Source organism: Microtus oregoni, unplaced genomic scaffold (genome assembly GCF_018167655.1).
Source record: "Microtus oregoni isolate MIOR12 unplaced genomic scaffold, Mior012 000095F_ref0000231, whole genome shotgun sequence".
NCBI classification, from domain to species: domain Eukaryota; kingdom Metazoa; phylum Chordata; class Mammalia; order Rodentia; family Cricetidae; genus Microtus; species Microtus oregoni.
The window spans coordinates 4,352,112-4,496,290 of record NW_024544708.1 but is presented as its reverse complement, the minus strand read 5'-3'; the positions used below and the strand labels follow the sequence as shown (position 1 = coordinate 4,496,290).

The window sequence follows — 144,179 nt, the reverse complement described above, 5'->3', positions numbered from 1 at the left end:
CTGTACAAAACCAGCAACTTTTGGAGTAATTGGATTAAGTACTTAATACAACCCAGCACCATCATGGTCTTACTCATACCCAGGTGCTGCTATGACAACTTCCTCTCAGAGAGGTTGATGCCTAACTTGAAAATGATGCATCTCTCTAAAGACAGCATATTAAGACACGGTTGAGTCTCGGTTTCAGAAAACAGCCTCTCGTTTTAAATCACACTACAGCACATTTGTATGTCAACAGTTAAGCTGAACCCAAACATATATTTGAAATCCATGTAATACCATTGCACCCAGAAAACAGGGACTTGTGAGGTTAGGCGGGTGTAGTTCAAGAAAAATATAATCGCATGGCTTAGTTCCTGGGGGGCTTATGGTTGCAGAACGCAGGCATATTTACGGTGTGATGTGAAGTGGCTCAAAGTGAACTGCAGCTTGCACATACCTCTTAGGAAAATCATTACAACAAAGGAGTGTTTAACTTCAGTTTTTTTCCCCCCAGAATTTGGAATACCTGCATATAGATGATGAGATTTCATGGGGATGGGACCCACGTCAAAGTACACCATCCACTTAAGTCTCACAAACACCTTAAATATATAGACAGAGATAGGCTGAGAGAAATTTTACACAATATTTTTTTAAACAATTTTATTAACAAAATAAAGTCTTCATGGTGAGGGATTTTCCATGTGTGGTACCATATCATTGGTCAGAGGTACCCATTTCAGAGTAATTCATATTTTAGATTTTTAGGCTAAAAATATATGTCCACCCAGAAATAAATTTAGGTGGGAAGGCAGTAGATTTGTTCTAATAGAGTCTCTGGAAGAAAGAGAGTAGTCTGAAGGTTTTAAACAACATAAATACCAGGGAATTTTAAAAACAGCAAAAACAATAGTCATTTTTATAGTTTTAAATAAATGGACACATTTTCCCCCCAAAAAACGGGTCACAAAATGGCCCAAACTGAGACATAACCCTGACATCGGTATTCAACTATAAAATAAGGAGTTTGGGAAAACAGGTAAGAATACATAGCTGTAACTATAAAGCATGACTGGCTGGACACTCAACACATCACGGCGCACAAGGCAATGAAATAGCACTTGCAGGATTCATTTTCAAGTATGAAAAACAGAATATAAAGGTTATACTCTGCCAATATGCCGTGAAGATTAAAAAACAAAGTGCCAACTTTTATTATTTTGCAGAAACACTTAAATGATATTCCCCGTGGGCATTTATTACTGAAGCATCTAGAATTATCCAAAAGAGAAACGTAAAACCTGGAGGTAGAAATGGCATTGGATTCATTTCATAGTAGTGAAGCGAGATTGAGAAAATGCACTTATTTAAACATGGATCATACCAAGAAATTATATTTTCTAATGATCTATAACTAATAGCAATGTTTAAAGTTAGTTTAACTAAAAATACTTGTTTAGAAATGAAAGGAATGAACAGCTTCTAATTTCTATTAATAAAGAATTGAGTAGAAAAGTTATTGTTCCTTTCTCTTTTAGTTATTTTGAAGACTGATTGTTTTTCAAATGAATAGCAATTTATAAATAATTCACAACAAAGCGAGTCGATTCACATCATTTGGCGATAAAATCCATAAACTAAGGTGTATCAGGGCTCTTGAGGTGGTGAGCTCTCCTCTCCTTATTAGATGTAATTTTCAGTAATTTGATAGCTTTTATCTGGGTCTTCCAAAGATCTTTTACTGAAATATTAATAAATGTATGCACACGAGGAACCAGAAGACAATCAGACCTCATCTGAAATCCACACCGTGGTGTTTGGATTAAGTGGATGAAAGTAACCCAAACTTCCAATTTTATTGATTCATTTCACCCACTTAAAGCTCAACAGGAATAGGAAAGTCTGATGCTAGCATTCAGTCACGAGTTAACCGAACATTAACACACATTCCCCATTTGCTCATATCCTGACGCACTGGAGTGCGGATGACCCCGAAGTCAGTTGTTTCCTTTGCAATAGCGTTTCTAAACTGAGAATGACCAAGCTGACAGAGAAGTTGTGTTATGAGAAATCCATGTATGTGTGTTTAAGGGGTATCAAGGATTTATTAAGATATGTGAAAGAGGGAATATACAAGATACGGTAAATCCAGCAGCAACGTCCTTGGAAATCAGGGGATGGAGCAATCACACACTGTTTAATGCTGCCTCACCCCATCTCCACCACCCAGAAGAGTGCAGTCACCATCCCTCATTATAAGAGGTCATGTAGGGAGACAAGCAGTGCACCTCTATCAAGCCAAATAGCCCAAGATCGTGGGTGGAGCAAACACCCACTACAGCTGTGTTCTCCTTCCTGGTGGCATTCTAAGCACTGCTTGACCCTGAGAGTTTCAATGACCAATTGGATTTCAACATCACCATAAAAGAGCGGTGTTGCCACTCCACTACAAAGCCTTAACTTGATGCTGGCTGGCACACATTGATGCCCAGACTCAGTCTAGTGTCCCATACAACATGTGGGATCCCAAGATCTACCTGCAGAAAGCCCAGAATGAGTAAGAAGTCAAAGAATGAATTGTTCTCAAGTACATTGTGATTTGAGAGTTAAATGTTACCACTGTAAAGGAAATCCTTATTTGTAGTTACTATTTAAGATGATAGTGAAGTCCATTGCTTATAGATATAGATGACTTTTTCTCTTTAGCTAAAACTCACAGTTTATAAATGTTCTTGTAAGAGGACTTAGAAAATACAGCTGGTTCTAACTTAAAATAATTTTTCACTTTGACACATAAATGAAAATGGCAAGCCTGCAGGTTCTTTTATCAAAAGATCGGAAAGCAAACTGAAAACACCGAATTATATTTAATCATGGAAAGTACCAAATAGCTACCAAAAGGCGCCATAAGCATAAATGATGCTTGGCATATGGAATGGCAATATTTCAAATACAGTATGAGGGCCAAGGCAATAACCAGCTGTTCATGTCACTGTGTTCTCCTACGCAACTTACTAAAATTGTTGTGCAGTATACCCAGCAATTATGGTTGGCACATATTCAAGTTCCATAGCTGGTATCTTCAATCTGAAGAGCTTTCAATCTGATTACATTTCCCATGGTGTAAAATCAGAGCTCCTTGAGTGGAATCTATGTAGAAATAGCCAACCCACCTGCCCTCCTTCTCTTGATTTACCCTGTACACTCTGACGCCGGTACAAATGACATTTGAATTATAGTGGATGCTCCTTGAAAGAGATGCATCGTTACTGTCACAATACCATCCCCTGCCCCGTACTCATCTCAGGACTGTCATCTTTGTTGCTTCATTTTAACACATACTCATTGATTTAAGAAATATTACTTCTAGCTAAAGTATCACTGTGCCAACTGGAAAATATCTAAGTCAGAAGAAAATAAAAGAAGGTCATTCATCTTGAAAAGGCAATCTGACAAGAAAGTTGGGGCACCTGAAGCATGGTTTTAAAACACTGGGTCAGAAATTCGTTTTATTGGCTGCATCCCTCCACTGAATCCTTGGCAGATGTGAAACATGCATTATCAGGCTCCTTAAGTGTTTATTAATACACACACAGCAAAGTGTCTTGCACCTAATACTATTAATCAGAGAACAAGGAACTTTAATCAAAAATTTTCCAGAGCAAAGTAAAATAAGGCTTCCTTGACAATTTTATCTAGATTATGTGTATGATAGATTATCTGGAGCAAGTGAACTAAATTCTGACATGAGACAGTGACAAATCAGGACAAACACTTGATTATATATAGTTCACATATAGAACCTTTACGGCTCTGTGGCTCTGCTACTCAACCCAGAAACTTTCAGTAGATTAGACGAATACCCCAAATCTCTGCTACACAATACAGAGTCTTGCAAACGCAAATAGACACACACATTAACACACACAATCGTAAGCTTGAAGACACACACTCCAATGAACACATGAATGCATATGTACATGAACATACACATGGACACACATACACAAAAATACACAGAATTCAGGAACAGATATTTGTGGGTGGGGCTCCCTCAAGACCTAGATGAAAAAGAGGAAAAGGAGGGACCAATGGTTCATTCATCTTTCATAAATCGGAAGGAATATTTGCTACTTTTTTAATCAGTGAAGGAGGATGATTATGTTCAAAATAGCAAAGAGCTTAAATATTGCCCCAAGTTTACTAATTTTGACTCTAAGTTACTGCTTCCAGGTGTGAAGTATTTACAAAAGCTCAAACACTTTCAGTTGTTGGCCATAATTTTCTAGGAAATAAGAAGTTTGAATTTCATGGGTCCAGGTAACGACCACTTCCTTTTGGAGGATAGAGTTCTGTGGAAGAGGTCACTCTTTGGAGTTTAAATGCCCTTAATCTTTAATCACTCGTAGAAAAGTATTCTACATCATTTTTATATGGTGGCATGTAAATTATTACTTTCTTATGAATATATAATCTACTCATTGAGTTAATAAAATGCTTTCAAAAGATGTCAGGAAAAAAGAACTGGTGAAGGAATAGAAAACAGGCAATCTCTCTACTGCAGATGGTGGTGCACACTGCCACTGCATTTTAGTAAGGCTACTTTGTTGTATTAAATAAAATCCATGAAGCATTTGATCCCCAAATTCTGTAATTCTAATTCTATTAGAGTCCTTCATGTATAAACATAATCATGTATCCATGCTTAACATTACATTATTAAAGAAAAATCTCTTTAACTCTTATTGAGCATGTACTTATGAGAGTGGCTACATTAAATACACATTACAGTATGATATGAACTATATTTACATACAGCTTGGTAGGCATTGGGTTCAATTTCTAGATTCTGTAAAAATTTACAATCATCAAATATTAGGGTTCTTTGTATAAAATAGGAGGTAAGTGCATGTATAACTAACACAGTTCCTTCTGTCTAGGTTAAATGACACAAGATGATTTCTGATATCTACCACAATATAAATACAATATAAGTAGCTTGTATGATCCAATATTTATGGAGCAAGGATGAGAAAAATTAACTCTGTATACATTCAGTACTGACCAACTTTTTTCTTAAAACTATCTGAACTGTGCTGAACCCACAGGTACACTTTTCTTATTGTGGGACTAGCTGATGCATGTGCATGCACGAGTGTATGTGCATGTGCGTGTGTGTGCGTGCATGTGTGTGTATGCATGTGCGTGTGCGTGCGTGCGTGAGTGTGTGTGTGTTAGCAGAGTCTATAAGAACATGATGAACTACAATCATCTATAGGGAAGACTATATGGAGCATGGTATGATAAGATCAAGCAGGAAATGAAGAACAGAGTCTTTTGTGTTACATACATTATGTTTACATCTGGCTTGGCTGTTTGAATGCTTTATGATGACCTTGAATAAGAGACAATCACTGTTCAACTAACAGCTTTAAAGCTAGGTAGGCTGAAGAAGCAACATAGTAAACTTTTAAACTTTCAATGATGAAATCATGAACAATAACTAAAATCAAACAGCTAACAAGAGCATACTTGAACTGGAATGGGCTTGATAGTTCCACATCACTGATAAACTGTTTGATACTTTGAAAGGAAATGAGATCCTTTTCTAGGACTATTAGGAAAGAGAAAGTGGGAGGGGAAAAGAGGAACAGGATAGAATTGAAAGGAGGCTCAAGAATGTAAGAGTGACATATGCAATTGTCACGGTGAAGCCTTGTGAAATTACTGAATGGTAATATAATATAGAGTTAGCCTTTTATAAATAAACAACCTGAATTATAATGAAAAATAAAATCCAGCACCTGGCAGGCTTATAGCCTGAGTAGGAGGGAAGAAAGCACCCTATTTCGTGTAGAAGTGCCTAAGAAGCTTAAGGCATGGCATGTATATAGTACGGACTCTACAAAATATTCTGCCCTCCTGTAGTTCAATTTACTAATCTGAAACCATTTGAAGATGGCATCAGAGATCTTGCCCTGTAAGCCCTTGGCTGTCTCAAATCTCCATAAACCTCAATCTAGTAACACAGTCATAGTTGCTGTTTATATTTATTAATTAACTTCATGTCCATATCAGACAACACCCTCGATATTGAGAACTCATTGACAGCTACAAACCCAACCCACAAGCCCGGCGGTGGCAGCGCACGCCTTTAATCCCAGCACTCGGGAGGCAGAGGCAGGCGAATCTCTGTGAGTTCGAGGCCAGCCTGGTCTACAAAAGCTAGTTCCAGGACAGGAACCAAAAGCTACAGAGAAACCCTGTCTCGAAAAATCAAAAAAAAAAAAAAAAAAAAAAAAGAACCCACAGAAAGAATAACCTCTCCCTTTCTACGTTCATAAGATGAGGTCTCCCATCCTGTTATCTTATCTGAGTGCCCCAACTCAAGACTCAACCTCTTATTGATAGGTGTAGCAGGTCAAATTGCCTAAGACTTTAACCAAATACCCACAGGCCCTAAGACTGAATCAATTGCCACTGTTCCGTAGAGCTGGAAAATCATACAAAAGAAAAAAAAATTGGTCCAGGTACTATATGTACTGTGTATATGTGTATATGATAAATATATTAGTGGGTGGTAAGAGGATGATAGGTCTTAGGTAGGTAGATGATGGACGACAGAGAGGAGATAAATTTTTAAGGATGGGTATCTAATTCAGAAGCAGAGTGCTGTCACAGCGTGTGCAAGGCTCTTGGTCTGAGCCCTACCGCTACAAAACCAAACACATGAAGAAATAAAGACAACTCCCTGTGAATTACACAATCACTCAGGAAGCCTACAGGCTTTGGCCATCAGGGCACTACATGCCTATAAGTCTACTAACGGGGAGGCTGAGTGGGGAAGAGCAGGATTTGAACCAACTCTGAGTTCTATATACGGAGACCACATCCAAATAATGAAATAAAGAACCATCTGAGGCTTAGCGGAACATTTAAAGTCCAAAATAGAATCGTATGATGCTCGGTACTCTGAAACTACGGGAACATAATTTAAAAATGACAGTCCATAGACAATATTTCAAATACCTGATAAATCTAAAACTTTCAAAAATAATCTCCCATACAGAAACGTCAAGTCACTGGATTAGCTGTGATAATTGTGTCTTTCTGTTGTTTCATACGTACAATCTCTCACGGTCTTTGGCACTTTGTAATAATCCACTTATTCTTCCATGTTCTAATAGGAGGTAGAACTTAAGGTAGTAAAAGTTTTTTGTTTCCTAATCCATTAGCATTTAGCTTTCCATACTCACTACTAATGTGCAAGTTCAATAAAGCACAACCAACATCACATCTTTTGTAAAGTCTGAGGAGTTTCTTCCTACTCAATGTGTCTGGACACCTTTCTTTCTATGTCCTTCTAAACCCCTTCTAGTTTTAGTCTCTTCTCAGCAGTGGAGAAGAGATCCCAAGCTCAGCCATACGCTTGCCAGCACACCTCATTGAACTTCAATTTCCTAGTGGATACGCTGAATGTTAAGTGTAGGGGTTACCTCTTATGCTTACAATACTTTCAAATATAAAGTTATCTATAAAGGCTAGCAATTATCCTATTATATTTTTATTTTCTATTTCTATTTGACTTTTTCCTTAAAGGAAAACTGATGAAAGTGACTATGAACAAAATATTCAGCATGTTGCTAGTAAAGCCATAGCATGGTGTTACTTTCAAAGTATTACTTAGTGATAAATGGTTTTTTTTGTGATAAATGTTTTTAAAAGTTCTTGAATGAAGGATTAATAGGACCACAGGAACCAATTCGGATGAGACAGCTGTAGGCAAGCATCACCACGTAACAATGAGAAATGTGTTGTTAGGCTGTTTAGCAATGTGAACATCAGAGGGTACTTACACAAGCTGAGTGGGCTATAGCGTCACTGGGTGATGTAATTTCTTGCAACCACAGTTGTACACATGGTATGCAGTCCACTGAGATACCACTTCCTACACTATCTACAACACAATTTAAGAGAAGTTCTCTCTTTTGTAGATTTCCAGGCTTTAGTTCATGGATTTAAATAAAATAGTTAGTTGATAGTCATCAAGAATATGAATGCCAATTCATATTTGGAAAATATAAAATTATTTTTCAATAAAAATCACTATTATTTTGCACATGCTCCCTTATGAGTCTACAACTCTGATTTCATACAGCACCTGAGACATAATGGAAATTGATTAAAGATTCCCTGAATGCATCTCTCTTCAAGCAATTTAAACCAAACAAAACTAACTCCACCCTCAGGGATTATTTCAAAACTAAAGCAACTAACTATTTACCTTGAAAACCAAGGAACATGCATAGGGGACATCAGTGCTATAGAAACTCTGATTAGAATTCATGGAGGATTCCTACCCATTTCTTTCCACCATGTTACCTTGTCTAATAAGAGTTCAAGTGGCAAATCTGCTGCTAACCACGTCTAACAAAGAAATCTAAAGTTAATTAGCTCATTTCTTATTCTTACACAGGCTGAACGTCCTACGAATTACTGAATCATCTTCGAGACAGAACAAAAGCACAAACAAAAAATTAAACTATTACCCAGGGAATAATGTTCCTCTATTCATCTAATGGAAAAGGTCATTATTGCCACAATTATAACTTTTAAAATTCAACTGACTTCAAGCCTGCTTACTAATGAGTCAAATATTATTCACTTGATCTCAAAATATTCAATGTATTTATGGTTTTCATTACTGTTCATTTTCATTTTCTTTTAAATTAAATTTTGGTAATAGAATCCTAATGACACAGCGATGTCAGGTACCTTGTTTAATGTCAAGAGAATTTACTAGAGTTGGAGACCTGGGTTCTGAATCTATTAGTCCTTAAACAAACTGTGTAGGCATAGTATAAACTTCAACACTTCTATTCATAAAATACAATGATATTCCAAAGAAATATTTACTTATGAAGGCTGAGTGGAACTGTTTTTGGACTATGGTATGTAGAATAAATAAAGCTCAAATATCATAAATCATTTTACTTTCTTTTCTATCCATCCACATAACATGACATTTTTATGACGTGATTTTTATGTCCTTCTTGCCATCCAAATGGAGCAAACCTCTACACTGTGACTTTGGCAGAGAGAAGCTGTTAATTCATTTCCTCTCAAACCTGCTTTATGGGCACACTAAACCCATGAGTTTGAGGAAAGAGATAAGCACAAGCACTTCATTTGCTTCCATAGAGTAAATAAAGCAACTCTGGACCCCCCCCCCCTGAGCTCAGTGAAAAGGAAATGGACACAAAACATGGTTCATTCCTATAAAACAATACTTAAAAGTCAAAACATATCCACACACCACAGTATGCCACCAAATGGCAACTGTACTTGCAGTCACAGGCAACATGCAGCTTTGGTCAACAGTTTAGGAAGTCCTACAAGGTACAGCTCTAATGGCAGAGTGAAGTTTGTCCTACAGTGTCAATTTACACTAATAACAGAGTCAAATGTGTCCTACAGTGTCAGTTCACACTAATAACAAAGTCAAATGTGTCCTACAGTGTCAGTTCACACTAATAACAAAGTCAAATGTGTCCTATAGTGTCAGTTTACACTAATAGCAGAGTCAAATGTGTCCTACAGTGTCAGTTCACACTAATAACAAAGTCAAATGTGTCCTACAGTGTCAGTTCACACTAATGACAGTCAAATGTGTTCTGCAGAGTCAGTTCACACCAATGACAGAGTCAAATATGTTCTGCAGTGTCAGTTCACACTAGTGACAGTCAAATGTGTCCTACAATGTCAATTCACACAAATGACAGTCAAATATGTTCTGCGGTGTCAGTTCACACTAATGTCAGTCAAATATGTCTTACAGTGTCAGTTCACACAAATGACAGTCAAATGTGTTCTGCGGTGTCAGTTCACACTAATAACAAAGTCAAATGTGTCCTACAGTGTCAGTTCACACAAATGACAGTCAAATGTGTTCTAGAGTGTTAGTTCATCCTAATGACAGAGTCAATTGTGTCCTGTGTCAGTTCACACTAATGACAGTCAAATGTGTTCTGCAGAGTTGGTTCACACCAATAACAGAGTCAAATGTTTCCTGCAGTGTCAGTTTACACTAATGACAGTCAAATGTGCCTCATGGTGTCAGTTCACACTAATGACAGAGTCAAATATGTTCTGAAGAGTCAGTTCACACCAACAACAGAGTCAAATGTGTCCTACAGTGTCAGATCACACCAATGAGAGAGTCAAATGTGTTCGGCAGAGTCAGTTCACACCAATGACAGAGTCAAGTGTGTTCTACAGAGTCAGTTCACACCAATGACAGAGTCAAGTGTGTTCTACAGAGTCAGTTCATATGAACAATGTAAGACACGAGAAGTCTGCCCTACTTGAATTTATCATTTAAGATTTTTCCCTGTTTTGTGGTGAAGAGAAGACATTTCAAAGGTCAAATGTTCATGATACATGTTGTCTATAAAGTCAAAACATCCCTTTCTTGCCAGAAAAGCTACAATCTGAAATTAACACACTGAAATAAGATCAGTGCCTACAATAAAATCTTATTATTGTGATTACCTACCTGTTAACTATTTTTATTTTCTTTGGAATCACCACAGCCCACTTGAATAATATAAAGCAGAAGCAACAACTAACAGAGATAGTCAAATCCAAGTCTTTGCCATCAAAAGACATTTATTCTTTCCTCTCTGAAAAACAGTGTGCAATCTGTTTGGGTTTAATTTGAACCTAGGGCGACCTCCACATCTGGTACTCGATGCATTTCCTTATACTGACATAATTATTCCTCCCACCTTTAAACAGCTGTCACTGAGGGTTAAAGATGGCAGACCAGGACTGTGTAAAAATGACTTCACAAGTGTAGCCTTTTTGGTTTGTGCTATAAGAAAAAAACATAATCCTGGCTATTTTATTCACTGAGCCTGTAAACCTGAAGAAAGCAAACTTTCCCAGTAATGATCTAAGAAATGCGAAGATATCCACTGATCTCTTGGCTCATCTTATATTTTTACTTTCAAGTTCTTATGGTCCCTACCCCTGTTTGCTCCATCTTCTTTATCTTCTTTGCTGATTTCCAACCCCACTGTGCCTGTTATCCATCCCTGATGCTTGGAATAGTGCCTCGTTGCCATGGAAATAATCACTTTAAAAAACAATACAGCGCAATAAAATAAGTAATAATGAAAGCTTAGGCAGCCTGTACTGCAGCCAAGAAGGGGAGACAGAGCCAGAAATAGAACTTAGACTTGCTAACATTAACTAGACCAATAGACTTCACTGTTTTATTGCTTTCACTTTCAGGTATGTCCTCACAGATGACAGTGGGCAGCAGACAGAGGATGTTGAAGTAATAGTGGACAATGAAACACTTCTATGGCAATGTTGAGACTATATGGTATATGCTGGCATATTCAAGAAAGTTTGTTCTGAAAATGCCATCCTCAGCTTCCTTAAAATCTAGGTTCATCTGAAACTGACATCACAGTGGGTGCTAATTTCTCATTCAATGCCAGTTACATTGTTGAAACACAGCCACTCTGTCCACTTTATAAGTGATCCATATCCAGCGATGGATACGTCCTCTCTGCCTTTCTTTTGTTCATCACATCTGGTTTATAGATATACAGAATGGCTGGCTATGACAAGGACGGATGCACCATACGATAAACATTAATTCAATATAATTATAAAAAAAATGAGCTAATTAAGAGCTACTAGAATGGGCAATACAGATCTTACACAACCACAAGGCGGGATGGTTTAGTAACACAACAAATATGCTAAAGGTTTTCATCATCTATAAACTTAGGACAATATGCATTAAAATGCACATAAATATAACAGTAAGTCAATTTAGACTTCACATTTTATTTTTATAACATTAGTGGTGAATAACCCCATATTAACTTTAGAGCAATGTAGAAAAGAGTTCAGATGAATAGTTCCCGGACTGACACTGATATTATACTGCTGTTCAAATGTTTTCTCCTTTTGGCAGAGGTAGGAACTTCTTAGTCTAAGGAAGAAATCCTATGAAAGCTTTCGAAGCACAGAGAAGCAAGAGGTGATCCACAGGATGAGGGGCAGGATGTTATAACCGCCTCAAGGACGGGAAGACAACAGTGCTGTGGCTAGATGAAGTGTCTTTAAAGCTAAGGGTCATTTCCTCAAAAGTATTTAAGTGCATTTGTGACCAGATAAGTGGCCAGAGGTGACTTCAATGATGGATATGACCTCTCTGGGACTTAAAAACCCCTTGAGGAGGTACATAGTCCACTGGACACAGCAAATTACTAAATAGAGCTGCAGTTCATCATAGTTAATGTTACATTAGCAATATGTGGGGGAAAAAGAGGTGACAGTGATTGAGCATTTTTACATCAGTTCCAGGATAAGGTAATGAATATCCCAAGGTCAAAGATCTAGCTAAGAGTCAATGTGGGTGGGAAAAGGACAACCTGCGTAGGAACATTCCCAGGACCTCAGAACAAAAGGAACAACGTAAGAGCACAGCACTGATAAAGAATGGGACATGGGCAGTCACTAGGAACCATCAGATGATGACTGTCTGGGAGAAAAATTCTCTGGCAGGCCTAGGAACCAATGAATGAATATTCCAAGGAAGTATGCTGGATAGAGGAGATGCCAGTTAAGACAGAAGAAATTAGGCACAGAGAGAAACGGTGAAGTATCAAAGTAGCATAATAAGAATAATTAGGATATAAAAATCTGTAGGGCAAGTGTTTGGAGTGAGGGAGAGCTGCTTCCTTAATAATACTCATGGATTAATAAAACTAAACTACCTTCCTAGCATGCCTGGAAATGAGACTAGATCTTCCTTGGCATGGGAAATATGTGGTTCCTCTTTAATATTTATTGAACACCCACTGTGTTCTAAGTACATAAGAGCTCATTGGAATGGCAATAAAAGTAGGAACAGATGATAAGATCAGAGAAGAGAAATGATGGGGCAAGGCTGAGTGGAAAGCCAGGTGATGTAATCAGTCAGGGGATACTTACAAATATGTGTCCACAAGGCATTTAGTTAGCTTATTTGGGGTGAGACAATTATTTTCATTGTGCAATGGGGAAGTAAGAGGTATTTGCGTGAAAATAAAACAAACATGGGCACATATAAATAATTTATCTGCTGTTAAAGGTTAAAAGGTGGCCAGATTATTGGTCAGATGATGATTCTGAAGTGTCACTGAAAGCAAATATGATGGAAGTTTATGTAGTTAGTGAAAACAACTATGAGATTATAATTACCAAAGTGTTGATCAATGATGACCTGTGTGTATGAAAGTGGCTCCCTAAGGATGCATAGCCCAGTGACATCGTAGTCATCACGATCTGTAGAAGGGTATGCCATGGTGTTTACCCAAAGCCAGTGTAAGGTACAATGGTACAGTTGTTGGAGCCTATGTCTACATATAAGGAAAGGCATGACTGTAAGTGATCAGGTGGTGATGCGTGCCACGTGTTACGCTCAGGCAGCTGGACCATTTTCCAACTGAGCATCTGAGGAGAGAAACCAGATCAGCAATGATGGATACCAAAGCAGATGAGAACATTAAGTTGAGGGGAGAGGGCTCTAAAATGAGAAGGTGTCCTGACACAGGGACAAAGTAATGCTGTGTCCATGAGCAAGAGGTCTAGATGTGGCAAGGCAAAGGAATGAAATCAATGGAAAACATGGAGATGGAAAATTTAGAAGGAATCACAAATTTCTAATCAGAGAACAATGAGACTAATGTTTAAGAAGGAAGGGGCTTTGGTCTTGTTTCTGGGCAGGTATTCATGGGGCACTGAGTTGAAAATGTGTACAAGGTACTCTAAGGACAGTCCTAACCCTGGCACACACAGCTGTGAGATCTTGGTGAAAAATCAGTGCCTGGAGTCATGTGAGAAGATGAGCTTTTCTAGTGAGAACCAGAAGTTCAGAAATAAAACCTTGGGGTTAAGATCATTTAAATAGCATAAAAATGGCAGAACAGTAGCTAGAGGAAAAGGGAGAAGTATGATATGGTAATTACTCACAGATAATTCTGCCTAAATTTCCTTAGACAAAGTTCTTACTAACATCAAACAACCCATTAACAGGGAAAGATTACCTCACATCACGATAGGCTGTTAATCGTCTTAATCAATAACAGACTAAACAAAATTTGTTAGACTATCATCTGATAATATACATATGTGTGTGTCAAAAAAACAGCTGAATTTGAATGTATGGTCCCAGTCGGTGGAACTGTTTGGGCTGGATTTGGAGGTGTGGCTTTGTTGGAGGAGGTGTACTAAGGGTGGACTTGAGGTGCAAAAAAACCTGGGGCATTCCCATTTCTCTTCCTCTGCTTCCTACCTGCAGATTCAGATGTGAGCATGTAGCTGTTCTTGCCACCGTAACTCTGCTCTATCAACTTGGACTCTGACCCTCTGAAACCATAAGTTCAATTAAACACTTTCTTTTATAAATTGCCTTGGTGATAATATTTTGTCAGTAGGGTATAAAAGTAGCTAAAACAACAGAAGCAGCAACAACAACAAACCAAACAACCACCTGCTAATAACTAATTCACACCTATTTAAATCATATTTAGATTATTCAAAGTGCCAACTATAGTGAAAATGTTTTGCAAATAGCTGTATGAAGCCCCAATGGCAAGACATAACATTTATATATTCAGTTTATTCACTTTGTATCCAAGTATTTTTATCCAAAGTTGGTTGACTCCATGGTCATGTAATGTACAGAGGCGGCGAGCTAATGACTTTCATTCTTGACAAACCATTTAGAGTTATTAAATTCTCCACACAGTAACACTTTAGATTTCTGATTTATTAGGACTATGTACTTAGAAGCCACAAATTGTATCAAATTACTAGTTAAGTCTCTGTGCTCCCTTTATTTGAAGGAACACTGACTTTAAATTATTCACAGGGATATTTTATATTATCCCAGAGTAATCTGAGCCCACAACCACACTGTCTTGGATCTATCCTTCGCCTTGAGTTGCACACAGAGAGAGCCATATAATAAATATAAGCCACAGGCTAATAGGGCTCAATGCCATGAAGCCGAAATTATTAGAACTAAAATTAATAACTTCATTTATGCTAGATGATGGTGGCACAGACCTTTAATCTCAACACTCAGAAAGAAGAGGCTGGCAGATCTCTGTGCGTTCAAGACCAGCCTGATCTATAAAGTGATTTCAAGGATAGCCAGAGCTGGCTGTTACACAGAGAAAACCTGTCTCTAAAAACAAAACAAACAAAAAAAACTTTATTTACATTTCTACTAGACTAAATATTAAGACACAAAAGAATAAGTGGCAATTTATTTTACAGCCCAGTTTATTATATTTTAGGAGCCTGTAGCACTTTTAATTTAATTAATCAGCTAGAGATAAAGCTGCCTAAATTTATTTTCTAGATCTTTTGGGGGGTATCAATCAGATTTTAGAGTAAAATAGGCTTTTAATAGATCATTCACCAATATTTTAATTTACTGCGTAGTTTTGTTTTCGAAATTTAATGACTTAAGATATAAATTTTAAGTAGAGCCTGGAGCAGAATATATGAACTAGGCAAGTTTTGGAAGTATGAATACATATAAATATTACTTTAACGTCAACAGTATTTGTAAACTCTTATCAAACATATTTATGGGGAGAAAGGCATGCATGCATAAAGCATGGAATAAACAAAGACACTGTCTATGTAAACCACAAGATGCTCAATGACCTGTACCTGCTGTTTTCCATCAGGTAAACAGAAACAAAGACTTCAATAACGCATTTTGGTATCACTGGAACTTTTACTTCCCGCTTTCCCTAAGAAAGAAGTTAGTAAACTATGGCAAAGTTGGGAAACGCATCTGTGCTTAGCAGCGTCACTGCAACTAGAGGAATCTGAAAGCACACACACCTGCTCCGCCCTACTTTGCATGAACGGTTCACGACCTTTGCGTGTGGCAAGCTAGTGATGCCTCATAACTTAGCAGTCAAACTGCGGGAAGACATTCGCAGCACGCGACTTGAAAGGATTATCATAAACGCACGGACCACCCCACAAACACTGCAGTTGGCATAATGGAAAGAAAACGACATCCTTCTGCTTTCACCTGTGTTATGTCTGTTTTCTGTGTGTCCATGGGGCCAAGGCCAAGGCACTAAATCTCAAGACAGGAGAATCTTTGGGTCTAGCCATCTAAGACACCCAGTCTACACCAGCTCAAATGGGGCCTATTTAAAGATGACTAGAAAGGGTCATTTCAAATCATTTGACAGCTCAAATGTCAAACTGCAAAATTTCATTATTAGTTAAAAAATTACACTAAAATGAATTATTATGTCCACATTGCACATGAGTTTAACACTCTATAATGAACATAAATTCCTAAAATAACATAAATAATAAATTATATCCACTGGTTGTTTTGATTTTTATTTTGTGCTTTTAGTTTATGTCAATTATATTTAACAAAAAAAGCACCCATCAAAACAAGTATTATCATTTAATTTTACAGTGATAAAATTAAAGGCCAGAAAGAAAATCTGTTCATTGTTAATCTGGTAACAAATAGAGATACAAAAGCATACATATATATGTGTGTATGTATGTATGTATGTATACACACACACATACACACACACATGCACATATTTGGTTTTTGTTGTTGTTGTTTCGTTTGTTCTGGTTCTTGCCATTTGAGATGATGTCGCCCCGTGCTTGCCCACATTGCCCTCCTGGCTCCTAAGATCAAGCCATAATTCTGCTTCAGCGCTGTGAGCAATGGGGCTGGCTTTTAAGGGTTTAAATTTTGACAGTTTTATAATGCCCTAGGAAACCATTATTCCCCAATTCTCACAGAAATCTTTTGTTGAAACTGTTAGAAATAAAGCCAGGAATCTGCCTCAGTACAATTAATCCTAAAGTATATGATGCTGAATATTTTTCTTTTAAATTATAGGTATAGAGGCAAGCTTTCTTAAGTGAGGCGGGTAGAAAGCAGGTAGGCATGGAGAGGGACAGCCATTAGAAGAGGAAGAGAAGAAAACCTCTCCAGTTATTCCATAAGTACCTCGTGTTTTGCAAGACATGCTTTTTTCCTTTGCTGCCTAACAATATGTGTGAGTACCACCTAATCACCATGTAAGCAAGCTAAGTGACAGCCTGGCTTAGGTAAGAGGCTGGATCCATCAAGTTCAGAGTGGTCCTGAAAGCAGTCCTTAGCAAAGCCTTGGATGGAGAAAGGCAACGAGGATGCCAGCAAGGGGGGATCAGAAAAGAGGCCTGCCCCACGTCCACAGGCAGTGAAGCCCCATGTCCTTTTCATTTAGAGATAAAAGGGATATATTGCAAAAAATAAATGCTGGTTTTAGCTAGGGAGAAGCTGCCCTGAATTGCTCTATAAAAATATTGCAAATTTACCTCTATGGAACATAAAGGGCAATTCTTTTCTTACTATTATTACAGAAAGGGGGCAGAACAAGTTATTCGACTTGCTGCTACCACATCTGTTAACGGGCAGACGTTGTCTGGGAGCTTCTCGGAAGGTCTGTGTCTTAGACAAGCTGATCTGAATCCAGAGAATCGAAGTGTCCGGTTGGTTACCACCGTGCCCTTGGCATACTTTCATGCACATACACTACTAAATTTAAGGGACTTGAGGCAAGTTCAAGAGACATACACAGAATATAGTCTAGGGAAGGGAATGCCTGCTGAACACAGGCCATGATTTTCCATACACATAACTGAGGCTCCCCCAACATGATTCGTGTGAACACCAGGGAAGACACTTCAGAAAGTAAGAAGTCAAAAGAATGAACTCAAGGGTCAGGGGCTGCGTTGAAAGCTAGTCATGGCATAATGAAGTGGAACTCTAAACAGAAATCAGGGGCTGGAGAGACGACGGAGCGGGTGAAGGCATCTGTTGCCGAGACTGATAACCTGAGTTTGGTCCCCAGAGTCCCACCAAGTGAGGGAAGAGAGCCAATGCCCAAAAGTTGTCCCCTGTCCTCTACAGCCACATGACGGAACAGACACACTAAATAAATACAATAAATGAAATGAAGCCAGTGGCATGGGCTAGGACAAGTAGGACGATCAAGAGACAGAACAGGTTTAGGAGGAAAATACAATGACATTCAGCTTTTAAGGGTGAGGAATCAGGCTTGAACACATTTTCCAGTGTGAGAAATCGAATATGGAGGCTTCACCTGAGGTCTCAACAAAACCATAGGATTGGATAGCTTTATTGTTCCTGGCAATGGAGGTTGCGGAGGACTACATCTGAAAACTCAGAAACCACCCCAGAGGAGAAGTGAAACCTCAGCACACCTACATCAGGGAGATGTCTCAGTACAGCAGATCACTAGCCTCGCCTCATAGGTTCCAACTCTGTCATTAGGAGGTGACATAGACTCCACATTTTTAACAAGTCCCTCTGTGTGACTACCTGAAACACATCTGGTCCCCAGCATCTCTGGACACAGTCAGCCGGTGTCCACTGTTTCTCTACTCATGAGATGTTATTATATACAAGTTATTTAACATTTCTGTTCAGTTTCCTCAGTGACGTCATGCTGAGAGAATGACCTCATGAATTATGTGGAAGATTAAATAGGAAGATATATACCCAAATGACAGGCTTATTAATTGACTCATGTCGGTTAATGCTCGGGGGAAAAATCCTAAAGAAATATTCTTGAGGAACAGTTGATACTGTCTTCAAATGTTCAAACAGCTTTGCTGTCAGCCCCCAGCTCACAAACAACAACAGAGACTTCTTATTTATTCTGAAAGTTTGGCCTTAGCTCAGGCTGTCCTACTAGCTCTGATAACAACAAATCCATTTATATTACTTCCTGTTGGGCCTCATGGCTTGTTACCTTTCTTTCACTCTGCATGTCTGACTCCCTCCATGTCTCCTCGGCATCTGATGCATGCCTAGATTCCTCTCCTACTTCCTCTCTCTGCCTACAAGACTCACCTACACCTCCTGCCTAGCTATTGGCCTTCAGTTGTTTCATATACCAATCACAGCAACACATCTTCCTACAGTGTCCAAATATCTCACAACAATTTGCCTTCCTTTATCTCAGTCTGCACATGCCTGCAAAGCTTACTAGATGAAGTCAGCTAAGGTCCATGTCTACAAGTCCAAACACAAATGAGTTCTTTTTTTTCCTTTTATATTTTTTATTGCTTTTATTGAGGTACGCATTTTCTCTATTCCCCTCTCTTCATCCCCTCTCCCCTTCTATCCTTCCTCATGACCCCCACACTCCCAATTCACTAAGGAGATCTTGTCTTTTTCACCTTCCTGAGTAGATCCATGTATGTCTCTCTTAGCGTACTCTTTGTTGTCTAGTTTTTCTGGGGTTGTGGCCTATAGGCTGATTTTTCTTTATGTCTAAAAGCCACTTATGAGTGAATATATAAATCTAGAAAAAAAACATGTTGAGTAAGGTAACTCAGACCCAGAAACACAAATGAGTTACATTACGTCCTTAAAATAAGGCAAAATCTTACCAATGATCCCAGAGTATAGGGATCATTAGACACAAAGTAAAAATCAACTCCTATACACACCATCACTGACATCAACGACCATGTCCACGTGGCCAAGAATCACAGTTCCCAAGCTCTAGTTCATCTGTAGGTTGAGTTAAACCAATGTTTGTCATAGTCCATAACACCTACCTATTCAGTCAAAAAAAGGGCTCAATAATACCCAAGCTGATATGTGCAAACTGATTGGGTTATAAGAGAAGTGTGTATCTTTAAATCTCATTTTTGCCTTTATTTCATTAACTTTTTTCTTCTTTCTTTCTGTAAAAGAAAAAATATATTTTTGGATACAACAAAAAAGTTAGCTATGACTAGGGATCCAAGAAATCTTTGAGTGAATGTGTATTCTTGATAAGGTCACAGCAATGTCAAAGACCAAGGCCTCAGGCCAATGGGAAGTCAGCAAAGCCTTCCCCATGAAAGTCAGACTCAGAATTGGTAAAACTTTCTCTGGTCCCATTGTGAACACTGGCAGTGTGTGCAAATGGTAGCAACCACTGCTGCTTGAAGCAGGTGAGTGCTCACGGACAGCAAACCTCCTCCTGAGACTAGCTGACACTGTGCCTTATTTGCTGTACATAATAAACCCCTGAGGCTCCTGTTGTTGCTCACTGTAGTTGGAGCCACTCCCTCAGAGTACATATATCCCACTTTACCCAGCTTTTCTGTATGTGTGTGACCAAGTCCGGTCAAGGTACCAAGCAACACTAGACATGGTATATGACTATCAGTTAAAACCAAAATCCAAAGCAAAGTACCAGATACAAGAGAACTTGGTAACACCTTACCATGAATATGCATCTGCACAGCAGGTGGAAGCTATCTTACCTGCAATCATCACACCACACAGGCAACAAGGGCCTGGGAGTCAGGATTGAAATAAACTAGACAAAGATGGTGGAAAGCTCAGGGCTTCTTGGAATAAAAAGAAACCTCAGAGATGAATAGGTAACTCCATTGGCAAAGGGTTTCTGTGCAAGTGTAAAGACAAAACTTGATTCATGGGACCCACATAAAAAGCCATGCCTAGTGGTATACTCTTTTTTTTTTTTTTAAAAAAAAGCACTTGGGAGGCAGAAATAAAGCAAAATCCCAAACTCACTGGCTAGTTAGCCTAGCCAAATCTGTGAGTTCCAGGACAATGAGAGACAATCTCAAAGAACAAGGTAGATAATACCTGATAAACTGCACCCAAGGTTGATCTCTGGGGTCTGCATGCACAAAAGTATGTGCACACATGTGTGTGCACATCCCCTCACCCCCCACACACACATAGGTACACCCTACAATGTGCTGCCCTATACACACAAAAGAAAGAAATGTTAGCACTCAATATCTAATAACAAAGGCCCCTGATTATAGCTCTGAAGGTTCTTTGTAGCAGTGGCTAAATTAGGTTACTATTTGATCCAAAAAGCACTAATGCAGCATTCGATAACTATGCAAATCTAGCTGTGATATTATTATTTAATATTTCTACAGTTATTAAAATGTTTAAAAGGTCATAGTTTAATTCACATTTTGGTATGTCTTATGAAATTTACTATATATGAGGAAATTATTTTGAATCACGGAACAAAATACTCCTCTTGGAAACAGATATCTCTCTTTCTAGTATTATTGCTAGAATCTAAATTAACAAAATTCTTTTTACTCATTTAACAAAGTCATTTGTCAAAATAAATTGCACTTGTTGATATATTTGCTCTCAAAAAAAAAAAACTATGGGAGGCAGACAGAGAAGCGCTGATTAATTTTATTTCACAGATAGGAGACAAAGTAGAACAGTATTTCCAAATCGAATGAGTCATGACCATCAGATTCAGATTTCAAACCCACATGTTCTGGGGGACTGAAGGTAGGAGGAAAAAAATGGTTTATTAGACTTTCAGATTATATTCCATAATCAGGGGAAGGCAAATTAAGATAGGCAGGAACTAGCCGGGCGGTGGTGGCGCACGCCTTTAATCCCAGCACTCGGGAGGCAGAGGCAGGCGGATCTCTGTGAGTTCGAGACCAGCCTGGTCTACAAGAACTAGTTCCAGGACAGGCTCCAAAACCACAGAGAAAACCCTGTCTCGAAAAACCAAAAAAAAAAAAAGATAGGCAGGAACTAAAGCAGAGATCATTGAGGAAGGCTGCTTACTGGCTGGTCCCTACCGTTTGCTCCGTCTCCTTTCTTATATACCCAGGGACACCTCCTGGAGGGGAGACACAACTCCCAGTGGGACTGGCTGGCCCACATCAACTGTCAATCAAGAAAATAATCCCCACAGACTTGCCCATAGATGTGTTGTTAGAAACTCTGTCTCATCAAACACAATTTGTTTATGGAGAATAAGAATTTGCTGTTGCAAAGTGCTGTTTTCTAAAGCTGTTATCCAAAACCCCTGAATTAATTTAAATCATTTTGTACAATGACAAATCAGAGAATGTCAAAGGAAAGTTGCTTTAAAATGACTGATATGACCTGAAATAAGATGACTTGAAAATTCTGTAGCCATCTGTAGATTGAGTCTAGCTTATTTCCCCATCATGTCTCACACCCAAATCTCTGTCTCCAAAAGTCATCATTTAGAATATTTACAGGGAAGGACAGCCTTGATAGGGATTACACAGATTTATAGGTGTGCTTATCGCCAGCAGAACCACAGACTTGGACATTTTCACTTAAGATTATATTGCAAGATAGTGGCTAAATATGTCAGATATAGGAAATATTTACTACTATAGCTTGGCAATGGATAGTATCAAATTGTTTATTTGCAATATTGGAAATTAAACATACATCCTTGTACATTCTGGTCACATGTTTTACCACTGAGCCATGTTCCCAGTCTTCATTTTACATTTTTATTTTGAGACAGGATCTTACCCAGTTGAATTTGATAGTTTGTCACCTCAGTGTCCAGCGAAGCAAGAACAGGCCGGCACCACAAGAATCAACATAGCAGCAGACTTAAAGGGACCCCACCATTTCTTTTTCTCCTATAAAGTATTACACATTGAAGATTTATTGCCAAAATTAACCAACACCGGGTACTATTCGTGCTGATTTAGAAACACTGACCAGTTTTAATGTTGCAATACAACAATGTATTTTTTAGTCTGAGTTCCATTAACACATCTCACTCATAGGTGAAGAACTACAGATGCTCAATGCCGGCTGAAAAATGGAGACTCAATCTCCTCCAGGGATGAGTTCCAAAAGAGTTGTCCAAACCCAGGTATATATAAATGTATGCATATCTATACACACATATGCATATATGTATAATAACAATACTTAAGGAAGAGATTATAAATTTGGGAGGTGGCGTGTAGGGTAAGAGGAATTACAGGGGAAAGAGAAGGTGGAAGATATGTAGAGGCTGTGCTCACATATGAAGATCTCAATAAAAACAAAACAAAAATATGTTCTTTAATATATGAACTCATTAATGTGGACTCAGAAAGTGCAATAGCTCTGTAACCTGTGAACAACATGCTGAAGTTCAACCAAAAAGGTCCTGCTGCGTGATTAGCTACCTATTAAGACTTGTGACATACAGGTTCAGAGATGCGTGATGTGACCATGATAACAGCAATTCTCTCTGAGGTCAAACAATTATTTTATTTTGCAAACTCAGTTTCCCAACGATGTTTAGTGTAACCCACTGTTAGAAGAAAGCATGCCAGTTATGTAGGTAACCAAACACTCTCTAAGGAAGCAACGCGGACAGAGCCAGCAACCTCCTATCACACCTGCTCTCAAACAATTCAGAGGATGACGCTTCCTTCCCGTGCCATGTTTATACTTCTGACAAATTCTGAATTTTGTTTGGTAGAATGTTTCAATTATTTAAAGAAATTTTTTCCATTTTTAAGTGGTGAGCTTTGTCCTAACCTCCACATATGTCTCTTCAATGTTACGTCTTTCTAAAGGAAATAACCTGTCCTGTTCCCCCACCCACCTAGCTTCTCTCTTTCGTCTCCATTTCTCTGTTCCCTGGCCAAACACTACTAGTAGAAAAGCCACAGATTACTTTCAGGACCAATACGAAACTCTAGAGAAACTATATAGATGCAAATTAGACTTCACATTACTAAAGATAACTGGGTGTCATTTCTCCTCCCTGATCCATTGTTCACTTTGAACTTGGCGCACCCACACACACACACTTTCCCTTAATTCAGTTGTTGCTCATTTGTTTTCTGGTCATCAGCCTGTTGATCTCCCCAGTCCCAGGTAAACTCCCTCCACTGCCCTGCATTCATGATTGGGACCTGGAGAAGTCAGCCTGCCGATCTCCCCAGTCATAGAAAACCCCCTCCCTGCCCTGCACTCACGCCTGGGACCTGGAGAGTAGCAGATGGCCAGTTTGGGGTGAGAAGAATCTGTGACAAACACTAAAGTCACAGAGCACTTGAAGGAGAGAAGACAGGGAGCTTCAGATTGGGAACAGGATTTTTGATGGCCAATAGTCACCATTCCCCTTCATTTCTCTCAGAAAAAAAAAATAGGGGATATTTTCATTAATGAGTGGACATACACAAAATACCATTTAATATCATTAAATAATTAAAGGTATAGTTGCGCTATATTTCAAACAAACTTAGGGTTTCTTCCTATGAAACCGTTTTTTCCTAATAAGCATTTCATTAACAAAGATAGAACATTGCATGCACACATGAGCTATTGTAGACACACAATAAGAAAACATAAGATGAAAGCAGAAAGCTAGAAAAAACTATACACAGGCAGAAATTCTCTAACTGAAAAACCGAAATGCAAAACTGTTCAAAATTAGGAGTTTTTGGATGCCAACATTTTGGTACAAGTGAAGATTTCAAGTCATGAAATTAATCTTTATCTGCAGAATTACGTAAAATAGTCTACAAAGCTACCCTGAGGCTGAAAGGTATGGAAGCAACGCAAGTCAGTTCCACCTGTCAACGTGGTTCCCAACTTTAAGGAAAATCATCACTGTTGACATGAAAATACATCAAAATTGGAATATTTTTAAAATAAAAACATCTGGTCACTGATATTTCAATAAAGGATATGTGTGTAATATCTAAGATAGAACATCGAAGTCATGAGCTGACTGCAACAAACAAATATTACACAGACCTGGGCAAAAGTCTGCCTGTGCATCCCCTGCTGTGGGGTGCTGCTTTCATATTCAGACAGATCTACTGAGCTACAGCAGACCGTGTATGGATCTCTATTCCACATACCTTTTTCATGGTCTTGCTTGAAGTTATTTATATTAGCTAGTTTATCAATTTTAAAATATTAGGAACCTTTCACATGCTTTAAAATACTGGAGGCAAAAATACTCCACCATATAACCTACATTCCATGAGCAGTCAAATTATTCAAAGAAAAAATCAGAGGAAATTTTCAAAAACTGAAATCAAAGGAAGCACATTACATGGAAACTACAGGAAGTGCTGGAAAATGTAGCAAAGACACTGAAAATTCTTGCAAGAAAAAATGCCCCCCAGCTCTTTACACACACACATCATACAGAGGCCAATCATGTAAGGAATCCTCTACCTTGTGAATAAAGAAAAAAATAAACATGACTTTTTTCTATGCCATCCAATGCTCTCAAAAGAACAACAGAAATACCAATTACCCAGCCCTGGAATCATAATCATATCCATGCAGGTACATTACATGGAATGAGCAGGTTGTATTTATATATCTAGGAACACACACACACACACACACACATGCACACACACTCATGCATGTACATGTGCAAGCACACACAATTAAAGAACAAGAGATCAGATGTGATTATATTTGTGAAGAAATGGGAACATGGGAAAGGGCCAGGGCAAGGAAGGGGTGGAATGGAGGAAAGGGAAAGAGGAAAATGATGTAATTATATTTGAAATTAAAAAACTAAAAATAGAAATAACTGTATCCTACCAGTTCTTTGAGCAAATAAGAAAGAGAATAACCTTGCTGAAGAACAGTTCCTTCATTATACAATAAAAGAGCCAAGAATAATAGAGTTCTGCTTAAGATTAAGTGCATTCAATTACACACAGTTGGAAAAACATTAACAATTGCTGGTGAGGCTTCCGCACTTGGATCAGTGAGTGGCTGAAAAGGGAAAAGGACATTTCTATATTAATCATAAACCACCATTCAAACCACACTGACATCAGCACCTTGGACAGGGCAGAGCCAATCCTGGTCCTGGTGCCCCAATCTCTTTCCCTCTGTTAGAAAACAATTTTTTTTTTGTTTTGTTTTTTTTTTTTTTTTTTTGTCTAGGACAAGTAAGACTTATAACACATGATACCTTCCCTGAAATGTTGCTTTCATCTGGTCGATTCTCATAAACAGTCACCATGAAGCATTAGGGTAAGGCCTCCTGAAGAGCCCACACAGTTCCTTAATCTTAGTGCTGTGTCGTGTGCAACTTTCTCAAGAGTTCACTCTTAATTTTTATGTCTATTGGTTCTGTCATTATTTGTGTCTTGTGTAGGCAGTCATACTGTGTCAATTACTATTACTCTGAAATCAAAGATATAAGCCACACTAAAGAGACCCAGCAGGTTGGATTTATGCATATATATGTATATACATGGTGTATGTCACAATAATAACCAAAGAAAAAGAGGCCATGAATTTGAGAGGGAGTAAAGGGGGCCAGAGCAAAGTTTGGAGGGAATAGATAAATGATGTAAGTATATGTCAATTAAAATTTTAAAAAAGAAAAAATATTAAACATTCAATATTTCTTAGCGAATATGCAGACTTCGGAGAGCACACACACAGGGAGGGGTCGACAGACAATAGAAAGTAGACAGACAGATGATAGATGATAGATAGATAGATAGATAGATAGATAGATAGATAGATAGATGTAGATAGATGATAGATTGACAGACAGAGAGACAGACACAGAGAAAAAGAGATGGATAGATAGATAGATAGATAGATAGACAGACAGACAGACAGACAGACAGACAGACGGTGAATAGATAGATAGGTGACAGATATTAGACAGGATAAACTGATGAAAGTAGATGTGAGGAGGACACAATAGCTCACATCTGAACTATCACACTGCCATATGTAATACAACGTGGCTTTCATTGTTCTTCATCTAACTGGCTGATCTTGAAGACTATTTTGGGACAGAGACGGATCCCATGAATTGGTTTCAAATACTAGATTAATGATATCACTAACAGGGAATCCAAGCTAGGCTAAAAAATTTACTAACCATAAGGGAAAGCCTGAAAACTGAGAAGATAGCAACCACAACCTAAGGTTTTCCCATTAAGATGCACAACTAAAACACATCAATTTAAAAGTTTACCCAAGCTCATGGAACCTCACAGACTCTAGACCAACAGCTAGGGATCCTGCATTGAACCGAACTCAGCCCTCTACATTTGGGCAACAATTGTGTAGCTTGGTCCTCTTGTAGAACCCCTGGCAGTGGGATCAGAATCTACCCTTGGTGCATGAGCTGGCTTTTTGGAGCCTACTCCCTGTGGTGGGATGCCTTGCTCAGCAATGATGCAGTGGGAGGGGCTTGGTCCTGCCTTAACTTAACGTGCCAAGCTTTGTTGACTTCCCATGGGAGGCCTTACCCTTTCTGAAAAGTGGATGGTGGTGGGCTGGGGCAGAGGTGGGGGAAGTAGGAGGAGGGACAAGAGGGGGAATGTGGTTGGAATATAAAATAAATAAAAATGAAAAACATGAATAGAAAAAAGTTTAAATAGAAAAATAAACTATTTATTCCTGATCCCAATGAAGCATCAACTAGAATAGACAGAATCAACCAACATCACAGGAATGAAACAGAGACCCAGACTTCAGGTGCTCAATTCAGAGAGCCAAAGCTTAAACGAGGAGACTTGTAGATTTGCAAGTGTGACGTCAAGCCTTCAGGAAACAATCTTGGGATAAGATCAGACATTCCCTTTGATAGTTCTTTAGATCAAAATCAGAGCTAGTGATATATTTGACCATTTGTTATGAAGCCTTCTGTAGTTGTAAGACAGCTTTGATCTGTAAAACAGATCTGTGTAGTTGAGGGGTACACCATCCTTTATAGCTGGGAACACTGAGGTCAGGAGAGGGGTGTAATGGAGACTGCTTGCTCATTTCCCAGTTGCCCTGACCCAAATAATCACACAGAAACTATATTAATTACAATACTGCTTGGCCAGTGGCTTAGACATATTCCTGGCTAACTCTTTTTTTTTTGTTTGTTTGTTTTTGTTTTTTGAGACAGGATTTCTCTGTGGTTTTGGAGCCTGTCCTGGAACTAGCTCTTGTAGACCTGGCTGGTCTCGAACTCACAAAGATCCGCCTGCCTCTGCCTCCCGAGTGCTGGGACTAAAGGTGTGCGCCACCACCGCCCGGCTTCTGGCTAACTCTTATATCTTACATTAACTCATTTCTATTAATTTGTGTACTGCCACAAGGTTGTGGCCTATCAGTAAAGGTTCTGCTCGCCCCCCCACACACACACACAAACTGTTCTGATTTCCTGCTGGCTTTACTCTGCTAAGTCACTGGCCCAAACGGCTTTATTCACCAACCAATAAAACAATACATATACAGAAGGACATCCCATATCAGAGGGGCTGTTCAGCCAGAAAAAGATGAGCATCTTGCCACCAGGTGAGAAGAGAAGCTGTTGGTTAGCAGATGTCCTTTATCAGTCTCTATTATAAATTTAAGGCAGAATACTAGAGATGGTTGTGCTACAGGCTCAGGAGCGAGCTACCAGTCCATTTATCATAGGCCTGTAGTAGTTCAAGTACAAACCAAATAAGCAACAGATACAAGGTACAAGGGGACCACCTGGTATTGAGATCAGAATAAACCTTGCATGGTCAAAACTAAGAAGATATAAAATAGTAACTTTATGAAATGATATAAAGATACTTTGGCTAAAAGATGGAGAGACATGCTTTGGTTTGGTTGTTGGATGCCCCCAAAGACTCATATGCTGAAGAGTTCATCCATAAGCTGGTGCCAAGGAGAGGTAGGGCCTGACAGGAAGTTGCTGAGTCATCGAGTGTATTACCCAAAGGGAATATACTCATTGTCAATGAGATAATGGCTCCTGCTCCATCCCACACTTCCTCCTAACAAGCCCAAAGCTGTGAGGCTAATCATGCACTGGCCCAAAGCTCTAAGTCTCTTCATAAAATGATTTTCTCCAGTGTTCATAATAAGCACAGAACACTGACAAACACAAGAGAGTTCTGCCATCTGATCTTACCTGGATAGTTTGGACAAAATGCAAGTTTTGTGGTTTCTTACCAAAAAAGTCCATGAGTTGACAGTCATCAGAATCTTTGCTTTAAAACTGTAACATCCCACCACACCAAGTTAATCTGCATGCTAGAACCATAGGCCTACTTGTTTTGTGTAAGAAGGTGGCTTACTCTATATAATTCTAGCTCTTGAAGAGTAACAGTTAAATTTCTTGCTGTGTTAAGCAATTCAAATTGTACCAACCAGGAAAAAAAGGGACAAAACATAATTTAGTTAAAAAGTGAAATATGCAATGTTTTTACCAAGATGGAAATTTTAGTTCTAATTCTATGAGGATCTATGAGTATTTCCTGAAAATGTAAAATAATGCTATTTTTATGCAACTAAGTTAAATAACTTCTATCTAGATGAACACCAGATAAAATTATACGGGAGTTTGGGTCTGAAATTTGTAGACTGAGTTGCTACACAGACTCTCTGTTACTAGTGTTCATTACCTCATAAATAAAACAGTAATGACATGATTCAACCCAAAGAGCAAAGCATTGTGATTAGGATCAGTTGTATTTTCAGTTCCCTTGACAAATAACTTCACCCATTCACGAAACTAAAATAATCCCAACAGATGTGCACAAACATCTGTTGTGCAATTGTCTCAAAGCAGGTGTTTTAATGGCTTCTAGAATCATGGGGATAATTTTTTTTTCATTTCCTCCCATTTCCCTCCCGCTCCCCCATCCCCCTTCCCCTCCCTCTCCAGTCCAAAGAGCAGTCAGGGTTCCCTGCCCTGTGGCAAGTCCAAGGTCCTCCACTCTCCATCCAGGTCTAGGAAGGTGAGCATCCAAACAGACTAGGCTCCCACAAAGTTATTACATTAAGTAGGATCAAAACCCAGTGCCATTGTCCTTGGCTTCTCAGTCAGCCCTCCTTGCCAGCCACATTCAGGGAGTCTGGTTTCATCACATGCTCTATCATCCAGCTGGCCTTGGTGAGCTCCCATTAGATCAGCCCCACCATCTCAGTGGGTGGGCGCACCCCTCGCGGTCCTAACTTCCTTGCTCATGTTCTCCCTTCTTCTGCTCTTCATTTGGACCTTAGGAGCTCAGTCCAGTGTTCCAATGTGGGTCTCTGTCTAGCAGGGTGGATGTGGGAGAAGGGAAGTATATATCTTAATTAAGGGAGCCACTTTAGCGTTGGTGAGAGACTTGACTCTAGAGGTATTCCCAGGTGTCCATGGAGATGTCCCCAGCTAGATCCTTGGGCAGCTGAGGAGAGGGAACCTGAAATGGCCCTATCCTATAGCCACACTGAAGAATATCTTGCATATCACCATAGCATGGGGATAAATATAAGACAAGCTTTGGCCAAGAACTAAGAGTTCAGTGAAATCATGTAATTCTATAGTCACGTTGTGGTTCTTATATTGATGATATTAAGCTAGGTAACTAACCGCAGTAGTGGATGTAAAGATGTGTAGCATAAAATAAATTAAACACGTGAAATAATGACCATTTCATCCCTTATACATAATGGGCTGGCTGATCTTAGCTACACGGCTTTTCTTTTCCATGTCATCCTGGATGGAGTCATCTGAGGATTTCCTGGTATGAAATATCCACAGTGTGGCCCTTCATATGACTAGCATTGGATTTTGGATACTCATGCAGAACTGCACTCAATTATTGGTTGTGTGTCCTCTCCATGTGGCTTAGGCTCTGAATGACAGGGTGACTGAGTGCCAAGAGGAGAAGGAAGCGACCTACCCCAAGACCCAGCAATACCACTTTTGGGTATATAGCCAAAGGATGCTCAATTGTACCACAAGGACATGTGCTCAACTATGTTCATAGCAGCATTGTTGGTCATAGTCAGGAACTGGAAACAATCTCAATGCCCCTTGACCTAAAAATGGATAAGGAAAATGTGGTATATTTACACAATGGAGTACTACACAGTGGGAAGAAATTATGACATCTTGAAATTGGTGGGAAAATGATTGGATCTAGAAAATATCATATTGAGTGAGGTAACCCAGACCCAGAAAGACAAATATCGTAAATGGCTTTTAGACATAAAGCAAAGAAAAACCAACATACAATTTATAATCCCAAAGAACTTAGACAACAAAGAAGACCCTAAGAGAGACACATATGGATCTAATCTACATGGAAAGTAGAAAAAGACACGATCTCCTGAGTAAATTGGGAGCATGGGGATCATGGGAGGAGTAGAAGGGGAGGTAGGAAGAAGATAGGGGAGCAGAGGGAGAGAGTAGAAGGGGAGGTAGGAAGATAGGGGAGCAGAGAAAAACATATAGCTCAGTAAAAAACAATTAAAAAAAATAAAGTTTCTAGTTCTCTAATGGGTTCAAGAGTGAGAGACCAAAACTACCACTCTTGCCACAATTAGACATGGCGACATCCATGACTCCACACGGCCAGACTCAAGGGAAACAGATACTGTCTATTTTCCAGTTTTTTCTTCCTCTCTAAAAATCCACCCCTATCTGTGTGTGTGTGTGTGTGTGTGTGTGTGTGTGTGTGTGTGTGTGTGTGTATGCATGCGTGCCTGTCTGTTTGTATGTATGTATGTATGCCTCATACACCACAAAAGAGCAAATAAAAACAAAATGGTAAGGTGAAATATTGCTAAAAACAAAATGTACCAAAAGTCCACAAAACAACAACAAACAAACAAACATGGAGTTTGTTTCAAGTTGGCCAACCACTCCTGGGCATGGGGTCTGTCCAGCAATATGGTAGACATACCTAGCGACACTCTCCTATCAAAAACTGATTTTTCCCTTTTTCAGCAGATATCAATTGTATAACTAATAGCTTCGTGGTTAGGATTACGACCCTTTCTTCCCCTCTCAATACGGGGACCCCATCTGGCTTGAACCTGTGCAGGTCTTGTGAATACTGCCACAGTCTCTGAGAATTCATATGAACATCCATCTGGTTATGCCTGGAACACGCTGTTTCCTTGGAGACATCCATCTCCTCTGGCTTTTACAATCTTCAAACCCTCGCTTGCAACTGTTCCTCAAGGAAAGCAATGAAACACGTGGCAAGCTGAAATGCAGTGGATGCTCTCCGCTATGGAACAGGTGGGATCCCTCCCAATGGAAACTGACTCACAGTTTATGAGTCATGCTCATATACAACTGCATGTGCCATGCAAGGATCTCCAGCAACACCACCGCCATGGAGTCACAAAGTGTGTGCTCCACCAGCACAGGGCTGTACACCTCATGACTCTCTTGTCTTTAGGGAGGAACGAGGAATTGATGTTGAAAATAAATTTAAGAGATAAATAATTTATAGTAGCTGGAATGAAAAGCAACAACAGGAACTTAGAGTCATCCATCATGTGACAAATACATTTTCTCACGGTATGCTATAGCAAATCATTTGCCAAAAATCTTCTATACTAAGTCAACCAGTGACTGGTTCTTATTTCTGAAATCCCCCAAAACGCACACAAACACATGCACAGAATATGCCAAATGAGTTGCTTACTTTCTCATGATCATGTTTTTTATATCATTTTATCCATAAAATGGCACGGTGACAGAAATAGCACAGTGACTTCAGTGCCCAATAAATATTGGCATGTATTTTGTATGAGTATGTGCTTACACGTCAGAGTCTACAAGACATGAACTCTTACTTCTCCCATCACTTTACTCCAGAACACAAAAGCACTGCATTAATATACAGAAACCCCTTATTAAACCAAGATAACATGGAGGAATAAATAAAGCAAAAGTGGAAGGCAGGAGGTGGTGTATCTCTGTGGCAGAGCTCTCTTGTGGCATCTGCAAGATCATAGTGAGGGATAGGTTATTTTTCAGATGCCAAGTGAATATCACCTTTCTTAATTCTGTATGTCTATACATGATTACATTATCAGTGAATTCGAGAATGAAGGGTAATTTTTAACTCTATACTATAAAGTCCACCACCATATAAAGGGTGTGTGTGTGTGTGTGTGTGTGTGTGTGTACCAGAGACCCACAGCAGAGCACTGGGCTGAGCTTCCAAAGTCCAGCCAAAGAGTGGGAAGAGTGAAAATATAAGCAAAGAGGTCAAGACGATGATGGGTTCGCCCACTAAAACAGCTTACCTGAGCTAATGGGAGCTCACCAACTCCATTCCGACTGGCAAGAATCCAGCATAGGCCCAAACTAGACCCTCTGAATGTGGTTGACAGTTGTATGGCTGGGGCACACTGTGGGTCCACTAACAGTGGCACCAGGATTTATCCCTACTGCTTGTACTGGCTTTTTAGAACCCATTCTCTTTGGATGGATACCTTGCTCAGCCTAGATATATTAGGGAGAGCCTTGGGCTCTCTCTAAAGCAATGTGACTTACCCTCTCTGAGGAGTGAACGGGGAGGTGGAGGGGGAATGCAGGGAATGGGAGTGGGTGGGGGGAGTAGGAACTGGGATTGGTATGTAAAATGACAAAAGACAGTTTGTTTTCTTTTAAAAAAATAAAATATAACAAAAATTATATCTTTAGATTATAAAGTAATTATGTTATTTCCTCCTTCACTTTCCTCCCTTCAGACCCTCCCATATACTCCTTGTTCTTTTTCAAATTCATGGCCACTTCTTTATTAACTGTTGCTACATGGAGATATATATATATATATATATATATATATATATATATACACATATATATTTCTAAATGCATAAATACTGCTTGCTCAGTTTGCTTACCACATATATATGTTTTCCAAGCTGACTATTTGGTACTAGATAAGCAACAGGTGTCCTCTTCCCTAGCGAAGGCTGTTTCTCCTGCTCTTAGCATTCCCTAGTTGCCTCTATTTCTTTGTGTGCACCCAAAGCATCCTGTGCTTTCCTCCATCCACATTAGCATGCCTATTGCTATTTTCCTTGGCTCATTTTAGGCAGTAATCTTGATGAGACTGTATCAATACAGTGTTTGACATTTCTAGCAGACACAATCTCAGAGAAAATCCCCTCTTACAATCCTTCTGTCCCCTCTTCTACAGTTGATAAAGCCACTGGGACTTGGCTCCATACTCTAAATTTTGGTTGGTTGTTGTTTTCTATAATGGTCTCCATTTTTTGCGAAGATAAGTTTCTTTAGTGAGGAGTTAGGACTCCACTTCTCTGTGGGTGTACGGACAACTATTGAGAATGTATTTAGGAATAATGCTGCTTTAGTAAAATGGTGGTTGTCAGTTCACTTTGAAGACTCATGACTTTACTATTCCTGTGTAGCTGACTTAGTTTTTCAGTGCTAGACATGGTTTCTCTCTTATTGGGCAATCTTCAGTCCAATTAGAGACATATTAGTTACCACCAAGGTATGCATGCCACAGCTACAGTGTTGGGGCATACTATTTTAAGGTGTGTTACTTTTGTTTATGCTGCATGTGTTTAAATCTGAGAAGCTGTGTTACTGTGCGTGTCTAAAACACTTGATTGTCTAATAAAGAGCTAAACGGCCAATAGTGAAGCAGGACAGAGAAATAGGTGGGGCTGGCAGTCAGAGAGGATAAATATGAGGAGAAATCTGGGGGAGAAAAGATCTGGGAACAAGAGGAAGGGGAAGGAGTTCAGGGGCCAGCTCCCAAGCCACCCAGTCACCCAGCTACACAGCCAGACACAGAATAAGAAAGAAAGAAAAGGTATGCAGGAATAGAGAAAAATAAAAGTCCCGAGGCCAAAGATCGAAGGGATAATTTAAGTTAAGAAAAGCTGGCAGGAAACAAGCCAAATTAAGACTCCACAATAGTAACTAAGAATAAGCCTGTGTGTGTTCTATTTAGAAGCTCAGTGCTAGGGCCCCCCCAAAGTCAAAAGACTAAGAGTCAAAAGAGCACAAAACAAACAACACTACAACCTTAGGGTTATCATTCCATGCTGGGCGTTGTTGGGATTCTTAAGAGTCCCAGTGGGTAGGACTGATGGTTATCTATCTACCTCCTTTGAAAGCTTGCATGGTGCCACCTGGTATCATAAAAGCCGGTCCTCAGGAAGGAGGATTTCAGGTCATTTCCCTCTCAGGGACCTGTGGGCCGTGCAACACATTATTTTTGACTAGGACACTGCCTTCATCCAAAGATTTATGGGATAGAGTATAAGACTATATGGAGCCGTGGGTCCTATCCCATCACCAATTGAAATATGCTAGTCTGACCAAGAGAATGATTGAAGTTTAAAAGTTACAATGAAGTACAAAATACTTCATCAGCATAGGGTTCCTGCTGACCAAGCGGGTGAGCTACAGGGGGATAAATTCGAGGTCCTGATTTCCCCTTCAACACTGAAATGGGCAGTATCTGCCTCTCTTATCCACATGGACTACAGAACGCTAGAATTCTAAATAGGATCGTAAGAGGCCTTTGGAACAGCTACATCCCAATTCAACTTTTTCTGACAATGAAACTACTTCTCCTCACCCCCTCAACATGGGACAGCATCAAAAGAGTTTCCCAGTAGCCTTCCTGGGTGTCATCCACCGCTGAGGTATCAGCTCTAACGAAACTGACCTGAATCAAACAGAAGAATATATAGTCTCTTTGCCATTAAAGTGTGAATGCAGACAAAAATAAAATATATGTTAGCTATAAGGGCAGCTTTCCTTTTTAAGAAGATAGTTGATTGGCTGGGAGGATAAGAAGGCTTTTTGAGAAATGATACTGTATTTTTTATCTGGATGCAACTGACAGAGATGCAGTCACCTAGAAATCCATCCAACTGGGTGCTTGCAATTATGGTGTTACTGAATTTATTTATTATATGGGACAGTTTCATATCTCATAATCTTGTCTATGATTCAGAGGTGACTTCACTTCCAAGGTGACACGGCTCGTGGATATGAATATGAGTTACCACCCTCGATTCCTGAGCCCTGATCCCAGGCTGTGTTTAGAGCTGGACTCAGGTACTGATCCCTGCATGAATCTTATCAAATTCAACTATTTCCTTAGGGTTTGTTTTTTGTTGTTGTCTGTGTCTAATGTGAATGAAAAGAGTACTACATGCAAATGTTGGGGTTAATTTTAAAAATGCTTTTAAAGAACACAGAGTGATCTTTGGATAGAATATAAAATCATTCATAATACATTAATTATGAAAATGAGATGTTGAAATTATGTATAGGACCTATCCTTGAAACTACTTTTAAATTTTATATGAAATTAGTTGTTTTATTTTATTCACAAAAATAAATGTCACCTAGTTCATGAGGCTTCTTTGCCTGATGTGTATAGCTTTGTCAAAGAAGCTTCGCTTTGCAGCATATAGAGACCATCACAGAAGTCCACAACTGGTCAAAATACAGAGAACAGTTCTCATCATGCAGTGTCCAGTCCCAGCACCTAAGGCTCAGGGGACCATCATGAGGGACTGATCAGAAAGAGTGTAAGAGTCAGAGGACCTAGACATCTGGTATGAGTGTGTCTCCTAGCTACACAGGGAGGCTACACGCCTGAAACCTCAAAAGCCTGACTGCCTAAACAGGACTGAACAATGCAAACCAAGAGACATGTGAATGTGGAAGGGGAACTCTGCACAAGGCCCGACCCCTACACAAAAACCACAGGCAACTGGCCTGCGTGGGCAGCAGATTAGCCTGCCACGGATGAAGCCCCTAATTAGTATCCAACACAAAATGCCAAGTCAGCAGATCATGTGCATACAAGCAACACTAAATGATCTCAGTATGTGGTATTTATATATTATATATTTAATCGTGTGTGTGTGTGTGTGTGTGCATGTGTGCAATAATAAAGAAAAAGAGAACATGGGTTTAAGATGGAGTAAGGGAGGAATAGGAGGTGGTCTGGAAGTAGAGGACACAGGAGATACTGGAGAGAGAAAAAAGGGAGGAAATGATGTAACTATATTTTAATTCAAATGATATAAACATCACTGTTATTTTGATAGGAGTATACAGAAGTATATATTTGGCATATAACATTATACTATACACAAATACAACTGTTGTGACAAATACTGACTCTCTGTGTCAAGAACACTGATAAGTAAATACTAAGTTTTCTTCCAGAAATATGTAGTTTCATAGTGTCAAATAAACACAGGCTATTAAATACTGACACTTTCATATATGAATTTTGAGTAAGAAGCGTCAGTTGATCCAAACTGCTTTTCATTTGAATTTGTATGTCTTCATTTCTACAGTAAGAGAGATGATACTTACTTTAATGGGGTTCTTGTGATGCTACAGAAAAAAAAATTATGTTTACAATATCAAGTCAATCCAAATACACACTTGCCCTGCCTCCTCTTCCTTCTGGCCAGGCACAAATGTTTACACATGGTTTCTGAGATTAGAAGAATAACCCACAGCCAATGAAGAGTCTTCAAAGGCATCTTAACTCAAGTGCCAAGTGTCAGAAAACCTTATTGCTCAGCACAGGTATGTGGAGAATACATTATTCCGCTTTGGTAGATGAGATACAGATAGCATGGGAACAGGAAGTATGACTAAGGTCAGAGTGCCATTTTTTGGGAAGCCTTGCTAATTAGCATTTATAACTGAAGGGAGTCATAGTGATGTGGCAAATATAATGATACGCAATGTTTTATAAAATATAAGCTATAAAATATTACACTATTTGTAATAGTGAAAGCTATTTTATTGCCTGCCTCATAAAATAAGCATTCAAAAATGAAAATTTTTACAAGAATGTTTGCATGCCATAAATCAGGCAGAAGATTTACAAAGCTAATCAGGATATAATTCAGCATACTGAATTGCCTTTTAGCAACAAATTTAGCTCAAGTTTCCAGGAACGAAAATTTTAAAGCATTTCTGGTTCAATCATTTTCTACCTCTGCAAAAATCAGCCTGGCAGAATGTAAATGGGATACACTCTGCATTTTGTCTGATATAGGCTCAGAAAATAAGCTGTCATTTAATAACTCTGTGACATGGAAGCAGAAGGGGAGACAGGGAGAGAAAGGGACCAGAGAAAGAAAGAAGGGGGGTGGAGATAAAAGAGGAGGTTTGAGGCAAATATGACCAAGGTACATTATATACTTGCAGTAGTGTTTATGAAACCATCACTATGTACAATTAATATATGTTGATAATTAATCATTATCATTTAATATCCTTGTATCCTGAACTAAACCTGGGTCTTCTGCAGAAGCAGAAGGTGTTTGAGGCTACATAACCATCGCTCTAGCCCCTGGACCTTTGTTTTTGTAATATCTATGAACCTCGGTGTTTTCTTCTGTCCAATGGGCATATCAATTACTTCATATTAAAACTTTGAATAATAGCCAATATTAGGGAAAACAGAGAACAAACTGAAATACAGAAGAAATTCAATAAAGGGGTATTGACACACTACAATATATCACTGGATTCCTAAGAAGCGACTTAGTTTCAATTTTTATAAAACTTGTCTGTTCTTTTTCTTTCTCTTTCTCATTTAACCACTTTACACACTCTCTGCAAAATATAAACATGGAGCCCTACCCATTAGATTTATAAAGTTCAGCAAGCACATTACAATATTTAAGCCTTGGCCCTTATGCCTTGCCACTCATTCTGGCTAGAGGATATTTTCTGCTTCAGCACCTAAATGTGTAATGACAGATTAATATATCATGAAATTCCACCAAGGTGCAATGGCCTTTGGGGAGGAATAAAGATTACATGTGTAGCACATCATTCAACACCGTCTGTACTATCATTATCTATGGCCCGATTTCATGGCGTTGTGCCCTTTGTAGATAGATTATAGTGACTCCACATTCCACAGAAGAGCTTATGGCAAGGTAAGACAGTAAGGGGTCATTTAAATGAATTAAGCAACATTAGAAGAGAAGACCAAAATGGTCCAGTTTTACTAATAATAGATTTTAAACTTTGAATCCCTCTTCACTTATTTATAATTCCTTATTGAAAAATTTAAAAATACACATTGATATCAATAACCTTTTATTTCAAGTAAAAACTTGACTGGAAGACATTTATAGACACACTGTTCAATTTAAGAAGCACGCAACAGGCTTGGTTAATCAATGTCTTTGAAACTCTAAGAAGTATATATAACAAAACTGTATAGGTATAGTAACAATATATCTTTATTTTGAATGCCAAAGGTAGTCATGAATTAACTTTGTAGGCAATGTGTCTTAGTTTTATATTGCTGTGCTAAAATATCATGACTGAAAACAACTTTGAGGGCAAAGGGTATATTTCATGTTACCTTATATGTCTATCATATGGAAGCCAGGGCAGGAACTCAAGGCAGGGACCTGGAGGTAGGTAGCAAAGCAGAAGCCATAGAGAGATACTACTTACTGGCTTGTTCCCCACAGTTTGTTTAAGCTTACTTTCTTTGACTATCTAGGACTACTTGCCCAGGGGTGGCACTATCCCTAACTCTGTACCCTGAGCCTTCACACATGAATCACTAACTTAAAAATGTATACAGCCATTCCTATACAAAATCTTCTCATTTGAAGATTTTTCTCAATTGAGAGTTCCTCTTCCCAAATGCTCTAGCTTGTGGTGAGTTGACATAAAACTAGCCAGCACACATTCCAATATTCTAAACATCCTTGCAGCGATCAATGCTACATATACTACATGCTCAGGAAAGGTGCTTGTGCCTCACCTAGCTTCTGGCCTGCCAAGGACAGAATGTCTTGAACCAAGTACCAGGACTTGCATGGTCAGGCAGACCTAGATTAAAATGCTGATTCACCCATTTAACTAGATCCATGTTTCCTGTTGTTTTTCTCATTCCTGCAGAACTCATCCCTGAGATCACGGTGAGCACTATTCTCCTCTAGACTTTCACAACTAGACACGACTAAGAACAGGTCAGCCAGCATGAAGGCCAACGGTGAGATGGCATGGGTGAACTTCCTAGGGATCCAAGACACTGGAGGACTCCACATCTCTTAGATGGTGCTTTCAGCTGTTCTTACCAGAAGCTAGCAGAAGTGAGGAAGAAGAGTTCAAGTGCCACACAGGGTGCCAATCGGTGAGAACAAAGCAAACGCTACTCCAGAGGCAGAGAATCCTGCCAGGAAGTTGCTCCAGAAGGAAAAGTGGGTAGAAGAGCAGCCAACAGCACTGGGGAGCCAGAGAAACACTCTGTAGTTGAGAGAGTAGGTAAACTAAACAGCAAGCAAAAACCCTCTGGATGAAGGCGGGGAGACCACCTGAGCCTGGAAGTAAGAAAAGGAGGCAGACTTAGGAACAAGACGTCGTATCCCCAAATCTTTTAACACACTGTCGGTCTAATCATGCAGATACTTAGCACAGAACATTTGACCTCTATCACTTCAGGTTGCCATGCGGACATCTTTCCATCGGAAAGGACTGTGAAATACTGTGTGTTGGAGAAATCTAATGTTCAAGGCAAATGAAATACTACATGTTGAGAAGAGAACAGACATTTAAAATAATCTATAATCTAGACCAACCCTAAACACAAAGGATCTCAAGAATATCTTGAGGTCTATGTGAGACTAACGGCAGTCACAGCAACTGAAAAATAATATCCATAAATTGCACCTAACCCGACTTTAACCACATATATACTGGAAACCCTACAGCAAATGCTTAAGGGGAGGCATGATTACTCTTAGGTCTTAAAACTCTTTATCGCAATCTCTTACTGGATTATATTGTGTGTCTAATATTTGATAGCATAAAAATCATAAGGCTTAATGAGATCAAAAAGAACATCAAACAATGGAAAGACAACACCCACAAAAGATACTCTCAGTAGACCAAAACCAATCCACAGAAGCAGACTCGATTGTGACGCTGACGTTGGAGCTAACTCACAGAAAATTTAAAATAACTAATAATTAGTATACTGAAGGATCAGGAAGGAAAAGTGAAAGCTTGCAAAACCAGATTGGGAAGTGCAGAAGGAAGGAACAAGCAGGTAAGGATCAAATGAAAATTCTACAATTTTTATGAAAAAAATTAAAAAGGATCAAGGATTCTTTAATATGTTCATTTGCAGACTCAACACTGAGAAAGAAAGACACACTAGCAGAAACAAATGATAAAAATAAGGAAGGAAAAGTGTGGAGTGAGGACACCAGAGGGCATCCAAGACTACTGGGGAAAAGACCCAATCATTTCCCACTGCAACTGAAATCCCTAGAGGAGACCAGGTTAAAGGACAGAACACAGATTTGAAAAATAGCTAAGGTCTTCCCAAAATTAAAGACACACACTAAACATCATGTTCAAAGGACTCAGGGACAGCCTTGTAGAATAAAATGCAAACAGAAGATGCTCTCACAGCAGCTGTCCTGGTCTTCGGGCTCTTAAGAGTCTTTCCACTCTTTCTTCCATGTTTCCTGAACCTTAGGTGTAGGGGTTTGTTGCAGAAGCATCATCTGGCTTGTGTTGCATTGGCATCATTTGGGTTGTGTTGTGGATGCAATATCTGGGTTGTACTGTAGATGCACATCTGTGACATGTTGTAGATGCATCAACTGTGACATGTTTGTAGATGCATCATCTGTGACATGTTATAGATGTACCATCATCTGGGTTGTGCATTTGTGACATGTTGTAGATGCATCATCTGTGACATGTTGGAGATGCATCATCTGTGACATGTTGTAGATGCATCAACTGTGACATGTTTGTAGATGTACCATCATCTGTGACGTGTTGTAGATGCATCATCTGTGACATGTTGTAGATGCATCATCTGTGACATGTTGTAGATGCATCAACTGTGACATGTTTGTAGATGCATCATCTGTGACATGTTGTAGATGCATCAACTGTGACATGTTTGTAGATGCATCATCTGTGACATGTTGTAGATGCATCATCTGTGACATGTTGTAGATGCATCATCTGTGACATGTTGTAGATGCATCAACTGTGACATGTTTGTAGATGCATCATCTGTGACATGTTGTAGATGCATCATCTGTGATAAGTTGTAGATGTACCATCATCTGGGTTGTGCTGTAGATGTACATCTGTGACATGTTGTAGATGCATCATCTGGGTTGTGCTGTAGATGCACATCTGTGACATGTTGTAGATGCAACATCTGGGTTGTATTATAGATGCATCATCTGGGTTGTATTATAGATGCATCATCTGGGTTGTGCTGTAGATGCATTATCTGGGTTGTATTATAGATGTATCAACTGGGTCGTGTTGTAGATGTTTCATTTGGCTTGTGTTGTAGATGCATCATTTACTACAATTTATGGTCAGTTGTAGTAAAGAGAAAAAAAGAAATTTCACAAATAAAATCCAGTTGAGTGTACTATATTCAACTGCTGAAAATACAAGGCAAAGAGAGAACCATGAAGGCACTTATAGAAAAAGATAACGTACATGCACAAGGATAAGGGACAATTGCACCAGACTTATAGACATGAGACAATGGAGAAGTGGAAAATTATAAGCCAGAAGTCTATATCTGGTGAAAATGTCTTCTGAAAATTCAAAAATAAGTATTTCTCAATAAAAAATTTAGAGAGCCCACTGACATCAAGAAATAATAAGGGAATTTTTCAGGGAGAAAAAAACATGACAAAACACGGAACTTGAACCTATGCAAAAAAATAAATGATGAGAAAATGGAATCCATGAAGGTCCTGCTTGGTTTATCTATCAACAAGCTCGAGTTATCTGGGAAAAGAAACTCCAATTGAGAAAATGCCTTCGTCAAACGGCCTGTCGATAAACTTGTGGCACATTTTCTTGATTGCTTATTAATGTCAGAGTGTCCAGCTCACCAGGAGCAGTGCTATTTTTGTGTATGTGGTCCTGGATTCTTTAAGAAAGCAAGCTGAGCAAACCTTGGGGACAAGCCAGTAAGCAGGGTTCCTTCATGGCCTTGGTACCAGCAGTTCCTGCATCTAGGTTCCTGTCTTAAATTCCTAGCCTGGCTTCCCTCAGGGACAGGAGTGTGACCTGAGAGTTGTAAGATCAAAGAAAGCCTTTCCATTCAGTTACTTTGATCATGAGTTTAATCATGGCAACAAAATCCTACGGCAATAAAAATAATGATCTTGCAAAGCCAAACAAAAGGCTAAAATTGTGTTTATGACCTTAAACACTTCAGACACAACTCTAGCATTATATCTCAAGCAAGACTTGATTAATACATGAATGTGTGGACATGTCCCTCACTCTTTTTATGTTTGTTAAGAAAATAAATATCAAATCAAAAGGGCTTATAATACATGTTGAAATAGTTCTGAAATGACACACACTCCTCAGGGATATAAATCCAATTTGGCAATGTAATTTCATGTTTATCATCCTATAAAATGATTCATAATACCATTAAAATAAAGGTTATAAAATGATGCAATGCTATGATCATGTTTAAGGGGGAAATGTACTTTTTCTAAAATAATCCGGGAAACTGGCTTAAAGTCTAATATCTGTAGGATCACCGAAGCTTGATTTTGTCCTTGATTTTGAATTTTTCTTCAGTGACCTTATTTATGATGCTCTTATGAACGCAAAACCTACATTTATTTGTCAAACACAGTAATTTTTCCGTCAATAGATTCACAATCCTTAAAATTTTATGGTTGGTTCTAAGTTATGAGTCAATTCTTTTCTGTTGAGATAAAGAGGAAAACTGTATGGAAATACACAAAATGAGAATGAAAAAAGATCAAACATTTGTGACGTAAATATTACAAAGTCCAGATACAAATCAATATAAAGCACTTATGCAGAAATACTAATGCTAGCATTAATTATTTGCATATTGGCAAGTAAGTAAAATATCCTTTCACCACCAGGTAGAACAAACACTCATTGTTTAAGGAAAAGCTAGTCTATAACTGTAAACACAGTCTGGAAGCCGCTAAAAAGTAAATGATGTGTACCTGATAAATAGGAGTATGGATGAGCCACATCTACAGAGTTAAATATATGCATATATTATGAAATCTAATTGTTTCTGGAAGAGATCTAATCTTATTAAGCACTACAATTAGTGCTGTTCTCTTCACGAAATGAGTGTTAATTTGATTTATATTTTAGTCATAAAAGAATGGTGTTTCATATTCTACCAATATACAGTACATTTTATAGCTCAAACCTAAAAAAAATTCATGAAATTGAGTTTTGCTACCATCAAATGCGATCCACTAGTTCTGCTGAAAGCAATAAATATTTACTTCCAGTGCTATTTGCTCCCTCACCTGGAAAATGGATTAATCAAAGGATGTCCTTCTAAAGCTTCACAGAGAACTGCATGTGGCTCATCAGAAAATAAATAATGAAAACTTGAGAAGCAAAAACTCTGTAGTCATACTAAGGTGACAAACAATGCTCAATTAATCTACCGAGTATGAAATTCATCTGTTGTTAAATATTTGTTACATTACTCTGAGAAAACTTGCCAACTAACTGCAAGGAATTTTGCAGCAAATTAAATTAATGATCCCCGAAATATTGTTGATTATAATTTTCAACTTTTTACAACCATTATAAATTATCAGACAAAAATTTTCAAATTTATGTTGATAAAAATTTCATAAATCTATTTCAATATATTTTTTAATTCATATATATTTATTCCAACTTTTGTCATTCAGAGAGTGAGTCCACAGAAGGACTCTCTTCTAATGTAGTATATAACCATGAGACAACGGTTTCAATTTCATTCCTTCTTAGAGTCTTAAAGGTTCCAATCCAAAGATATACCCAAGAAGGTGGTACATGAACAGGATCCTGACGGTATGAGAAGAATGGGTCAGATGTGGTCAGGCTCAACACCGTACTACTGTCTAGGAGTGTGGAAGCTGACTTTACTGGGTGTTTGATGGATCTAAAGCAATGTGGTAGGATCTTTGTCGGTCAAACATTTAAACAGCCTTCATCTGCTGTCTGACTGTTCTTGATGTAATAAGCAACCGTCTGACTGTTCTTGATGTAATAACAACCATGCTGACAATGTGCTAGGGGCCCAAATCCTAGGATTCTAAATTTCTTACCCAAGTTTGGACAAAGCTTGAATATCAAAAGATCTTTTCCAAAATTAATATCTTCTGTTATGACTGTGATGCCATTTTTTGGTTCAAGAATGAAAAAAAATATGTTAATGTATGTTTGTAAAATGTCCCTCCAATGAGAAGATAGAAGATGACCACTGAGACTAAAGGAATGTAGTGATATTCCATTTGTATTTTAATAAATAAAGCTTGCCTGAAGGTCAGAGAGTACAACAGCTGCCCAGGTCAGCCTTACAGACCAGGCAGTGGTGGTGCACACCTTTAATCCCAGCACTAGAGAGGAATATAAAACGGGAGTAGACAGCTCTCACTCACAGTCTCATTCTGAGATTCCTGGAAGCAGAATCGCCATTTCAGACTGAGGTGGAGGTAAGAGCCAGTGACTGGCTGCTTTGTTTTTCTGACCTTCAGGTTGAACCCCAATACTGTCTCTGGGTTTCTATTAATCGTGCTACAAAGAAATGTTAATATTCTGAAGGTTAAAAATGGTGATTTATATTGCCTTCTCTTCAAATAGAGTTTTGTTGTTCAAACCATCTGGGGATGCCTTCCAACTGTGACCACATACTCAGCCAACTTTTCCCAGTGGGAATCTTATTTACTTCACTGCATATCAGAAAATGTGGAGTTATCATAAATTACAATAGAAAAAAAAAGAATGGTTTGCTTAAATATTTTTAAATATTAAGAATGGTATTTTCTTTTTAATGTTTGCAGAAAGGAGGAAGGTACAAACATTGATGATGGTGAAACTCATTAAGTTTGCATCTCGTTACTCATTGACTTACACAAAACCAATGCATTGCTAGATTCCTTGAGCTACGTGCACAGAATGTTCACTACTGTGTTTGTTCTATTGGCAGAGACTGCCTTTAAATCTAAAACATAGTTGCTATCATTTTTTTTTTACTTCAAAGCATCTCTAATATCCAGTATATATCAGACTCTGTACAAAATCCCAGAGAAATCAAACGGCTATGAACGTTACAGCGGGCTGAAGTTTGACGGGTACTCTTTAACCGGTTCACTGTTATCTCTGCGAGTTCAAAGTCGACAAAAAAGTACTTGAAAACCATCAAAATACTAAGTTTTTGGAAAATGTTCCACAAATGATCACCAGAAGAGCTTAGCTGACTCATAGACTGAAATAACACACTGCAGATTAGCTTTTGAAATCCAATTATAACACTGTTTATTCTGGCCGCCCCACACTGAAGTTGGACGCAAGTGACTAACTGGTGCTGAGCTGCAGCAAGGTGTCAGATCCACTTCCCAGGGTCTGGCTTCACTGTCCAATGTGACAGGGCGCACTGAATACAGCCTCACTAACGGAATGCAGCCTCTCCAGAGATACTAGTTGGCCTGTTCAGAGACAGACAGACAGACATACTGCATTGCTTTCAAAAATGACAAAAAAAATTGATTTCATTTTCATCAGACTGCTTTTCTTAAATTTAACATACAATAATTGTAGAAATGTACGGTGTGAAATGTAGTGCTGACTCAAGTCAGGGGAATTACCGTATCTACAGGGGCTGCAAGGACTTAACATTTCCTTGTGGTAAAATACGCCAAATCCTCTCCCTGTACGCTTTGCAAATCACAGGTCACTGATATCTGCATTACCCTCCTGCGCTATTCGCCACCAACACTTCCTTCCTCTGTGTGTAGCTTTGCAGCCGATGCCCAACCTCCCATCACCACCGTGACTCAATGCTCTTCTCCCCAAAGCCCCATTCTACTACTTTCAACTTCTCTGAGGTGAAGTCTTCAAGACTTCACATGAGTAAGACCTCACAGGACTTGCCCTACCGTGCCTGACTTCTTTTACTTAATGTCAGGTCCTCTCCGTGTTCATACAGCTGTCACAGGGGACAACAGCTACGTTTTGCTGCTGAAGCAGAATTGTGTGTATCATGTTTTCGTAATGAATAACCCCACAATAAACACAAGCATGCAGCTCTCTGTTTACTGAGATATTGGCATCTGCTTTGGGGAAACACAGAGTAACTGGGATTGCTGGGCACTATGGTAGTTTTGTTCTTAACATATTGAAAGATTTCCACATTTTTGTAATGTCTACGATAATTTTCCCATACATGTTTGGATTTATACACACCTACATCTACGGAGCATCATCTAGAGGTTAGGCATTGTGCCAGAGACTGATGACATGGGAGTGATAGATCAAACATGACCATGACCTTCACAGAACACAAACAAGACAGAATGAATAGAGGAGAGGAAGCATCAGTGTCTTGCTCCGTGGGAAATCTAGCAAAACTATATAAAGGTTTCATGGCTGATCCCATAAAGACCCTATTAGTAGTCTTCTGATGCCACCTAATTGGATCAGTCTTTTCTCCTGCCATAACAGCAAATCTCTACATCACGGACACTGGATAGCTTCCTCAGAGCCCCACCTGCTTAGTCATGCACACCAACTATGTATTTTTTTCCCACAAGGTAGATGGGGCCAAAGTCCCTTCCAGTTTCAATCAATAGCAAAATGACTTTCCTAGGAAGCTGCAAAGACAAAAGATAGAAAATCTTCTAGAAGAGCGTCTGCTGAGTGTCTTGCTATGGCACAGAACCATGGGACTAAGCCTGTCCTTCAAGCACCAGAGTTACTGATTCGGTCTCATGGTCCTGTTTCCCACAATCCTATCCTCATGTTCTCAGGGCATGTAAGAAATCAGTCGGGCTTGGTCTGAGGCCACCAAGGAGAAGACATTCTCTGTTATAGAGGTCTTTCCAATGTAGTTTTGATAAGCGATCTGGAAGCCCTGTCTTTTTCACATTCTGTGTGCAAAATGCAGAAAGCTCTTTTGAAATGTCAGCTGCATTATTTTTTTTCTGGTTTACTATGTTCTGCTCATGCCCTTGTACCAAGAAATAGATTTATTCATTTAGGAGAACTGTTGTGTTCACACAGGATTTCAAGAGGAGGAACGATGCATGAGGCGGACTTTAAAAAGCAAGAGTGCTGGGAATGACCAGGTGTGGTGAGAAGCTGGCAATCCCAACATTCCGGAAGCTGAGGCATGAATACTGTGAGTTTGAGGCTATCCTGGGCTCAACAGTGAGACCTTATCTCAAAGGAGAAGGAAAAGAAAGACTGCTAAATCTGAAGCCAGACTCCATAAGTCTGCAGCATCACCCTCCTCATTCCACAAGCTTCTTCTGAAGTGATCTTCAACAATTCAGTGCCTTGGTACCCATATCTATAAGCAAGGGATAACGAACATTATTCCATCTCTGCTTACTATGAGACTAAAACGGTCATAAACACAATGCAGTTATTGAGGCATCACCTACCTAGAACAAAACAGGACCTCAGTAAATGAGAAACATTATTAACTTACCATTTTCCTTTTGCTAATGACTTATCTCCTCAGTTGGATATGAAATCATGTAAAATTGATCAAATGAGATGGGGCACCTTATAGAATAGAACAGTGGTCAGGATAGAGACAAATAGCAATGAAAGAGGAACTATATCGAGTTTAGTAATAAACACAAGAAATTAATAACAAATGAACATTGAGATAAGATTATGAAATTTGGGGCTGGAGAGATGGCTCAGTGGATAAGAGCGTTGCCTGCTCTTCCAAAGGTCCTGAGTTCAATTCCCAGCAACCACTTGGTGGCTCACAACCATCTGTAATGGGGTCTGGTGCCCTCTTCTGGCCTGCAGGCATACAACAGACAGAATATTGTATACATAATAAATAAATATTAAAAAAAGATTATGAAATTTTGATGTTGGGGTGTTGGAGGTTTTACACTAGTAAAAACTGAATTATTTATCACACCGCATTTTGTACTTTGCTGTTTGCTAGGAGTGCTGTATGGGATTGGAATGAAAATCAGGTGAGAAAGTTTCCTTTTTATCGTCTTGTAAACATAAGAACAAGGTGAGCCACAGACACAGCCGGAGATTAATTAACCAAATGGAGCAGAGACTGCTCTCCGAGCTGGGGATATCATATTGGGCAAAACCACATGCAGAGGAAATGAAGAATAAATGGGGACAGAGGAACAAGCAGATGGGTTAATTCCACCTTGGGAGAAGGCTGACCATGGAGGTGAGGGGAATTAGGCAATGAAGGATGGGATCCAGAGGGGCACTGTGAGAGCAGGGAATGCGAACATCAAATCTCGACACTCAGACTCCAGCAGCATAAATTAAATGGGTGTTGGGAAAATCCATATTACCTCAGACCTTCTGTTGGGCTTCAGAGAGGAAGCAGGGAAACCTGGGTTGGTAAACGCCTCTTCGGGGACCATTCATAATTTGCCTTGGCTACTCCCAATGCTCACAGCTTAAAGCTGAGATGCTGCCTTTTGTTGCCATGAAGAGAACAGTTAACTAGTGGGAGCAGGTGGGTCTGCATTCAGTCTGGCTTCAGAGAGAAAACCAAACAAACGAAACAAAAACAGCAACAAAACCCCAGCAGCTACTTTCATCCACTGCTTTGAGATGCTCCAGCCAGGCACAGGTTTGAGTTGCTGGAGGGGAAGGACTGATCCCCAAGTGGATATTAAAATCAGCTGGTTCCCAAGCCCTATCCCCCACAATAACTGATCGTTGACAGCCTGATGTCTTTATTGGAATGGTAATGTCTGAAGTGACCCCATTATGTCAGTGCTCCGTATCTCTTCGCAACATAGCATCATGAGAGAAAATGATCTTTATTGCCTAGCTTCAATGTGAAATAATCAGATTGGTGATCACTGGAAGATATGGTCATTAAATTTTAATTTGTGGGTACTTATTGGGTTTTAATTAAAACATATTTTGCTTGTCCAAATTTTCTCATCTATCCTCACAAACAAGTTGATTTTTTAATTTAATTCATTTTTTTATGTACTCATTTATTTATTTGGTGATGTTGAGGCTCAAACCCTGGGCCTTGAGCAAGCCAGGCAAGCACCCCAGCACTTAGCCAAACCTCCAACTTTAGGAATGTATTTTTAAAGGAAAGCTGCCTTCTTTGTATCACTGAAGAGTGAGAACAGCTTCTGAGATTTGTTTCAACTTCACCCCGTATTAAAATGGGAAGGTGACCTAGGTGTAGCAGCACCCACTGGGGCAGCAAACACACCTGTAACACCTATGACACATCGTTAGCATCATAGCATGTCTGTCGGCCAGACAGAGCCACGGCGCTTCCCAGCCAGCCCCATGAAACACCAGTTAACTGTGAAACTCTCGCAACCGTCCTAGGAGTTGCAGCATTGTCGTTTCTGTCAACCTTCTTCGCATAGTCCATCTAGGTCACTATGATTTCATCCTGAGTCATTTGTCCAGACACGTGGGTCATTTCCATCTCTGTATTCTCTTCTAGAATGGATCAAAATGGCAGGGGAAAAAAAATCAATAGCTACGCATAAACTGAATGTCATTTAATTAATTCAAGATTATCATTAAATATTGATAAGCGTGGGCCTGGAGAGATGGCTCAGAGGTTAAGAGCATTGCCTGCTCTTCCAAAGGTCCTGAGTTCATTTCCCAGCAACCACATGGTGGCTCACAGCCGTCTGTAATGGGGTCTGGTGCCCTCTTCTGTCCTGCAGGCATACACACAGACAGAACATTGTATACATAATAAATAAATAAATATAAAAAAAATATTGATGAGCATGAAGGTGTTATTGCCGAATTCAGCAACAACCACCACCCTGAATGTATAAAAACACCACTCCAGTTACAGAAAACGTTGGGTATTTTACATGCAGAAGCAGGTAAATGTGTTATGATTTTCTTAATTATTTTGCCTGAAGTAAATACAATGTCCTGATTCTCATATCCTCATATAATATTATAAGTGGATGTCTTACAAAGCAATCTTAGTCCCTAAATCACAATTTAAAAAAAAAAAAGAAACAATACTTGAAGGCCAGCGCTGGCCCCCAAGATTGGCAAAGATTAAGAAAGCTGAAGACACTCAGTGTTAGCATGAACATAGAACACAAGGGACTCATACCTATATATACTCTTCAGAGTTGAAATTGGCGAAATCAATTTATGAAACATGTAGTCACATGTCTCCACATTCCAGCCTCCTACACATGTAGTCATGAGACATGTAAAAGAATGTATGTGGCAACATGTTCGTTAGTGGGAAAAATAAAGGAAAAAAGGGGACTCCCAAACCAAATATACAAACATAAGAGATGAGATGGACTGCATTGTGGATCTTAAGCTTCTATAGGGAGACCACTCAAATGCACTCACGTGTGCACCACCACACATTGATATCAAAGCAGACTATTAAAGGAGGAAAGCAAGTTTCAAGAGTATATGTTGATATTTTAAGAGAGTTCAAACATAAGCAGCACCTATGAATGAAGAAAACAGCAAGAAAAATACAAAATATTTGGAGAGTGACAGTAGAGCTTAGGAGAGATCTTCATGTCCTTGAGAGGGGCCTGAGGTTTCAGTGTCAAACACCCCTGGGCCTTGCTCACGGTTCGTGATGCGCTATCTGCAGACGGATCCTATGTTTACGGATTTGTTGAGGTTCTGTGATTCCCATCACTAGTATACGTGGGCTTGTTCAAATGTTTTCAAATGTATCATGTAAGTGACGAAGGTGAGCATTTGTGCAGGCTGCTTTCCAGAGAACCTAAGTCTGACTCCCAGCACCCACATTAGCTGGCTCACAACCACCCGTGACACCAGTTCCAGGAGAGCTGTTGCCCTCTTCTGGCCTCCATGGACATCCACATATATGTGTTCCTTCCGTAAATCAAGACAACAAAATAAAAATAAAAAATATAAAAAAAGGTATCAGATTCTCTTTTCATGATTTTCGAACTAGAAATATTAATGTTTCTAGCCATAGACAAATGGTACCCACAGTCTTAATCAGAGAAGCTTCTCATTGCGATGAACAGTGGTGACGACTGAAGACTCGGTCAGGAACAGGACATTTTGTACCCCCGCCCCTTCTGAGATTCAGGGAACATCACAGAAGAAGGAAGAGGAAATATGGCGCCATGTTGTGAGCCTGGAACAGCCAGGAGTATGAGATTCCACATGTTGTGAACCTGGCACAGAAAGGCTTAAGAGATGCCACATGTTGTGAGCCTGGCACAACCAATGCAGTCACGAGCTCACAGCCACAGCGACTACATCCGATCAACAGTCATTCCTGGATTCTGAGGGCTCTTGGGGCCCTACTCCTCCCTGTGGAACTATTGGCAGTGACGGATTCTGGAGAGGGTCAATCACTCCCTTCAGCTGTATACTCAATAAAAGTTTCCAAATTCATGGTCACAATGACAATTCTGGTTAAACTTCATGAATTACAGAAGGGGCTTTGGGGGGTAATAGGAATGGGAGGGGGATTAACAAAAGGGGTGGGTTATAATAAGCAGAATACACTTTTCATTTTTAATGCTATTTCCTGTTTTTGTGTCGTTTATGATGTGTTGGAAGAATGCATGAACCACAGCACATGTGTGATAGTCAGAGGACAACTTTGTGAAGTGTTAGCTCTCTCCTTCAATTTTTTTTTATTTGAATCACTGCTTGGCCAATCACTTAAGTGTATTGCTAGCTAGCTCTTACCTCTAGAATTAACCCATTTCCAGTATTTTATATTTTACCATGAGGCTCATGGCCTACCGGCAAGGTTCCAGCATATCTGTCTCTGGCTGCAGCTCCATGGCTTCTCTCTCGACTCCACCCTCTTTCTCACAGCATTCAGTTTAGTTTTCCCCACCTAGTTCTGTTCTGCCCTGCTCTGCTATAGGCTCAAAGCAGTTTCTTTATTAGCCAATTCTCCTTCCAATTTTAGGTGGGTTCCAGGATCAAACTGCAGTCATCAGCTGGTACAGAAAGCGCTTTGTCCACTGAGACATCCAGCTGGCCCCAAAACACAGAGAATACATTCTATATATGTCTCAATTTGCCAAAGAACCCAATTAATAAGATGGCTTTTAAGACCTCTGGGAAGGACTCAGTGAGGTTTCGACTTGGGATTCCTCACAGTATGACCTATTCACTGTGCAGGGACTCTGCCCATATGGGAGAATCATATGGGAGAATCGGATTATAGTAACTGTTAGGCCTGTGAATCAATATTTATTGGAGTCTGTTGACAGCTATTATGAATTAGCATCTACTGTACTGTTTTTTTTTCATCTGACTTCATTATTTGCAGCTTGCATACCTAAATTAAACAATTCTGTAGGGAGGAAATGATTTTTATATGAACTTTATTCAAATAATGCTTTGCGAATAGAATTCTTGCTGGAAAAGGGCAAGGAAGAACATACAAGTCAGAACTGTCTCCTACTAGATGAAATGTTGCCTTGGCTTAAAGGAGGCAAGCACATGAATAAATCTTTAAAACCACCATAGCTTTTGTCTTGGATCAACAGCATTCTGCTTTAAGCAACGTAATGTCAGTCAGTGAGCAGCTCTGTTTTCTGGATTTGCTCATTTAGCCTGTGAGATCCTACTGTTAACAACGGAGACACTCTGCATTGTAAACAAATTTCATAATGTGTTTTCTTATTATCTTTGTGTAGGAAACAACCTACTGCATAAAACAACATTTGTACCTATGAACACTTCTGTTTTCTTAGAATAGCAATTCTGTCATTTATAGCTGACAGCGGTGCTCAATAATGTAGCCCCTTGGACCCAAGTTATTCCTATGTTAAGTACAAAGTGAAATATTTAGACTTATCACATAATTCTCTAATTGTGTAGAAACAACTTTTATTTTGTATCCATTTTTAAAGCTTGATCAATGTTGCCTCGATGTCCCACACTCTATCCTACCATAGAGATTTCCACACTACTTACCACTACCATGTTTATAACACAAGGAAAGGGAACTAAGCTAGAGATCCATCAACAGACGAATGGATAATGAAAATGTGATAAATACACAAAAGGGAGCAATATTCAGATGTAAAGAAAATGATTTACTCAGAAAACATATTAAGTGAGATGACCTAAATCTCACAAGTTGTCCCTCATATGTGGATCCTAAACTATAACGTATCCATGTGTATATGTAAACAAACGTATGTGTAGGTGTACTGTAACGTTTGGAGAAGGGACCTAGAAAGGGCAACAGTCAATGTAAGAAAGGGCGGGATGCAGGCAAAAGGGCTGCAGAGTATCACAAGAACACATAAAGCTTGTTCTTCTAGTTTCAAAGCTGTCCATTTCTCTTTTGTGGCAGGTAAGTGATTAAGACAGTCAATGTTCAGTACAGAGTTTGGACGGAGCCACATATGTGTTTGAGTGGCTTCCTGAATCTAGCTGCACAGTGTTTTTATTTGTAGGATCATCACAACATCACAATAAATTTTAAAATTTTATTTTAGCCGGGCAGTGGTGGCACACACCTTTAATCCCAGCACTTGGGAGGCAGAGGCAGGAGGATCTCTATGAGTTTGAGACCAGCCTGGTCTACAAGAGCTAGTTCCAGGACAGTCTCTAAAGCTACAGAGAACTCTAACTCGAAAAAAAACGAAAAAACAAAGAAGAAGAGGAGGAGGAGGAGGAGGAGGAGGAGGAGGAGGAGGAGGAAGAAGAAGAAGAAGAAGAAGAAGAAGAAGAAGAAGAAGAAGAAGAAGAAGAGGAGAAGGACTAGGAGGAGGAGGAGGAAGAATTATTTAAATAACTTTTTTTCAGGGTGTGTGTGTGTGTATGTGCATTCAGTGTACCCACACCTGTATGCCACATATAGGCAAGAGTTTTTGGAGTTCAGAAGAGAGTGTCAAATCTTCTTTTGGAGCTTCTATTGCAGACCGCTGAGAGAACCTGAGGTGGTGCTGAGGATGGATTTAGGTCCTCTGAAGGAGCAGTCAGCACTCTTAACTCCTCATACGTCTCACCAGCCCACCTTTACAGGAATTTCTGAGGCGCAAAAGTAAAGTCATAATTTATAAGGGATATGAGGATCAAATCTTTGGAAAATTATGCTGGACACAGCAGTGACAGGACGAAAATGTTACACTACATCAAATGAGAACATGCTACAGTCAGAGATCAATAACTGGAAGCTATTTCCTTCACTTAAATCATAGAACCACAACATGTTACTATTAAAAATGACCTCAATAAATAAATAACTTTATCTACTATCAGTACTTAATACTTGCTAAATTAATAATATTTCCCACTTCTAGTAATGGATTTCATTAGAAAAATTATCTAGGACCTGGGAACCGTCTCAGAATTTAAAAACACTAGCCACTAAACGTGACTACCTGAGTTCAGTCCCCCAGACCCTCATGGTGAAATGAGAAAACTGAATAGCAAAAGGTGTCCTCTGACCTCTAATCATGCATCATGGCAATGGTAGACACACGCACATGCACACAAAGTAAATAAATATACAAATAAATTGATTAAAATTCAAAAATTAACAATAGACCCAATTTAAGGGAGGGTCAGGCAGGAGAGCAGAGGAAAAGTGAAGGAGAGAGATGGGGTGACAGAACTCCATCAACTTGAGCAACGCCAAGAGTTTTAAGGCCGCAAAACTGCATTCCACTGAATCATAGGAAAATCCCAATACCGTGCACACTACGAACTCCAAGCCTTATCTCATAGATCACAGAAGGTAAGACAACAAATGATTCGATTTGGGAGCCTGAATAAACTTCTCAAAGTGATTTATAGAAAATAACTCCAAACAGATCAGAGGAGGATGAAACCGAGAGGGGAGTGCTAAGGTTCTCCCGAATATGTGGGGCGATAAGGACATTGAAGGCATCCAGTAGGCTCGGAATTTCTGAGACACAGAAAGCTAATTTGAGAGAAAGCAGGCATTAGGTCAATAAAATTTGATGAGGTGACATGAAGTAAAGGTTTTCTCTCTTCTGCTTCTGGCTTGAGAAACTGTAAAAAAATATATATAATGGGTAAGAAATAGAAACTGATGGGGAAGGACAGAGGCAGAGAGCAAGGAAGGAGATATCTTGATTGATGGAGCCATTATGGGGCTAGAAAGAAACCTGGCACTAGAGAAATTCCTAAGAATCCGCACGGATGACCCCAGTTAAGACCCTAAGCAGTAGTGGAGAGGGTGCCTGAACTTGCCTTGCCCTGTAGTCAGAATGATGAGTGTCTTAAATGTCACCATAGAACCTTCATCCAGCAACTGATGGAAACAGAGGCAGAGATCCATAGTGGAGCACTGGGTTAAGTCCCCAAAGTCCAGTCAAAGAGTAGGAAGGATGAGAATATGAGCAAAGATGTCAAGACCATGATGGGTTCACCCACTGAAACAGCTTACCTGAGATCTTGGGAGCCCACCAACTCCAGCCGGACAGGAAAGGAATCAGCATAGGACCAAACTAGACCCTATGAATGTGGGTGACAGTTATATGGCTGGGGCAGACTGCGGGGCCACTGGCATGGCACCAGGATCTATCCCTAATGCTTGTACTGGCTTTTTGGAACTCATTCTGTTTGGAGGGCTACCTTGCTTAATCAACTAACTGCCTTGGTCCTGCCTCAAAGCAATGTGCTAGACTTTGTTGATTCCCCAGGGAAGCCTTATCATCTCCGAGGAGTGGATGCAGGGTGGGGTGGGGGGAAGGTGGCGGAACAGGAGGAAGGGAAGAAGTGAGAAATAGAAACCACAGCCATGTTGAACGCTGGCAGAAAATCCTCAATAGTGAAAATAATACAGTAGAGCAACGTGAAAAGCAAAGAAATATGAGGCACGAAAGGTAATTTCTAGACCCCGAGAAAATAATTTAAAAGGGAGAAGAGAGGGGTAGATTGAGATGGGTTAGTGAAAATGGAAATGGAAGAGGCAGCAACATCCAATCAGAGTTCAATCGTCATATCAAGGAAGACGGAATATTCATGTAAAATTACCATGATTTAGTAGCATCCGTAACTTGACTTGGAAAAGAGATGTCTGTGCATCTCAGTGCAGATGCTCCAGATGTTCTAAAACTCCTAACTCTTTAATCACAGTAATAAAACCATTCTGCCAAAAGGTTACGCTGGAGAGATGGAAACCGCGCGGGTCCTGAATTCTTTCTCTCGTTTTCCTCTCCCAATACAAGAGAAGCCAAAACTGAAAGCTAGCAATGAGTCACAAGCACAGACTGTGTGCTGAGACCACGATAAGTGAGGGCAGTCTGGGTTCACATCCGGAGCTTGTAAGCTCCAAATGGGTAGACGTGTATGTGCTTGCCACACATTTTACAAGTGCTGAAGTTTAGAAAAAGGCAGAATATAAGGATAAGTAACCAGAATGGCAATTACCAATGCTTAAATTATACAAGAGGCCTTTGGTAGTAAGAGAAAAAGTTGAAACTCTGAGAAACTTGTGTGGGAGTCCGGAAAGATGGTAATCTATCCAGAAAGCAAACGTAAAACTAGGAAGGGTCTCTTGCTGTAACCAGTGGTCTTTATTTTCCCCTCTCTTTTGATGATACATATTCTCAACCATGAGGCCAGAAGACAGAGGTATACAAAAATAAGGACCTCATTGGAGATAAGAACCTAAAAGCTAGTGGTTCTGACACCTTGAGGTATAGGGTAATTACCCGGTGAACTGTTAAAACATTGACTTCTGGGGCCTGCCCTTGGCATCTGACCTGTAGCCTGAGGAGCTGTTCTCCTATATCCTCCTGGATGACATACGATGCTCGTATGGGGACTACAGTGGGAATCACCACTCTGAGTCCTTGTGAGTCCTTGGCTCCTATCCATGGATGCTGGCTAGAATAACTTAAACAGCTTTGAAGAAAACAAAAACCCTTATGGCTAAGCCAACAGACTGGGAATGTATGCTGATAGCTCCATTTTTAGACATTTCCTGGATAACTCACTATGTTAACATGGCTCACAATTACTAATGCATATGGACATAAGTGTAAGTAGTAAATGATGAAGTTCTTTCTGGATTCAGTGAGCCCTCTCCCTGAAAGCACGCTGAGTTTTCTCTTTAAACTGATGGGTTATATTCAGCTATGGTTCTGATAACAGTGATGTCACGGTTTTTACGAAAACTCTGAAGTCATATTATTGTGTCTGTGAGTTGATAAATGGTGCATTTAGATGCTAAGAAAGAGCATATTACCGGCCCCAGGAAGCTTGTTTTAGACACATAATGTTAGGAAGGTGATGAGCTCCACATAAATTGACTTAAAAGGCCATGGGAAGATCCATGATCCTACCCTACCTTTAATAGTTCCTTGATGCCCAAACCAACACCTGTGATGAATCTGTCTGCTCGGCTGAATGAGATCTTCAGGACACCCACAGTTCCCTATATAACCCTTCATTTCACTGCTACTGATGTTAGAACTCTTATTCTATCTTTCTGACAACGGTAAAGGTCACGGAAACAGGGATGGAATCATTTCCAAAAGTCAATTTCCAGTGCTTGTAAGCATAATCACAAAACTCGGGCTTAAAATCAACATCTCATGATCAACTTCTTCAACCAACAATCATTTAAAACACATACAGCTGTTATCATAAGCAAGAAAGTTAGACCAGCTTCCTGTCGCAGCCGCCATCAGAGAGGAGCAGCCATGGCCCTGCGCTACCCCATGGCCGTGGGCCTCAACAAGGGCCACAAGGTGACGAAGAACGTAAGCCAGCCGAGGCACAGCCGGCGGTGCGGGCGCCTCACAAAGCACACCAAGTTCGTGCGGGACATGATCCGGGAGGTGTGCGGCTTTGCGCCCTACGAGTGGCGCGCCATGGAGCTGCTCAAGGTGTCCAAGGACAAGCGTGCGCTCAAGTTCATCAAGAAGCGGGTGGGCACGCACACATGCGCCAAGAGGAAGCGGGAGGAGCTGAGCAACGTGCTGGCCGCCATGAGGAAGGCGGCGGCCAAGAAGGACTGATCCCCTCCCTGTTCTCAATAAACGTTGCTGTGGCGAAAAAAAAAGAAAGAAAGAAAGAAAGAAAGAAAGAAAGAAAGAAAGAAAGTTAGACCATCAAGCTGTCACCTCATAGCCACTCTTTGAATAATCATTATGGGTAAGTATTTGACAAATCCTAAAAATATGTACACTAGACAGAGCACGGAGAATGTGAATGCTAGATCGGTTGAAACTGATTTACAAACGGCAGCCACATTAATGAGAAAGAACAGTCACAGGAAGGGCAGTGAAGACTCACCAAGAGGACAAGCTTCCAAGAGATGGGCCAAAGCATCTCAGACACTACCAAACCTTAGCTATCCTTGCATCGACCATGCCTAATATGTTAATGTTAGATTTTCATTACACAGTTTTAATAAAACATTTTACTTATGTGTGTACAATACAGGATACACTAATCTTGAGAATATAGTTAACATAAATATGTTAAACATGGAGCATGCTATGGTTTATGTATGATGAAGCTTTTGATCCCACGGTTCTCGTCTCCAACAAACCAATGCGCTATTATCAGCATGCCAATTTTAATAGCACCTTAAAGATGAAAGTTTTGGTCTGTGTCAGGACTGCCAGGTGATTCAAAACAAAATGACAGCGTTAGAAATCAACTTCATGGAATCTTAGCAATAAATAATGAAGACATTTAACGCACAGAATGCATTTTCATCTGTAACACTACAGTGACAGTAAAAACATTATAAAGAACGCTTGCTCTTCTACCACGGTTATGCGAATCCATCCTCATTGCAGCTTTTGTTAATATACATGAGTAAACTATCTTGTACCAATGTTTATGTCTATAGGGATGCTTACATATTCAATTTTCTCCTAAAAGATTAAAGTTTAAAATAAACTACAGTACCATTTTAGTATTTTATGGACAAGTTGAATAACCTTCCTCTCAAGTAGAATAGCGAGGCTGATTTGCCAATGTCTATTTAAAGAGATGGATGTTTTTAATTCCACCAGGCTGAATTGCAAAGGAGCCCAGAGATAAGCGGCATGCGGTTTTCAGGTATGTGACAGAACGACCATTAAGCACCCTTTGCTCTCTTAACTATGGGAGTCCTTATCTGATCCTCACAGAGGTTGGGCCAGGCCTGGTAATTATACTCTCTAAACTATATCTTTATTGCAGGCTAAATCTCTGTTTGTGTCTCTTTGTGTTTGAGGTCTGTACTTATTTATTCTCTCAAACAGATTGCCCAACAGGAAGCAGAAAGCTCAAGTTCTTTACAGCTGAGAGATCCTTGCCTGGAAAGAAGACACCAGTTTTCTCCAGAACCAGCAGATGGTTACACCCCTAGAAGTTTCCAAAGAGAAGTCACCTCTACCATGGAGGATTTCTCTAACAAATGGGAAGACACATGGAGAAAGAAGAAGACAAGGCAAAGGCAACCTATTTATGTACTTTGTTCTTGATGTCATCAAAATAGCCCAAGTCACAAAATAAGTCACTAAAGCAGGGATAAGTCAGAAACCAAGAGAGAGATGAACATAATAAATGGCACTGGAGAACAAAGTAACTTCACCTTTAAATTGGAAGCTTGGGATTTTAGCATTTGTGTTGGTTCATCTTCATTGCCATTCGTGGATTCAGAATCACCCAGAAGACACACCCCTGAGGGTACCTAAGAGAACATTTCCAAAGGGACTAAAGGGAGAAAGGAAGGGCTACCCTGAATGTGGATGATACCAATCTATACATCATCAGTACTGACTGAGTAAAAATGAACAGACCTGGCTGGCTCTATTCTATTCTTCCTGCTGTTCTCAGATGCGAGGAGTCCCACGTGCATGCTAGAGCTACCACACACTCTGCACACCTTCCCTGCCATGGCAGATGGTACCCTCTTAACTAGGAGCCAAAAGAATTATTTCTTCAGCAATGTTGCTTTCTGCCAGCAATTTGATTACAGAGACAAGAAAGTAACTAGTAACAGCATTTCAGTAGAAGTAATTTTATTTCTGCTATGTTTTCCACACCCGTATAGCAACAGCTAGCAGGAACTAAGGGAAAAAATAAAGTATCACTTTAAAAACGTCCAAATAATCACCTGCTAGGGCATCTACGCTTCAAAGTAAAATAATTTAAACTAAGAAGAACATATATCTTTCAGGCAGCTAGAAACACATTTCTGACAGTTATCAATTTTGCAATATGACAACCTTTTTGATTTCCATTTTTTCATTTCACTCTATTTTCTTTGATGTCATTCAAAATTGGGCAATGCTTTAGGCACCTGGGGAGCATAGACCCTATTAGAGATCCCAGTTCAATTATCAACTCCATTGGCGAAAGTTCTGAAATCTAAGAACATATTCAGTAAATTATATCACTTTCTACATAAGGCTAGTGTGAATATAAAAAAACAATTCCTGGTTTAATGGGTTTTAGTGCATAATACAATCCAATAAAATATAATGCCTATTATTATTTCCGAAATATAAGTTTGTAAAAAATTTATCCTATGATATAATTAATGATCTATTATGATATTAAAAACAAAACCCACAATCACCTTATGGTACATTTCTTTGATTCCCTGAACATTGGCGGAAAATGCAAAAGGAAGAGTTCCAGGCAAGCCCAACCTCAGCTTCCAAGAGAGACTTGGCAAAGGGTCTCAGTGGTAGAAGAAGCTAGTGGTAGAAATGCGTCGAGCATGTGCAAGGACCTAGAGCCAATCCCAGCACTACCAAACCAAAGAGTAAGAAGAATAGTGGGAGAAAACAGAACTGAGCAGATACAATGTGAACACTGTATCTGAGGACATGTCTATTATTGTAAAAGAGAACGGGACAAAATAATGTCATCAGTGAAAGAACGGCACACTTCCAGTAAATCCGTTTCAAACCCTAAAGCTAGGGCGTGTCTAGTGAAGATCTGAATTTGAGAGGGACCAAAGCTCATGTTTTTCACATAACAAGTTCTCAAGTCCCTGACCATTTCAATTCTTTTTCCATCTGTAAGAAGTATGGATCTGTTGTGATTACACACACCAGTAATCTCAGCATTCAAAATGCCAATGCGGGGTGACAGCTGGTTAAAGTAAAGCCAGGACTACATAATAAGACAATGCATCAAAAATAAAATAAATTACAAAGCCATATGCATTGCATTTCTTCCCATCCAGTGTAAACGCCACAGCTCTGCAGGGGCCCAGTTTACATCTTTTGTTACTCTTCTTCAAGGCTAAATTAAAGGAATTGAGACTAGTGAATCATACTAAGTTTTTGATATGAGATTTCCCTCTGTATGCTGTGATTACCATTAAGGAATAAAGAAACTGCTTTGGGCATATAGCAGGGCAGAACTTAGCTAGGCAGGGAAAACTAAACTGAATGCTGGGAGAAAGAAGGGCAGAGTCAGAAAGAAGCCATGTATTCCCCCCAGAGACAGACGCCAGAACTTTAGCTGGTAAGCCACAGCGACATGGTGATACACTGATTAATAGAAATGGGTTAAATTAAGATGTAACAGTTAGTCAATAAGAAGATAGAGCTAATGGGCCAAGCAGTGATTTAATTAATACAGTTTCTGTGTTGTTATTTGGGGGGTGAACAGCCGAGAACCAACAAACAGCCTTCCTTCAACAAGGATTTGTTGAATAGATTATTGTTAGTTGAATGGGGAAAAAATGATGAGATGAATAAATGAATTAAACTGTCATTTAATAGGGGACATCTTCAAAATAATGAAATAACAGAAGAAATAAAAATTTAGTAAAAAGTACCTAAGTTACTATCCACAACTTACACGCTGTGGTTGTGGAGGCAAAGGACAGCTGAGTGCCATAGTCTGTACATGGCTTCACATCCAGACAGTGAGCTGCTGAGGCCAGAGGATGCCAGAGTCACAATCATTGGCCGAGCCAGGGCAAGCCACATTCCACAGAATACACTGTGGCAAGTGACCGCGATCGTAGGTTAGAATGATTTTGTTTCATAAATGTGTGGCTTCCATTGGTGCATTTCTGCTTGGTTTATAGAAGATGTATGGGAAAGAGTTTGGGAACAGTTACATTAGAGGATGCCACCATCCGGAAGTAGAGTCTCAAAGAGGAGAAATTACTCAATCTAAATCCACTCAGCTTTTGTGGTTCCATGGAAATCTTAAGATAGTTCTCCTATTTCTGGAAAGAACAAGATGGAGGCTTTGATTAGGATTGCACTGAATTTGTAATCAAATTTTGGTGAAGTGACCATTTTCACTATATTAAATCTACCAATCCATGAGGATGAGATGTCTATTCTCTAGAATATTCACATATCTCTTTCTTTAATGGGTTAAAGCTTTCATTGTGTGGGTAGGAGGTGAGAAGAATCTGAAAGGAGATAGGGGAAGGAAACATGATCAGACTGTATTGTATGAAAACATTTATTTTCAACAAAAACAAAAAACCCTACTAAAATTGTTTCCACTGTATTGGCCAATCACTCCCATGGCTAAGCTGATTCCTAGATATTTTCTTTTGTTTGAGGCTACTGTGAATGGAGTGTACCATGATCTCTTTCTTCATAGGTTGATTGTTGAGGTAGATAAAATCTATTGATCTGTGCAAGTTAATTCTCTATCTTGCTCCATTATTCAATGTGTTTGCCATTTCTAGACATTTTGTAGAGATTTTGGAGATCTCTATGCTGTATGCAAATAGGGATAGCTTGACTTCTTTTTCCAATTTGGATCCCTTTCATTTCTTTCTCTTCTACACTCACAATATTAGAAAGGAGTAGGGGTAGAGAATCGCCCTGTCTCATTCCTGACTTCAGTGGGATTGCTTCAAGACTTGCTCCATTTAGGATGCTGCTGCTGTGGGTTTCTTGTGCATAGCTTTCAGTATGTTGAAGTATGCTCCCTCTTGTCCTACTTTCTCCAGGACTCTAATCATGAAGGAATGTTGGATTTTGTTAAAGGGTTTTTCCTGCATCAATGGAGACAATCATGTGATTTTTTTCCTTTGAAGTTTATTTATGTTGTTTATTATATTTATTGACCTGCATGTGTTAAACCATTCCTACAGTTCAGGAATCAGGTAGATCAACTTGGTCATAGTGTATAATGTTTTTTACATATGTCAGTATTTTGTTTGCAAGTATTTTGTTGAGTTTTTCTGAGTCTATGTTCACCACAGTTATGGGCCTGCAGCTTCTTTTTGTTGCTGTTTCTTCGCCAGATTTGGATACTAGAGTGTTAGAGGCTTTCTTTCTGTTTGTCATCATCTTTTTCTTTTCTTCCTTCCCCTCCTTTTTTCTTGTTTAAAATGGATTGATTGACTGTATATCTTCTTTAAATGCCTAGTAGAATTCTGCTGTGAGTCCATCTGGCCCTGGACTATTTTCTTTTTTAAGCTGAAAAGGTTTTATTGCGCTTTCAATCTCCTCATTAGGTCTGTTTAGACTGTTGACTTCTTGATTTAATTTTGATGGTTTGGATGAATCTAGGAATGCATTCATTTCTTTTTGGCTTTCCAACTTAATACAGTACAAGTTTTTAAATATTCCCTTAATTAATATACATTATTCTGAATCGCTCAAAGACTCAACATTCTGACATCCTCTTCTATTCCATAGATACTAGCTTAGCCATGTTCACTGCTGCACCATTCATAATGTTTAAGAAATGGAAACAACATAAATGTCCCTCAACCGACAAACAGATAATGAAAATGTATTGCCTATATATTATGGAACACTATTCAGCTCTAAAGAAAAACGAAGTTATGAAATTTGTAGGTAAATAGGTGGAACTAGAAAAGATTATACTTAGTGACAAACAATAAATGTTCTCTCTCATCTGAGACTCCCAGCTCCAAGTCTTCAGATGTAAATACATATTCTGGAGTAACTGCAGAAATTAGAAAGATAAGAGGAGCCATTTTAGGGTGGGGTATCAATAGAGATTGGAATAGCAAGGAACAAGAGATCTGAAAGGGAAATGAAAAGAACAGGGACCCTTTAATTAGGGACATGGAGGGAAAAAAAACAGGGAGGACGGTAAAATAAATGTACATATATTGGTGTATAAATAAATGTACATATTTTAAATGGAAATTCCCACCTAGACTGACAATGCCAAGAACCACAGAACATCTAACAAAATCTCAATACCAACCATGAGAAGTCCTCTTCTGAGTTGTTCATCAGGGTTTTCCAGTGTTTCCCAAAACACTGTAGGCTGCTAATAGTACACTTGGTTGCCCTACAGAAGTAAAGGCAAGTGCCTATTGCTGAAGATACAAAGTACTTCAGGCACAGTGCCCAAAGGCCCTGAAGGACCTCCTCCCAGAGGACTAGCTTTCATGGAAAGAGGAGGAGGCATGTCATCTCCAAAGGAGGGAAGGACTGTTGGTTAACAGTCCCATGCTTCTATGATGCCTGTGTAATACAACGACGGCCAAGCATCATACAGTAACACTGATGGTGCGGCCGTGGCACATAAGCCTTGGTGCTATTAACAGTTGTCTAATTGGACCTTAGACCCCCTCAACAGGGGCTTACAGAGACCAAACTTCCAACCAGAGAACGTGCGTGATTGGGTCGAGAAAAAATTAATTAATTAAAAAGACATATTCAGCAAGAGAGAAATCATGCGTAGGTCTGGTAACTCGACCAAATTCCCCAGGCCAGGGAAATCTTGAAGGAGAACCTACAATCACCATTTACTAAACCTACAGTATAATCCCTGACAACATTCTAAATATTTATCCTCACACCCACCCCTTCATCAAAGAAACTTCTCTTTGCGACAGATGGAAATCATTAAAGAAAACCACAACCAATCAAAATGTGGAGTGACGAAGGATAGTCCCAAGGGATACATCTACAATGCAACTCCTATAGCTAAAGGTCCCCGATCATTGAAGAAGAGAGAGTGGGAAGACTGTAAGACTCGGAGGATTGGGAGTTTTCTCTGAAGCCATGTCTCCTGGGAATGGTACAAGCTACAGCCATAAAGGAGTCCCAGTAGACATGACTGGCTAACCATGTGCCGAATGAGGACAATACACATGCTAGCATGGACGACAGGAAGCCCAGGAAGCCTCGAGCCTACACAAATAGCTGTAAGTAACTAATCAATGCTGGGGGCAGTTGCAATTGTCTTCTCCGAGGACACGCACATCTACTAGGTATCCGATACCAAACAGTCAGCCCTGAAACACACAAAGAAGTGACATGATTCAGACTGAGTGGACGGTACTCACATATTTAGGAGTGTGCTTGCATGGAGGTAGGTATGTACATAATAACAATTGATGAAAAAAGAGATCACGAATTTAAAAGAGAACAAGGAAAGTTATATGGAAGGGTTTGGAGGAAAGAAAGGGAAGTGGGAGATGTTATAATTACATTAGAATCTGAAAAATAAAAAAAATAAAAATGAATAAACTAGGGCTTATCAATGCATGATGGAAACACAACCCATTCATCTGGTCTCTACAACTCTCTGAACGGCAACATCTCTGTCCTAACCAGATCTCTGGAATAATAAATTCACAGGAAAAGTCTTCTTAAAAATTCTCTGTGGTTTTAAATACAAACAACAAATATTTAGTGTATGGGTTACTACAACAGATGATGCGCCACACAACTGCAGCTTTCTGGAATGCTTTCTTTTGCTAGAAATAAAAACAGGAAAGGTTTTCCCTCCGTATAATCCCTGGCAAGTTCTCACTTGGCTTGTTGGATAGTTTCAGCTATAGAGTTCTCTCTCTAAAAAGAGAAACTGAGCTGACTGAGCGTAGGATTATGGGGGCTGTGGGAGTACTAGACAGTCCCGTCTGGCTGGGCAGGCAATGGCAATCAGAGCATGGTGCCTCTACCCGTCCAGGAACTCTGTGTCAAACAGGACATTCTCCTCCATAGAAATTAAGACACAATGGCCCTTTCCTGATAGGTCTCTCCATGCCTCGTTTCTCATCCTCCCTCAGGAAATACACACTCTAACTGAAGGAATTCAAATGTTGACTCTGGGTGTTGCTCCAGATGCACCGAGCTGTTCTGTGATACTATCCCTTGGTAACAAAGTGAAATTTTCCTTAGGGAGGAAGTTACATCTGAGTTGCATTGTTGTCTCCTCACATCAGACTGACTTGGGGCTGGGGGCGCTGCCCTGTGGATTCAGCACCTGCAGCCTTCAAGGGACACAGAAAGCCTACATCCTGTCAGAGACCATGATGCTCAATGAACACTAACTAGCTCTTACTGAATTGCTCACCAAGTCACTGTCACTGTCAATGGGTAATAAAGGAGCGTGAGAGAATCAGAACCAGAAGGTTTCAGTAGGCTTCTAGTAGGAAAAGGAAGGTGCTTCACAACTAGAAACTAGACCAGTCATTTTTAAGGTCTTTACTCAATACCACTTTGATGCAGAAAGAGGGCTGGCAAGTTAGTTCCTGGGAAAAAAATGTACTACGAAGAACGTATTTTAATTGCTCATCATGGGTCCAGCTTTGAACCAGATACTTTCTACATGTTGGCTCATTTAATCCTTTCAAATACATTGAAATCTGAGTTTAATGATCCTCATATTTCAGACAAGAAAACTGGGCTCAGTGAAATGAGCTTGTATGAAGTTGTGTCGTTAGTTAAAAGGACTGGCATAGTGAATCATACTTGTGCAGAGACGTGACATTTTCCACAGGGGAACACAGAGATAGTGCCTTGTGCCAAGAATCTGCTGGCCTACCTCTAATGAACATCTCAAATTTTTATTACTTCAAATACTTGGGTCAATTTTTTTCTTACTTATAGAAGATACTCAATCATCTTAAGTATCACACAACCAAATTATAGCTTAGTTACTCTAAACATTCTATTTCAAATCCTAGTATGTTCCAGTAATGTTCCTATTTCCAAAAACTCCAGAGTCCAAATTTCCATTTGGCCTATGTCATCCCCAATAACTAATCACCAATCATCAAGAAAGCAGCCATTACCCACTGAAACTACTCAAATACTGGGCTTAGGACTATGAGAGATACAAAAATACATAAATTAATTTATTATGGAAGGAGCTTAACATCTAGTGGTATTCACACATGTAAGTCATAAAATAAACGATCCAGTTAAATACAAATGGAATTAAAAGGAGAGTAGGCTCTCAGCTAAAAGGGCCATAAATGTTTCATGTGAGAGGTAGTATTTGTCTGGACTCTAAAATACATATTTTAAAAGAAATGTTTGCTCGTGGTAATGTAAACCACATAGAAGAATGGGTAGGGAGAAAGAGATACAATTTTAACACCTCTTGGCATGGTCTGGAAAAAAAATCAGCTGCTATAATTTGTCAAAAAAAAAAAGGACTGTAAATACATGAAGAGCAAAGAAACAAGTAAGGAAGACAGAATGGCCAGTGGTGAAGTCCTAGCCAGCAGGGTGTCTTCTGCGAAGAAGTTTAATACAAAGGACTGATTAAGAAGTAGGGCTGCTTCATTACCTCCAATAATTCTCTTAATTCTCTATTAGGTTTCTGTCTGATTGACCTGTCCATTGGAGAGAGAGGTGTGTTGAAGTCTCCTACTACTAATGTGCGTGGTTTGATGTCTGCCTTGAGATCTAGTAAAATTTCTTTTACATAAGTGGGTGCTTTTATATTAGGGGCATAGATATTCAGGATTGAGACGTTATCCTGATGAACTGTTCCTCTTATGAGTATAAAGTGTCCATCTCGATCTCTTCTGATTGATTTTAGTTTGAAGTCAGTTGTGTTAGAAATTAGTATGGCCACACCTGCTTTTTTCTTAGGACCATTTGCTTGAAAAACCTTTTCCCAACCCTTTACTCTGTGTAGATGCCTGTCTTTGTGGTTGAGATGTGTTTCTTGCAAACAGCAGAATGTTGGCTCCTGTTTTCGTATCCAATCTCTTAGCCTGTGCCTTTTTATAGGTGAATTGAGACCATTAATATTAAGTGATATTAATGACCAGTGGCTGTTTACTCCAGTTATTCTTATTGTTTTTGGTAGTAGAGTTTGTGTGTCTCCCTTCTTTGAGTTGTGCTGGTGAAGGGTCGCTAGATGCCTGAGTTATTGTGGGCAGTGTTGGCAATGTTGGATTCCTTGGGTTGTGATTTTCCTTCTATTACTTTCTGTAGGGCTGGATTTGTGGCTACGTATTGTTTAAATTTGTTCTTATCCTGGAATGTCTTGTTTTCTCCATTGATAGTGCACAGTAGCTTGGCTGGGTATAGTAGTTTGGGTTTGCATCCATGGTCTCTTAGTTTCTGCAGTACCTCTATCCAGGACCTTCTGGCTTTCATGATTTCCATAGAGAAGTCAGGTGTAAGTCTGAACGGTTTACCTTTATAAGTTACTTGGCCTTTTTCCTTTGCAGCTCTTAATATTCTTTCTTTAACCTGTATATTTTGTGTTTTGATTATTATATGACGAGGGGATGTTTTTCTTTGATCCAGTCTGTTTGGTGTTCTGTATGCTTCTTGAATATTCAAGAGAGTATCTTTCTTTATGTTGGGAAAGTTTTCTTCCATAGTTTTGTTAAAAATATTTTCTGGGCCTTTGAGCTGTGACTCTTCTCCTTCTTCCATTCCTATTATTCTTATGTTTGGTCTTTTTATTGTGTCCCATATTTCCTGAATGTTTTGTGATGAGAATTTGTTGGCTTTGCTGTTTTCTTTGATCAGTGCGTTTGTTTTTTCTATGGTGTCCTCAGCATCTGAGATTCTTTCTTCTATCTCTTGTATTCTATTGATTATGCTTGTTTCTGTAGACTCTGCTCGTTGACCTAGATTTTCCATACGCAGCTGGTCCTCAGTTTGTGTTTTCTTCCTTGCTTCCATTTCAGTTTTCAATTCTTGAACTGTTTCCATTACCTGTTTGATCGTTCTTTCTTGGTTTCCCAGGGTATCATGTACGTATTTACTCATTTCTTCAAACTTTTTTTATACTTCCCATCCATTTCTATAAGGGTGTTTTTTACATGTTGTTTAAGGGACTCTATTGCTTTCATAAAGTCAATTTTTTCCACTTCTTCTGTGTTAGGATGTTCAAGTCCTTCTGTTGTAAGATCATTGGGTTCTGGTGTTTTCATATTGTTTTTCAGGTTACTGGGTGAATTCTTGCCTTGGCACCTGCCCATCTCCTCCTATCAATGCGATCTAATGGGTCTTTTAAAATTCGGGATCAACCTACCCCTGGACCCAGCAATACCACTCTTGGGAATATACCCAAGAGATGCCCTATCATACAACAAAAGGATATGCTCAACTATGTTCATAGCAGCATTGTCTGTAATAGCCAGAACCTGGAAACAACCTAGATGCCCTTCAATGGAAGAATGGATGAAGAAAGAATGGAATATATACATATTAGAGTACTACTCAGCAGTAAAAAACAAGGACTTCTTGAATTTTGCATGCAAATGGATGGAAATAGAAAACACTATCCTGAGTGAGGTAAGCCAGACCCAAGAAGAGGAACATGGGATAAACTCACTCATATTTGGTTTCTAGCCATAAATAAAGGATATTGAGCCTATAATTAGCGATCCTCGAGAAGCTAAATAAGAAGGTGAACCCAAGGAAAAACATATAGGCATCCTCCTGAATATTAACCTTCATCAGGCAATGAAAGGAGACAGAGACCCACATTGGAGCACCAGACAGAAATCTCAAGGTCCAAATCAGGAGCAGAAGGAGAGAGAGCATGAGCAAGGAACTCAGGACCGTGAGGGGTGCACCCACACACTGAGACAATGGGGATGTTCTATCGGGAACTCACCAAGGCCAGCTGGCCTAGGTCTGAAAAAGCCTGGAATAAAACCGGACTCGCTGAACATAGCGGACAATGAGGACTACTGAGAACTCAAGAACAATGGCAATGGGTTTTTTATCCTACTGCACGTACTGGCTTTGTGGGAGCCTAGGCAGTTTGGATGCTCACCTTACTAGACCTCGATGAAGGTGGGTGGTCCTTGGGACTTCCCACAGGGCAGGGAACCCTGATTGCTCTTTGGGCTGACAAGGGAGGGGGACTTGATTGCGGGAGGGGGAGGGAAATGGGAGGCAGTGGTGGGGAAGAGACAGAAATCTTAAATAAATAAATGGCTCAGAAGTCCAAAAAAAAAAAAAAGAAGAAGAAGAAGAAGAAGAAGAAGAAGAAGAAGGGCTGCTGCCCGTGCCCCAGGGATATATCTGAAGGCATACTGTGCACAGCACATGCTTGGTGCTAGGACAGAGGAGTAAGGATGAGCGTGCTTTTCTGTTCTCCTGGAAGACTTTAGAAACATTTATCTTGCAAGGTCTACTGATATCAGCCTGTGATCCCAGGACTTGGCTGTGAGGCTGAGGCTGGCCTGGGCTCCATCGTGTAGCCCTACCTTACAGGTATGGGGGGAAAGGGAGGGAGAGGGAGGGGGGGAGGGAGGGAGGGAAGAAAAACAAAGAAACTTTGGGGGCAAGAAATACTGCTCAGAAGCTTCTGTACATTTCAGGCATAAAATGAAGTCTGGATGTTTGTCAACAGCAGAATTCATAGAAATCCAACAATCTCACTCTAACCAAATGAGGAATGAATTAAAAGCGAGACAAGGTATGCATCTTCTTCAAATTTGGGCAGTAATTAAAGGCTTTAAACAGTAACCACAGCTGATTAAGTCCTAAAGAACTCAACGTGAAAGCATGGCTTCAGCAGTCTGTGAGAAGAGAGAGGACAGCTTCTTTATCACTTCAGACTCAGAACAAGAACACCTAGATCTTGTCAAACGTAAAGGAACAATTTACCACAAGACACCATCAAAACGAAAAGACAAGCCACTAACGGAGTGAAGACCATTGAAATTCATAACCCCAAGAAGGAAAGCAATGTGACATCCAGAGTACCTAAATCAATGAGTTCAAATGAACAACAGTGAGAGAGGAAAGGTTAATAGGAGAGAAACCAACCACCGTCCCAGCCAAAATGTTAATAAGAAGGAAAACCTAGCCAGCATTCCTAGCCGTCTTCGGGAACAAATTAATGCTACAATGAGATACCGTCTCGCATCCACGCGATTAGCAAAACACAAAGTGCATCACCAAGGGTTGGCAAGGATGCGGAACAAAAGGACCTCTTGTGGTCTGTGGGCTGGAATATAAAGAGATGCTACCAATTCTGGTACTCAGACATAATCTGCCAAGTGTGCAAGTAAGATGCCGTCCTCTTAAAACTGTTATGGTGAGCAATGACCCTAAGGAGCTCTCCTTTGTTAGCGTAAGCAAAGAGCAACAGAATAATGAAAGCAGCCTTGTTTTTAAGCAGCATAAACTCCCATCAAGAAAATGAAACATGACATAGCCATAGACTAGAATAGTAGGGAGCAGTAAAGTCGCACAAACTGAACCTGTACATAACACATTTTGGGTTAATAAAAAAGAGCTGAAGAATGCAAAGAGCATGCCGGTATTTTTATAGAGCCTAAAATCCGGACTATGGTGTTTAGATGTATGTTAGCATATAGCAAAGCATACAAGACACAGGGAATGGTAAGGATACAAAATGGCACGTAGAGTACCCAGTAGGGGAGATGAATTTGTAAAATACACACAACACTGTGCACAGGGACTAGTTCACAACCTGGGTAGGAGGCATGAGGCATTTATTTCATTCAATGGTATGTAACTTTTTGATAATATCAAAGTCTTTAATTATAGTTTTAGTAATATGGAACTGAAAACAGTATAACTCCCACATAAGAGAAGACAGTCAAAAATTACTAGAAAAATTTATTTTCTCACATACCTATCTCCCTATACCCATTATTCAAAAAGTGTCCTAAAGATATTGGTCTAGTTCTGGGATATGGTCGTCCAAACGAACCCGTCCTCCAAGCTCTGCCTATTTATAATCTATGAATGGCTGCTCCTAGAAAGTCTACACATTCCTATTCAAGTATTAAGCCCTCTATGGTAGGTCCCTATCAGTAATATCACCATCCTCCAGAATCAAATTCATCAGCACAAGGATGAAGCTTACCCCAGAGACCAGGAACATGCGTTGCCAGATTTCTACAGACATTTTACCCAGTCTGCAAGCCATATGCTTTGATTGAATTCTTTCTAATCCATGACGCTTCTAAGACTTTCTTCCGAAGCCTCCCATAATGCTTTGATTCTTTGATAAGCCCCACACATACAGTGAAGTTTAAAATAAATACAATAAATATGACTGGTGAGCCCGTATGTTTGAACAGTTGGTTTTATTCTATAACCCAACATGTTATTACTAATTATTCCCTTCATCTTTTTGTTTGTTTCTTTGATGGGTTTTCACTCTGTAGCCCAAGTTAGCCTGAAATTCACTGTTGTCAAGACTGACCTTGAACTCACAGCAATCCACCTACTTCAGCCTCCCAATGTTTTCTGTGTTTTAATCTTATCCTCTAGATTGCATTTTATGTTGGTCCATGATTTGAAGCATGCCTTGCACTTCTGTATTCTCCATCATAGTAAGTACCCAAGAAATAGCACACATGTTTTGATTTCCTCATTATTAGACATAATATATAGTTACCAATATCTGATAGTGACTGTGCAAATTCTGGAGGATTCTAACCAGCAAGGTAAACTACTTCAAATCACTGGCATATGCATGTGAATTCAGCTATTATAACTGAGAAGATCGGCTATATCCACATTGACCCTCATCTTTCCTTATGGACCACTCAAGGCTGAACTGTGGACCTGATATCTGATATAAAACAGTCTGCAGTTGGCATGCCAGTGTACCAGGAAGCTAGTCTACCTCCCCATAGTTTTCAAATATGCCAGAAGTCGAGGCTGTGGAGGAACAAATTAAAAAAAAAAAAACTTGAAAGTTGTTTATTGGAAAATACTTAGAAAGCTACACTCCCACTTAGTTTGAGAACTTAGATTCAAATATGATCCACAGAGGGAGCATCATGGTTTGTGCTGAGGGCCTAAACAGAATTCAGCCTTAAGAAAGTCAGCTGAAGGGCTGGAGAGATGGCTCAGCGGTTAAGAGCACTGGCTGCCCTTCCAGAGGACCTGAGTTCAATTCTCAGCAACCATATGGTGGCTCACAACCATCTGTAATGAGATCCAGCACCCTCTTCTGGTGTGTGGGCATATATGCAGGCAGAATGTTATTATTATACATAATAAATAAATAAATAAATCTTAAAAAAAGAAAGAAAAAGTCAGCTGAAGTACTGGGTTTGTCTCTCATCTCTGTGATAAGGTTCTTCCTTTAAGCCCCTATGCTAGTCTGCTTTCTGTTGCTGTGAGCAAACACTATCAGAACACCCAGTTTGGAAAGGAAAGAGTCTATCTGTCTTATAGATCCATGTCATACTCCATCACAGAGGGAAGCCAGGGCAGGAACTCAAGTAGGAACCTGGAGGCAAGTACTGAAACAGAGACCACATGGGAACACTACTTCCAGACTTCTTTCTCAGCTCACATTCAAGTACATTTCTCATAAGTCCCAGGACCACCAGCCCAGGAGTGACACCACCCACAGTGAGCCAAGGCCACATCAGCAATTAAGGAGGTGCCACAAAGACTTGCCTAAAGGCCAATTTGCTGGAGGCCATCACCCCCCACTGAGGCACCCTCCTCCCAGGTGACTCTAGTTTGTGTCATCTTGACCCAAGACCAACTAAGGCAGAGTCCCAATGAACTTTTGCTTCTTTCCATATGCAAACCTTATACTGGCCACTGTCTCTGTTATCCCATGAGCTTCTGGTCTTCAGGGGGCTGACAAGAACAGAAACAGAAAATCACAAATTAAAATAAGGCACAGGTGGACCATGTTCTTCTCCAAGGTGGGTGGCAGGAAAGGAGATTTAAAAGGTGAGGCCAAAAGAAACAGAATGGTTTACTATTGCTAAGCTTGCTGTGCATAAGGAGGAAGAAAGAGAAATGGGAATTTTGATTGGCTCTAGAATCTTCCATTTTTCATAAAACGACTCCAGGCCCCTCACTGGAAAAATAACATTACTACGACAGTTTGGCCGCCCTGGGATCATCTGTCTCTCAAAGGTATTATCCAAGTAAGCCTAGGGCTAAACAACCCAAAATCTGATCTTGCAAGGAAAGCTATGCAAAATCAATGACAGGAACCTTCAGCATGATGGTCTCTGTACAGCTGGAACACAGCTCCATTCACTCACTCGCCTATTCAATTATCCGGCTGTTCACACAGCTGGTCCATGCTGACCGGCTACCAGGTGCCCTGCACTGTGCTGGTCATTGGTGGCATTGCTGAGCATGCTCTCTTTAGCTCTCAGGTCACAGCGTTCTGTGGGGAAGGCTGCCATCCACTCATACCGTCACCAGACAACACATCCTTATTAACTGTAAAGACCCTGAAGAGACTACAAAGCCAAAGCCGTCGAACTGTATCCAGCTGGAGACCTTCGTTAATTAAATGATCCTTCCGTTGAGGTATAAGAAAGAAGAAACCTTTGAAGAACCCATGTCCTGGGAGGAGAGGGGAAGGACTTCTCTTCACAGTTCACACCACCTCACAGGATCGCGTGCGCCCCCTCTGAACTGCCCAGGCAAGAGTTCACACAGGCGAGGTCCAGACACGGCAGGGCTTCCTGACTCCCTGGCTGTCCTCCACAACTGAAGAGGAAAGCACACCCTTTCTTGGAAAACTGAGGAAGTCTCCCTGCATCCTGGGCAAAAGAACTAGCATGGAAGGAGATGAGTGTGTGCCCTGCATTCTTCCTCGTTCCCAATGTGATGAAGCGCATCTAAGAAGGGCTGTCTGCAGAGTCCGAGACAGGACCAAAGCGTCATGTTCCTCACAAACTGCAGCGTGTGTTTCTGTAAAGAAATGTAGCAGGAAAATTCCTAGTTCTGAAATAGATTTCACAGTGAGTTCCCACTGTGAATTAAAATCAAGACAGAAAGGGTCTCCAGGGAGAGGGCCCTAACCCTCAGGTCGGAGGGGGTTAATGCTAATCTGCCTACCATGAACTCAGGTGCATTTGCCAGAGGTAGAGTTAACAGGAAAGTTACTCCAGTAGATGTTTTCAAATTAGCTTAACCCAAGCCACAGAGTAAGGCAGCAGAGTTGGCAATGTGCCCAGGGAGACCTTCCCACAAGCTGCCTGAGCGAGCCCTTTAAATGTCTCTGAACCGTGGGTGCCGAGAGATTCTGACTCAAGGTCAGGGAGATAAGGCAACCGTAGCACAACGCCTCTCTCGCCAACTGCTTAGCCATGGCGTCCACACGCACATTGCGCTGTTGAATACTGAGGAAACTTGGCAAAGTTGGGCCGCTCCGCAAGACACACTTGACAGCCTGGCTTTGTGTAGCTGCTCACGGAGCTGACAAGGAACACTGAGAAGACAGACAAATTGTCAGTGACGACAGATGAGAGTTAGAAGTGAATATGAAAATAAATGGTTTCATTTCTGGCAAATTCTAGGAAGAGGGAGGAGGGTGCGTTTACATTTTCCTTGTGTATTCAGGGCATGGCTATGTAGTTTGTAACCAACTGCAAAATACTCAGTCACATCCCAGCCACCCCGGTTAACAAGGTAGGTATCAGGCAGAGCGTCCTGTGAGCACGGGTTTTCCTCACCTGGTTAACGTCTTTCCCCGAAGTTATTAACTTCTCTCAGAGGAAGAAAATGATAAATATCAGTCAGGGAAATCTTAAGGCATTTAAGGATGCAGACTCAGCCCCAGCACCTACTACAATGAAGGCTGGGAAACCGTTGAGTCAGCATTTCTGTGCAAGACCAGCCTCATGAAAATCACCCAAGGAGCAGTGGACCTCAAAGGAAGGTCACTCGCTGTCCAAACTGCCTGACCTACACATCCATTTTTGTTGCTCTTCCTCTTAATCCCATTTGTGTGTAGGTTCGTACATCGCACGGTTGCAGAGAAGGAAGCTGTTAATATAGATTATGGAACTAAATAGATATGAGTTGAAGAAAAGGTTCTGGTATTCGCATTCACTGCCATCAGCCCTCCATGTCTGTTAAAGAGGATGGTAGATGGCTGGTCATAAACCTTCTTTTGTGGAGAATGTCTCAGGTCCTCCTCCTAGAAACAAATCTTGGGCTACTCCTGACCAGGACCAAATCTAGTAAAAGAAACCTTCACCAGCATTGAAAAATAATCAGACTGCAACATCTCCCATGATTTAAAATAATGAAGGACATCTTCAGGGGCACTATGATGATTCCTTTCTTTGAAAACATAGACCTGGAAGCACTTAGGAGTTTTCTGGGAATAGAGACAGTCCACCAATGTTCTCAGCAGCACCAAAATTTTCTGGAATGCTGGCAAAAGGCCTTCGTAAGATAACGGTCATCTGATTTTAAAAAGATTTATGTTTTTAATTGTGGATATGTGTGTATGTGCACTTGGGGGCAGAGACCAGAAGAGTCCAGAAGAGGGCACTAAAGTTCATAAATTTGGAATTAGAAACAGTTGAGAGCTGTCCCATATGGGTGGGTGCTGGGAACTAACTATAGTCCTTTGCAAAAGTTGTGGGTGTCCTTGCATTACATTTTTAAGTACACAACAGACAACATGTAATAGGCATGAATTAGAATGATGGGAGGTCTGTATTGAGTTTTTCAAGACCCTAACTAGCCTTCTTGCTTTAAGGTAAATTCTAAGGGAAAACCAACATATCAATGCAGAGAGAAAAGAAATAAAAGAATTCACGACAAAAGTCAGTTTCTAAAGAAAAGGAATCTTTGTTGTGATCCAGCTGCCCTCACTCCCCCTGACCAATAGCGGAACTTCCTTGTGGTCTGTAATTGACAAGGATGTTTGTGTTCTTTCTGGCCAGTGGTTTTCCTCAGAAGCAGCAGAGGTATAAAAGGCTTTAGCTTGGGACAAAACAAAGGTAGGTTGCTGTTCTTCCACCTGAAAAGCCACCTCCATGTCTCAATCCTGGCACCCCCGCCAGTCTCAGCATCCAGGCAGCCCAGCAGTGCGGCAAATCTTCACAGACTCCTCCAATTGGAAGCCTCCAAAATAGAAACTAATTATTTGCCCTCTGCTGAAGGTGAAAACAATTGGTGAGAATGATACCAAAGGAAAACAATGAGTTTGGGTTGATTACACCAATTTCATTATAGGAATGTTCAATGAGCAGCATTTCACTCACTTCTGCTCAACTAGAAAGTGTTATGGTGAATGAAAAGAGTGAACTCTATTTTCACAAGAGTTTCCTGAAGAAGAAAAAAAAAAGGAAAGAAAGAAATGATGGCGCTTGCCTCTACTGCACCGAAGCCAGAGTGATGGTCTGCTGTCTCTGCGCCATTAATCAAACAAGCTCCCATCTCAGGGCTGTTAATTTTATATGAAACATCAGTCTTGATGGCTGTTTGGAACAAAGGTATGCACTTAACAAGTCTAAGCGCATACAGTTCCTGTCCCTAAGTCTGGATTTAGTAAGAAATTTAAAACATCAGAATTTGGAAAGCAGAAGATGTAGGTTTGTGGTATTTCTTGTGCAATATTTTGAGGTCCTCTTTCTACTCGCTTTGAATAATTGCTCGTGTGATTCATCGTGTTTTCAGTCCTGTGGAATAAAATGAATCTGGAGGGAGAAATGAGAGGTGCTGAACCATCACGGTCCCCACAGGGAAAGCTTATGTGTGTGCCATTCCCCCTCAGCACAGGGACTGGAATACGATTTGAAAAGCTTTGTCGAAAAAGTGCATCTTTTAAAATGTCTGTTAACTAGTTGTTGTTTTTTTTTTTTTTGGAAAATTTCTACAAATATACAATGTATCTTGGTCATATCCATTTCCCACCCCCACCCTATGTTGTCCGTATTTAATTTAACAGCAAAACTTATGATAACAGAAAGAGATGCAGATGTAGTTTTTAAACTTAGCCTACATCTGCAAGTGTTTTCTCATGCGAAGTTACATTTTCTCTAAAGCAGGTCACTTAGTTTAAAAAAAAAAATTAACAGAATTTTAGACCTAGAACTTGGAATGAATATCTTAAAGCAATGGTCTCAGCAACTTTAAGATTTCCTGTTAAGCAACATAAAGACAACTTTCCTCTGGGCTTGTACAAACCAGAAGAGTTGCACCATTCCTTGCCTGCACATGATCTCCATCTAACTTGGAATAAACAGTATTGTAATCTACACAAAATGATTAGAACCAATCAGCGAGTTGCTCCCCGAAACTGAAATTGTGATGTAAATTACTGTTTAAAAGAACTGTTCGTTATGGTACCTCCTTTCTGATTTAAAACAAACAGAAACAGACAAACAAAAAAACTGAGAGGGGGGAGGTGAGCAAGACCTTTGCGTTAGGCCCTAAATGTCTTTCCTGAGTTCTAAATTCTAAGCCCTCCCCTCATCCCCGCTAGAATGACTGTCTTCTAAGAAGTCATTCGTGAAGACCACAAAAGATAAAGATCTGTCTGTAATGTGTGACTTTTATTATCCATCTTGAGATTCTGTTGTAACTTCACTTGCTAGGCCAAGAGGCGTGATCGATCCCCAGCCTGGCAGAGCTCAGAAACAATTTCTCCCCACGTCTCTCCTAGAGAGGAGTGAGACATCTCCCCTCGGTCCATAAAAGACATAACCTCTTATCCCCCACAGAGAGCAGGTCTTCCTAGCTTTGCCACCTGCAACCCCTTCCCGTCCATATGCCCTCCCGTTCTCAGACAGAAAAAAAAAAAAATCCGCAGCGTTCCAGACCAGGCAAGGGGTGAGGAGACATCCAGGGCCAGCACGGCGCCCGCCTGGCACTGGAACTGAGCGTCTCTGGAGCGGGCACTCAGGCTGCATTCGCCCCTTCCCATGACCTCGGAGACAACATGAAGATGGGAACTGCTCGCCTTCCCCGGGTCCTGAATGCTAGGTCTTCATCGCCACGCGGAACCATTAAGGTCCCTCCCGCAGTTGCAGCCACCCCTCCATGAAAGTACAATTTGTTATCTGGCCCAGCCTGGAGCAAGAAGAGGTGCTCTCGCTCCTCTCCCGATTCCGACTCCAGCGCCACTCATTCGGTCCCTTGAATACAGGCTCTAACCGCCTGCGGTGCGATTCGCGGGCAGTTGGCCTCAGAGACACTCCAGTGACACCCCTACCCCGGGACCCTATCCTCTGTGTGCGTTTCTCCGTGACACTGTCTTTGTGTCTCTCTGTCTTTTTTCCCTATTCCACACACGGGGAAGGGGTCGCTCTTCACAGCCAATGCCAAAAATGTCACACACAAAAAGAGTGCAACAACTTGCTTTGCAAACGACTCAGGAGCTCATGGTGAAGTCTCCTGCAGTGAGCAGCAGCAGCAGCAGCCTTCGCCTGCAAGGTGCTGAACCCCGGGTGTGAATTTGGATGGAGACATTAGAAACATAGGACCCGGGTTCTTATCCCCTCCCCTCCCCCTCCGGGGACCCAGTCTCAGTTAAAAAGCTATTCCTTCTCGAACACCCCAGGGAGCTTTGAGAATCCTATGCCCGGGGAAGGGGGACACTGGCCGCGGGGATCCCTAGGTCACCACTAGGACCAGACGTGCCCCCTGGGCAGAAGTCAGGGAATTCAGAGTGCCGGCCAATGGCCAGCAGAGGCAGCCCGCAGTCCCTAAGGATGCGCGGGCAACCGCGACCTCGCAGCGGGAGGTGAGCCGGAGCCAGGAGCCACCCAGCGCCACCGCCACTGCCGCCGCTGCCGCCGACACCGCCGCCGCGCACGCCCCAGCCCCGCTGTGCAGCCCGGCGTTACCTTGCCGCTGCCCGCAGTTCCAGTCCGGAACTCGCTGGTGGGGTCTGTCCGTCTGTCCGTCCGTTCTACGAACCTCGGAGCTCGGGCCAGAACGGTGGTCCCGCGGCGCGGGACGTCCCTCAGCGAGGTGATGGGAAGGCGCCCAGCCAGGCGCTGCCGTTCCTGCCGCTCCCCGCCGGAGGAAGGTGTCTGCGAGGCCGTGTCCTCTCGATTGCGGCGCCCAGAGCGCAAGGTTCGCCTCTGGCGCGGAGACTGAGCGCCGGGACGCAGCGGCGGGCAGGGGCGGCGAGGCTGGGCTGGTCACCCGCCCCTGGGTGCATGTTAATACGGCGGGGAGGAGGAGTCCCGCGCTTCCTCCGCCCAACCACCGGAGCCGGCGGGCGGGCGACGGCCGCGGCCCGGAGCCAGTCGCTCCCCACCCGCCCCGGCTACTACGGAGTGGCCACTGGCCTTGGCCCTGGCCCAGGCACGTGCGTCCCGGGCCGCGGGGAGGCGCAGGCGGCTCCCGGAGGGTGCGCGCTCGCTCTCTCGCTCGCTCGCTCGCTCGCTCTGCCTCCCGTGGCAAGTGCGTCCGCGCCTTCCTCAGAGCGGACTCGAGCAGCTCAGCCTGGAGCCCAGAGGCGGCCACCCGCTAGTGGGCGTGACCTATCCCTACCCTTGCGCAGCGTCTCGCGGGGTGGGGGGTGGGGAAGTAAACTTCCGCTCCCCTCTGCCCGGCGCTTGCTCCTTTTCTCTGCTTGCTATTCTAAGTACAGAAAGCAGAGCGTCGGTCCATCCCGGAGACCCTGTCTATGGGCAAAGGGTTATTGGAAAGCTCTCCTCTCCATCCTCGAAGCCCACCCTAGGATCTCTTGAAGAAGTAACCACTTAAGAAGAGACACATTAAGTAGAAAGGCTCGGACTCACACATCACAGAGGACTTCAGATCTGACACGAACACTCAAAACTGTTCTTCCTTGGCGACTCGGTTTCTTGTCTTTACATCAAGAGCTCTTGGGCAGGTTATATGGATTAGATAGATGATAACGTTTTTCATTCGTTCTGTTTTAATTAAAGAAAAGACAATCTCTTCCTTCTGTCCTCTGACATCAGCAAAACCTCTATCCTCTACCCTTTCCTAGAATAGCTCTGAAGGTAGGGTGAACCCACCAACATCACAAAAGGACCAGAATAACCGTGTAAACAAGTTAACTGAGAAGAAATAAAAGACCAAGTCAATCACTTAAAAACGCACCACGTTGCTGTTCTACTCAATACTACACTAGGCATTAAGTATGGCACTCAGGATCAACACTAGCATGCTAAAATGGTTAATTGTGGTTAATCATCATCTTCCTGTTTACTTCCGCCCGCGAAAAGAAATGTCATGTTCACAGAGAAAGCCCTTTTGTTCTTCAGCTCCCGGGGAGAACATTCTGATGAAAAGTATATAATCTTCTTTATGTAATTGTACCCAGAAAGTTATAACATAAGATTTAGCATCTGTTTTGTGTGCTATCTAATTATAAATATTAATAGAATATTCTTTTTAAAGAAAACACTTCTAAAATGCATAGAAGTGAAAAGCAGTTTCCATAAAAATATGACTCAGATAAATAATCTCCACAATTTCACTAAGTGATTTTCCATTAAAGAGAGAAAAAAATAACTAAGCTACTAAATAGAGGTAAACTCTGAGCATTCTAACAGAGCCGCAGCAGACTCAAGAATGACCATGTGGGGATGCTGGCCCTTCAGATCTGGCTCCTTGAAGAGGCCTTATGGAAATTCTCTTAATAATTTGGAAAGGGCAACTACAGGGCTTGCACAGGCTTCTAAATATGTTGAATCCATGCATATTTTTTAAAATGATGCCAAATATTTAAGAAAATTTTCATAATTGTTAAGTTCTAACATAAATTAGATAACTTTAGTAAAGAAAAATTTTTGCTTGAAATCAAAATTCTTTCTTTTTTATTGAAAATAGTTTTTTTCAAACAGCATATTCTATATAGCTCAGTGGTAGAGAGAGTTTGCAGAAACCAAGCTTCTTATAGGAGAATAATAATATCTGTACAATCCTGCTTTTGTGAGGCTTTTCTGACTGTGATAGAAGCCAAATACGACGAATGTAAGTAAAAGTTGTTCATTGGGAAGATAATGCAAACTTCCAGAATTGGAGAATGGGCTGCAAACAGTATTGTTAGTAAGCAGGAGCTGGGACAATGCTCATAGGGGAGGAATCAGGAAATCTGGAGATAGTTTAGGGTTTTATTATTATTATTATTATTATTATTATTATTATTACAAAGTCAAAAAGAGAGATAACCCAATGGGTTATCCTGCTCTCCTACTGCTGAACTGAGACTTTAGCATCATTGGCTTGAACATCTGAGCAGCCAGGGTCATACAGGTACTAACTGCCTGGGTGTTTCATAAGGGAAGAAAACACAGATGAGGGCTCACTGTCCACAGTCTAAGGCAGGTCCACGGACTTGCCAGTCTCTGAGACACACATGGGATTAAAAATAGATAATTCATCAAAAAAAAAAAATCAGAGTTCCAAAGAAGGAGAATTAGATATTGAGATTGTTTTTATAAAGGGTAAGTTCATTGACTGGCTTCTGAATTTACATTGTATTATGTTATATATGCATATAATATATAATTTACATTATATATATTCTTACAGTCACTTTAAAGAAACATTTTATAAGGAAACGTGATAGTATTTTTGTTGTTGTTTATACACTTGTGTTTATTTGACTTTTAAAAGATTAATATCTACCATACGAATAAATTATATGTGCAGAATCTAAGCAGTAAACAACTCAGAGCTAATCAGCTGTACTCCTTCTGCAATCGCAGTGTGTTGATTGAATAATACATGAAAAGATGTCCAGTCCTACTCCTCGGCACCAGTCAGTGCTGCCTTCTGTGGGAGAGGGAACTTTGCAGATAAGACTCAACTAGAAACCTTGAGGCAGAAAGATTATCACCCTGCGCTCCTTTGACTCTTTGTAATGACAAGGTCCTCACCAGAGGTGGGGGTAAGGAGAGCCGAAATCAGAAGGAAAGGTGGGACTCTGCTCTCTGTATGCTCTGAAGGTGAAGAAAGACAGCCCTGAGAAAGGCAGATTCTGCCCAATAAAAAGCAGCAAGGGGGCAGCTTTCCTTAACCACCTCCTGAGGAAGAACAGGATGTTCTCGATGTTAGCCCGTTTAACCTGATGTCAGATTTCTGTCTTCCAGACTCATAAGGTGATAATTTGACACGTCTTCTAGCCAACAAGCTCACCATCATCACTAGCAATAGATAGAGACAAGTCCTAAAGACCTTTTGCCTAGGGCCATGCTCATGTTCCTGAAGATATACTACTGTTAGCGGGTTGCGTGAGAATGCTTTCACATATACGACACTCGAGAAGCTTATTCAAGGTTGGCTAAGTCCACAGACATGACGGCAAGAACAGAACATTTGAAACTATGGTCAGACTGGTTTACTGTCACAGAATTTCTCGCTTTCTGACAAAAGCAGAATGGTGGCATTCTGCCTAGTCCATGACACCCTGTAGCAGGTAAAACTAGAACTAAATAACAATGCAGCAAAGAAGAACCCAAAGGTCTATTTGAAAAGTAAACATTAAAGATGTTCACTTTTTTTTGTTGTTGTTTTGTTGTTGTTGTTTTTGCGAGACAGGGTTTCTCTGTAGCTTTGGAGCCTGTCCTGGAACTAGCTATTGTAGACCAGGCTGGCCTCGAACTCACAGAGATCCGCCTGCCTCTGCCTCCCTAGTGCTGGGATTAAAGGCGTGCACCACCACCACCAAGCCACATTTACTTTAATTGGACATTCTCATATGTTTTCCTGGTTTTAAATAACATTAAAATGATGATTTCTGGATACAAATCTCCAGTCCTCACTTCTCCACTAGGTTTAAGATTTGTGAGTCCTCAAACATGCTAGAAAAAAATGTACCTGAAATTTTCAGACACCTCAGATGTAATAGATCAAAGTTAACCCATCATCTACTCCTCCCCTCCATTCAAATTTATTTCTCTTCCTGGCAATGGGTAGCACAGAGGTAAAGCCTACATCTGTGAGGTCTTTGGTTCATGACAGTAGTAAAAATAAAAAGGCTTCTTGTATTCAGCCATGGCAATACCATCCACCAAATAGCCATGGGTAGCAACAGAAACCTGTAGACTAGTTATAAGTCTGCTTTAGTCCGCAACTACTGCTGGCCTCTTCCACCATCTAAACAGGGTCTCAAATTCAACCTCTATCTCCATTTCTAGTAGAGACCTATTGGGCTCCCATAATCTCCCTTCTAGGCTACTATAATATCTATTTTCAATCTCAATTACTATAATATCTCCTTTCTTTAATCTAGATTTTCCTTTTCTTCAAAAAAATGATATTAATTTTAAAATATATTAAAACTGCAACTTTGGCCATGCAATTGTACTACTTTAAGGATTTTTAATATCTATATAAAGTATAAATCTTCAGCATGATGCACAAAGTTTCCCTTGCTTCTTCCCCCTTATTTGGTCTCTGCATTCATGGTTTGTGCATTTTCTTTCATACAGAACTGCTTTCTGTAGTACCATTTATGTGATGCGCTCTTTAACACATGTGAAACTATCTCAAACCTTCCCATTGGAATGTTCTGTCTTTTCTTTGTTGAGTAATATTCATTGCAAGAGTGGCTTCAATTAAGCCGCTTTCCCAAATTATTGGGTAGCATCAAATTTCGCCAATGCTGACCATGCCTCTCTCCTATATATATAGATATAGATATAGACAGATAGACACATATATATGTATATATACATGTGTATATATATATCTCAAATAGTTCAAAGTACCTGAATTATGCTTTTGAGATTCTGTCCCTATTTAGATCACCAAAAATTAGCCCAACACTTGCCTTTCCACAGGTAGTCAATACATATTTGCAATCTCATTGACTGTAATGGCTATGAGAATATTTTATGATGTCAGCAAATGTCTTAATGGTATTTAATAGAAGTTTATGTGATACAGTATTCACCTGCAGGCAAATTAAAAACCTATGCCCGTAACATGTTTAAGAAATGAGAATCCAATCTTTAGGTTTGCATGTATAAAGTAGAGTAAGGGAATAAATCAGGAAAAAGAACAAGGTCAGTGAGGAAGAAGGAGAAGGAACTGTAGAAGAGGATATTTATTAAGACACAGATGCTGTGAATTGGGAAAGGGGGAAAATAGAGGAAACTCAACTGGCAAAGGGAGGAGGAGGGTAATATAGACGAAGAGGGAAGAAGGCGAGATAAATCACACTAAGGATATTTGAAAGGCCCATGAGGAAACATTATTTTAATTATTTTTAAGTTTGCTAAAAGCACATGTACGTTTATATTTTACATATAATATATTTTCATATACACATATGTGTTAAATAGAGTTACCTCACATGCAGTGATAGTGTTCACACACCCCTTCCTCGGCTCTAGGAACCATAGGCTATGTGGGGAAAAAAAAAAACCTGTGTCAAGCAAGAGACAGCTCCCTTAGAGTTGTTGATCAAGGGAACAACCAGACTCCCAAAACACGGTAGGCTGTTGCCATTCCCCTTAGCTGCCTCACAGAATTTGAAGGTAAAACTACTGCTTAAGATATCACACACTTAGGTCTTGGAACTGGAGGAAATCAAGCTGACACTTACTTGGAAAACTCCTCCCTGAGGGGCAGTTCTCGTATTATCAGACGCTGCTGTGCTGCTATACAGGAGGCCTGAAGAAAAACAGTATTGATGAGTCTGCCCAGCTCTAAAGCTTGAAAGCCATAAAGATGACTGTCAATACAACAACAGTGGAACGGATATCTTAGGGCTAACCAATAGCTGTCTAACTGGAATTAACTCTGCAATGGGGGGGGTAACACATTCCTATTACTACATATACAGTGAAGAATCATGATTGGAAAGGTCATAGACCCTAAAGAACAATGTATGGCTGACATTTTCCTAAATTAATATAGCCTCTAACTGTATTCTAAATATTTATCCTGACATTCAGGCATAAGCACACTTCTGTCTGCAACAGACAGAGATTACCACAGAGATGCAAAACAAAGCAGAAAGTGATCTTGGTATGCCAATCCTAACTGGAACATTCACAACACAGCCCCTAAGGAGGAAGAAAGATGGTAAGAACCAAAGGACAAGAATGAATGCAGATTGTTTGTCATAGCCAGAGCCTGCAAACAACCTAAACGCCCCTTGACCGAAGAGTGGATAAGGAAAATGTGCTACATTTACACAATGAAGTACTACACAGCAGAAAAAAAAATAATGACATCTTGAAATTCATGTGATGGAGGAAGGTCATTGGTTAAAAAATAAAGAAACTGCTTGGCTGGCCCTCATAGGTTAAAACATAGGTGGGAGGAGTAAACAGAACAAAATGCTGGGAGGAAGAGGAAGTGAGCTCAGAGGCCATGCTCTGTTCTCCCGGGCAGACGCACATGATGAAGCAAGCCGCCAGGTCAGACATGCTGAATCTTTCCTGGTAAGACCGGTGCTACACAGTTTATTAGAGATGGGTTGATCGGGATATCAGAATTAGCCAGTAAGGGCTAGAGCTAATGGGCCAAGCAGAATGGGCCAAGCAGTGTTTAAAAGAATACAGTTTGTGTGTTGTTATTTCGGGGCATAAGCTAGCCAGGTGGCCGGGGTGCTGGGGACGCAGCCCCGCCGCTCCTATTACTATAGTCGTGGGTAAATGGATGGATCTAGAAAACATATTGAGTGAAGTAAACCAGACCCAGAAAGAGTACATGTACTCACTCATAATTGGCTTTTAGACATAAAGCAAAGAAAACCAGCCTATAAATCATAATCCCAGAGAACCTAGACAACAATGAGGACCCTAAAAGAGACATACATGGATGTAATGGACATGGGAAGTAGAAAAAGACAAGATCTCCTGAGTAAATTGAGAGCATGGGGACCATGGGAGAGGGTTGAAGGGAAGGAGAAAAGAAAAAAGGGGAACAGAGAAAAATATATAGCTCAATAAAAGCAATTAAAAAAAAAAACCTAGGCCAGCGCTCTACCCACTGGGCTACATTCCAAGCCCAACAAGACCATGTCCAATATCCCAGGATTCTGAGGAAAAAATACCCAGACTTTGTCTCAAGTAAAATCAGTAAAGAAGAAAAAAGTCATGGTGTTTTGTTTTTAATATTAAAATAGAGATACTATTCTTATTTGTTTAAAAAAAGATTGAATGCTGCAAGATACAGGACAGGGGTGTTGCACTCATAAACCCCCAACGACCTGGTGGCCTGGACAAGGCCACACCTGTGGGTAGGCCAGAGTGGATGTGAAAAACTTAAGTATGTTCCTCCAGCAGATAAAATGCTATAGCTAGTGATGGCTGCTGAGGGAGGGAGAAGCAGTTTTCTCTGCAGATAAACCCCTAGGTCGGTCTCCCAATTTTATATGGGTAGCTCTAAACAAACATACATGTGATATCATAACTGGACTCAGTAGGTTCTGCAAAGTAATAGTTATAAATGGTCAGGAATTTGAGAGGAATGGGACAACACCGGGAGCTGGGGGAGAGGTAGAAATGATGTGAACATGATGTACTCATGTATAAAACTGTAAAAGTAATTAAAATAAAAGTTTAAAAAAAAAAACAAGAAACTTCTTTTTTTTTCACAATAAAAAGCAAAAACAGCAAAAAGCAGACCCGAAGCTTGAGGAGAACCAGACGCAGCTACTCTGTCCAGACTTTCATTTTAATAGACAGTCCAGCGAAATATAATTATCTTTTTAGTCTCAAGTGCTTTTCAGTGAGTCTTTTGACTTTATGTTTTATTTAGTGTTTTATGAAGATGGTAAGATTATTTATAGAATTGTCAATGCCGTAATACGATGGACAAACTGCTGTCCAGCATTTGATCTCGCTAGCCGTTCTCATCTGCAGGCCCCTCTTCCACTTCCTTCTGAGAGAAGTGGTTTGGTTTCTCAGGGAAAGAGAACTTTCAGAGGTTTAGCATCACTCAACAGCAAAGCTCTCTCCGCACAGAGCTAGCAGTGGCTCGCCCAGTGGAAAGGCAGATTCAGCTCATACCACACCTCAGACACCATGGATGCTCACTTGGCAGAGGAAGTTCATTTCATAACTAGAGGTAACTACGTAAGAATCCGGAAGCCAGAAATAAGAAGTCTGCTGAGACTCTTTCTTGAACTTTGCCACCACATCCAATTAGTCACCAAATTTCATTAGCTTTCTGAAGCAAGACACTTTTTTGTTCACTCTGGTGCCTTAAGTTTTGGGTGAATTTCTCTTCTCTTCAAGATGACATTGAAAATCTTAGCTATGACTTGCAAAGTCAGTTACAATCATCGTTAGATTACCAAAATAATTCACTTGAGTGGAAACACGGCACATTTGGGACTGGATTAAAAACTTAATTAGTCATTTTAATACACTGGAAACAACAATTTCAGATAAGAAAAAGAGCAAGATATCCTTGAAAAGTCACTTTAAAAAATAGAATGTTTACCACAGAAGATTACAGCAAAAGAGTGAAATAAGAGAAAAAAACAGACATCCTTATTAGCAAAGTTAAGCTAACAATATTGTAAACAATAGAAGATGGAGCTTATTCCATATTTTTATATCAAGGAACTGTAATATTTAACAATTCTACTTTAAGCTTTTTAATTTAGGAAGACATTTAATCCACTGAAGAGATCTTATAATTTTGCAGTATTCTAATTTCTCTAGAGACAGAAACGTTCTCAACAGACTACACTAAGTAAAAATTGGGCAAAAACAAATAATAGCATCAGGATTTGACCTTTGATTTTTTTCCACACAATACACCCTGACAGCTGCAGGAGTAATTGTATTATTCTTAATATTAATCTGCTTTCATATTGTATTTAATTTGGTGTCTTGTCTTTTTCAACCTCAGTTCATATTTAAGCTTGTCATGTTAGGTGGATTTTTTCATAACCTTTCAGAAGGGAAATATTTTACACGTGGCCCTCAATGGAGATAATCCAAATTACAAAGAATTCATACACAAATGACCTGAAATCGGCATAGGCCAACAGCAAGACCAGCAATGAGCAATGCACACTCACCTGCTGCTTGATGCTGTTTACACAGTTGTACAAAGGAGGCTTAAGGAAAACATCTTTTACCAAGGAAAGTGGGTGTAGCTCAGGGGAAACAAGTGACTTTCTAGGGTATCCATAAAAAGATGGATAAGAAAACCTGGAGGATTCTGTGAATAATGTAAACTCTCCTAAGAGTTGATCCTTTAGATCTAAATCTGTCAGAATATAGATCTTGAATTCTCAGAAGCATCACACCCAGACGTGTACTTAAATATTAATATCGATGCTAACATACTTTTAAGACCTTTTAAAAAAGTAGGGATATGCTCAGGTCTGGTACATTAGAAAGACTGAAATAGATTTCTTAGGGATCATTTGGGATTCTGTCCCTATTCATTCTTTTATTCTTAGACTAACCACAGCCTATTTTTATTTATTTTATTTGATACCAGGGGACTTGCATGAAAAAGAGCAAGGTATGTGTTCAGTCTCTAAGAATTTTCCATTCTAAAGGAAGAATTAAAGATTGAGTTTGACAAGGTTAGAAGATGGCTCAGTGTTAAGTATCTATCCACCATCCTCTGGCAAGCATGAAGACCCAAGTTGGGATTTCCATCAATCATGTAAACAGCAGAAGGGTAGCACCATTTGTAATCTCAGCTCTAGAGGGATTGTGGGGATGGGGGAGGGACAGATGGATTCCTGAAGCTCGCCCGGTGGAAAGTCTAGCCAAAGGAGTGAAATGGATGCTCTCCAGGCTCAGCAAGAGACACTGTCTCAAGAAACAAGGAGGAGTACAAGCAATGGAGACATTTAACCCTGACCTCCGTGTTAGTAACATAAGCACACACATACCCACTGTTGTAATAAATCTGCGAGCCTACCCGGTCACCTGGGTACCCTGTCCCTTTAAGAGATAAACCCTTCTGTAGGCTGCCTTTTTGTCTTGTTGACCATATCCTTTGCTTTTACAGAAGCTTTTCAGTTTCATGAGGTCCTATTTATAAATTGTTTCTCTCAGTGTCTATACTACTAGGGTTATATTTAGGAAGGGGTCTCCTGTGCTAATTCATACAAGTGTACTTCCCATTTTCTCTTCTATGAGGTTCAGTGTGGCTGTATTCATGTTGAGGTCTTTGATCCATTCAGACTTGAGTTTTGTGCACAGTGATAGATATGGATCTATTTTCATTATTCTACATATTGATATCCAGTTTTGCCAGCATCATTTGTTAAATGTGCTTTTGTTTTTCTATTTTCTAGTTTTTGTTTCTTTGTCAAAAATTTGTAGATGTGTGGATTAATATCTGGGTCTTGGATTGGTTCCATTGGTCTTCCTGTCTGTTTTAATGCCAAAACCAGGCTGTTTTCAGTACTGTAGCTCTGTAGTAAAGTTGGAAGTCAGGGATTGTGATGCCTCCAGAAGTTCTTTTATTGTACAAGATTGTTTTGGCTATTCTCAGTTTTTTGCTTTTCCATATGAAGTTGAGTACTGTTCTTTCGAGGTCCGTGAAGAATTTTGCTGGGATTTTGATGGGCATTGCATTGAATCTGTAGATTGCTTTTGGTAAGATTGCCATTTTTACTATGTTAACTCTGCCTACCCAAGAGCATGGGAGATTTTTTCACTTTCTGGTGTCTTCTTCAATTTCTTTCTTCAAAGATTTAAAGTTCTTGTCATACAAGTCTTCCACTTCTTTGGTTATAGGTCTGACCCCCAAAATATACAAAGAACTCAAGAAATTGGTCATCCAAAGAACAAATAATCAAACAATAAAATGGAGTACAGACCTAAACAGAGAACTCTCAACAGAGGAATCTAAAATGCCTGAAAGACACTTAAGGAAATGTTTGACATCCTTAGTCATCAGAGAAATGCAAATCAAAACAACTCTGAGGTTCCATCTTATACCTGTAAGAATGGCCAAGATCAAAAACATTGATGACAACTTATGCTGGAGAGGTTGCACTCCCATTACTGGTGGGAGTGCAAGCTGGTACAGCCCCTTTGGATATCAGTATGGCAATTTCTCAGAAAATTAGGAAACAACCTTCCTCAAGACCCAGCAATACCACTTTTGGGTATATACCCAAAAGATGTTCAATCTTACCCCAAGGCCATGTCCTCAGCTATGTTCATAGCAGCATCGTTTGCCATAGCCAGGACCTGGAAACAATCTTAAATTCCCCTCGACTGAAGAATGGATAAGGAAAATGTTTTACATTTACACAATGGAATACCACCCACAGAAAAAAACAATATCTTAAAATTTTCAGGCAAATGGATGAATCTAGAAAACATCATATTGAGTGAGGTAACCCAGACCCAGAAAGACAAATATTATATATACTTACTCATAATTGACTTTTAGACATAAAGCAAAGAAAACTAGCCTATAAATCATAATCCCAGAGAACCTAGACAACAATGAGGACTCTAAGAGAGACATACATGGATCTAATTTACATAGGAAGTAGAAAAATACAAGATATCCTAAGTAAATTGGGAGCATGGGAGAGGATGAAGGGGAAGGGAGAGGATAGGAGGGAAGCAGAAAAAAATGTATAGTTCAACAAAATCAACAAGAAAAAAAGAGACAAGCCCACCCACTTTTAATCTCCCCCTTCCCACAGTGCCATGGGACAATGGTCTTGTACCTGTATTGATTTGTCATTTGTATTGGTTTAATAAAATGTTGATTGGCCAGTAGTAAGGCAGGAAGTATAAGTTGGGCAACCAGAACAGGAGAATTCTGGGAAGAGGTTAGGCTCAGTCTGCAATCTTCACCCAGACTTAGAGGATGAAAGATGAGAATGCCTCATTAATAAAAGGTACCAAGCCACATGGCTAACACAAACAAGAATTATAGGTTAATGTATGATAGGTTAATGTACGATGTAAGAGTTAGATAATAAAAAATCCTGAGCTAATTCGTCAACCAGTTTATAATTAATGTAGGCCTCTGTATGTTTTCATTGGGACTGAACGACTGCGGGACTGGGCAGGACAGAAACTTCTGTCAATACTTCAGAGGCAAGTGGGTCACCCACCTTCTCTCCTCATCCTCTTCGCTCTTCCTTCCATAACCCCTTACCTTTATACCTTATTCACTAAATAAACTCTATACCCAAGCTCTTTCCACATGGCCTAGCTGTCTGTCTCCCACATACCACAGATCCTTGTGGGACCAGCCCCAGGTCGTGCCATCATGAATGATAATGCCCACACCCACAGGAACATATATATATATATATATATGTGTGTGTGTGTGTGTGTGTGTGTGTGTGTGTGTGTGTGTAATGAAATGTGAAGAAAAAGCACATTAGTAAAATGCATCTTGCAATGCTTGTTGGTAAGTTAGTAATCACAACATTGTTCCTGCTGCTGATGTCCACATCACAAAGGGAATATAGCAGGAGTGTACTAGCTCTCCAATCAACTGACTTTCAACTACATCCTGGGTATATGAGCAGTTTTCTTTCCCAACCTACATGTACTTAGGCAAGCTTAGCTGTGTTCTATGGTTACAGAGCGAGTATTTGAGGTTTATTAGTTCAACAGTAAAATGAATTACAAAACAGTGAAGGAAAGAAAGTATTTTGGACAGCCTCCTACATAACTAAACTTGCATGGACCGTATTTTATTTATTCTATTGGGAAATTGATGCTTGAGTTAAATAGTTCCCTGAGACTTACATCAGGAAGTGGCAGAGCTGAACTTTGCCCAGGTGTATGGGTGTCAAAGGTTACATTTCACATCTCTCCAGGAATATGTGGGCAACTTTTAACACCATGGTAATCTGTGTATAGTAAACTCTAAAATGTGTTTTGTTGACTGGAAATTTAACAATTTTCATTTAATTAACCTTCTGACAAATGAAGAAAATTGTCTCTGTGAATAGATTCTGTAACTTGACTCCTATTTCTTAACTCACTGAATTTAATGATCTCCATTTCGTCTATGTTCTTACAAATGACCTGATTTAATTACTTATTATGGCTAAAGAATAGAAGATTTATGGTTTCCTCCTCAAGGAAACATTAAGTGTTCGAGAGGACTGATACATTTACTCTTATTTAAATATTATATAATATGCACATGTATTGAAACAGCATATGGTACCCCATAAATATATTTAATTATTTTGCTTCTGTGTCTCAGTTTTTAAAAAGAGGCCATAAATTTGAAAGAGAACAAGGAGGAGTAAAAGGGAGGGTTTAGAGGGAAGAGAAGAAAGGGGGGAATGATGTAATTACATTGTGATCTCAAAAAAATAAAAAAGGGGGGGAATCTAAATTTAAAATACTAAAAAGATTCTAACAGATATTATCACACTAAAGTACATTAAATTTTTAAAGACTACTGTTTCTTCTTGTTCCTTCCTTGGCCTATTACTAGTTAGTATAAGCAAGATTGAGACCAGAAGCATAGACTTATTCTCTTTGCAATTACTTGAAAGCATTAAGTTAAGATGAAGTCTCCTGCCATTCTGTGTAACTTTTCCATCCTTTATGGTTGATAAGATCCAAGTGAAGAATAGTGACTTGGCTGCAAAAGGTATCTCAGGGAACCGTGGAATTTTATTAGAGGTACAGACACTGTGTAGGCACAAGGAAAGAGATTTGGGTTAGCTTTGTGAATACTTTTGTTTCCACAATATGGTAGTTTTGACTCTGGTCATTAACACAACATTCAATTCTTGTAAGCTTCTCTGAGAAATAAGGTCAAGTTGCCAAGGTATGGACATGTTATTTCTGTCACATGACTACATATCAGCCACAGCTCATGGAACCATTCCACCTACTTCTTGGAGCTGCATGTCCTTGGCTGGGAGACTAGCAATAAGAACCCTCTGAGGCTGAGGCGTGTTCATCAAGGACTGGGCACACAAAAAGAGCACAATGAGAACCCCAGAATCACACGTCATTGAGGCACCAATAAAAGAACAAAAACCAAATTTTTAAAAACATGCGTTCTTTAGAGGTCTTCTTTCAATGAAGCTGTGAAAAGGGGTGTACTTGCTCGTTCTTCGAGCCAATAAAATAGTTCAGGGGACAAAAGCAGAAAAAATTATTAGATAAGGAAAACAGCAAAAAAGGGAGGAGGAGCAGAGGAAGGTCTTTCTGGTCTAAGGTTGTTTCCTTATAAGAAGGAAACAAACGTCAACAATGAGGACACACAATTCTCCTAGAACATTATTTCTCAGGTGATCTTGGCTTGAAGAAAAACTGAATGTGTCTGGTCATAAAACTAAGTTAAAATCATTTTGGCAGGTTTATTTTTTTCTGTCTCTTTTCTTCTCCTGTCTTGCAACTCTTTGAGAAAGTACCTTTTGTTGCTGTGATGAAATACCATGACCAAAAGCAATGTATGGAAAAAGGAATTTAGTTTGGCTTATGGTTCCTGAGTGCTGGAGTCCATGACACCAGGCATGGCAAAATTAGGAAGCTGGTGGATTACATTTGATCTGTACACAGTAGACATAGAATGAGAACAGAAAATGGGCTATCAACCCTCAAAGCCAGTCCCTCAGTTTCTCACTTCCTCTACTAAGGCTGTACCTCCTAAATATTCCATAACACCCCAAGACAGCACCATGAGCTGGAGATCAAGTGTTCAAATGCATGGGCCTATGGGAAGGACACTTCTCAACATTCACAACAATGGGGCAAAACAACAATAAGGAAATCCTTTGAGAAAGTAGAAGAAAATCATAATTTCAATTTAAAATAGCACCCAAAGTACACTACTTCTAATAGAGTTCTTTGTCTAGAATATCTGATGGTTCCAATTCAATTTAAAAAAACTACTAATTTACCATCAAGAACTAATGTATGAAATATAAAATTACTTTTTGAAATTGTACAGTACTATCAAATGTCTTTTTCAGAAAACTTTGATGCCTATCTTTGTAGTTGTTCCCTGCAGCCTGACTCTCTTCACACTCACGTAGTAAATGACCCAGTCACTATCCTCTTCAGCCACACCTCATATCTTATGAGAGCCAAGAACTGACCTCAGATCCAGTTCTGTACAGTATCCCCACGTGCCTAGCCCCTCTGCAATTGCCAGCATAATAAGTGGCATGTCCTAGAACAGTGCCAGGTAAACAAGTTGTTCTAACTCTGCTGCAGAGCATGGATGGGGTTCCTTAAGAAGATGCCATGAATTTCCTTGCAGACATCAATTAGAACTTGTGGGATTTCCATTCTTGTCTGCTCATTTGTTTAGCTTTCTCTTTCTTACTTGCTCCTACTAATGTATTGCATATGTTGGTTTATTTCTTCCTGGAATCCTCTGAAGCTGCAGTTTGTTTTGTTGTAAAGTTGTATCTGTCTATGTCGCTAACAAATATCTTCTGTATTCAAATCAAGCATCTCAAACAAGGGCATGTCATCAATGGGTTCTAAGTCACCGATAAAGACAGTATTCAAGTCCTTTCTGAAGAAAGAAAACTATTTCTTAAACTAAAAATTATATTGTACCTCTAAAATTGTAACCACGTGGAGTTTGGAGAGATGTTTTCATGGTTAGCAGCGTATCCTGTTCTTTTAGAGGCTCCCAGTACCTCTGTCAGGTGGCTCACAAATACTTGTAATTCCAAAGTCAGGGAACTAGACCCTATAGTAAGCCACACACATGTGGCATACACACACACACACGCACACACACACACCCTGCTCCTTCCATGAGATGATCTAACAATAACCCAGTGCCAGGCATGGGTCTCTCACTCCTCATCAGAGACATTTCTTTTTGCAGCAAAGGGAGATGACCACAGAAAGCTACAACTGGTCAGCATGCAGAGAAGAACAAATCATGTGGTTACATATATAACAACCCCTACACCTAAGGCCTAGGGACCATCACAGAAAACAGGGTGGGAAGAGTTAACAGCCAGATGATCACAATGTATGCTATGAGATACTATCTTCTGTATACAATAGGAAAGCTCTGTCCGGAGAACCTAAATCACATGGCTGCCTCAACAAGGCCTGAAAAATGGCAACACCATTTGACATCCAACATACATAGGGATAAATCTCACAAGACCTCTCCCCTAGACGAAGAGCTATAGGAAGTCAATGTCTGCTGAGAAAGGGGAGCCAGTCTTCTCCAGAAAGGAGCCCAGTAATAGGTCTACTGACAGGAAGTCAGCCCTATACCCATATACACATATGAGCAACACACACACATACACACATATATATTAAAGAAAAATATATATCTTCAATATAATGTTTATATGTACACACACACACACACATAATAATGAAAGAAAATGGTCATGGTTTTGAAAGGAAGTTGGGGAGCCACAGGTGGAACTGCTGGGAACAGAGAAGTGGGAATGATGTAAATACAATACTCATGCATGAAATTCCAAAAAAAAAAATCAAAAGAAAGAACATAGACCTCAAAACTATAAAATCCTCCAGAAGAAAATACAGGAGAAAGTCTTGAAGACTTTATTTTAGGTGGTGACTTCTTAGTTTTTTACTTCAGGCCCTGAAGACTTGAGCAAAATCAATTATCTCCTCCGTGTTAGGCATTATTAAGCCAATGAAAACCCAAGGAACAGGCTTGAAGAAAACATTTTGTCCAATGAATAGCGGCTAAGGGTGCTGTATTTAGCAACCATGAAGAAAATTCAAACTTAAGAATAAGAAAGATAATACCCAATTACAAAGAGGTTGTAATATATGAACAGACATTTTGCTAAAGATACACAGATGGTAAATTAGCTCACAAATAAAAATGCAAGATCATTAGTCATCAGAGAAATGAGGATTCAAATCATAACATGATGCCAAGAGAGTATTTAAGACTTCAAACAATGAAGAATATAAATGCTGAGGAGGAAACGAAGGGACTTGAAATACCATACATCGTTGGAAAGAATGTAGCTCTCTCACTTATGTTCAAAAACATTTTCTCAGAGCAGACTTCTTCCTGTGTGGAAAGCTATGGTCATTTAACATATTTGTGAATGTCTATTGTCATTGTATTCCAACTTGTTCAAAATTTGAAATTACTCTGTCGCTAAACTAATGAAAGTAGAACAAGTGGTGGTACATCCATACAGTGGAATATTACTCAGTAATGAAATAAAGTGATTGACACACTCAGAACGGGCGGGTATTCTGCTAATGGAATGAGGTCAGTTTTAAAACTCTCCCCAGTTATTCTGTTTATATGGTAAGTCTAGGAGTCCTACATGGTGAAGCATTTGCACCTCAACACTTGGGAGGCTGAAACCAGAGGAAGTCTGAGGCCAGCCTGGACTACCAGCCAATTGGGATTTAGCCTGTGCTGCAAGTAAGACCCTGTCTGAAAAACAAAACAAACACAAACCAAGCAAACAAACAGACATCCATTGGAGTAGTGGTTCTCAACCTTGCTAGTGCCACACCCCTTTAATACCATCCCTTATGTCGTAGTGACCCCCAACCATAAGTTACTCATGTTGCTGCTTCATAACTGTGATTCTGTAAGTTATGGAAGTAAATATCTGTGTTTTCAGATGGTCTTAGGCAACCCCTGTGAAAGGGGCATTCAGCCCCCCCCCCCCGAGGGGTTGCGACTTATAGGTTGGGAGCTACTGCTTTAGAATGAATATACTAGATATTGTTAGGAAAATTGGAACACTTGGGTCAAAGGACCTCACACAGGAAAACACAGTACATAGTAGAATAAAATCTGGCATTTTCAAAAAAAAAAAAAAACCTGTTTTTTTTTTGTTTGCACTTTTTCACCTCTTTTTATTTTCATTTTATATTTCCCACTAAATATTTTATACATTTGACTCTCGTGTTTGCACAGTGTACTGTGAGCACATTCAACACTCACTACCCTTCTTTTCCTCCCCTTACACCACCCCCCACTCTTCCAATCTAGTTCCCCTCCTCCCCTCACTTCTTTCTTTTTTCTTTTCTCTACCCTCCTCCCCTCTATTTCTTCTCCTCCCCTCCCATTTCTTCCCTTCTCCTTTTCCCTCCCTCCGTCTCTCTCTTTTTTTTTCTTTCCTGCTGTGTGCAGGCAGTTACTGGTACTGTGCTTCAGTGTTTACAATGCTGATGTCATACGCAGAAGACAGCACCCCAGTACGCTCTCCATCATCCCTGGATGCCAACAGTCCTCCCACCCCTCTTCTCTAATGTTCCTGGGGCCTCCAAACGGTTGGCACAGATACTGTGTTTAGGACTGTACACATAGCATTTGCTAGTTCTCATCACTCTGGACAGTTATAAATCCCCATGTGACTCTTAAAAGCATGCTAATTTGTGCAGCTTTACGCCAGGGGTGATGATTAATATAATATGCCAGTCACCAAGGAAGGCAGCTGGAAAAAACCATAGTGACATACAACCAGTTCTCTCACGTGCTTCTTACAAATTGTCACTGGATTGAATAAAGGCACACGAATTAAATCAGTGATTCATGGTGGCCAAAGAAATATCATGAGAGGGCCAAATAACCACCCATAGAAATCCTAGCGTGAGCTCGGAAATCGTTAGCTGTGAGCTACAGAGTGATGATTTATGTGATGAAGAGCATGGGGAGACTTGCCAACACGTTGTGTTGAGGAGTATTCGCAAAATTCAAGCTCCATGTAAGTCAAAAGTAGGCCCGACTATATGACAAACTAAAGAAAATGTAGCTTAGCTGGAAGACATCAGGAATTCTCTTACGTGGAAAACTAAGATATCTGTCTAATGCTGGCAGCTTTGGCTGAAATACACTATAGCAATTGTATTGCAGAGGACTGCTAAGAAATATGAGCGTTGCGGAGCAGGACAATAAATGACACAGGACATGGGGTCCAAACCAGAGGAGAAACAGTTCCATGACAGGAAGTCATCAGCCTGGATGCTGAGGAAATGCTCATCCTGGGTCCCCAGCGCCACCTACATCAGTAACTCAACAGGTGCTTCTGAAAAGACCAGATGTGTCAATCGTCTACCCAGTCTTGATTGTTTTCCTCTGAGATAGATATTTTTACATATGAATGTGTCACATCAATAGTGACTTATGTTGTTATTCTTTTTCTTTTTTTGTGGTCTTGACTGGGATATATCCTTTTGAGGGGCCGTGAGCAAGATTGTTTTTGCCTTGGGATACTCGGTAGTAAATCAAAACATACAAAAGGCATTCAAAATTCTCAGTGGGTAAACTTTCTGGGGAAAAAAGTGATACACCAAAACCAGGGGTTCCTTGATTCGCATGGTGTTATCCAAATTAACTTCTTAGAAGGGGCTTTATCTGAAATAAAGGCATTTGCTTGGTGCTGACACTTCCATTGCCTTGTCTTATGACTAGATAGCTCTTTTGTGAGCCTAGCCTTTAATGACTGAGCTATCCCTCCAACCCTAGATAGCTTCCTTGCAATGAAGGCTCTCTTCCCAGTGACATAATGACATATTCACAAGGCATCACTGGCATCATCATAAATGATGTTTATTTCAATAACAAGGAGCAAGGACATCACTATAAAGTTCTGGATTCTGGGGCCTGGGGAGATGGCTCAGTGGGTAAGAGCACTGGCTGCTCTTCCAGAGGTCCTGAGTTCAATTCCCAGCAACCACATGGTGGCTCACAACCACCTGTAATGAGATCTGGCACCCTACTCTGGCATGTGGGCATACATGGAGGGAGAATGTTGTATACATAATAAATAAATCTTTAAAAAAAAGTTCTGGATTCTGTGACAAGTGTGAGGGCCCACAGAGGTGAGAAATCAGAGAGTTTGAGATTATTTTTGTTTTTCAAAGTTGTTGACAACAGATGTGGACACAAATAAGAGATTCTGACCGACGGTGTGGTTAATTAGTATTTTGGGTATAGAGGTGGATCTACCCACCTGGAACAAAGGTTGGAGAATTCACATCTATTCCTTATATTATGTTAATTAAGTCTGTTCCCTCCCTGCTTCCCTTTTGGAGTGAAGTATATAAGTGTGTGGAAAATAAATGTGAACGGATTCAGGATTCAGCTTTCACTGAATTTCTCTCCCGATGGTGTTCTGTGTTTCTGCCTATTATTTCTCTCATCTCTCTGTTCCTTTTGTTTAATAATTCTAATCCTCATGCTTCTACCCTGGAATGTATGAATTTCGTTGAGACTGGTCCTCAACAGACAAGGTTACTGGATTTGTCACTATGATGGCAAAGGCAAGAGCAGGGATCTGACCAGGAGAAGAAAAAGAGTTCTCTTTAGTCTATGTTCTATCTTCATGGCTGTTGAAACCCAGGAGCTAAAACCAGGGAACATCTGGCAATCCAGGTTGATATCTTCAACTACCCTACCTTAAGGATATTTGGGCTCTTCTCCTATAAATGTAAGAAGTTACATCTTTAAAGTCTCACCATCACGACTGCCTAAACATTAGCTGAACAAGGACAACAGCAACAGATATGATAATGGGGATGGCCAAAAGCCAGTAGCCTCAACAGTACACAAGAACTACAGACAATGAAGGAATGCTAGAAGCAGGAGAAATGGTCTTCTCGGGGGAAGAGCACACCAACTGGATATCCAGTAATACTAAATGGCCAGCCCTGAATACATGCATACAAGTAACATTATACAGAGTGAGGAGTATATATATCCTCTATGTATGTGTGTGTATAGCATATATATATATGCTGTACATATGTGCATGCAATGACAATTCATGAAAAAGAGGCCATAAATTTGCAAGAGAACAAAGAAAAATAGATGGGAGGGTTTGAAGCAAGGAAAGGGAAAGGAAAATGATATAATTCAGAATAAGAGAAAGAAACAGAGAAATTCCAACCTTATCATGAGTAGTTATCTAAAAGATCTTAGTAATAAATTTCTTCATTATTACCTAGGTCTTTACATGGCACAGTCTCTGCCACTCTGTCCCTTTCAAAGTCTTTGATTTGGTCCGAGGATTTGAGGCCAGTTTAGACTCTCCATAAAGTCAAACTTCGGCACATAAACAGATGCATCTGAAATCAAGCTTTCATCTAAATTCTATGCCCTGCCACTGGTACGAAAACCATAAGATAATAGAATGACACTTGGCATAAGATTGGTACTTATTTGACATGATTATATAGTATTATTACAGCCAGATGATCATTTCTTAAAATTAATATTTCAAGAGTACTTATGCAAAAAATCACAGTAGAAAAATTATTAAATTTTGGGTGTTTAACATAAAACACAAAAATGGAGCGATGATCTGCTGTCTGTCCATCTTCAGAAGAGTTTTCACTGTTTGTCAACAGAAGTGGTTCAGGCTTGGGAACAACTTTGTTGCGACTGGGTGTATATTTATTTTACAACTCACTCCAAATCAAAAGTTCATTGTCTTGAATAAAGTATCTTTTATCTTCCAGCAACTCCTGAGGCACACAGTGTCTACTTGGAAGAATCCGTCTCAATTTACTTGAGTATGAATAGTCAAACTCTCTGGATGAACACACAGAATTGGTGGTGCTGTTCACGTAAAACCTGTTTCCCATGTCTGGAGTTGTGAGTTACTTTGCATCACAAATGATTTTATTAGTTGTTCTGTATTTCATTAAAGTGTCTTTGTTAATTTAAAACAACAAGCAGTTGTAATTTTGTATACCTTTTATCTATAAACAGTTAAACATTCCCCAACAGAGCAAGCCACTTGAAACAAATGAGAAATATGAACGACAAATTACTTAATACAGTGTGCATTTTTTCCCTTCTTGATTTGTATGAAGTTTTGCTTAGATTCTCTCAGATGTAATGCCTGAGATCCTTATGACTGAACTTGACCCTCCTGTATCAGGCTGACATGGACAGTGTTCTTGATTCTAAGCATTTGGCTTCATGTTCTTTGGGCTGTCTACAAAAGACGACTTTTTCTTTCCCCTAATATGGGTTATTACCTGGGTTGCTGAATAGATACCTTCGCTTACATGTCCTTGCCTCTATCCTGGAATGTCTCCACCTTCACATAGGAAGGACTTGTGTCTCCTCCTCCATGCCTCCCATTCTGTCAGAGTTCTTTATATTTCAGTAGCTTACTTTGTATCTGCACTTGACCATGGATACCCTTTTTTTTTGGTGAAAGGCTAAATGGCAAGTTATTTTTTAAAACCCAGTAGCTGAGATTATAAAACACAATAGGAATTTCTACGATAATATCGAGTTAACAGAAAACATCACCAATAACATAAAGCTGATATTTGATAAATGCATTCTGCCTTAGTTATTGTTCTATTGCTGTGAAGGGACACTATGGCCAAGGTAACTTATAGAAGAAGTAGTTGGGGTGTGGTCATAGTTTTAGAGAGCGAGTCTATGATCGTCATGGTGGGAAGCATGGCAGAAGGCAAAGCATGGGTGCTGGAGTAGTAGCTGAGACCTTACATCTTATTTTGAAGTTGGAGAGAGAGAGAGAGAGAGAGAGAGAGAGAGAGAGAGAGAGAGAGAGAGAGGACTAACTAGAAATAGCATGGGAATTTGAAAACTCAAAGCCCATTCCCAGTGACACATCTCCTCTTTCAAGGTCATACCTCCTAGTCATTCCTGAAACAATTCCTCAATGCTGGACACCAGGCAGTCAAGTCTATGAGGCAGAGAGGCCCACTCCCATTCAAACCACCATACATACGATGATAAGATTCATTCTTCGGTATCAAATTAACACCCCAATAAAGTGAGTCCCACACTATTGGATCCTAGGTTTATATAAAGATATATTATTTACATAGTGTTCTAGCTAGGCTTTTTGTCAAGACATAAACTAGAGTCTTCTGAGAGGAGGAGACCTCAATGGAGATAATGCCTCACATAAGACCAATTTATAGGCATGCATATGGGCATTTTATTGATTAATGATTGATGTCAGAGGACCAGCCCACTGCAGGTTGGGCCACCCCTTGTACAGTTGGTCCTGGGGTGTATTAGAAACCAAACCATGGGCAGCAAGTTGGTAAGCAGCAGGTACGAGCAGTCCTCCATGCCCTCTCCTTCAGTTTCTGCCTGCAAGTTCCGGTATCGACTTCTCTTCTTGATGGAATACAACTGTAAGCCACCAAAGTAAATCTTTTTATCTCCTCGAGTTGCTTTGGGTAATAGTACTTTATCACAACCACAGAAATCCTAAGACAAAACCCATTGCTAGGGTGTGGAATATTGCTGTAACAGACCTGACCATGTGTTGTTGGAGGATTGTGGAAGGGGCTGGAAAAGCCATTGAGTGTTTAGAGCATAGGGAGGTATTGTGGAAATTTAGAAGACAGTGCTGAGTACATATTATATTTATCTTTCTGGCTCTGGTTTATCTCACTCAATATGATGTTTTCAAGATCCACCCATTTGCCTGCAAATTTCAAGATGTCGTTTTTTTTTTTTTCTGTGTAGTACTCCATTGTGTAAATGTTTTCCTTATCCATTCTTCAGTCGAGGGGCATTTAGGTTGTTTCTAGGTTTTAGCTATGACAAGTAATGCTGCTATGAACATAGCTGAGCACATGTTCTTGTGGTATGATTGAACATCCTTTGGTTATATACCCAAAAATAGTATTGCTGGGTCTTGAGAAAGGTTGTTTCCTAATTTTCTGAGAAATCACCATACTGATATCCAAAGGGGATGTACCAGTTTGCACTCCTACCAGCAATAGAAGAATGTTCTCCTTATCCCACAACATCTCCAGCATAAGTTGCCATCAGTGTTTTCAGCCATTTTAGATATAATATTTACTCGCTCATAAGTGGCTTTTAGACATAAAGCAAAGAAAAAACAGCCTACAATTCAGAATCCCAGAGAGCCTAGACAACAAAGAGGACCCTAAGAGGGACATATTTGGATCTAATCTACATGGGAAGTAGAAAAAGACAAGATCTCCTGAGTAAATTAGGAGAGTAGGGACTATGGGAGAGGACTGAAGGGGAAGGGAAAGGAAGGGAGGAGGAGCAGAGAAAAATATTAGCACAATAAAAACAATTTTAAAAAAAAGATAGCACTGTGAGAAGTACAGACATGGAGGTTTGCTTGTAAAGTGTTGGGGGAAGCAAAGACTCTATCAAGGTCAGTTATGTGACACTGAATTAAAAATAACCATTGCTTTGCTGTGACAACCAATAGTCATCAACTGCACCTGAGACATTAGCGTTACAAAGAGACCAGCATCATTGAAGTGGAAATCTATGTATCTCCTCAGGTCAGCACAAGAACCTGTGATCCAGGGCTGGAGAGATGGCACAGTGGTTAAGAGTACTGCCTGCTCTTCCAAAGGTCCTGAGTTCAATTCCGGCAACCACATGGTGGCTCATAACCATCTGTAATGAGGTCTGCTGCCCTCTTCTGGCATGCAGACATACACACAGACAGAATATTGTATATGTAACAAATAAATAAATATTTTTTTTTTAAAAGAACCTGTGATCCAGAGAGGGTCAGGGCTACATCTCATGCTTGTCGAACTTGGTGCATGTGTCTCCCAGGTGGCACTGGCTTTGGAGGCACAAAGGGGTCATGGAGAACACTCAGGCTTGGCACTGTGTAGCAGGACTGGAGTCCCTGAAGAAAGGCTGGGAGAAGCCACTAGTTAGGTCACAGCTACTGTTACCCCAGAAACCCCAGGACAGAAGGGGTCATGGGAAGAAGTTGATGTAACAGAGTCGGTGTCCCTGAAGAGAGCAGGAGAGGCTATTAGTGAACGTGGGACTATGTTGATCTCCGCATATAAATGACAGATGTTCTCAATGGCAGCTAGGCTGGTGAATCCTTGCCAGGAGGTTTGGGGTTTACATTTTCCTCTGTCCTTCAGAGCGATCACTATAGCAGTGCTTCTTAAATAATGAGACTTGACATTTGCAATTACTCCCACGTCCATGGGCTGCAGAACGACTGTTGTGTGAACATTACTATTAACGACATTAATCTTAGTGTACATCTCTCTCCCAGAGTGCCTGGTAACCAGGTGTACCATCAACGACAGACAGTAATATTTTGAGAAGAATTTTTTGGTCCTCTCTGAGAAGTAAGTCTCAACAGGGAGCTTAAACCCCCTCAGCAAACCGTGTAGTAAACAGATGTGCTGTCATCCGGCTTTGTTGTTTCATTATAGATTGGAGGCAGAGGAGATTAGGCTAAATCTTAGGGGCCCTGGATTAGGAATGGTAAATGAGCATAGGCTTCAGTTTAAAGTTGCCAGCTTCATTAACCTCAGACAAGCCACACACCGACTCCCACAGCTGTAGAAGCTGATACTGCATCATCTGAGGATGCTGGTCTTAGTACCCAACAAAGCGGTCTTTGTTGCTTCTTCCCCTGTGGATGTATCCTCTGGAGGAAGTCACTAGAGTGGAACATACTTCAGCAGGGAGGACCTAATGCTCCATCTTCCAAGGACCCTGCCTGTGCAAAGTACTTGGAACTTTTCCTTCCAGATCTGTTTCTTTATGTCTATGTATTCATTCATTCATATGTAATAGCATAAATTAAACTGATTATAACTAAAATGCTGATTATAACTAAAAAATAATTTGAATTACAAATCCAATCTTACTTTATTCATTTTGTAGCTAAAAAATTTCACTCAATTGAGATTTAAGGAGGCTTTTCTTCCTTCTTTCCTTCCTTCCTTCCTTCCTTCCTTCCTTTCTTTTTCTTCCTGCCTCTCTGTCTCTCAGTCTCCCCCACTTCCTCCTCCTTTTTTTTCTGTCCTTCTTTGTTCTATCGTAATACAAGATGTTCGAAGTTTACCTTTAGTCTGGGAATCAGCTGTTTCTCCAATAAAGAAAGCATATTATTGAACTCATAACAATCCTAGGTAATTTGTTTTTCTGTTTTAATCCAGGACAATCATTTATTATCTATTCATTAAAATTTTGTTTTCAAGGCTCAGGAATTGTGATGGCTATTCTTGGTTGTCACCTACATCAGAAATAAAATCTCAAAAAAAAAAAAAAGGAGGGTATAACTGTGAGGGATTTTATTTATTTATTTATTTATTTATTTATTTATTTATTTATTTGTGCTAGTCTGGATCTTGGGGTTATGAAGACATGCTTTTACTCTAGATCTTTTGAGCTGAGAAAAGACAAGCCTCTAATATGGATCTAGCGTGGAAATACGCACCTTTAACCTGGAAGTCTATGTAAGGACATGAAAGAAGGAAGCTTTTGCTCTTTGCCTGCTTGCCCTCGCCTTGCTAACAATCCATTCCTTCACTAGCATTAGAGCCTAATTCTTCAGGATTTTACTGGAGACCAGCTGAGACATACAGCCTGTGGACTGCACAGGTACTAGATTCTTAGACTTTCCATTAACAGGCAACCATTGTTGAACTAGCTGGACCACAATCTGTGAATTATTCTAATAAATCTTTTATATCTATCTATCTATCTATCTATCTATCTATCTATGGAACACACACACACACACGGAACACTAAATGGGCTAAAAAGGTTTTACTCATACATGAATATCAATGTATGTCAACAGCAAATTTGAGAGGAGTGGGTACAGCAAGGAATGCGCTGGGGGAGAAGGGAAAATAAACTAACTAGTATGCACATATAAGAATTTATTTAAAATAGAAAGAAAAAAAACCTTGTGTTTCTCACAGCTCAAGTTGACTCAGCTGGATGACTCTCTTGGTCTCACACCAGGTAAATGTTACTTTTACTCTTCTGAGATTGGAATCTCCAAGATCTCTTTATTTGTATAGATGGTGCTTTGTCAAGGATCCCTGGATCTTAGGCACAACTGGGACTGGGAAGGCTTTGTTCTCCATCCACGTGAACTCAGAATCCCAATCCCTCCTTGATTTCATGTACCATCTCTAAACACTATCTCTGGCTAGATAAAGCTATTTCTTAGCTGATGGTTTAGAGCTAAGTAATAGAGTTAGACATAATTAAGCTCTCTTAAGAACTAAATCTAGAAGCAGTACTTCCCTTCTGCCACATTCTGTGAGTTTAAAGTAACCAGAAGACTGGTGTCCGTTCAAAAGAGCAACACAGTAAACAATGGATTGAAGAAAGTTCATTGGGAAAATTTGTTTTGGATACTAGCTATGACACAAGTTGTTTTGAAGATGCTATTTATTAGACAATGGTTGTCTTCACTAGTTAAATTTTATTCTGCTTATTTAGAGGTGTGTGTCTTAGTATTTTGGAAACATTATCTTTGCTGTGTTAATATTGTGTTATGTACTTATCTAAAATAGCCAAAACTGAGACAAACAGTCAGGACAGTTTCAATTGTATAAAGCAACACATAATTCTTAAACTACTATATTTCAGTGGTTTTCATATATTAATGAATTGCTTTTCTTGTTTTTACTTAGAGCGCCACTAACACTTCATATTTTAGTCAAAATAGTGTAGTTTCCAAGAAGCTGTGTAAAACAATAAGTCAGTTTCAAAGCATTCTTCAGAAGTTAGAGGCATTTCCCAGCTAAAGACATAAGAAGTGATGTCTAGTGGATGAGAATAAACTAGAAAGCACTTAATGCTGTAACATCTGATATCCCTTGGCCAAGTTACCAGGGAAATCTGGTTAAACAAGCATTGCTTTCAAATCATTGGTTCTGTTTCAAAAAAGAAACAGAACCAATGATTTGAAAGCAATGTTTTTCAGAAAAGGTCAGTCATGCAATTTATGGATCCAAGCAGTTGTTCCCTTAAGAAACACTGCTGCCGTGGATCAGGAGGGATGTGGCAGAGAATATACTAAGTGAAGACAGCACCAGTGCTTATCCAGACACAAGCTTGGCAGCCCCAGAAATTGGAGGTTACCACCGAGAGAGAGCATGGGATTCTCAGTGTGTCATCAGAAGAACCACACACTTGGGCTAGGAGAGGGTACATTTCAGATGACCACGTGGAGACACCCAGGGCAGATATCTGCATAATAACAAAGAGTGGAGTTATCTACACAAAAGCCTGAGGCCCAAGAACTGATGTCTATCACCAAAAACTGGAGAGCAAGCTTGGGCTCCACAGCATCTTCGTTCAACACCTAGTTCCCCATGAACTGTAAGGGAATAATTGTTCTAAGCCAACTGGTTTGTGGTCAATTGTTATGAAAGCCCAAAGAAGTGAACGTGCTAAGTCTCGTGACTGTGACCAGTGCTACCTGCTTTACAGAAGCAGATGTTGATCTGGGAGGTATTTTTGGAATGCCTATACCAATGGACATCAAGTAGGTAGCTGCACTACCTTCTCACAGCACAACATTAAAGAGAGCCAGAATCTGGAGGCCACTTGAAATTATTTCATCAGTATTGTGTATGATGATGACCATTGTGAGAAACAAACTTTGCATTTTACTCTTTCTCAAAATTTAGGTTTCCCAAAATAAGTCTGATCGCATATGGCGTGTCTCTCCTACTTTATTCTTTTCTGTCACAATAAGGCTGACCATGAATAGCCCAATTAATTTTAAGACTCAACCGCAGAAATTTTTGTGCGTGGAAAGCAAGGCTTTAGAACCCTTCCTCACGATATTATTGGTGTCCAATGTAGCATTTTATTGAATTATCCTTCTTTCATGGGCTTATTTAATATTCTAGGCTTTCATTGAAAAAAAATGAATACTATTTATCAAAATGGCATGCTATGCACAATGCCTTTCATGAATAATTCGACACGTGCCAATGATTTTCTTATTTGTTATATAAAGATAACATGAGATTTCTTCATCTGTCTAATTATTTGTGGATAAATTTTACCATTTCATTATGATAAAATAGATAAGACAGAAGGTAACCAATGCTCTATTGATGCTGCACATCTGTGGCAAAGACCCAGGTCTTGTTCATCAGAGCTGGCGGGAAAATCCACTGAAGTCAGGAAGAATTTTCCCAGGCTTCTAGACAGCAAAGATTGGTGATGGCAGGACACCAGTAGCGATCTACTCATTAACTATGGGTGTTACCATGGACACAGTACAGTACAGCAAATCATGAGTGGGAAAAATGAAAATGACATAAGCCAAGAATAGTTTCCCTGCATATAGGAATGCATTTAAGAATTCCACTGTCTTAGGATTTTCTTACTGGATTTCCCTTTGTTTTAGACAAAGGAACCAAGTTCTGCTGAAGTGAAGCTAACAGGGCCTCATAATGGAAGTAAAAATGGAAAGGTGTTATTTCTGTTCCAGTTTGTTTTTGATTATTGCTTTTGATCACTTTGTGAACCCATTTAATACTATCAAGAAAAATTTAAAAAATAGATAGGTTGTCCTTCAGACTAAGGTATGTCACAGCCTTTTGATGCTGTAGGTAACATAAGCTATGGTGGTCAGTGGAAATACAAAATCCACAACCCAGCTCTTAAATAAATTGTTTCAAATGCAAATGATTACTTGTACCTACTTTCAAATGTTCCCTCATTCAGGCATCTATATGTTTACTTATTCCATAGATCAATTATGATATGAAGAGATAAGAAAATTATCATGCAAATGCAAATATTTATATGTCATAATTATTATATATTTCTGTCATATTTGGAGATGCTGACAGGGAAATTTTCACATTATTATTTTCACAAATACATGTATTAAGAGAGAAGATATGTTCGTGGTGTAGTAAAAAGAAGTTACAATACCAGTAAACAAACCATGTTATCACACAGGCTGTATCAAAACGAATGAGGTAGTTAGGCATGTGGGTATGTGTGTGCTATGTACTGGTTTATATGAGATTCTGGGAAATGATGAAGTAGTATCTGTAATACTTCTCTCTTTTATCAGCAGATCTTGAAATGCACAGAACAGTGAAATAGAAAAGATGCTGAGTCTAAACTGGAGCTGATGTAAAGCTTCAGAATCTATTAGCACAAACCAAAGATTCACAAGAATAGAATGAGAGTAAAAAATACAATTCCCATGAGCCTGTATCTTTCTGCTGCAGGCCTTGGTCATGACAGTAACCTCTTGAAGCCACTGTCCTGGTGGGGCAGCTAAGCCCGTGCTTAGTGATGGCTAGGAGTCAGAAGAGCTAGAGAGAGGTCCAAGGCAAGTTGGAACAACATCAGAGTTAGCTGCTTCTTCATACAGAGAAAGTGGGTTAGCAGAGAAGCAACAAGTTTAAACTGAACATGCTAGTTTCCTTTGTGGTTTTGTTTTTCTACAATGAGGGAATTAATTTAGTGACAAGAAATTCTTAGAAATTAAATACAAGCATTGTTCTTTTTCTTTGTTTTCGTCTTGTTTTGTTTTACTACATTTTGAGGTTGGAGGCTCACTGCGTGCCTCGTAGGGACGTCTGAAGATCACCAGTTGCGGTGGCACACGCCTTTAATCCCAGCACTCGGGAGGCAGAGGCAGGGGGATCTCTGTGAGGTCGAGACCAGCCTGGTCTACAAGAGCTAGTTCCAGGACAGGCTCCAAAACCACAGAGAAACCCTGTCTCTAAAAAACCAAAATAAATAAATAAATAAAAATAAAAGATCACCAGTTGCCTCAAACGACCCTTGCACCTTAGCTGGATAACGACTGCTCCTTGGGAGCAGAGCATGGGGACCGCAAAGGCATGCAACAGCATTCTTTCCTATCAGGCATTGTCCTTCCAACTACAGGTCATATAAGTACTGCACTGTGTCCACTCTTGTGCCTCAGCTGCCTTTTCTAAACACATTTAAATTATCTTCTTCCTGGCATTCTGGTACCCACTTCTGTAACCTCAGCACTCATGAGGCTGAGGTAGCAGGATCGTGAGTTGGAATTACTCTTGTTTACATAGTGTGACTTTAACTTTAAACTATTTTTCTCTGTATTCTTTAAGCCCTTCACAAATTTCAGTGATAGTAATCAAGCCGGAGACATTTGCTCGGCAGCAGGTTTAACTATGGCCTCATCTCATCCTCATAAGCTTCCAATGCGGCAGTCTGTTAATAGCCTAAGTCTAAAGAAGAGAAAAACACCTGTGGGGAGCTTAATAAACACACACGATGCTACAGTGATAAACCACAGACCAAGCAGGAGTGAGGGTCTGGCTAACTGGCATTGAGTTTATGCCCTGAATCCCTAGATTCTAGAACCCACAGGTTAAACATTTGTGTTTCATATAAAAACTCATCACATCTTTTTATGTCTGAAAATTTCATACATGTTCACAATGTATCTTAATCAGACCCTTCCCATTTCCCTCTGACTCTGGGTACCCCACCAGACATCTCCTTCACAACTTCATGCACCTTTTAAAATGACCCACTGAGTTCAATTAGTGCCACCCATATGCACGGCTATGGAAACATCACTAGAGCATGGGCGGTCATCCAGAGCCCCAAGACAAGCAACAGTGACTAACCCAGAGAAGCCCTCAACTAATGACTCTTCAGGTAGAGGTGGGGCCTTGAGAAACCTCCATGCTCCATGCTGCAATTTCTAGCATGTTTGATCTGTGCAGATAACCACACTGCTGAGTTCATGAGTACCAAGGCCGTGGTATGTCCAGAGGACAGTGTTCCACATCACCCAGTGCTGTCTTTACAAGCATGCACCTCCATGTCTGCTGTGTGTGTGTATATGTGTGGTGTGTGTGTGTGGTGTGTGTATGTGTGGTGTGTTCATGTGTGTATGTGTGTATGGTGTGTAGATGTGTGCGTATGTATGTGTGTATTGTGTGTTGTGTGTGTATGTGTGGTGTGTTTATGTGTGTGGTGTGTGTGTGGTGTGTGTATGTGTGGTGTGTTCATGTGTGTATGTGTGTATGGTGTGTGGATGTGTGCGTATGTATGTGTGTGTTGTGTGTGTACTGTGTGTATGTGTGGTATGTTTATGTGTGTGTATGGTGTGTTTATGTGTGTGTATGGTGTGTGTATGTGTGTGTGCTGTGTGTGTTGTGTGTGGTGTGAGTATGTGTGGTATGTGTATATGTGCATGTATGTGTGTGTGTGGTATGTGTGTATGTGCGGTATGTGTGGTATGTTTATGTGTGGTGTGTGTGTGTGTGGTATGTGTATGTGTGTATGTGCGGTGTGTGTGTGGTATGTTTATGTGTGGTGTGTGTGTGGTATGTGTATGTGTGTGTGTGGTGTGTGTATGTGTGGTGTGTATGTGTGTGGTGTGTGTGTAGGGTTAAAGCAGGTCCTCATATTTGTGTGCCAAGCACTTTTATCTCCCAGCCACCTAAAAGTATTTCCAAGTTGTGACATGGTTCTAACTGCTTTAAATTCTATAACTGACTCTTAATTTTGAAGTTCTTCCTATTGACCTTGCAATGTCCTTTGTTTTATTTTTGTAGATAGTAGTAGATCCTTGTTGATATTTTAAAAAATTCTCATAGAATATAAGGGCATATTGTCTCAGTCTGGTATGGGAACTGTATAAAGAGACAGTGTGTTTATCAGAGTGTTCAAGACAATATCCCGTCAACTCCAATCATAAAACAAAATCACAATGTTTGCTGTATTCCAGTTTATTGTACAGTGATTATCCCTGTGTCTGTCACAGTAGAGGACAGGCGGCTAACACAGAATAAAGCAGGCCAGTACATATGCTCCTGTATGTCACCAGGGCCCCACTTGCTTCACTTCCATGCTGAGTAGTGTTCCACGAGCCTCTGCCACAAACCAAGATGCTTGGATTCTACAATGGTGAGTTATATGGGTCTTCTTTCTTCATAAATTATCTAGCCTCAGACATTTTATTCTAAGAACAGAAATGACTATGATAGGGTCCCTGCCCAAATCCATACTGGAGATGTCAGGGTGGGAAGTAAGTTATTTCAAATATTGAGCCTCGGAGGAAAGCTAAATCATTTTAAGGTATGAATCCAAGGAAATGTGTGCCATTGTTCATGAAGAATGAGAAGACACTGTGCTGTGGCATCATACATATACAAGAAGGGGCACTTGCAGGGGAAGAAAGGCAATCATAAAAAGAGATTAAAGAAAACAGATCAGTCCCCCAAGTTGCTTAGATTCACCCAAATGGGATTTATTCTAAAGGAAGTGATCATCAGGGTCAAAAGCTGTATTAAAATCAAGTGAAATAATAACCCAATAGTGTCCATGAAAAAAGCCATATATAGGTTGTTTATAATGTTAAAGTGTGTCATTAGATCCCTCTGGGTAAAAATCAGCTTAAATCGCTTTCCTTTAGTGACAGAAATGGAAATGAAAAAGTGAAATCAGGACCTGTTCAAGGAGTTGGATGGTAACTGGGAAGGGCACAAAGGGGCTTGTGTGGGAAGGGCTGTTTGCTATTTTTAGAGACGCTGGAGCGTGTTTAGAAGCTGTTTCCAAGAAGGCACAGCCAGGGTTCTTACAGGGGGCACTTCAAAGGTTAGGCTCAAAGGTTTGATTTGAGGTATTTGTTATGCCACAGTAAAAAGTGATGCTTTCTGCTCATTTACCAAACCAACTCATCTGGGAGCCACAATACGTACATGCTGACAACTGACATGTTGAGAAAATAGGAACATTTTGTGTCTCAATTTCTCCTGGGTAGCATTATTGCCCAAATTAAAAGACTCAGCTATGATCTATGTTAAACACAGAGACTATAGACAAGGCTCCCCGTTGACTTGAGCTCATTGGCTCTGAGGCTCTTCCATGATTATCAAACATCTGCTTGGCTAAGGCTGGCCATCACCATTAGAGCATGTGCACGCCACATACACACACACACACACACAGACACACACACACACACACACACAAGCAAAGGAATGGGCAGGACTCCTGAATTCTGGCTGGACCGGATGTTACTATTCCTTCAAGTGAGAAGTACAGAGGGATTAATCCCAGGGCATCTCTAAAGCAGCCAGCTCAGGGCAGCAAAGCATGGCATTATTATTATTATTATTATTATTGTTATTATTATTATTCCTGTTGATGGATTATAATAGATTTTACTTTCTTATATTCAGCGCCTGGAATCTATCCTTCATTTTCATTTCTCTAATAACTTATAAACTAGATATAGGCCTTGAAATTACTTTTAGATAATACTTAATGTTCCTTTTCACGTTTTAAATGCAACATATGCTCATTATAGTAATTTTATGCTAACTAAGTATTGAGACAAAAATGAAAATGTCACTCATTTAAAATACTTATAGACAAATGCTAATTCCACTATAATACCTTACTTTCTTGAGTTAATTTTGTATATAAAAAATTTCTCAATTGACTCATAAACAGTTGATTCAAATACTCTTTTTTATTTTAAAATTAACATTATTTTATGTATAATTACAATATGCAGTAACAAGTATATAATAACATATATATTAAATCATTGTATTCAAAACAAGTATTCACAAATAAAATATTCAGAAATATGAGCATTACATTATAAATGTTGTTGTTCTTTCAGATACTCAAGAGTGTTTTAAATAATTCACTGAGTGCTTTTGTTTTCCCCAGTTAGGATAGGTCGATCTATACTAAGGCAACCATTAAACTAGGTTCCGTACAGAATTAATTTTCATCGGTGTCTCACCATTTAAACTCCCACCATCCACATAAGAAACCAGTGATCTCAGTAGCTCACTTTTTAATTGTTAATTTGAGGTTATCTCTGTATTTTTAAAATCGTTGCTAATTTGAATATGATAATTCGTTTTAATTTACGCTTCTTTATTTAGAACAATCTATGAATGTGTGCTGGCAGCCTCTGTCCCTGTGCTGTCTTATATGACATCCCTGGGCGGTTCCGGAAAAGTTCTGTAAGTATCGCTTTCTTTTTCTATGAATTGACTGTGTATTTTGCTCCTTATTTAACCATTTACTAATTTTTAAATTGTTCATTCTCCAGTATACGTATTTTTTCTAGTAATATCACAAAATCATTTGTATCTCATATGTGTAAGCCTCTCTTCCCTGGGAACTTAAGCTAAAGCAATTATGTTTTTTGCTTTCTCTCAAAAACATGAGTGATTAAACAAAGGGAGTTTAGCAGTGAGGGAGCGGGAAGTGCATTTCATTTGGTGCCTTGCTTCATCGTAACAGGTAAGATTTATACCCAGCATGGGGTGAGGAGTGAGAAGCAGTTCTGAGCAGTGAGACACAATAGGGAAGCCAGACAGTGACTCCAGTCTCTGTAAATAAGCCATAGTTTGTCTTCGTTATAAAATTTGGGTCTGTCAAACACAAAGCATACATATTCAAAGATGGTAAGCAGTGGTTAGATTGTAGCTTACCTTGAATGAGAACTTAACTTTACATAAAGGGAAGAGAATAGAGAGAGTGATCTGAGGGAAGATACATGGAGAGTGAAGTCAGAGAGCTTGTAATGTATGTGCTAAAACTTTTGTTGGGGGTATTTGGATGTGTATATATGGTACTATATACTGGGAAAGGCACTATGAAAATAAATGACCCGTTTTTTATGTCTTCAGATTAAATAATTGGAAGTTTTTCCTGGTTGTGTTGGTTTGTTTTCTATTATTGTAGCAAAATACTTGAAGCTTGGGAATATTTAATCAAGAAGTTCATTTAGCTCACAGTGTTGGAGGCTAAAAGCCTCAACAATAAGGTCTCCTAGACTCCCTTGATCAGGTTACACGAACACAGTTGTCATCCGAGGAGCACATGCTAGCAAAAGATATCATGTGGTAAGGCAGAAAGTCACAGGGAAAGGGGGAGGAAGTCTGTTCTTTCTATAACTACCCTTCCAGCAGAATTAACTTACTGTCCTGAGACACTGAAGGTGACACTCCCGTGTCTAATGACTTCATGAAATCACCGTGAAGAGCTGTGCCAACAGCACCGTATCAAGGAGAAGTTTTCAGGACATGGTCCAAGACCAAAACATTAGCACTGATCTGTTGTGAAACATGCAACCTAATTAGGCTTTGTGGCAAAGTGAATACTTATTTGTATTTTGTAAGCCTCAGAAAAGAATTCACAGACTGTGGGAAAGATGAGTTTTCTCATCAGAGAGCTAACTGAAAGGAGAACACTGACTAGCTGAAGAGAAGTGGGTAGGTGGTGTCCTCAAAACTGAGGAAACAATAAAGGTAAAAACACATGGGCAGGAAATAACATGGTGTGTGTGTGTGTGTGTGTGTGTGTGTGTGTGTGTCCCTCTGCTACGTAACCGTGTCACCACGGATACATTAGCTTAAATAAAACATGTCTTGTCTCACAGTTTGGGTGGCTCACCGGAACTCTCTGCTTCAGGGTTTTCGTCTTAGAGGCCATCAAATAGTAGACATCATCAGAAACTTGACTCAGGGCAAGTGTATTTCCAAGCTTACCCTGGCTGGGACAGAATCCACTCATTTACTGCTACCTGCTCAGATTCCCCACGGCCAGAAGACTTTACAGATCTTGTCATAGGTATTTCTGTAACACTTCTATCCAGCCATCAAGGGAGAATGTTTCTCTGATGGATGTCCTATCCCTACAGAATGTAATTATATACATGGAGTCACATCCTAGTATCATGTGAACTTGGATACTTGTTTTATAGCTGTAGCGTTCATCTGTATATATGAGAAAGTTCTTAGATGGACAGGAGGTGGCCACATGAGATAAATGCTAAAAGACGTTTAACTTTTTAAACATAAAGTGATAGCCTGAAAAGATACTGATATATTTTATGTCAACATATAGTACACATATCAATAAAGTAGAGTAATTTGTTTTTATTTGTGCTTTAGATAGCTTATTCCAGTAGTAGTAGATGGATGAATTTCACAACTGTAAGGTTAGTTAGGAAATCATTTTAGTTTAGATTAAAACAACATGAGTCAAAGTCCCTTAATGGTAGTAAGATCATTGAGAATAAACAGACATTGTTGGCATACAGACCAGCAAGTAGAAACTGCTTTGATGTTTATAAACAGATATTCATAGTTTCCTCAAAAATACTTGTCAAGATACTTTACCAATGTTGTGGTCTTAGAAGAAACAGTGATACCTTCAAATGTATTGGAAACAACTCCTCTAATTTCAATCACTAGAGAAACATCTAGACAGTGTGAACTGCCCTTCTTACAAAGATGGGGAGTCAGCCACAGTTTGTGGATAGGAACTGTGGTAGTATGATAAAGGTAGTGTTCACTGGAGTAAAAGGTTACTAGAAAAATGACAGATGAATTAAAAGGATATCTGGACATTGCAAGACAATATACATTGTTTATAGTTGTGAGATGCTGCTGGTGTTGGTAGTGAGAGGGAAAAGAATTAAACACCTCTGTAAAGAAGAAATAAAAGCAGGTCATGACTAAACACATGCAGAAGATTTAACAAATAGAAGTGTTTTTTTAAAAAAAAGTTAAAGGAACATACATTCATTTCTACTGTTTTTATCAATGTACTTCCAAAAAGTCAATTGGGAGTCCAAAATGGTTCATAGGATGTATAAACAAGGTGAAGTCAAAATAGAGTAAGGGTCAAGAAGCAGTCCCCAAAGACAGAGCAAGGTTGGGCCAAAACCTTTGTGGGTTTGTTGTTGTTTTACTAGGTGGCTTCTTCAAAAAATTTGCTCAAAAATATACTGGTTTTGAAATAGAGAAAAATGAAAAGGAACACACCCAAAGTTCTAATTGTTATCAAAATATTTCCTTGTATTTTCTCAAATTAAAAAACATGGTCATTAAAATATAATTAGGATGTTTACATATCCAGTAGGGGGAAGCTCAGCTTCCTGCTGACCAATCTTCCTTTTGAGATCAGCTATAATTGCTGGAGATGAAAACCAAATGTCAGCCAGGCAGCGAGGGCTTGAGATGCTAAAACCCTACAGGCACCAGCTTTTAACCTGGTCATTTGTCAAATCACACGGGGAAGCTAAAAACTGAGTGCTGATCCCACAATTGTATTGTCCTGATATACTAAGACTGAAGTACAGGCGATAAAAAGGAGTTTTTGCTTCCCATACTTTCCTCCAAATCCAGTTCTGTCGTATGCCCTTCAGTTCTGTAGCAGAGCATCTGCCATGGCCTCCCCCCTCTCTCTGCTCATCTCCAGCAGATCACACAGATCTTCTCCTTCAACCTTTCTCCTGATGCATCCCTTTGTCTTAACCCCCAAGTACAGCAGGAATTACTGGGAACTCTCAGTCAAATCTGCCAGAGAAGCAGGTAAATCACCAACTTCAGATCATAACCTTACCTCCTTTCCTTCAAATCCAGTCCCCCACCTCGTTCCCAGCTTACTGTGACCTCCCCTTACTCTCTGCTCCCATTCCCGGGGGGAATAAGCAGATCCTGGTGGAACACCCTGCTTTTCTGCCTTGACTTTCTTTTTTTTTTTTTAAATTTATTTATTTATTAAGGATTTCTGCCTCGTCCCCACAACCGCTTCCCATTTCCCTCCCCCTCCCCCGATCAATTCCCCCTCCCTCATCTGCTCGAAGAGCAATCAGGGTTCCCTGACCTGTGGGAAGCCCAAGGACTGCCCACCTCTATCCAGGTCTCGTAAGGTGAGCATCCAAACTGCCTAGGCTCCCACAAAGCCAGTACGTGCAGTAGGATCAGAAACCCACTGCAATTGTTCTTGAATTCTCAGTATTCCTCATTGTCCGCTATGTTCAGCTAGTCCGGATTTATCCCATGTTTTTTCAGACCTAGGCCAGCTGGCCTTGGTGAGATCCCAATAGAACATCCCCATTGTCTTAGTGTGTGGGTGCACCCCTCGTGGTCCTGAGTTCCTTGCTCGTGCTCCGTCTCCTTCTGCTCCTGATTTGGACCTTGAGATTTCTGTCCGGTGCTCCCGTGTGGGTCTCTGTCTCTGTCTCCTTTCATCGCCTGATGAAGGTTAATATTCCTGAGGATGCCTATGTGTTTGTCTTTGGATTCACCTTCTTATTTAGCTTCTCTAGGAACACCCTGCTTTTCTACCTCCTATTGACTCCCTCAACTCTCCCCTTCTAGCCTATCCCCATGCTCAAGTGTTAGTTTCCAATATGAAGAAACACATTGTACCTGGAAACCCCAGTGGTCAAACCTAGTAGGAACGCAGAAGCATTCACTACTAGATAACATACAGTTTTCACACTCTCCTAAGGGCCAGAGAGAGCAACGTAAACCAAAGAACAAACACCCATGCAACGAAGACAAGACCAGCTATCATCAACTAGAATTACAATCGTCGCAAACACAGATGCCTGGATACCGGTGAAAAACCACAATCAAAAGCAATCAGGACAATAAATATGCCCACACTACAGCCCAGCAACCCTACTGCAGTAGGTCCTAAGAAATGCAGCTGAAGCACAAGACAAAGATCTTACAATAGCCTTTATGAGGGAATAAGTCCCTTAAAGGAATTTATGAAAACACAAAGAGAGGGTAGAAGGAAATGAATAAAATATTAAAAGACCTGAAAGTGGAAATAGAATCAATAAAGCAAACTTAAACTAGAGAAATCTGGACATCAAGATTTGGAAGTCAAACAGGAACGTCAGAGACAAGCCTCATCAACAGAATGCAAGAGATGGAAGAGAATCTTGGGCATTGAAGACAAAATAGAAAAATAGAGACTTCAGTTAAAGAAAATGTTCAATCTAAAAATCCCTAGGCACAAAACATCCAGGAAGGTTGTGAAGCTATGAAAAGGACAAATCTAAGAATAACAGGACCAGAGGAAGGAGAAGAAACCCAGGTAAAAGGCACAGAAAATATTTTCAACAACATCTTAGAAGAAAATTTCCCCAAGCTAAAGAAGTAGATGCCTATTGAGGAACAAGAAGCAGACACAACACCAAATAGACTGGACCAGAAAACGAATTGTTCTCAGCACATAATAATTAAAACACTAAATGAACTGGATAAAGAAAGAATATTAAATGCCAAGTAAAATATAAAGGCAGACATATTAAAATAACACATGAATTCTCAATGAAAATCCTAGAAGTCAGAAGGGCCTGCACAGATATTTAATGATCCTACACTCATTAAATATAGATTTTTAAGGGAAGGAACTTGGTAAATATTATATGGATGTACCAAGAAACCAAAACCAAATCAAACCAAAACAAATAGAAGGGCCAAGTGGAAGCTACAGCATTCAAAATATAAAGGTAAGGAAATCACCAAAATAAAATACAGTTGAAGAAAGAATTAACAGAATAGAAAATGGGTCAGAATACCATGCCCAAACAGAAGCTTCTAAAGAGAAAAGAAATTTAAAACATTTTTGAGATCCATCACTCTAATGCCCAATAGCTGAATTCCACAAAGGAGATGAGAGACTAAAACAGGAACATGTGTGATCAGACATAGGAAGGCAGTTTGCAAACTGATAAGTTATCAACAGCATGCCAGAGAGCTGACATGCACCTCGAGCCCCGTGAAATAAGGAAAACTGCAAGAAAGTATGTCCCAATAACATGGTGGAAAACCACAGGCAAAGTAAACACTGAAAGACAGGAAGACTAAACCACCTTGCTTTCACGGCCCCTGAATAAGTCAATGACTGGCTTCTCAACTAAAATAAAAGAGAATAAACAATAATTAAATTATATTTTCAAATGCTGAAAGTATGTAGCTTGCTGGCTTAAGACTGACCTAGTAAAATTATTAATAGGGAAAGATAGAAAAGACATTTTTAGACAAAGGAGAAGCAAAAAAAATGTCATTAACTTGTCTGTGTAAAAGGAAATAAAATAGAAAGAATAATGAAGACAGAATAAAAACGTTCCAGGTGGAAGTATGAAAACCTAGGAAGCAAGAACAACAGGAAGTCCAAACAAGTTTATAAACGGAAATCAAAGCCAACTGTACATTTACAAAATCACCCCCTCACCCTTCAAACTCCCGTTTTAACACCTTCACATGGTGCCGTTGGATTAAACGTCAAAAGAAGTAAACTTCCTGAAGGACACTGGAATCAACCATGATAAAGAATTCTGCAAGTCTCATACACCCTACTAGTTTACAACTAGATTTATCCAAAGTACAGCATGAAATTAGCAAAGCAAGGCTACATAGGAGCAGAGACTAAGGTATGCAAAACTCAGCAAACTAGTAAGATAGAGAAAAGAAAGGAATGGAGAGAAAAATGAAGTTCCTCCTCAAAGTCGATTCCACACAGCCTTTAGACGTGGAGAACTGAAAATCTGTGTGAGCCATCAGGGAACTGACATATATCCACATCAGTACAGTAGAAAATATTGACAATATGGAATAGTGAGTGGAAAAGTTGGTACACAGCGATACTTAAGCTTGTTTAGTGGCTCGTATTGACACGCCACACTCCTGGGAGGTGCTAAGCAAGAAGACGAGAAATTCAAAGTTAGTCTGGCCTGCCTAGATATGACTGTTTAGAAAAAAAAAAAGCTGGAGTTAGCCAATAGGCAAACAATTATACTGTTTATAAGAGAGTATAATATAGAATCTGCATTGAAAATATCCTGTGAGTTCTACAAACTGTTTAAAAATATTTCCAGTATGAGAAACAAAGAGACATGTTGATTAATTTAAACTTAACCTCAGACATTTTATCTTTCAAAGAAAATTGTTTTCCAGCAGTCCTTGTTTTTCAAATATGCAGCATCAATCTTCCTGGGAAAATTTCTCACCCACTCACTTTAAGATCACTCTCTAGGCAACAACTCGAGTAATTGCTTTAGGACTATCATTTTGTAATAGTTAAGGTTGTGAAAAGAAAGCAACATTTAAAACGGATGCAAAATAATTTTTACATTTGTAGGCTTTATATATATATATATATATATATACATATATATGTATATATATACTGTATGCTTTATACATATATAAATAATCTACTCATGCATGATTCTTACATTTAAAGCAATATACCTCATTAGCTTCTCCCAATACAATGAATTTGATGCAATTAATATAATTTTTTAATATACTAAGAACTTGGAACTGTCAGATTTGGAGGCCTTGCATAAAGATTCAGGACACAGATTTCTGACAGTTTGTCTTCAGAATACATGTTTTTTTTCCTGTAGTTGTTTGTTTGTTTGTTTGCTTTTAACTCTTTGGCTCTTTGTTTTTTGGGGGACCTGCCACCCACCTCCCAAATAAATAGAATCTTATTCTTATTCATAAGTGCCTAGCCTTAGCATGTCTTATTTCTAGTCAGCTTTTCTTTGCTTAAATTATCCCGTCTACCTTTTGACTCTTTACCTTCCTTTATTTCTGTATATCTTTTCTTTAGTTCTTACTCAGTGGCTTGCTGTGTAACTTAATGACTGTCCCCTGGAGTTCTCCTGTTCTTCTCTTGTTCCTTGATCTTCTCTTCCCAGACTTTTCCTCCTCTTTATTCTCTCTACCTGCCAGCCCCGCCTATCCTTTCTCCTGCCTAGCTATTGGCTTTTCAGCTCTTTATTACACCAAGCAGGTGTTTTAGATAGGAAAAGTAACACACCTTCACAGAGTTAAACAAACGCAACATAAAAGAATGCAACACATCTTTGCATCATTACACAAATGTTCCACAGCATAAACAAATGTAGCACATTTTCAACTAATATTCCACAACATTTTACACTAGGTATGACTGCACTTCAGGAAAGAGTTCATTCATAATTTTATAGATACAATATAAAATTGAAGTTATCCAACAATGAACGTTTTTTGCTTGGTATTTGTTTGTTTGAGACAGGGTTTCTCTGTGTAACAGCCCAGGCTGTCCTGCAACTGGCTTTGTAGACTGGCCTGGCCATGAACTCACAGAGATTCACCTGCCTCTGCCTCCAGAGTGCTCGGATTAAAGATGTAACGAGCATTTCAACTGCTCTCTTTGCAATACATAAAGCTGTAAGACAAGAAAGCAAAAAGTGAAAGTGATACATTATTATAGGAGTTTTAAGACCTATAATAGGTTAATGTTTACTAAAGAAATATCCGATATCTTTGGTACATTAATAAATAAATAAGAACGTACCTGAGGTCTATAGAGAACGTTCAGTGACTAAGAGCCCTTGCTACTCTTTTAGAGAAGAGGAGTTCAGCTCCCAGCACCCACACGTCAGCTTGTAACTGTCTTTTAAGTCCAGTTTCAGGGCATCTGGGTCCCTCTTCTGGCTTCTGCAGGTACTAGGCATGGAATGGCATACAAATATACATTCAGGAAAACACACACACACACACATAATTTAAAAGTAAATAGATCTTTAAAAGAAAGAATATAACAGAGAATAAGGCAGCTGACTGAACAAGGGCCATGTATGTATTAAAATGAGCAGAAAGCAAAACGCCTGAGTGTGAGGAATCCATTCCTTTGAGATGAGATGTGAGAATGTGTGAGTGAAGAATTCTTACTGTTTGGATGGTTGTCCAGGAACTTCCGTGAGGCTTCTGATGGACAGAAAACCTATCCTATAATACTGTATTGAACAGTATTGTGTTTCTTGATCTTTTGGTTGTTTGTTTGTTTTCTTCTTTCTTTTTTAAGAGAGAGAGCATAAATGGGATGGGTAGGGAGGATCTGAGTGAAATAGAGGGAGGGGAAGGCACAATCAGAATTGAATTATATGAAAAACATGTTTTCAAAATACATGAAATATGACCACAGGGGCCTGTAAATCTGATGCCCACCTGCACCTCCGGTCGCAAGCTCCGTATTCTCCCAGACTTCTTTATAGCCTTGTCCTGCTCACACCTGCCAAGCTGTATGAATCCAACTCCCATACTCCCCATGGTTCTCTCTGATGCTCCACCTTCTCCCTGTCACACCCTTGGCCACCTCACTCCATTTCCATTCTTTTAATAATTATTTTATTATTTTATGTGTATGAATTTTTGCTTGCCTATACGTCTATGCACTACACGCTTTCAAAGCTTACAGAGGCTGGAAACAGGTGATGGACCCTCTGGAACTGGAGTTACCCATGTCTTTGAGACACATGTAAACGCTTGGACTAGCAGCCTGAAGAATGAGGAAGAGCTTCCAGGGCTCTTCGCCTCACAGACTTTCACTAGCCCCCCTCACTCTTTCTTACATTACTGACTTCTCGGTTCCGGCCTCAGTTCAGGTCTTCAAAGACAGGACTCTGCCATTAAAAAATAGCGTTGTATAGTTAGGCACTAATCACTGACAATTCACAAATTTAGTGAAAAGACTTGTTATAATTTATGGCTATGAAACGACGCTGCTTTGGATGTTAGAAGAGATTCTATAATAGAACATAATGGAGACAGATAGCATCTTTCAGACATTAAAGCAATTTCAGAAGTACTTGTATTTTGGGAACTTTGTCTTCTTGTCTGAATAATTGTTAAAAGTATAAAAAAGAAATATGAACCGACCATGGTGTTTTCCATAATGACTCATAATGACATCTGTTGAATGAACTAATTAAGCATTCAGCAACTTTATCTCCATATGTCTTAAAATGTTTTACCCTTGCATTCAATATTGATATAGGCAGTGTTTGGGCTATTACAGGCAATAAAATGTAGATAATGTACATTTTTATTGCTTAATCTTAAATATTTGAGCAAGTTTTTATGGTGGAGAACTTTGCAAAGCAAGTATAAAATGCTAGACTGCTGAACCGGACTCAGTTCGTCCTCTGATTATTTAACCTTTGTAAAGCACAAAGAAGTAACCGGTGACACATTTCATGTTCAAGTTAACATCAGTTGGCCTGGGTTCTTAAAAGTGGCAAACATTGAAAGGCAAAGGGCAGAAATGTCACAGAGTGCATGGCTTTTACAGAAGAGGAACTGGCAGTATGGTATGGCCTCTAATCTGGACAGAGTCTAAGAGGGGTTTTGTCATTCAGAAATCATGCCAAGGTTGCCTAGAATGCTCTACAGAAGTACTATAGTAAGACAGACAAACAAGCCGCTTGACAAGCCTTATGAAGACACAGCAAGACCCACACCCACGCCAAAGTTTAGTGAGTACAGAGCGAGGCATCTCAGCAATGGAAGTTGAAGGTGCAGTTGCTGACAGTTTTCCCAGCTCAGAATTATACTTCAAGTACGGAACAGAACGAATCAAGATAAACGGATGTAGAGACACAGAGTGGTGAAGTTGGAGAAGGTAGAGAAGAGGCAAATCCTATGGGGTGGCCAGAGCATCACCGGCCACGGGGCGACCTGGTAAACCAGTGCGCAACACAAGCAAACCCAGATGCTGCTATAGTGGGATGATAATATTTAAAGCATCGTCAAAAGAAAAGAAGGGAAAGCGGTCTTCGCAGATAAGCTGCTGCTCTTGGGTAAGGCAACAGTGCAGAACTGTTATGCCTACAACTGCTGGAAGAATTGGCCACCCACACAGACTCTCATTAAAAGAACTGTTAAATGTATACTTCAGCAAGAAGAAACTGAACAAAGAAAGATGCAGCAAGGATGGGGGATGAAAGAACCAATGGCTAATTCTGTAGCTGATGAACTGCCAGGAAATTTATTAAACTTAGGAACTATTAATCATTTTAAAACAAGCAGTTGGCATTGTTTGTTTACACAATGCCATAAACAACAAAAGTGGACAAAGTAGGTTAGGTATTGTGCATATTTATACATATATGTATATAAAAATAAGGAAAAGTACACAATCAATCTGAAAACAAGAGGAATGAGAGGGGTTGGTGGGAGAGTATCTGGGAGGGGATGGAGAGAGGAAAGGTAAGTAAGAAAATGATGTAATTCAACTTTAATTAAAAATGTATTAAAAATCTAATGATAAGTTGGTATTCTATTCTTTAAAAGTTCCAAGATTTTTTCCAAGTTTGAGATAGAAGAAAAAAATTGAGTGAATTTTGGCATTTTGAAGAAAATAATTGTGGGTAGAAGTGATAAACATTATTTAGGTTTAAAGAAAAAGAAGTGTTAATGGCATAGATTCTGTTTACAAAAGTAAAAACAGGCAAGTACACCACATAGCTGCCTAAAGTCAGGTAGATACAAATATTGTAACTGTAATTCTTGCTTGATACCTGTCTTGGTATATGTAATTTTACTATGTTAAAGTTAAAACTTTCCTTTTTTATTTAAACAGAAAATGGGAGGTGATGTGGGAAGTCTTCCTATATATGTGTTGCTTTTATTGGTTAATAAATAAAGAAACTGCTTTGGCCTGGCAGGGCAAAATAGATGTGAGCGAGGAAAACTAAACTGAATGCTGGGAGAAAGAAGGTAGAGTCAGGAGAAGCCATGGAGCCCTGCCAGAGACAGACACGGGAACTTTACCTGGTAAGCCACAGCTTCATGGCAATACACAAATTAATGGAGATGGGTTAATTTAAGATATGAGTTAGCCGGAAATAGGCTTAAGCTATTGGCCAAACAATATTGCAAATAATATGGTTTCTGTGTGGATATTTTGGGGCTGAGCAGCCAGGAACAAACAAGCAGCCCCTTATAACAGTTATTATTTAATAGTAGCCACATACTAAGAAATGTAAAACAGAAGATGACAAGAAAAGAAACGAAATGATTAAAGTAAAGTAAATCTGACTATGTAAAATACCACAACTACACACACACACACACTTGATTTGCATGTTGAAAATCTCTTCTATAGTGCTTAAGACAGAAGCACCTAAAATAAAAATCACTGAGAAATGTTTAAAATGAAAATCAGAAAACACGGCAGCTTTGGTAGCTATCCTAAAGGAAATAATTTTTTTTTGTAATTTTAACTCAAATTCAGAAATAAAAAGGAATAAAAGTGATAAATCCAATGATATGAATATTTCCACATTAAAAAAAACAACATAAAGTCTAATGACGTGTACAATTCTGAGAAAAATAATTGTGCCATGACCAAAGAAGGGAATTAAGAATCACTGTGGGCTATCAATACACAAGCTTGTTTACCTTAGGGAAACACACCATGCACAGACCTCTGAAACGGTGGTTTTATATCTCAGAGCTCTTTACAGAAGTGAAAACTCAGGTATCAAAGACATCCATAACCAAGAAGATTACTATACATCAATACTGTAAAAAATTACATAATAGATTAATTTGATCTTTCAGTTTTGTTGCATATTCACACATCTCTCCACATATTTCAGAAAGATTATATATCTATATATACTTATTACATTATTCTTGAACAGTGTTGGAATTGCATCATTCTCGTCCAAACCTGCTTTTCATCCTTGCCAATTACTTCTGACAGCCTCATCCATACTGCTTGACGAAAATCAAATTTAGTCATTTCTATTGCTCTTAAATATCCTGCTAGAGTCTGACAATAATGAATCTTCGTTTTCCTAGACCTTGACCACAAATGACTTGCAAAATAAACTAAAAGTGTAGAATCTGCATTTTCAACTCTTTTTCTCGTTGTCTCTTTTTGAATGAAAACGAAGGCCATTTCCATCATCATTGTGGGCCTCCAGAAATTCACTCTAGCATTATTAGGCAGATGTACTTCCCCAAATATGAATGGAGTCACTGTCGGTGGGCAGTTAATTAATCATTCCCAGTCATTGTTTCAGTGTGCGGTGTGTGTGTGAAGGGAATACTCGTGCAGCGATGGTAAGCTCCGTCGTGACCCTTTGCTTCTGACATTGGTCAGGTACATTACACAGTCAGCCCGTCAGACTGGCACCATAGAAGCCGCTGGTGCATCATCAGTTCCAAGGAGTCACCTGTGCAGGAGCCTCTGAGGGAAAACTAAAGGGAGATCCTTAACTGCAATCGCCGAATTCGGTGGCATAAGTAATTATTTTAAGAGTTAATATTGCAAATTCCATTACTGATTCTTGAATAACATTTAACAGCTACTAATTCCATTTGGGGGAAACTTTCCTTTACATCAACACTTCTTAATTACTTGCTGTATAAAATCACCTGCTCAGAGGTAAATAATTGTCTAGTATTATGACTTCTAAGAAATCTTTTGAAAAACATGTATTTCAGAATGGCATACCTCATAGTCCCAAAGGAGATTTGGAGTTCTCAGTTTTAATCAAGGGAAAGAGTATTAAGTTCTAAAAATATAAAGAGGGAGAACCACCACTCCACAACATAAATTTTCCTGTACTGACCAACCATTACATGTTGCTGACATGTTAATTTTATTAGTAATCACTGAGGTCTCTGTGCAGACTTCCTTTGTTCTGAATCCCTGGAATCACTGCTGAAGGAATTCAAATGTTACTCCGACAGTAGTACCAGAGGCAAGTCAAGCCTATTGCAGAGTTAAAAAAAGCGCCTTCAAATAGTGAGAATGAATAATGTACAAAGAGACCATGTGCCAATCTGCATTTTAGGCGTTCTTTACATTATTTCTATAATTCTCAGAACAACCAGCTTTTCCTGGGGAACTTTATCTGTCCATGTGATTGGCAGGTTCATGTGGATTGAATCCTACAGAAGGGTTCACTGGTATATCCCATTCCTTCATTAGAAAGTCTTCTGAAGTATAGCAATCATATAAGCCTGAGGGTGCCAGAGCCGAATTTAGATAATTATCCATTAACGACCTTCTGGACTATTCAGGATGTCATGTCTCCTCTTAGGGTTAGAGATGGGACTCAGGTTACATTCTTCTGATTAGTAACTAGAGCCTGCAGATCCAGGCTTGTGTTAAGTCCTCCTGACTATGAGGGAGGAAGCTGTGTCCACAAAACCTCCCGATATCTAACTTGCCACCTAACAGGCATCATTGCATATTATCCATTGGGACTAGCCACCTTCCCCTTAATTTTGTTGATGTTTATATATGGCAGACTAGAATACAATTTAATGAAACTGGAGTGGTGTAGCACAAAAGATTTTCAGGCAATTTTGATTATAGTCATCACTTCAATAAACAAATGTAGAGATTTTCATATATCCAGGGGTACCTGTGCTCATCTGTGATTGAAAATCGATGTGATACATGCCTTTAACCCTGATGCTCAGGAGGATGAGGCAGTCAGATCAATAAGTTGGAGGTCAGTCTGCACTGCATAGCAAAATCTTTAAATAAATAACTCAGAAAATCAAAAGTGTTCCTTAAGGTCCATTAATTGTTGACCTTAAGATATAATAACTTTCTAACTAGATAGAATATTAAGGACTGGACAGAGATGCATTTATTTGAATTTGCCATCCTACGCTGACAGAACCAGAAAACTATTTTGGAAATAAGTGTCTTTTTCTTTTAAATAAAAGCTTATAGTTTGGCACATTAAGAGCACATCCAGTCTTATAACGGAACCCAAGCTTGGTTTCCAACACCCACACGGTGTCTTTCAACTTTGTAATCTAGTTCCAGGGCATCTGATGCCATCTTCTGATCTCTGTGGGCTCCTGCATGCATATGATATGCACATGCTCATGAGTGCATACTTGAATATATAGACACAATTTAATAGATATAATTATGCATATAATATTGTTACATAATCATATACAGTTACATGTAATGTTACTATATAAGTGCATATTAATAAATATAATATATTATAAATAATATATTAAGATATATTAAATGTTTTATTTTCTTTAAACTGCCTAGAAAAGATCTTGGAATATTTTCTCAATGTAGTTATTACCATGAAAAAAGATATGATCTATTATATATATAAAATACATGATTAATACATTATATTATATGTGCAAGATTATATAATATATAAAATATATATCATGTGAAATATATGTATATAAGTCTACATTATATAAATATATCATGTATAATTATATGTAAAATGTTTACTCAAGTATACATTCATATAAATAAAACATATAATTTAAAATTTTTATAGTCCTATATAATACTCTAGTCTCTACATCTTTTAAGTTTCAAAATGTAGAAATTAGAAGATAGTTAGAAGGGAATGATGGCATTATACATTTTAATGCATGAAGCATGTTTATTTTATGAGAAGTTTTAAAGATAGCTTGATAAAGCTTATTAACAAACTTTCATTTTCACTTGTTATATTGACAAATTGATTGATACGATCCTGTTTTTCTAGTTGGAAACATGTTCTTCCTATACATTGAATGGACTTAATTCAGCCATTCTGGGAGTCTGGCCTCAGGACCACATATTTTAGGAAATATATGATATGCTTTATGTGCTTTGCACTGCCTAGAAAAACATCTTGGAATATTTTTCAAATGTATTATTTCTATGAAAAAAGATTGTAACTTATTTGTGAACAGAAACTGCTCATTCATTCCTGGATGCCCAGACCCAAATAATCACACAGAAACTGTATTAATTACAATACTGTTTGGCCAATGACTCAGGTATATTTCTAGCTAGCTCTTAAATATTGAATTAACCTATTTCTATTAATCTGTGCCCCGAGGCTGTGGCTTACCGGAAAGATTCCAGGTCCTTCTCCTTCAGCAGCTACATGGCGTCTCTCTGACTCCACCTCCTCTTTATATATATCTCTATTTGGATTTTTGGCCCGACATTAATCTGCTAAGCCATTGGCCAAAACAGCTTTATCTATTAACCAATAAAAGCAACACATACACAAAAGGACACCCCACATCATTTATTTGTATTGTTTTCCCTATGGTGACTGTTATATAACTTAAAAAAAAATAGAGCTTAAAATTTAACTTTTCAGTAAAATGCTTGTAACTTTTCAAAACTACCAAAAAATCTACCAGATCCCTGTTGTGTCTCCTGTGATCCTTAAAGCACTGACATAAAGAGCAAGCCCGAGAAGTCACCCAGATTGTAGGATTTCTGGGCAAATGCATTGAGTGCATTACTAGCTCCCCATAGTGTCTGCACTCTGTGTATGTCCTTTGACCCCTGGTTGAGCCTTTCTCTATTTTCATGTTGAACTCACCAAGTGATACACTTGGTCAATCAATAGAAGGAGTCTCAGTGCATTCTGCCACAGCAAAACACCAAACACCAAAGACCCAAATGCAGACACTTGTTTCTCATAGGTTGGGAGGTTGAGAAGTCCAAGGTCAAGTTCCTCAATTTGGATTTGTTTTTTCCATGAGGATCCTCTTCTTGGCTTGAAAACATGGGACACCCTTCTCACATGATGGAGAGAGGAGCTATTGGCCTCTCTTTCTTTTTTTTTTTTTATTTTTTGAGACAGGGTTTCTCCGTAGCTTTTGGTTCCTGTCCTGGAACTAGCTCTTGTAGACCAGGCTGGCCTCGAACTCACAGAGATCCGCCTGCCTCTGCCTCCCGAGTGCTGGGATTAAAGGCGTGCGCCACCACCGCCCGGTTGGCCTCTCTTTCTTTACAAGGGCCCTGAGTCATTCGTGGGGGCTCTACCTTATAGTAGTTGTTGTTGTTTGTTTATTTTCTCTTTTGCTCTTTTAGGGGCCTGCTACCCAGCTCCCAAATACATACACAGAGGCTTATTATTACTTAAGAATGTCTGGTCTTATCCTGACTTATTTCCAGCCATCTCATTTCTAGGCAGCTTTTTAAAAATTATCCTGTCTATCTTTTGCCTCTGGGCTTTTATCTCTCTATTTCTATGTACCTTTCTTTACTTCTTACACCACAGCTTTCTATGTAGCTAGGTGGCTGTCCCTTGGTGACCTCCTCTCCTTCTCCTTTTCTCATTCCTTGATCCTTTCCTCAAAGATTTTTTTCTATTTATGCTTTTTGCCTGCCAGCCCTGCCTATCCTTTCTCCTGCCTTGCTAATGGTCATTCAACTCTTTATTAGACCATCAGGTATTTTAGACAGGCACAGTAACACAGCTTCATAGAGTTAAACAAATACAGCATAGAGATATACAACACATCCTTGCATCATTAAAACAAGTGTTCCACAGCATAAACAAACAACACACCTCAACTAATATTCCACAACACTACCCTTATGACCCCAACGAATTCTCACTATCTCCCAAAGGACCTACCTCTTACCATCATTTTGAGCATAAGGCTTCGACATATGACTTGAGCAAGGACAGAATCACTTGCTTTGTAACACAAGATAAGTGAACGTCAGCAAAGGCCATTTTTAAGACTTGGGTAGGCTCTTAGGCATGCTCTCTTTCAGTCTTCCAATATCTCTCGCAGGACCTTCTGGATGAGCCTGCTGGAGGCTTGTAAGAGACAGGTGGAAAACAGTCATTCCCGCCACAGACATCTCAGTCCTGACCGTCATCTTAGGTCAGCTAATCCTTGGGCAAACTCTGACAATAGTACATTAGAGATTCCAAAGAAAAGCAGGTGAATCAAGTCTCCACAACTGAACCCCTGAATGTACTCACAAAATACTAACCCATGACCACTGTGTTGTAATCCACTTAGTTGTGGAGTGTCATGTCAATGAGGCAATAGCTGATACTACACACCTTTTTGGGAGGCAGACAATTTCTCTTTGGGGTTAGATATTTTAAGCATGTGAATTGTTCAGATTCTGGGCTATAACTCAACAATTTAGCTTCTCTTAGATAATAATATATGACTGGCATGCCAGGATGGAATTTGGGTTTAAAGATCTAAGTTCTAATCCAAAATCAAGTTTAAACTGGTAAACCTTTTCACTTCCAAAATTAAGGTCATAGCACACACTCCAGGGTTAACTTAAAGGAACACTATCACCACAATTTATAAAAAGAAGAAGAAGAAGGAAGAGGAGGAGGAGGAGGAGGAGGAGGAGGAGGAGGAGGAGAAGGAGGAGGAGGAGGAGGAGGAGAAGAAGAAGAAGAAGAAGAAGAAGGTACTTCCAAGGAACTGATATTGTTTCCAACATAATAAAGGAAGTCGATGGCAGAGACTATCCTTTGATGGCAGCTTTCTCTGTGCAGAAATAGCCTCCAGCTGCTAGCCTGCTCAAATCAGCGGAGACAGCAAATGGGAGCTGAGCTCAGGGCAGAGAGGGAAGTGTGGGCTTTGTGTAAACAGACCCCGAGCGGGAGGAGGAGAAAGCCTGGTTACTGGTGACAGGCACTGAGATCTCCAACATGCTGTGCAATTTTGTCACTAGAAGGCTGAACCTAACTAAAACTCTGCACATGTAAAAGTCTAAGAAGAGGCCCAACCTCCATGGATGACTGCTGTATGGAACCTTCCCTTGATGGCGTTTGCCATGCTCCGAGTCCCACCCTGTCCTGTAGTCTGATTTAGACCACTGGCATGACTATCTTATCTGTTATTATTTATTTGTTGCTCTTTGTCAGTATTTTGAAAGAAAGTTTTTTTTTTCTTTTTGTTTCCTGTCTTCTACAGAGGAGATGTTGACTTGGTTCTTCCCAAATGGAGAAATGCAAAGTTATTGGGTTTGAATAATGAGCTTTATACATATGTATTCAAGCCCACTTCAAACTTTGCTGTTTTAAATAAGCTATAGTGTTGTAGAAAGCTGCTTGTTCGTTTCTGGCTGCCCAGACTCCTGAAATAATCACACAGAAGCTATATTATTTACAATTCTGTTTGGCCAATAGATAAAGTGAATTTCAGGCTTATTTCTTAAACTAACTCATCTCCATTATTCTGTGTATCGCCGTATGGCTGTGGCTTACCGGCAAAGTTTCGGCACGTCTGTCCCTGATGGTGGCTCCATGGCTTTTCACTGACTCATCCTTCTTTCTCCCAGCATTCAGTTTAGTTTTCCCCACCTAGTTCTGTTCTACCCTATCAGGCCAAGCCAGTTTCTTTATTAACCAACAGCATACAGAGGGGAATCCAACATTACTATAATATTTCCAATTTTATGGAACCAATGGCATCCTTTGTTTTACTTCTGGATATTTCTTTTATTAAAGACCATGCATTCTCTTGTCTATGTCAGCACATAGACCAAATATTATGGACCCTATTACTGTCTCATTCCAAAACGTGGCTTTTCTGTGACTACATAGAAAGGATGTTCTTTCTCCCAGGACTCTTACAAGGCACGGACTCCATTCACAAGCTCCCTGCCTAATGCTGAGTGTCTCCCAAATGTTTACTCCCCATCGCCTAGGGGATAAGAATAGATTTCAACAAATGAATTGTAAAGAGATACTGAATTCGGTCTAAGCCAGCCTCCAGGCTAAAATATTTTGTTTCTACAGCCTGAACTAAGACAAATATTAACTTGGATAAAGAGATAAACATAGTCAATGTATGACAAGATCTTGCATTTCTTGTGATAAATGTAAAACTATTCCTTAATTTTTAAATCTGCTAGAATAGTACATACATAAAATGTCTAGAGTGTAAATTTTTGAAAACTCAGAAAATAATGTGTATAACTTCTCTACCCATGGAAGGAACACAAAAAAGGAAAAGTTAAATTTAAAAAGCAAAAGAATGAGACACAATTTTAATGCAAATAAAAATGCAAAGAAGGAGCAAACTTATCAAAGAACAAATAGAAAAGGCACTGAAATGTACTTTGTATGTGAGAGGGATGCAGATTGTGGCCAAAGGGCAGATGACAGCGTCTTATGTTTTCCTGAAATAACCACAGCAATATTCCTGGTCTAATGTGCTCTCCCAGAACCGCGGCAATCCCTTGCTAAGGAGAAAGGGGATGAGGCTGCGTGGCTGGCTTGACAAACAGAATGTGGCAGGCATAGCAGAGGGTGACTCTCAATGATGAATCACAGAAGGCGACTCAGCGTACAGTTAGTTTTCTTCTCTCTGTAGGAACACTTATTACTGGAGTTAGGCTTCAAAGAAACCGAGAGCTGGTGAAATAGAGACAAATGAGAAAGTAAAGTGCTTGATGCTTAAACTGGAGAACATTAGTTGGCGATCTGATTCTTCAGAAAAGTGTGGCCTGTTCCTCTCACCACAGGAGTTGGGATGAAGCCAAGAAGACTCCTGGGACTTGCTCACCAGCCATCCAGCTGAAGAAGTAAACTCCTGACCCAGTTAGATACCTTTTCTAGAGGGGGACACTCAATTACCAACCTGTGGTTTCCACATGTGCTTACATAAGCAAGTGTGTATGTACACATTACTGCATACAAAACACACACACAGACATACACGAACACAAGCTTGAACACACACACATACCTGTATCAAATTGAGAGGCTAGACATGGTCCTGTGGATGACAGACCCTGCTAAACACTCAGCCTGTGGTGTCAAGACAGGTATGTTAGTGATTAGGACTGCAGATGACTATAGTCTTTGTGTCTTATTGTTCTCTATACAGAGCTTGTTCACTGGAGATACATCAAGAAATCAATGCCGCCAATAGCTGAAGTCACTGAGTTTTGCGTGATTTGTCACACAGCAGTAGACCGTCACTAAATCAGCTGCTCTTTGGTCTATAGAGAGGATAATGAACTTCTTTTCCATTGGTTTCTTCAGACATGTGGCGATCCTCGACATTCTGCAGTCAATCCCTGGCCTATTAGCAGACACTTGAAGAAATTAAATGATTCAAGTAAGATCAAACATACGAATAACACCCTATCCCCTGCCCTTGGATTACTAAAGTCTCCTGGTATGTCAGACTTTTATGAAGTCCGTAGCAGTGTTTTTCACTTGTCTTGCGCAGGGTAGTGTTCTGCAGAATCACTCCCCACTGGGACCTCTCTGCTTAATGTGTAGAAGAGTCCATGCATGCAGGGCTTCCTTCATTCCAGGACCTTCTGCGGCACAGGTAGCTGTCTCTCGAGCACAGTCAGTCATACACAACTCTGAACAGAGTAGCCAAGGTCCCTGGATCAGGCTCACGGTCTGTCTAGTTTGCACTAGATGACACTAAGTTCCGTCCCCATCTACCCAAGTCAATTCTACCCTTGGCAGTTGTAGTAAAAAAGGAACTAAATACTTCATCAAAACTTGATGGCACAATTAAGTGATGGAGGAGAGTCATCTGTCTATCTGTTGCTTTCATTGGTTAATTAATAAAGAAAGCTGCTTGGCCTGATAGGGCAGAATTTAGATAGGCAGAGTAGACCAAACAGAATGCTGGGAAGAAGGGAAGTGAGCCAGTTGTTATAGCTCTCCTCTCCGAGATGGATGCAGGTTAAGAATATTTCTGGTAAGACACCATCTCGTGGTGCTACACTCATTAGAAATGGGTTAATCAAGATGTGAGAGTTATCCAGTAAGAGGCTAGAGCTAATGAGCCAAGCAGTGTTTAAAAGAATACAGCTTCCGTGTAATTATTTTGGGTATAAAGCTAGCCATGCTGGAGCTGGGGCCTCAGTCCACCACTCCCACCATCAACAATTAAGATACCAGAACAATTGACACCTCTTACCTGAGGGAAAATAGTACCGGGCTTAACTGTCGAGGGCTAGAAAGATTAAGGTATTTGCTGTACTAAGGAAAGACACATTTATCTAAACAACAAAAGAGGTGAAAAACATAGGGAGGAAAATAGATGGATTTGTATAGTTTTAGAATAATTTATACTATAAAAATGGATTTTTTTTGAAAAATAGAGATTAAAATCTTGAAGCAACAGTTTTCCTAGATGGAAGGAAACATTGCCGATGTCTCTCTGCAGTAGTTGTTCCTGAAAGACATTGATTATAATACAGCTTGTTACAACCTTCAACACAGCTACTAGTGAAAGATGCATAAAAGGTCCTGAGACAATTTCAAATATTAGAAAAACAATGTGGACCACATTTTGCTATAAAATTCTACTTAACCTGCTGTGGCTCTCTAAGGAAACCTCAAGCACAAGCCTAAACACTTCTAGGTAACATAAAGAAGCTCATGATTGTTGAGATGTGTGTTTGCAGAGCTTATTTTATTTAAAGCATGGCACATTCTACAGAATGTAAAGTAAGACCCCATTGCTGACAAAACCACACACTTTGGACACAAGTCTTGGAGGATGCAGCTAGGACCGACCTATAGCCCTGAGGACCAGCACACATAGTATTGGAAGGTGCTGTGCAGGCTGCCAAGGGGGAAAAACATTCTACTAGGAACCGCAGCAATGACCAGCAGGGCCAGAAATATTCAAGGTGTAAAGTGGCAAGTACATCTTAAAAGTAATCAACAATTACTCAATCAAACGTGGGGTGTAAGCAATAGGAGGGAATTCATGCCTGATGCTGTAAACCCATCCAATTACCCGTGTTTGCTGAGGTCATAGAGGAGAGCCTACTGCTTACCCTTTCCTATAATTTCTAACCACAGCCTTCTGAACATACCCTTATATCCACAGTAGGTATAGTATAGTATAGTATAGTATAGTATAGTATAGCTTTCATCCCGCATCAAATACACTCTTGTTACACAGCAGGTGAAGACTACCACAACTTGTCAAAATGCAGAGAACAACTGACCAGAAGTGTTCATTCCCAACAGACAGTATCTACAACACAACCCCTACACCTGAGGCTTAGGGAACACCATAAACAAGAAAGCCAAAAGACTGGAAGAGCCAGAGGACTAGGCTGTATACTTCAAGATGCTGTCTTCTATGTGTGATGGGGAACTGCATCTAAGAAATCTCAACAAGATGGTCACCTAAACAAGACCCGCCTGATGACTCTGTCAGTTGATCTCCCAGTGTAGATGGGGGAATATGGCAAAGTCCCATCCCCAGGTGAAGAGCAAAGGTGATCAAGAAAAGGAAAACTAGTCTTCTCTAGGGCCCAGGAGAGTTGGAAGGGAGATAGACAAAAGTGGGGCCCAGAAAAAAACTCTAACTTTGAAGGGCAGCCCTTCCAATAACCTCCTTCCTCCGGCTGGGCCCAGTGACCCAAATCTTCCAACCAGGCACTCTTTCCAATGTTACTATAACTTTCCAATAGCCAAATAAGATGTGGATCTACTAGTGATTAATTCTTGGATAAGATAAAAGCCATCATCCAATCATCTCCCAGATGCCCTATCTGTGTTCAACTCAGTGGTGGAACTTAAACCTTCAACAGAGGACCTTTGGTGGGTATTCATGCCCCAAACTGTACTGATATTGTTAGATCTATTATTAGATTGTATTCAACTTTCCCCAGTCATAGATAGTACTTCTATTCACCAACATTTTATTTGTATTTCTTTTGATCCAAATCCCTTTCAGATTTATTGTCACCTTGCTTTTGTCCTCCTTGGTAAACAGGAATAATCAGAATTTTTTGTTCTAAGTTCTTTAATGAAAGTCCTCCATCTATAACACTGCACATTCTAGATTTTCACAGAGAAATAAGCCCAGTAAAGTTCAATTCACATATAAAATCCCATAGTGTTTAATGACACCATATACTTGCTTAGAAAAATATATCAAGAAGGTAATAAAAAAGCATGGCAATATAAAAAAATAGAAGTGTTTTAAAATAAATTCCACATGTAAAGGAAAAATGACATTCTTTCAGAAATAAAATAGTGTATTAATAAAAAATAAATAAAGGGAGAAATCTGAAAATGTGTGAGTGGAGATTCAAAGAATAATATTGTTAGATTAGACACAGATGAAAAGATCAAGAGATAACGAGGGGTGGGTAAAGTTCACACCAAATACTGTGTTTAGTGGTGATCAGGCAGGAAATACAGGCAGCTAAGCAGCATCATGGGTTTTTAAAAAAGACTCTAGAGTCAGGCGGTGGTGGTGCATGCCTTTAATCCTAGCACTTGGGAGGCAGAGGCAGGTGGATCTCTGTGAGTTCGAGACCAGCCTGGTCTACAAGAGCTAGCTCCAGGACAGGCTCCAAAGCTACAGAGAAACTTTGTTTTGAAAAAAAAATCAGAAAGAAAGAAAGAAAGAAAGAAAGGCTCTATGCACCTGCAATAAATTTCTTAAGAAACCACGACAGAACGAAGTCCAAAGCAGAGATACCTAAGTGATGTCTCCTGCGGGAATTTCAGAAAACCAAGCCTCTACAAAAGAGCCTGAATGGACCCAAAGGGAAAAGAGATTGCTTCCAAAGAAATGGGTACAGTTTTAGAGAACACACTCAATAATAACTTTGGATAATAATATGTGAAGCTGGGAGCAGCAGTAGAATTTGGGAACACTTCTGGAGCATTAGTGCTGAGAGCAGGGGTGAAAATGGAAACCAACCCTTGCATCAAAAATCTGATTTTTCTCCCTCTGAGCCCCACAAATAATCATTTTGAAGAAGTCCTCTAAGGCTCATATTGATCACCGTGGTCAATCTTTATAAGGCCTGCCATTTTATAGGGTTGCAATAAGCAAATGAAAGTCTCTGAGCTCTGGAGCTACTTTCGTCTTTGTGCTTTACAGAGTAAGAGAGATGCTATTTGTATCCTACAAAGTGCACGATGGATAGAGATTTATACTTAAGAAATAACTTTATCTTCTGTCAGTAAACAGAACAATAGCATTGCAAGATATTAACCAAGCATACATGGATCTTGAATGTTCACATCAAATTTAAATCCCAGTAAGTCAACCATAGCATGATTTTATTGCCAACTTCAAATCACTGATCACTCCTGTGAGGGAGAAACAATTTGGCTTTTATCTTATGGGAAAATATTTGGCAATCGCATCTTGAACCTATTAAATGTGCCCTAATATATATGGTCGCTCAAAAATGGAAGAGTTTATGGTGAGCCTAAGTCAAGGGAGTCTCCTCTCGACAGGAGAACAGTAACTGATAGGTCCCACTATAGATAGTGCCCACTGATAGAAAGCTCCCCCTCTGCTCGCATTGTTGTGATAAATGACTCAGGAAAGAACCGCAAGTCAGTGCTGAATCTGTCTGCTGAAAAAGTGTCTGGGGAATACGATATATTTGCTCTCAAGGTGTCACCTTATGGAATATTTGTTAGAGTGGGAGCAGGGAAGCTAATGCATGATGTCTTCTATAGGGAGGACACTCCCAGGGACAATACTTTAATATCACGGAGAAAGACATCAGGAGCCCCCTCACCGTGACACAGAGAAGCACAAGCTTTGTGGATGGTGGCATCTTGTTGGGAAGCTGAGCGTGAATCTAGAGGCTGGATACAGAAACAAAGAATGGACCAGACATATTCAAACTGAAGGGTATAGATCGGGAGATGCTATTGTGATTTTGAAAACAATATCATGAAGGACAAAGAAAAGAAATGCAGGAATTTCTCTGATCAAGAGAGAAAAGGGTGACAATAACAGATAACAGTTCAACCTTTGGTTCTGGATCATAGTGAAGACACCAAAACAGCTGTAAAGTATTATTAGAATGGCTCATGAATTCTGAATAATATGACCTATGTATATGCAATAAGCTAGGTATTTTAGAATAGTAGAAGGGCTTGGATCTTAACTGCCTGCCCCCCCAAGGATTGTGCAGCAGGGCTCAGTGGTGGCGGAGAGAGTGGTGGAAAGTTATTGGATCATGAGAACTCTGATCCCTGGTGTGCACTAATTCATAATATATTCATATCTCAACGAGCTGTTGGGATGTGTGGAAACTTTAGGAGGTTCAGTTTAGATGGAGAAAGTAGTTCATGAGATAGCTACCTTAAAAGAGTGTATTTTGTCTCAGGGTCTCAACTTTTTCCCTCCCTGTTTCTGGCCATCATGATGTAAGCAGCTAGGTTCCATATTCTCCCCTGTCCTGACTTGGGTCCTCAGTACCACCCTAAAATAGACTGAACTTCGGGGGACACAAGCTAAAAAGAACCTTTCCTACTTTTCAGTATTTTTCTCAAGTATTTTGTCACTGTATAGAAAAGTGACAATGAAGTGGTAAAACCCCAAAATATCAATAGTACAGAGGTGATACAGGCACCCGTGCTCCCTGTCAATAGAACATCCACAGGTGACCAAAGTGATGCAGGTGCTCCCTGTCAATAGAACACCCACAGGTGACCGCAGTGATACAGGTGCCTGTGTTCCCTGTCAATAGAACACCCACAGGTGACAGCAGCGATACAGGAGCCAGTTCTTCCTTTCGGTGGAATATAAAATACCCACATATGTACTAAAGCCTGAAGGTGGAGCGATAGTATTCAGGGTTGAAAGGGAAGAATGCCTGGGCCTTAACAAGTAAGCAGTGCCCATTGTACTTTCTCACTGCTGAACTTTATCCAAACACAAGTTGGGGAATGTGACCCTGCACTTAAACCTTTTGTGTCTTGTAATATTTCTTATTTTTACAGTTTTGTAAATATTTTCAAAATGAATATCTCTCATAAGAATATATTATATTACAGTAATATAACATTATATAGTAATAATAATTATGTTCTTAGAACTGATCATTTGCTATGTCAGGTACCTCAGTAAACACCCTAAAGAATATATCATTTTACCTTCCAACTATAATCATTCCTATCTTTCATGCTAAAAAGCTGAAATTTAGAGAGTAGATGACCACCTGCCCAGCATATTCGGTACATCACGTGACTCAGGAGGCAGTACTTCTGCTGGTAATATCTGCCAAGTATGATGCCATATGTGTGTGAACTGAAAGCTTGTGATGTGAACCTAGGAGAGGGGCAGAGCACTGAACTCAGACTCCACAGGAGGATAAAAGCCAGGGGTAAATAAAACCATTTTCAAAAATGGTTAACAAAATTTTACAAAAAAAATAAAATAAAAGGAAACAAAAACCTGCCATATTTTACATATATTCTAATATCCTACCATTTCTGAGAATCTTTGTCTCTGTTGCTACTTGTGTCCTATTATAATTTATTTGCCCATCTTAATTAAAGTAGATTAAAAAGAAAATGAGAATGAATCAGTCTATTTTGTCCATGGGCATGAAGTCAAATTCCCTGAAGATCCTGTATTAGTTCTTGATTTTTCTGTGAATGGCTTTTTCTCTGCTTGATGTGACAATACATACTCACACAATGCCTTCAAGCGATTCTGATAATTAGGCTAGATAACCTTTGTGGTGCGCTATTAAGATTGCATGAAATGATTTTTTTCTGGATAATAGTTTAGTTGCTGCAGATGGAATTGACAGAAACAGAGAGCAATATAGCAATTAGGATAAAGCACACAGAAGGTTTAATACCAAGTGTTGGAGGAAAAGCTTGGAAAGCATTTGCTGTAGGAGAACTACACTGCAGCCAGAAAATATTTACTGATGGTGGAAAAGACTTCATCCTTATACACTCAAAGAAAACCCCCAGAAAATTTCTTTAACCCTAAGAGAACATCATGTAATATATAGAACATTATTCATCCGATATACCTCAAAGGTGAACAACTTGACCGTTCATTTGTCTGTTCATGTATTGTCTTAGTGTTTCTCTTCTACCATGACCAAAAGTAACATGGGGAGAAAAAGACTTATTTCATCTCAACACTTCCACACAGTCCATCATGAAAGGAAGTCATGGCAAGAACTCAAGACTGGAATCTGGGGTCGGGAACTGAATCAGAAACCACGGAAGCTTGATGCTCATTGGCTTGCTCCCCATGGCTTGCGCTGTCTGTTTTCCTATACACCCTGGAAGACCTGCTCAGGCCAGATTATGGGAGTGTTTGGGGCTATAAGATCCACTGAATCCTTAGTGGTTAAAGTAGTATAACTTTAAAAGTCTTACAGTCTCTAAAACCTTTATCACTAAAAGTCCACAATCTCTTAAAAAATCCAAAGTCTCTTTGAAATAGTCCAAGTCTTTTAACTGTGGGTTCCTGTAATATCAAAAACAATATACTTCTTTCCCCAGGAGGAAAGAATTAGGAAATACTCACCATCCAAGCAAAACAAATGCAACTCCAGCATGTATGTATCATTCATTACTTGGGGGCTTGGAGGTAGGAATTCATAAAGAGATACACACAATGGAAGTCTGGCTTGTGAAGTTTCTGGGGCAAGTAAAGATTCTATCAGAGACACTTGTATGATATTTTCAATTAAAGCTCTGGTTGGCTGGGGCTGAAGAATCAGCTGTCATTAAGAAGAGGCCACCATCGTTGAGATAAAACAATTGTCAATGTTTCCTCAGGGACAGGACACAAACTCTTGTCCAAAGGCAGGCAAAGCTGCATGTACCATATGCTGGCAGCCCCACTTGGGAACGTGTGAGTTTCTCAGGTGGTTCAGGTTTTGGGGGTATGAAGGGGTCACGGACAGCCGCTGAGTCCTGACACTGTGGAGGCTAGGAGAGGCCTCTGGTAATGGTGATGCCCCAGTTGCACTGGATACCACAGTATTGAAGGAACATGGAAAGAATTGGAGGCTTGGCACCATATGGCAGGGTCAGAGTCCTAGAACACAGCCCAGGAGAGGCTGATGGTGAAGATGCAGCCCAGCTTCAGAGAAGACCCCAGCATTTTGGAAATGTCAGTACCATGGGATAACCAGGAAGGACTGCAATAGCTATCCAGTGGAGCTGGCCTGAGAAGAGATGTATGTTTGCCGGGAATAGCAGACCTGGGGAAGTAGAGTACCCTGGTCCTTTGAAGTCCAAAAAAATCACGGGTGAGTCCAAGACATCAGGCAGTAGTAGCTTATTTACAATGCTGGAGTTGTGTTTGTTTTGCTTGGATGGTGAGTATTTCCTAATTCTTCCCTCCTGGGGAAAGAAGTATATTGTTTTTGATATTACAGGAACCCACAGTTAAAAGACTTGGAATATTTTAGAGAGACTTTGTTTTTTTTTTTTTTTGAAGAAATCTTGGACTTTTAGTGATAAATGTTTTAGAGACTGTAAGACTTTTAAAGTTATACTACACATATATTGTGATATTGATAGGAGATCTTGGGGTGAACAAGAAAGAAAGGGTTATGGTTTAATAAATAATGTGTTTTGTGTTGACAAGGTTTTGGTTGGTTTTTGTCAACTTTACGCAAATCTAGACACACAAGGAAAGAAGAAATCTTAACTTATAAAATGCCACCCTAAGACTGGCCTGTAGGGGACTCTGATAGTGAAGGATTTAAGAACAATAATTCATAAATAAGACCCCACGAAGCCAAATTCTTCTGTACGTTAAGACCACCACCATTTGAACAAAGCAGCAACCAGAAAAATGGGAAAAAATTCAACAATTTTATGTCAGACAGAGGTGTAATGACTGGAATATATAAAGAATTTTTAGAAACAAAATAACATGCAAGCAACCTAATTTAAATT

At 39.8% G+C, this 144,179-nt stretch overlaps 2 protein-coding genes across 2 annotated transcripts; one reads left to right on the top strand and one right to left on the bottom strand.

The window, feature by feature from the left end:
* Positions 1–39,904: 39,904 nt before the first annotated feature.
* On the bottom strand, positions 39,905–94,415 carry LOC121442780 (the record flags this gene model as incomplete). Its single annotated transcript, XM_041644392.1, has 3 exons — positions 94,293–94,415; positions 80,383–81,013; positions 39,905–40,003 (listed from the first exon to the last, which is right to left on the bottom strand). Coding segments are annotated over exons 1-3 (853 nt in total), but the record flags the coding sequence as incomplete, so codon positions are not given.
* Positions 58,340–58,660, top strand: LOC121442798 (60S ribosomal protein L36-like). Its single transcript, XM_041644409.1, has one exon. The coding sequence runs from the start codon at positions 58,343–58,345 to the stop codon at positions 58,658–58,660; it is 318 nt and encodes a 105-aa protein (XP_041500343.1). The 5' UTR covers positions 58,340–58,342.
* Positions 94,416–144,179: the final 49,764 nt, after the last annotated feature.

Bases quoted from the DNA above. Each gene is read 5' to 3' on its own strand.
- LOC121442798 (XM_041644409.1), top strand. From the start codon at position 58,343: ATGGCCCTGCGCTACCCCATGGCCGTGGGCCTCAACAAGGGCCACAAG.